Source organism: Hyaena hyaena, unplaced genomic scaffold (assembly GCF_003009895.1).
Source record: "Hyaena hyaena isolate Hyena2069 unplaced genomic scaffold, ASM300989v1 scaffold_138, whole genome shotgun sequence".
Lineage (NCBI taxonomy): Eukaryota > Metazoa > Chordata > Mammalia > Carnivora > Hyaenidae > Hyaena > Hyaena hyaena.
The window spans coordinates 753,015-895,288 of NW_024080770.1; the positions used below are offsets into that span (position 1 = coordinate 753,015).

The window sequence follows — 142,274 nt, forward strand, 5'->3', positions numbered from 1 at the left end:
AATAGCATGATATTTAAAAGAAAAGCATGAAATAGCACATACAAACTTCTTACAACCAAAAATGTATACATGACCAGGAGGGAAAGAGAGAAGAATATCATGAATGGGTGTTTTTAATTTATGGGACTTTTATTATTTTAGTAAAGTTGCTCCAAATGTAGTACTTTTAAAGACATATCTGCCAGAACATTATGGCAGAGTATACAAAGCTAAAACTGTAGAACTATATAAAGTCCTACAATTTAGTATAAAATCATAAAGTTCTCACATTTTATAAAGTGGGAAGGGACAAGTCATTGTGTTAATAGGGGGCTTGTTTAGGAAAACCTGCCATTTATTGGTGGGGAGATGGTAATAAGGATTTGATGTAAGCATCAGCAAATTTTTCATATTTGATTTCTCTTTTTGATTAGGCATGAGAATAGGGAAAGGAAAGGCCAAAAGGAATCATTTGAGAAGCAAGCCATTGACAGTTCCCTCTTAAATCCGTAGGCAGGTAATCAACAGAAGATGAAATAACAGTTTCTCTAGAGAAATTTGAAATAAATAATGAAGGCACTAAGGTAGGCCCAAAAAGAGCCCAAATTCCTTTAAAGGAATAAAGCTTGCAACTAAAGAAATAGGTAAAAAGCCAAGGGGAGAATTAAGTAGGATAAAGCACTCCTGATAGGTTATTTTTAAAAATCCCACCTTTATAGGGGCACAGCATTTAAATTTTGTGAAGTGCTAGAAGTTCCATTTGAGAAATGAAAGCCTAGGTATATATTAGAAGAAATCATTCTCTTACGAAGAAGGTATCTGGCTGGCTTCCCTGGCAGCCATGGCCACCATCACCCTGGCCCTGGAGAAGAATTATTCTTTTTTTTTTCAAAAAAATTGTTTACGTTTACTCGTTTTTGAGAGACAGAGAGAGACAGAGCACAAGTAGGGATGGGGAGAGAGAGGGAGACACGGAATCTGAAGCAGGCTCCAGGCTCTGAGCTGTCAGCACAGAGCCTGACGCGGGGCTTGAACTCACGAACCATGAGATTATGACCTGAGCAGAAGTCCAATGCTTAACCGACTGAGCCGCGCAGGCGCCCCAGAGAAGAATTATTCTTAAAGACTTGAGGAGGACCTGGAAGAGGATGACCGGATCTAGATGAATCACCATAGGAGAGACTACGGAGTCTGACAGAGATGTGTCTGCAGAGGGCTGGGTCCAAAGCCAGAGCCTCTTTGGATCTCTCCTTCTCTGAAGCTTCAAAAATGTGCAGGTTTCTCCAGGGCAGCCTTCCTTTATGACCGTGGCTCTTCCAGTGGTCTTTGAGAGTGAAAAGCCACAAATCTAGATCCTTCTAGGGCCCAACACAGGGCTGTTGGGGGAATCCTGGCGGCTCTACCTTCTCTTCCTGGACAGATCTATACTGCTACACTGCTATAGTAGTAACAATAGCTACGCTGTCTTGATGGGGAATTTTTGAAATTCAGTAATATTTGAACTGCTGATAATTTGGATTAGTTTTTTATCATACAATATTATATTGCTTTCAGGTGTACAGAATATAGATTCAACAATTATGTGGATTATTTGGACTACTTTTACTTTTATTTAAAATTTTGACACATTGATTCTATCTAAACCTGGTAAGGGAAACCCTCCTATTTTTTTTTTTTGAGATTTTCATTTTTTTAATGTTTATTTTTGAGAGAGAGAAAGATAGAGCATGAGAGGGGAGGGGCAGAGAGCTATGGAGATGCAGAATCTGAAGCAGACTCCAGGCTCTGAGCTGTCAACACGGAGCCTGATGCGGGGCTCAAGCGCACCTGAGCTTAAGTCAGATGCTTAACAAAGTGAACCACCCGGGTGCCCCGGAACCCTCTTATTTTATCTCACAGAGTCCCAACTGTGCCCTTCATGCTGTCTGAACATACCTCTCTGTCCCCACTGTGCTCCCAGAGGGCAGCCATGCAGACTGCCAGCCCAGCTGTGGCCATCACACCCCTTCCACTGAACTAACCAGCACAGCCCCTCACGCTCCCACAGTGGGGTACGGGCCGATGCCACTGGGAGGGATGTACCCTGACCATTAACAACTGTGGGAGTTTTATCTTAGGACGGAAATGTGGAAAGGAACATGCCCATGTTATGAAACGAGCAAACACCCCATCGTAGCATGTAGCTGTAGCAAAAAGCAGCAACAGCGAATTGCTGTGTGTTGGAGAGGAAGAGGGCCGGTGGTAGCAACATCAGTCACAAAATAGGACCATAAGGGGCAGCACCGGAGCTCATTTCCTCTGTGCATATTGGCTGTCAGACCTCTGCGTGTATGTTTTAAAAAATTAAAATAATAGAAAAAAGTCAGCACTTCCTGTCTTTAAATATTGAAGTGTGTGGCGTGCCTGGCTGGGTCAGTCTGACTCTTGATCTTAGGGCCATGAGTTTGAGCCCCCCCATTGGGTGTAGAGATTACATACATACATACCTATTAAATATTACATATTAAAGTGTGATAACCGGAGGGATAAAAAGGAGGGTATCTGTGTGTTTACAGTATGTAAAGACATACTCTGCATTGCATCCATGAACTTCTCTTTTAGCAGAAAAAGCATAGGGTGAATCAAATGCTCTCTTAACGGTCAAACCCAGGAAAGTTTCCTTATTCCTCACTTTCGCATCGTCATCATCATCATCATCATGCATCTCAACATGTCGAAAGGAATATGCCTGTGATCCATGCACCACCACAAATTCACAGATTCAACCTTTTGCCATACATGCTTCAGAAATTTTGTTCCTTTGTTTGTTTCAGCTGAAGCTCCCAATCTCTTCTGTCCCTTTCCCTTTTGTCCCCGGAGATAACCGGTATCTTGAGGTTGCTGTTTTATCGTTCCTATTCATGCATCATACTTTCATTATGTATGTTCACACCTAGAGTCAATATGACATTATTTTGTGCATACAAGTGTGTGTACTTAATGATATCCTACTGTTTCTAACCTTTTACAACACTTTTTATATTTAACAATGTTTTGAGGTTGTTTCTCATTAATACATATAGATTTAGTTCATTCATTTTAATTTCTGCATTTTTTTTCAATGTGTATCTATTTTGAGAGAGATAGAGAGCAAGCAGTGGAGGGGCAGAGAGAGGGAGACAGAGTCGGCACAGAACCCTATGTGGGACTCAAACTCATGAACTGTGAGATCATGACTTGAGCTAAAATCGAGTCAGATGCTCAACTGACTGAGCCACTCAGGTGCCCCAGTTTCTGCATGGTTATAAAGTATGGCTGGTGGGACGGCTGGGTGGCTCAGTCGGTTAAGCATCCGACTTCAGCTCAGGTCATGATCACACGGTTCGTGGGTTCGAGCCCCGTGTCGGGCTCTGTGCTGACTGCCAGCTCAGAGCCTGGAGCCTGCTTCAGATTCTGTGTCTCCCTCTCTCTCTCTGCCCCTCCCCTGCTCATGCTCTGTCTCTCTCTGTCTCAAAAATAAATGAAAACTATTTAAAAAATTTTTAAAAAAAAACAATAGCCAAATTGTGGAAAGAGCCTAAATGTTCATCAACTGATGAATGGATAAAGATGTGGTTTATATATGCAATGAGATGCTACTTGGCAATGAGAAAGGATGAAATCATGCCATTTGCAGGAATGTGGATGGAACTGGAAGGTATTATGCTGAGTGAAATAAGTCAGTCAGAGAAAGACAGATATCATATGTTTTCACTCACATGTGGATCTTGAGAAACTTAAGACCACAGGGGAAGGGACGGGGGGAAAATAGTTACAAACAGAGAAGGAGGGAGGCAAACCGTAAGAGACTCTTAAATACAGAGAACAAACTGAGGGTAGGAGGATAGGGAAGAGGGGGAAATGGGTGATGGGCATTGAAGAGGGCACTTGTGGGGATGAACACTGGGTGTTGTTTGTAAGCGATGAACCATGGGAATCTACCCCCAAAACCAAGAGCACACTTTACACACTCTATGTTAGCCAATTTGACGATGAATTCTATTAAAATAAATTAAAAAATAAAAACAAATATAAAGATGGTTATGAGTGCTGTGTCTTTGCTACTTTGACAAGAGTATCATTCCAGAGTCATTTGACTAACTTGAGAGCGGAGTTTAGAAAGATGACCCGTGGATTTTAATGAACTCCTGAGTTCATCTTCCAGTTGCGCCTGCATGAATCTGACCTTAAATAGCATACCATAGACAGAACTACTGTAAGGGACAGACCATCACCAGAGTGCAAACTGGCCACTGGGGGGCATATATGTAGCAGATTTGGATAGCACTGCAACAGTTTGTGAAAAGGGAACTGATGTGAAAAATACAATCCGTGGTAGGTTGGGCAGATCTCATGACATGAACCAAACCGGGTCAATTGCCTGCTGACACAAAATTATCAACCTTTTCCATAGAATTTAAACAAGATCCATAGTCTCATAGCATAACATCACATGTCCAGATACAATCCAAAATTACTTGGCATGTAAAAAAAAAATAGGAAATCTCAACTCAGGTGGGAAAAAAAAAATCAACAGACACCAATGCTGAAATGACACAGATGCTGGAATTATCCAAAAAAGACATTAAAGCAAGTCTCATAAAAGTGTTATAAGTATGAACATTCTTGAATGAGAAGATGAAAAGTCTCAGCCAAGAAATAGAAAATATAAAGAACCAAATGGTAATACAGTAGTCATCATTTTTTAAATTATCGCATAGACTCTGTATTCGTTTCCTATTGCTTCTGTAACAAATTACTACGAACATAATGATTTAAAACAAAATGAATGTCGTATCTTACAGTTACTAGGATCAGGAGTCTGAAGTGAATCTTACAGCATCAACATCAAAACATCAGTAGGGCAGCATTTTTTCTGGAGGCTCCAGAGGAGAATTCATTTCCTTCCTTCTTCCACCTTCTAGAGGCTGCCTGCGTTCTTTGGCTCATGGTCCCTTCCTCCAGCTTCAAAGTGCATCACCCTAACCTCTGTTCCTGTTGTAGATCTTCTTTTTTGTCCCTCATATTCCTGTCTTCCTTTTATAAGGAAGCTTGTGATTGCATCGGGCCCACCCAGATACTCCAGGATAATCTTCCTATCTCAAAATCCTTAACTTAAACACACCTGTTCTTCACAATGGAGAGGAAAAACTTTGAAAACCTGAACACAGAGGTCTGTGAAAAAATACAGAAAATAAAAGTCTAATATTTGTCATTAGAGTCCAAGAAAGAGAGGAGAAAGGATGTGGTACAGAAAAACTACTTGAGGGACACCTGGGTGGCTCAGTCATTTAAGCACCCGACTTCGGCTCAGGTCATGATCTCACAGTTTGTGGGTTTGAGCCCCGCGTTGGGCTTTGTGCTGACAGACAGCTCAGAACCTGGAGCCTGCTTCTGATTCTGTGTCTCCCTGTCTTTCTGATCCTCCCCTACTCACACTGTCTCTCTCTCTCTCTCTCTCTCTCTCTCTCAGAAATTAATAAAACATTTAAAAAATTACAATAAAGAAAAACTGTTTGAAGAAATAATGGCTGAAATGCTCAAATTTGATGGGACACAAAAAGCTACATATGCAAAAGGCTCAGTGAATCCAAAACAGGACAAGCCTTATAAAAAGACACAGCCTCCACAACCTCATAATAGCTAAAAACTGAAGACAAAGAAAAAAAACCTTGAAAGCAGCCATAGAAATGACACATTACTTACAAGGGAACAATACCTATGGATTTTGCATCAGAAACCATGAAGGCCAGAAGGAAGTGGAACAACATTTTAAAAGTACAGTTGACCTTTGAACAACTCAAGGGTTTGAGGTGCTAACCCCTAGCACAGTCCAAAATCCACGTATACCATTTGACTCCCCCAAAACTTAACCACAAATAGCCTACTGTTGATGGGAGGCCTTACTGATAATATAAATAGTCAATTAACACATATTTTGTGTGCTATGTATATTATATACTGCCTTTTTATAATAAAGTATTTTAAAGAAAGAAAAATGTTAAGAAAATCATAAGAAAAGGAATGGAGAGGGGTGGGCAAAAGGGATGAAGGGGAGTAGATGGTATAAACTTCCAGGTATGGAATGAATAGGTCATAGGAATAAAAGGTAGAGCATAGGGAAGAGTCCATGGTATTTTAATAGCGTTGTATGGTTCCAGATGGTAGCTGCACTTGTGGTGAGCATAGCATAAGGTACAGAGTTGTTGAATCACTCTGTTGTACACCTGAAACTAACATAATATCCTGTTATGAAAGAAAGAAAGAAAGAAAGAAAGAAAGAAAGAAAGAAAGAAAGAAAGAAAGAAAAATAGGCATAAAGAGAAATGCATTTATAGCACTGTACTGTATTTATTGAAAAAAAATGCATATAAAAATTTTTTAATGTTTATTTTTGAGAAAGAGAGACAGACAGAGACCGGGCACAAGTTGGGGAGAGGCAGAGAGGGAGGAGACACAGAATCTGAAGCAGGCTCCAGGCTCTGAGCTGTCAGCACAGAGCCCAGTGTGGGGCTTGAACTCACGGACCCGCAAGATAATGACCTGAGCTGAAGTTGTACACTTAACTGACTGAGCCACCCAGGTGCCCCCCAAAAAAATTGCATACAAGTGGACTGGTGTAGTTCAAACCCATCTAGTTCAAGGGTCAACTGTGCTCCAAAGATCATATAATTCAACTCCTTCATTGCACTGATATGAAAAGTGAGATCTCTAGAAAGATGAAGTGATTGTCTTGAATTACAAGGTCCTTTAATCCTATAACTTAATATAATAACCACTTTTCCACTATTACAGCTTCCTTGGCTTTTCTGAGCACGCGTCCATACACATTCCTTTAGCTGCAAAGAGCAGAAACCTGCTCTAACTAGCTCAAGCGAGAAGGGAAATCATCAAAAGAAGTTGGGGTCCCTGATGGAACTCAAGATCAGGAATGCAAATGAGCATCAAGAATAAACGAAAGTTGGGCATGCCTGGGTGGCTCAGTCAGTTAAGCATCTGACTTTGGCTGGGATCGCGATCTCGAGGTTGGTGAGTTCCAGCCCCACGTCGTGCACTGACAGCACAGAGCCTGCTTGGGATCCTCTGTCTCCCTCTCTTTTCTGCCCCTCCCCTGCTCATGTTCTCTCTGTCAAAAATAAGTAAACGTTAAAAAAAAAAAAAAGACTAAAGTTGAAACAATGGACTCTCTCCATTTCCTTCCCTCTTCCACACACATTCCACTTTTCGCTTCTTCTGTTTCTGTCCACACGTTAGTCTCATGCTTCTTTTGAGCATGGACCATCTCCCCCCTCCACACAGCCGAAAACCAGTAGCTGCTGAGTTTCATATGCTGCAGATCCGACCTCAGGCTCTCACTAGGTCCCAGCTCCCAGAATGTCTCAGAAGAGGGAAATGTTCCCAACGTGGTATTAGATGTGTCCTCACTGACTCCATTATAGTCAGGGGGCAGCATGGTTGTAGAAAATGACTACTTTCCCAGTAAACCTGGGACTATGGATAGAAGGTAATTCTAGGAAGGGACTCGGAAAGTAAGTAGAATATAAGCAGTGACAATAGGTTTCTAGTACAAGTACTTACTATTTTTTGCCCTTGGCATCCCTTCCTCTATGGCTTGTAATAAGGTATTGAAACGGATTTTCTAGGTTTACTGACTTCATAAAATCTACTCACTTGTATATTTTATCCTTAGTCAAAAGAAGTTTTCCAGTTTTCTCTTTCACTAGAATATTGAAACAAACCCCGTTATCATCTTAGATGGAGTTGGCAAGGAAGCTTATTCTTTTCTTCTCCCCTTTTCCACTGAGGTGGGGGGAGCTTCTCCCCAGAAGGATATAGCATTTGTTCCCTCCCCCTCTTCCCCAAGCAAGAAGTGATTTAACTGCTTGGTAAGACATGCAGAATAAGCTCTGGGTGCTCGCTCTTTGGGAGTGGCCGGTCCTCCAGACTCGTAATCAGCAAGCCTGTCCCCACAAGGGAGACCCCGAGATGCCTGGCTGTGTCAGGGACCGAGTACGGAAATTCAGTTCAAGGAGGCTGTACTGGGAGTGCATGTGGCTGAGATCCAAACCATCTTCTCCCCCTCAGCTCTTCCCGTAATGAAGCTGATCTTGATCCCTCGCTGTCTGACTTCTGTGTTTGCTCCTCCATTAGTTGCCCCTGGGTTTGCAAACCTTAATACATAGTCGTTTACTCAGAGGAGAAAAAAAAAGAACAAAAACTTCTTTCATGGAGTTATATTACCATCTTGAAGCCTTTTGTGATTTGTACAAGGTATTTCACATTTTTCCTTGTAGATCACAGCTTTGTTCCCAATGGTCACATTTGCCAAATTAAGAACCTCTAGATATATAAGGTATTCATGAGCTGACTTTCAAAGGACTGCCTGATTCTTACGCACATACTCTCCTACCCTCATCTGGTTTTAAATAATATTTATTTTCCTCTCCTCCTTAGGAAAAGAAGCCTTTTTGAAGAACTGCTTTCTTTGTGGGGTCAATGCTATCTCATATTATCTTTAATTCATTCTTGTAGCCAGAAGTTCCAGTAATTCTGTATTTAAATTAATCTATCTTAATTCCCTCTATCTAAAGTCCCTTGATTCTAAGTCAGAAGACCTGGCTTTAAGCTTTGGTTCTGCCATCCACTAGCTGTGTGTGATCTTTGCCAAGTCAGTTTCTCCTCTTCGTTCCTTTTCCTTCTTTATAAAGTGAGAAGGCTGAAGTAGATAATATTGAGAAGGGAAACTCAGGAGACTCCATTTTATGTATGTATATATGCATGTATTTATGTATTTACTTTCTTACTTAAATTCAAGTTAGTTGACAGACAGTGTAATCTTGGCTCCAGAAGTAGAACCCAGTGATTCGTCTCTTACATAAGACACCCAGCGCTCATCCCAACAAGTGCCCTCCTTAATGCCCATCCCCCATTTAACCCCATCACCCAACCCACCTCCCCTCCAGCAACCCTCGGTTTGTTCTCTATATTTAAGAGGAAGAGATTCCTTTTTAAAAAGGCTCCATTTCTGCTGTTTCCCTGCTCGCCCCTATTGACTCATGTTCCATATTTCTATTTGCATCTGAGTAAAAACCGGAGAAACTACTCTGGTTGCCACCCCAAGGCGAGGAAGCAAGAGAGTTCATCATTTTCAGAGTTTCGTCCTTGGCCCCCAAACACTTGACAAGATCTAAGAGCCAGATCCCAAACATGTTCCAGGACATTAGCTTCAAACAAACTTCAGCAGAGGCTGGCATCCATAATCCCTACCTTCAACAATTTATGAAATAACACATGTATTTTGCGGGGCTCAGTTGGTTGAGCGTCCAACTCTCAGTTTCAGCTCAGGTCATGATCTCACAGTTTCGTGAGTTCGAACTCCACAGTGGGCTCCATGCTGACAATGCAGAGCCTGCCTGGGATTCTTTGTCTCCCTCTCTCTCTCTGCCCCTCCCCTGCTTGTGCCATCTCTGTCTCTCTCAAAATTAATAAATTAATTAAAAGAAGGAAAGGAAGGAAGGAAGGAAGGAAGGAAGGAAGGAAGGAAGGAAGGAAGGAAGGAAGGAAGGAGGAAAGGAAAGAAAGGACACTTATTATTCACCAGTCATTCACCTTTGACAGGACCTTACCCTGGATTCCTGAAGGAACATGTATGCAGGACCCCTTTCCAGTATAAACCCCTAACCCTAAGCTACAACAAGACCAACTCTCCTTTCCTTTCTGAGTCTCCCAGACATTCTGTCTGCTATTCTCTGTCACTCATGCTATTCAGTAAACTGTTTCCACATCTTCCTAGCTTGGATTTGACTTCTTTCCTGTAGCCTCTTGCCTGGTCCTGCGAGGGGGCTCTCTCCCCCACCCCCCGCCAATGGCTCCTTGGACCCAGCCTGCCTGCATCAATATCTCAGCTAGTTCCTTTCCCAATCTAACAATCTATCATTTAATATTTCCAATAATGTAATGCCATGTCAGGTGGGAAGAGAATAAGAAGTTAGGATTCATAAGGGATAAAGGTCTAAGCTACATTTATTCTTTAGTAACCTATTAGTAGTTTACATAGTAAAGGAGGTTTTAAGATAACCTGCTTGGATACAGATAAGAGAAGCCCAGATTGCAAGCCTTTGTTATCAAAGACGCTGCTGACTGTCCTGGAGGGCTCAAATCACAAAGGAATGGAAAGGAAATTTCTTTTGACCAGGTGCAACTGAGAAGCTGCTGGCAGGGGTGGAAACTTACTGGTTTCAAAATATCATTAGATGCATAGAAGGATAGAGGCCAATCGCCATATGGTTGACCTTGGACTTGGGAGCACATTGGTGGCAGCAATAAGTACCTGTTTGTCTGAACCCCACCCTAGGCCTGAGACCTGAGTCAACCTGCCGGTGCTTCCTGGCAACCGGGGACACCTGGGCAAAGCTGAAGGACTCTGAACCTGGCTGGTCCATAAGAAAGAAGTTGAGACCAAGATTTGATCTTTTTATTGTCTTTTTTTCTATTACGAAGTACCAGATTGAAAAATACAGAAAGTGGGGCGCCTGGGCAGCTTAGTCGTTTAAGCGTCCAACTTTCACTTAGGTCATGATCTCACGGTTCGTGGGTTCGAGCCCCGCGTCAGGCTCTGTGCTGACTGCCAGCTCAGAGCCTGGAGCCTGTTTCAGAGTCTGTGACTCCCTCTCTCTCTGACCCTCCCCTGCTCATGCTGTCTCTCTCTCTCTCCTAGAAATAAANAAAAAAAAAAAAAGAAAAATACAGAAACATAGAAAAACATGCCAAATCCTACCATTTCGTTAGAACCACCATTAACATCTTAGTGTGTTTCATCTTTTGAATGGTTCACTTGGAACAAATATTACTTAAGGCCTCTGGTTCACAGTACTAGACCCTGGAGATTCTTGAGGTCAAGGCAACGGACGCTTTGTAGAGCCTGTAGCATTTCCTCCCAATCTTTCCTAGGCATTTCTTTTTGTACAGGCACAAATGTTTCGAGCTTCTCTCTCTCTGCTGTAGTCCCTGCTCCTTGAAGAATCCCTGTTGAGCATTGTCTGGGGCTCATTCTTTGTTGCACTTCGGTGACCGTGGCAGATGCTGTGAGTGTCCTGTGTCCCCAGGCGCATCTCAGACCACCTGCAGCTGCACTACATGGTTCTCAACATGCTGATAGCATCCCACGTCCAGCATTGCATCTTCTCTCTCTGGTTCTCAAGCCCGATTCTTCACCATTTTCAAGCTTTCTGAAACTAATTGCTTAGGAAGTCTTCGTTTCCCATGCATGTATTTGTTCTGTGTGTCCGCTATGCCTTCAACAGCTGTCCTCACAAGGGGAGATTTGAGGAGGTGGTGGAAGTAGAAATGCACCGGGGCTGGATTTTTACCCGAGGAATTGGATGTGTGTGTGTGTGTGTGTGTGTGTGTGTCCACAGGCGCACATGTGTATGTGTGTGTTTATGCATGTGTGTATGTGTGTGTGTGTTTAAATCAACCCTGTCTCTTTTTTGTTGTGAAAATACATGCCTCTGTTTAGAAAAAAATATACACCAAACAGACACACCCAGATCCTTAATCCCCTTTCCCAGACACTCGCCAACTTTCTAATGTGTTTTTCCAGAAATATTCTAGGTATAGAAAGCACAGGTATTTAATATAGATTCCCTTTTTTTACATAATATGGAGCATAATATACACTTTACACTTCACCATGTATATTGAGATTCCCTCCAAAATAGAGCTACTTGACTTTTTTCCACAACAATGTTATGTTGTTTGGAAATGTCCCTTTTGAATGGGCATTTTGGCTGTTTAACTCACTTGCTGTCACAAATAACTCTGCCTTGAACATCCTTATACACACATTTTTGAACACATGTATCACTACACTTTTGTCAACACGGAATATGATCAATAAATATCTTCTTTTGATAATCAGTAGGTGACAGTATTTTCTTGTTTCAATGTGAATTTTTAAAAAAAATTTTTTTAATGTTTTATTTCTTTCTGAGATAGAGAGGGAGAGAGAGAGAGAGACAGCGTGAGCAGGGGAGAGTCAGAGAGAGAGGGAGACACAGAATCCGAAACAGGCTACCGGCTCTGAGCTGGCTCTCAGCACAGAGCCCGATGAGGGGCTCGAGCCCAGGAACTGCGAGATCATTACCTGAGCCGAAGTTGGATGCTTAACCGACTGAGCCACCCAGACGCCCCTCAATGTGGATTTTTATGTATATCAAACTATTGATATTTCTTTTTCAGCAAACTGATTGTTTTCTTTTGACTTTTTACCCTAATGCCCTTTTCATCCCCAGGTTAAAGCTTTGGAGGCAGTCTATTTCTTTTGTTTCTGGCTTTCTGGGTTTTGTGTCTTGTTTAGAAAAGCCATCCTCACTTCAAAACCATTTTGTGAAATTACTTGATAATCTCTCCCAGCATTTCCCCAGGTTCTTTGTTAAATTTAAGACTCTGGAAATCATTTTAAGCTAGCAATCAGCCCTAATGTTTGTCTTTTCTAACCTGGGCTCTGGGGTCAATGATGCAGCTTCCTATAAGTTTCAGGACAATCCAGATTTCCCAGAGTCCTAGAGACATGACTGAACCTGGCTTATTGACACATTGCTGCTGGTGACCCAGGACCCCCAACCCTCTCCTCTACACCGAGTCCTTGGTTCAGACCCCAGATCCTGAGCAGACCATTCTCACTGGGGCATGTGGGTTCTGGTGGCCCCACAGGGACCTGGATGCCTGTGTGACTCAGCCAGAGGCTGTTGCACTTCCTCTAAATTTGGCGGCTCCCATCGTCCCCTCTTCCCTCCCATCCCGGGTGTGCTGGGCCTTGCCGGCTCCTGTCTGAGGAAATTTGCATCATGCAGCAGCCTGAGGACTTGGGAGGACTGATTCACTGAGCCATGATCTATTCAGCTGCCACCCGGCTTCTCCTGGCCATGACTCTGCCTCTGGTGGGGCCACCAGTTGCTCAAGCATCCCAACCTGTGAGTAAGACTTGGGGCAGGACCCAGGTGAGACCCAGCAAGCTGGGGGTGAAGGGACAGATGGAGGGGTGAGGGCCGGAGAGAGAAGTAAAGTAAAAAGAGAGGCCAGTTTGTTATTGATAAAATCTCTGAGAGGTCAGTCTTCTTTTCCAGAGTGTGGGATAGCTTTTGTTTCTTTGAGTCACTGTGAACTCCAGTGATGCCAGAAGGCTCTCCCAGTCAAGCTTGCCCTTTACAAGTGAAAAAAAAAAAAAAAAAAAAAAGGGTGGCCTGGGTGGCTCAGTCGGTTAAGTGGTTAAGCATCAGACTTTGGCTCAGGTCATGATCTCGCGGTCCCTGGGTTCAAGCCCCGTGTCAGGCTCTGTGCTGACAGTTAGCTCAGAGACTGGAGCCTGTTTCAGATTCTGTGTCTCCCTCTCTCTCTGACCCTCCCCTGCTCACGCTGTTTCTCTCTCTGTCTCAGAAATAAATAAAACATTTTTTTTATTTAAAAAAAATTAAAAATGAAAAGAAAAGGGACATCTGGGTGACTCAGTAGGTTAGGCATCCGACTTCGGCTCAGTCATGATCTCGCAGTCCATAGGTTTGAGCCCCACACTGGGCTCTGTGCTGACAGCTCTGAACCCGGGCCTTGCTTTGAGTTCTGTATCTCCCTCTCTCTGCCCTTCCCTTACTCATACTGTCTCTCTCTCAAAATACATAAACATTTTTAAAAAATAAAAAAATAAGATATAAAAAATGAAAAGAAAAGAAAAATTTTCCAGATTTGGGAACCACCAGCATAGAGGACAGGAGGGAATCTGAAGAAGGACAGTGGAGTCAAGATTAGCACTTTTTGATCTCTGTTTTCTCCCAGGTGGACATCTATATCTATATCTGTATCTCTCTGTACCTGGATTCGTATCCGTATCTGTATCCATATCCGTATCTATATCTGTATCTGTATCTGTTTCTGGATAGATACCCACATTCACATGCAACTTTGGGAGAGGGAGGAGTTGGTGAGGAAATCATTTACAGGAACAAGAGACCAAGGGAAGATGCTGCCTTCTGCTCACCTTCGTGGCAGTTCCTGTGGAGGCAATAGAAGTCCCCAAGCCTCTGAGCACCAGCCAGCTCTGAGCCCCAGCCAGCTCTGCCCAGCCCTCCCCACCCGTGTTCCAGACACAGAATTTCAATTAGCCTAGAGGCCCAGGGACAGGGCAATTCAGGAAGGAATTAGGCAAAGCATGTTGACACTCCGGGGTGTGCCTGGTTCCTGGGTTCAGGTGGCATTTGCAGGGTCTGGCGGGCTCCTTAGGGCTGCATTCCTGGCACCTTCTATCGAAAGCTGCGTTCCCTTCCTGATGTGCCTGCTTGATACCAAGCAAAAAGAAGAGCTTCAAGGGGCTCCTGGGTGGTTCAGTCAGTTGAGCATCCGACTTCGGCTCAGGTCATGATCTCACAATTCAGTTTGTGAGTTCGAGCCCCGCATCAGGGCTCACTGCTGTCAGCACAGAGCCCAATTTAGATCCTCGGTCCCCTTCTCTCTCTCTGCCCCTCCCCTGTTCATTCTGTCTCTCCCTCTCTCTCTATCTCTCTCTCTCTCTCTCTCAAAAATAAACATTAAAAAGAGAGAGAGAAGAGCTTCAAAGAGGTAGAGTCATGCCAAATTACTCAGGCAAGCCCCCAAGTCGCTTGGGGAAGAAAGTGTCCCTGGAAGAAATGTGGGGTCAGTCTCTTCTCAGAGGTCTCTCCTCTGTGCTCTGTTCCAGGGACAGACTCAGACTGGAGGGGAATCGGGGCAGCAGTTGGATCAAAAGGATGAAGCAGATGGTGAGTGGATGGACAGGAGGAGGAAGGGGTGCGGGGAGCAGGGCATGGGGGGAGCAGAGGGAGCAGGGAACGCGGCTGCAGAGGACACATGGAGAAACTGATCCGCGGCGGGTCACGGCGGCCACATAGGTCCAGATTCCAGTTCTCTAGCCGAGAGGCCTTGAGAAAATCATTCCTCTTGGGGAGCCTTGTCTATGAAATGAGGGCTTGGGGGAAGGGTGACATGGAGCTGTGGGTGAATGCGCCGCAGGTAGTGAGGGCTCTGGCCTTCTCGTCAGCTCTTAGCTGGCCCGTGGCAAGTGGGACCTGCCCTTCCCGGCAGTGAGCCCCCAGGTGTGGGAGGCAGAAGGGGACCATGACCTTGCTGTCTCTCCCCTGTAGAGTCAGTATTGGCCTCAGTCTATGTACAGCTGGACTTTCCACACCAGACCTGGCCATTGGCACTCTCCGGGACCCTGACTCTCCCCTTTGCTTCGGCTTCCTCTTCCCCAAGAGCTCTCATTGGCCTCAACCTCACCACAGGTAGGAGGGATTCTACTGAGCCCCACCTCTCAGTGGGAGTAGGAGCCTCAGACAGAAAGGGACATGGGTTTCCCAGGTGGGCGAACGCCGCCAGCCCCTCCCACTTCCGGGACGGTCTGCATGGCGCCTTCCCCGTCTCCCACCAGACAGACCCTTTCCCTCCCGTTCCCTGTCCCTCTCTTCTAAACGTTGGCAGAGGTCCAAGAGGCAGACGGTGGTGGGCTGGCACTTCTCCGCCCCCACCCCTGATGACTTTGGCCAGCAGGACCTCTGCAGCTTTGAACCCTGGCTGAGGAGGCAGTCCCTGATGGCCGAGGCTCTCGGGACTTCGGGATTGTTCCAGACACCCAGCCCTGGAGCCTCTCACGCAGGCTCTCTCATACAGGCTGCCCACTTCTTGTCCCCTCCCTCCGCCACAGAATGTAACGTCCACCACGATGGGCGCACCTACTGCGCCTGCCTCTCTGGGTACCAGTGGAACGCCAGCGTCTGCTCGCATCACCGTCTCTGCCAGAGCCCCCACAGCCGCGGGCCCTGTGGCTGTCTGGTCCTCAGCCCTGCTGAAGCCGGATACTGCCAGCTGCTGCCGCCTGGTGAGGAGGTTGGGAACTTGGAAAGGTCCCAAGCCCAGTGGCTCCCAAGCCCATTTCTCCCAGCGGTGGGAGAAATGCCAGTTACCCTGGCAGATCAGAGCCCTGAGCTTGGGGCCCAAATAGTGAGGTGAATGAACCACAGGGCTCCTGAGACCTATGGACACGGAGAGAAAGTGCTAGAGTGACTGCTGTTGACCCTGGAAGGCCAGGAAGGGATCTCCGGCAGCCGTGGGTTACCTCGGGGAGTGGAAGTCACCAAGGCCAAAAGGTTTCCCTGTTGGGTTCCCAGTGACAGAGAGGATCTTCCAGGCCGGACAGAGTGCCAGGGAACAGACGACCAGTACTGGAGGGGTGGGGAGGAAGTGAGGACGAATGAGCTTCTGAAGATGGGGGAGGAGTGGGAGCTCAGCCCCGTGGAGGGCCACAACTCATCCTTTCCGGGTCCCCCGCCTCCTGCCTCCTGACAGTCCCCGGAACACTGAGCCTGGGCTCCCAGGTACAGATGCCTGGCAACACGCTGAATCTGACCCTCGTCACGAGCCACGAGACCACCAACCTAAACTGGTTCCTGCGGCCCGCGGGGAGCCCCAGACCCATCCTCCTGCAGCCGGGGACACATGTGTCCTTGACCTCCAGCCCGGGCCTGGCTGTCCTCAGCATCCTCAACATCTCCCATAAATGGGCAGGTAGCCAGCCTGCCCTTCCTCTCATCTCATCTCTTCTCAGCCTTCCTCTTCTCTCTGTCCTTCTCCCCTCCCTGCCCCCCCCCCGCCCACATACACACCTTGCCTTCCCCTTCCTCCCTCCCCTCTCCTTCCTGCTTTTCTTCTCTCCCCTTCTTTTCCCCTTCATCTTCCCATTTACTCATTCTGGGGAAACAAAGGCCCAGGGGCCCACGGGAGAATGGGTTTCCATTTCAGCAGAGAACAGACACCTGTTTTTCATCACGATGTTGCAGTGGAAGTGAGCAGTGCAAAAAGGGCATCTCCTGGTGGAAAATAGGTTCACCTTAGGATTCGAGGCTCCACGCTGTTAAAGAAAAGGAGTTAGGATCCTCTTCTCCAGACCTCTTCCTCCTAGACACCCCTTCCAGGGCAGGCATCTTTTTTGTTTTTTAATGTTTATTTATTTTTGAGACCAAGAGAGCACACATGCGTACAAGTGAGGGGGGCAGACACAAAATCTAAAGCAGCCTCTAGGCTCTGGGCGGCAGCACAGAGCTCGTTGTCATCATCTTGGGGCTCCAACCCACGAGCTGTGAGATCATGACCTGAGCTGAAGTCAGATGTTCAACAGACTGAGCCACCCAGATGCGGAGGGCAGGGGGTCTTTCTTGCCAGACTTAAAGCAGAGGCCAGACCTTGTGTGCCCCTTGGGAAGCAGCCGAGCTCCCGTGGCACAGGGGTGGGGGCAGAGGAGCCCAGAGGGAGGTGCAGCAGGTGTGTATCTGCAGGTGAATACATGTGCTGCTTTGAAGCTCAGGGATTCAGGTGGGAGCTGTACCAGGTGGCGAAGGTGCCCCTGCAGGAGACAGACGTGGCCCGGCTTCCAGACCAGCTCTCCGTCTCCTGCACCACCAGCCCTGGCTTCCGGCTGAGCTGCTGCCTCCCCAGCACACACCTGGTCTACACGGCTTCCTGGAGCCCCGCAGAGGGCAGCAAAGGTACGAGGGCTATGTCTGGCCCAGGGGAGAAGGGGCAGCTGGTGTCCTCCAAGCAGCTGACTCTCCAACTCACAGGAAGTAGATGCTGCAGTTCAACGTGGAGGTTCCAAGTCCAAGTTCATTCAATACCGTTGTTACCCCATGAGCAATCCTAATTCTATCAATATAGCAATACCCGCGTGAGTGTCGATAACTGTTGGCAAAACGTTTTCACACGATCTTAATGAACTCTTGCAACACACTCTGTGACGTTCCTTTGATGGCAGTCCCCATTTTACCAGTGAGGAACCTGGCTTCAAGTCTTGAGACTGGTTAGAAACCCCCAGGCGTCCTTCAACAAAACCCAAGCTCTGCCTCTGTGGTTTGATGCTCGCACACCACTCAGCTCTCCCCCACAGCATCATTTCTGAATGTTGCTAGAGAGACTGAAAGGGCATCTCTGGGCCTGCTGCGTTCTAGGTCTGTTCCAGGCCCAGTAACTGCTCCCCTCTCTCGTGTCACTTGCAGCCTCCTTAGTCAACACGCCGGACTCCCAGTGCTTCGTGCTGGCCGTTCGGCGTTGCCCTGTGGCTGACACCATGTATACCTGTGAGCTGCGGAGCCCAGGACTGAGCCCTCTCAGGGTCCCCGTCTCTGTCACCATCATCCGGGGTACGTGGGGTCCAGCTGGCTGCGTCTGGCCTTCACCTGCTTGTCCTGGGAGCTGATGTTCCCCCACGCTGGGCCACGCGGCCAGTCTCTGGAGCCTGAACACGGGATATCATTCTTCAGACGGAGACACCACATGCCCTAAGGACTCTTCAGCTGTTGCCTGGAACGTCACCAAGGCTGGCCACGTGGCACAGGCCCCGTGTCCCATGAACAGGACCGGTGTGGTGAAGCGGACCTGTGGCTTCGATGGCAGTTGGGAGCCCATTCGCAGCGGCTGCACAGACACAGAGCTGCTGGCCTTGTCTCATAGAGCCTGGGTAATGCTTCAGGCCCTGCTGCCTCAGGCCTCTCCCTCCATGACCTACCCCTTTGTCACTCAGGACCTAGCTTTTGAAGCCTTTCCCCCCTGAGGCCTGGCCTGAAGGCCATTCACCTTCCCTGAACCAGAGCCTAGCAGAGCCAGGGCGTAAGGGTGGGGGCCACAGAGGGCCTGGGACTCTCATGGCGCCCGGGTGCTATTCTCCAACCTTAATCCCCCTAAGTGTCCATCCTGCTACCATGGGTGTGAGTTCCTTCAGTGTGGCTTCCTTCTCTCCTGGGACTGGAGCAGGGAGGTGGGGGAAAGAGCTTGGTGAGGGAGGAGTGGCCCCTCTCTAGTGAGGACTCGCCCACCCTACCCCTCACTTCCTGCATCTCTTCCGTGTCAGCTGCTGTGGGCAGGCCAGGGCCGGCCGGCTGTAGAGGTGCCCCAGATCCTGGCAGAGCTGTCACAGCAGGCGTTGGCGGTGAGCTCACCCTCAGACTTATTGGCACTGCTGGGCACCATTTCATTCCTGGCCAAGGTGGTGGTGGATGCTAGAATACAGCTTAACCGCAGCTCCCTGGAGGTGAGATCTCTGAGCCATGGCAGGGGCCACCTGGGTAGTGGGGACCCGAAGCTCTTTATCTCTGGGCACTTCTGTCCCTCTGGCACCACCAGGGGCTGTCAGAAAGCAGACCTTTCTAGAGAGTCTGGGTGCCTGCTGCCTGGTCCATCTCTCCTCTTAGACACCAGCTTCCAAGGCCATCGAATATGGAGAAGGGCTGGGGCTGGGAACACATGGGAGGTCGGGGAAGGCAGGAAAGGGGGTGAAGACATGAGTTCAAAGGCATGCAGATGTGCGGATATAGTGCAAACCTGCGTGCGCGTGCACACACACACACACACACACACACACATACACACACACACATGAGATACCTACATGGGAGTATCAATCACCCTCAGCTTTGCTGGACTCACTTGAACCCACTCCCAAAATGGGCAACAATTGATGACCAGTAAGCTGCATCCAAAAGAACAACCAGAGGCGATGACATTGCACACTCTTCCTATCTGGGAAAGTATGTCATATGTGTCTGGACAGACATGCATGTGGCCTTCCACTTCAGAACATGTGCCGTCTAACCACTGGGCACCATTCCTAGCTTTGCAGACCTGTTGGGGGTCGAGGAATTGGAGAGGGGGCTCCCTTAGGGCCTGGGCAGCCTGACGGACGGAGGTGAGAGGAAGCTTATTAGATGGAGGCGCTAAAGGTGCATCAGGAGACCATACTTGAAGCCGCCCCAGGGATTAGCTCCACGGTGCCCCATTCTTTCCATCTAGAAACTCCCCCTTCACAGGCCTGTCTTCCTCTTCCCTTTTCTCTCCACTCTGGCATCTCCCGCGCTCCACTCTCGCATCTTCCGCGGCACTAGGAAAGCTAGGTTTGGCGCCTGTAGCTGCCAGTGCCCCTGCCCCGGCACTGTGGGTTCTAGCGGCCAGAGCTCATCTCTTTGTTACAATCTCTCTGTCGGGTTCTGCAGGCTTTCCTGAAAACCACAGACAAGGTCCTAGACATGGACACCAGCTCTCTGTGGACCCCGGCCCAGGCCCAGAAGCCCTCGACGGGCTCAGATCTCCTGCTGGCTGTGGAGACCCTGGCACGCAGCCTATGTCCTGAGGATCACCCCTTCTCCTTCAGCTTGCAAAATGTGCAGCTGCAGACCCAACTCCTTGGGCCCACAGTCCCCGCTGACTACAGAGTCTCCTTCTCCACGCAGCCCCCACTGCAGGCACACATTCCCAGGTGCTCACTGGCCCCACTGGGCCATAATGGAACCAATGTCAGTATTACGAGCCTGGTGCTGCGGAAACTGGACCGTCTGTTGCCCGCAAACTATGGCCAGAGGCTGGGGGACTCCCTCTATGCCACCCCCGGTCTGGTCCTCGCCATCTCCATCATGGCAGGTGGCCAGGCCTTCGACCGGGGAGAAGTCATCATGGACTTTGGGGACACAGGTAGCACTCCGCACTGTGTCTTCTGGGACCACGGTCTCTTCCAGGGCGAGGGGGGCTGGTCAGGTGAAGGGTGCCAGGTGCAGACGGCTCGCGCCGGCCCCACCACACGGTGCTTCTGCCGGCACCTCACTGCTTTCTCCATCCTGATGTCCCAGAACACGGTTCCGGAAAACCCCACCTTGGAGCTGCTGAGTCAGGTGGGCTTGGGGGCCTCCATCCTGGCCCTGCTGGTGTGCCTAGGTGTGTACAGGCTGGTGTGGAGAGTTGTGGTACAGAACAAAGTCGCCTACTTACGCCACATGGCCCTGCTCAACGTGGTGCTCTGCCTTTTGGCCGCAGACACCTGCTTCCTGGGAGCGCCCCTGCTTCCTCCGGGGCCCCGAAGCCCCCTCTGCCTGGCCGCTGCCTTCCTCTGTCATTTCCTCTACCTGGCCACCTTTTTCTGGATGCTGGCTCAGGCCCTGATGTTGGCTCACCAGCTGCTGTTCGTCTTCCATCAGCTGTCCAAGTGCAGAGTACTCTCCCTGATGGTGGGCCTCGGCTACGTGTGCCCAATGGGGTTTGCAGGCGCCGCCCTGGGCCTCTACCTACCCCGAGGGCAATATCTGGGGGAGGGGGCATGCTGGTTAAGTGGGAAGGGAGGGGCGCTCTACACCTTCGTGGGGCCGGTGCTGGCCATCGTGGGCGTGAATGGGCTGGTGCTCACCGTGGCCATCCTCAAGCTCCTGAGACCTTCGCTGTCAGAGGGGCCCCAGGCGGAGAAGCGCCAAGCCCTCCTGGAGGTGATCAAAGCTCTGCTCGTCCTCACACCCGTCTTTGGCCTCACCTGGGGGCTGGGCCTGGCCACCCTGCTGGAGGAGGTCTCCATCGTTCCTCACTAAGTCTTCACGATTCTCAACAGCACCCAGGTGGGTGATAAAGTGCTGGCTGTGCCTTCGCCCCTGCCAGTCCCTTCTCGAGGGGGTATTGAGGTGGAGCCGAAGAAACAGCCTCAGGAATTTTAGGAGACTTAGGTTTGGATCGCAGTTCCTCCGCCGACTTGCTGGAGGACTTTGGACGAACCTCTGGGAGCTTTGGTTTTCTCATCTGCAAAAACAGTACCTGGTTTTGGCAGAGATCAGGGAATTGTCAGTATCCCAAACCTTGATACTCCCTTTGCAGCCAAAGCACTAAGAGAGGCACCTGAAATGGATCCTATGCACTAAACGGTGCTAATGCCCAGAAAACACCTCCCTGTGAAGCCTCAGGACACGAATTAGACAGGACGACAGAGGCTGAAGGAAAAGGAGGGGGAAAGAGTTGATTTCTTTTTTTTTTAAATGTTTTATTTATTTCTAGGAGAGAGAGAGAGAGAGACAGCGTGAGCAGGGGAGGGTCAGAGAGAGAGGGAGTCACAGACTGAAACAGGCTCCAGGCTCCGAGCTGGCAGTCAACACAGAGCCCGACGCGGGGCTCGAAACCACGAACCGCGAGATCATGACCTAAGCGAAAGTCGGACGCTTAACCGACTAAGACACCCAGGCGCCCCGGAAAGAGTTGATTTCGGGTGATTTCCTTCCTCCTTGATGAACTTATCCCCGTATCCCCCTTTTCAGGGTGTCTTCATCTTACTCTTTGGTTGCCTCATGGACAAGAAGGTGAGTCTGCCCACCTAACCCCCAACTGCCGTGCAGTGCCCGGGCCAGGGCTCAGGCTGGCGTAACCAGAGCATTCCCTGTCCTGCAGGTGCGAGAGGCTTTACTCAAACGCGCCTGCCGCTCCCAATCCCCCAACTCCACCATCTCCCTGGTGAGTTATTAGCTTCAAATTCTCAGTTCTGCCACTAAGAGCAGGTCAGAAGCAGCTGTCCCACAGCCTCCTGAGAGGAGACAGGCACAGCTAGAAGCTGAGAGAAGATTGGGATTGTCTTTTAGAATGAGCATGGTCCAGGTTCGAACTCCCCAACAGTGGAGACAGGAGCTCTGTGAGAGCGGTCAGGGTCAGGTTCCTGGCCTCCTGAGTAAACCTGGGCTGCTGGGGACTCTCTTTGTCCCTGGTTTCTCCTGTTGAAAATCTGCCTGCAGTTACTATGTAAAGGGAAAAGCTAGGACCAGGTAAGCATGGGAGTGTGCAGAGCTGAGAGCCAAGTTCCTTAGGGTTCCCGCGGCCCCGGCTGAGGGCAGGTGACAATGTGAAAATGGGCACAACCTCATCGAAAAAGAGTTGATAATAATAAGAGTCGCACTGCAATTGGGCCTTCCGGGTCCTTCCTAGGCGACATACGAAACCTCCATCCCAGAACACAGCAAAGGAGGAAGGGAAGACCGCAGGTGAGAAGCAAGCCTTCCTGGGAGCAGTGTGGAGGGAAGTGGAGTGTAACAACGGACTTCCTGGCAAAGAAGGCTCCTCTCCACATAACCAATGGTCCCAGCCCAAAGGCTGGAAAACAGACTTCTCCAGCACAGACATTTCTAGATGGCCTGGGGAAGATGGAGGACTCAGAGCAGGCGTAGCATCTTCCACTGCTTTTACAGAAAGCTGGAGGGAGTTTTACCACCACCAACCCTTGGCTCGGTCCACTCTGAAAACTCTTTTGTGCACTGTCAAATTTTTTGATTATCCTGAAAAACCCTTGCTTTGAAGGAGTTGCCGTTGGTGGACTTGGTGTCCAGCGGGGTGGGCAGCCTGCAGAGGTGGTGGAAGGTCTCCTTCACCAGCCCTGAGCTTCAGGGTGAGCCCTTTCACGGAGAAGGCAGAGGCTTTGAGTAAACCACACACAGAGCCCATGTCCCTCCTCCTCCAAGGGAGTTGGGGGAATGTGCCAGAATCCACCAGGATGAGCCCTGACCCAGGGCTCCGAGCCCTTCTGCCATCCCAGAGCTCCGCACCCCCGCCCCCGCCCCACAGATGGGCTAATATTTCCACTCGTCACGTTCCCTTCTCTCACAGGTCACCTGTCCACACCCCTAAACTATCCAAGCAAAAATAGCATGAAAAACTAGCTAAAGCTACCTATCGAATATGCCTGCCTTTGCTGTAAACCTAATTGACAGATATTAAAGTTCAAAATAATTGCAAGTAAGGCCGTCTCAACCAGTTTTTGACTAATCAACAGCTCACGTTACAGACAGATCTGATAAAAACTGTTTTAACTACTCAGTGATTTCTTTTCTGGTTATTTCCCCTCCATAGCCATGATAAAAGGATGAGAATGGCAGAAACTCTGTTCTTCCCAACATTAAAGGTGAAAGGACAGAGTTTGGTTCGTTTCTTTTCAAAGTTTCGGAAAAGTTAATAGGTAGGTCTCTCTTTAACTCTTCCAACAGTATCAGTATAAACGTAAGTTTCATAGATGTATGAATGTATATAATCACCGATTTGAGCACCTTTGTAAGAGCGCATTAACGATTTTAAACTAGAGAGGAAGTTGCCACAGACCACTAAGAATTAAGGCAACAAGATGACAAAAATGGACATTTAAAAGTGACACCCAGGGTGCCTGGGTGGCTCAGTCAGTTAGGCATCTGACTTGATTTTCGCTCAGGTCATGATCTCATGGTTTGTGAGTTCGAGCCCCATATCAGACTCGCTGACAGTGCGAAGCCTGCTTGGGATTCTGTCTCTCCCTCCCTCTCTGTCCCTCCCCTATTCTCTCTGTCTCTCAAGAAGTAAACAAACAGGGGCGCCTGGGTGGCTTAGTCGGTTAAGCGTCCGACTTTCGCTCAGGTCATGATCTCACGGTTTGTGGGTTCGAGCCCCACGTCGGGCTCTGTGCTGACTGCCAGCTCAGAGCCTGGAGCCTGTTCCAGAGTCTGTATCTCCCTCTCTCTCTGACCCTTCCCTGCTCGCACTGTCTCTCTCTCTCTCCTAGAAATAAATAAAAATTTAAAAAAGTAAACAAAAAACAAACAAACAAATGTGACAGGCTCAAGCTAAGACCAGATATGGAGAAGAAATGTTTTTTAATAGCCTTGGGAGGTCACCAAGACATCTAGCTGAATTACCTCATGGAATCCACAAGATGATGGGAGGTTCTGAAAATGTTTTCAACTACAGAAATGGAAAAAAATTCTCATGAATGAGTCTTTGTTAATTACAAAAGTCATGGCTATTTTTATACAATGGGATGGGAATGCTTTCTGTTGAAATGGATATGCTCTTGAAAACATTTTTCTTATAAACATGGATCTGTGTGAGTATTTTCATTGTACAGAAATCAGCCCAAATAGTTCTCTAAATGGATTCAATTGTTTTGTTCAACTAGAAGATACCAGCTCAGCAGGGCAATTGCAACGGTCCTATGCCTCGGACCTGTTCCAGCCCCCATGGGAGGTGGGCGGCCACTGAAATGGCGAGGGCTTTGCCTGCTGGTTTCCCTGGCAACAAAGTCTTGTCTCAATTGCCGGTACTTCATTAATATTTACAGTCTTGATTTTTTTTCTTTTTCTTTTTCTTTTTTTAAAAAATTTTAAATGTTTTTATTTATTTCTGAGAGAGAGAAAGAGACAGAGTGAGCAGGGGAGGGTCAGAGAGAGGGAGACACAGAATCTCAAACAGGCTCCAGGCTCTGAGCTGGCAGTCCGCACAGAGCCCGGAGCGGGGCTCGAACCCATGAACCATGAGATGATGACCTGAGCTGAAGTCGGACACTTAACCGACTGAGCCACCCAGGCGCCCCTCTTTTTTCTTTTAAAAATTTTTTTCTTTAAATATTTATTTATTTTTGAGAGAGAGACAGAGTGCAAGTGGGAGAAGAGCAGAGAGAGGGAGACACAGAATCAAAGCAGGCTCCGGGCTCTGAGCTGCCAGCCCAGAGCCCGACACGGGGCTTGAACTCATGAACCAAACTGTAAGATCATGACCTGAGCTGAAATTGGATGCTTAACTGACTGAGCCACCCAAGTGCCCCAAGTCTTCATTTTTCTAATTATAAAATTACTTTTTAAACTTTCTTTAATGTTTATTCACTTTTGAGAGAGAGACAGAGTACAAGTAAGGGAGGGCAGACAGAGGGAGACACAGAATCTGAAGCATGCCCCAGGCTCTGAGCTATCACCACAGAGCCTGATGTGAGGCTAGAACTCACGAACCATGTGATCATAACCTGAGCTGAAGTCAGACGCTTAACCAGCTGAGTCACCCAGGCGCCCCAATTATAAAATTATTTTTGAATGGTTCAAATAATATACATTCACTTTAAAAGCAGCAGAGACCTCTGAGTGTGCTTCTGTAGAAATATGTGTTCTCATATTTCCTTCTCAAATGATGACACATAACTCAATGCATGCTAAAAATGCATGTAAGAATTGACAAACGAAATGACATTAAGCCTTTGTTCCCTTGGTTGTCACATAAAAAAGGACTGAACAGAAGGTTCTGGAGGTAAATATAAGAAAGTGAGGATTTCGTTTCTAAATTGCATTTCTATTCCATTTCTAAAAAGATGGTTTAAAGAAATAAGCAGACAGGTGAGCAGATGAATGCACAAAGGATGTGCATTCTAGTGTGTTTATATTCTTAATAAAGAGCACTCGTTAAAACAAATGAGGATATATCTACCAAAGGTATGCTATATGGTCATTAAACATGATGACGCATAGCCACACCTACCCATATGGAAAAGCGTTTAGGCTCTACAGCTAAGTAAGACAAAAGGGTTCCAGGACAGCATTATAGTAGCCAATTTTGGTCCATACCAAAATTGGTCCCTTTGTGTCCAAATATGTGCACTAAAGAGGAGAGACATCAAAATATTAGCAGTGAGTCTCTCTACTTGATTTTTTATTTTTTTCTTACTCTATAAATATTATTTGCATTATTTCTTACAATGAGCATGTAATTCTATGGTAGAAAAAAGTAATTTTGAAAAAGCTCTTCTGAACATTTTGCATATTTAAAAATAGAGACTTGGGGTGCCTTGGGTGGCTCAGGAAGTTAGGTATCCGACTTCGGCTCAGGTCATGATCTCGCAGTTCGTGGGTTCAAGCCCCACATTGGACTCTGGGCTGACAGCTTGGAGCCTGGAGCCTGCTTCAGATTTTATGTCTCTCTCTCTCTCTCTCTGCCCCTCCCCTGCTCATACTCTGTCTCTCTGTCTCTCAAAAATAAATAAATATTTAAAATTTCTTTAAATAAATAAAAAATAAAAATAGAGACTTGACAAGCAAAAAACAAAACAAAAATTCCATCTGATCAATGATAGTTCCCTAAGTATGGAGGGGGAAAGGGGCTCCTGGCTGCTTAGCGCAGCCACAAACATTGCCAACATGTCTAAATGCTTTGTCCCTTTCACAATAATGCATTTCTTTTCAGAATAGTATTTTTCCTCAGGATTTTTATCCTTCAGCCCCACATTCTCCCATTTCCTCTCAATCAATGATCCCTCTTCACTGAAAGAGAGTAATATACCAGTAATATACCAGAGTCCCAGATAAACCACAGCGGGTACAGACAGAGGACCTCCGAGCCATCCATTAAATCCCAGAAAAAGGCTGGGCGACTCTGCTCCTGCTCTTCACTCCTTGAGAGAGACTGGAATTTGAGAGGCCTGCATAAAAAATAAAGATAAATGAGAAAGGACAGGGGGAGAAGATAGGCTGAGAATTAGGATTCCTCTCTCTGGAAAGATGGATACAAAGGTGGCAAGAATTTATCTGTTTTGCTGGTTGCTGTAGCTTCAGCGTCTAAAATATGCTTGACATGTAACAGGCACTCAGTAAGTATTTATTGAGTGAACGGACTGTACAGACCACGGGAAGAACTTGGACTTTTGCTAGGAATCAGAGACCACAAAAGAAGCAGACAGCGAGGAGGGGGGTGGGGAGCGCAGTGGGGAAGTGCATTTCTGAAGTTTGAATGAAAGATGAGGGCAAATAAAGGCTCTTCTCTCAAATGGTTATTTGGTGGAGCAGAGGGTCTAATTAAAGTTTTATATGAAAACAGAGACACAAGTTGGGATCTTTAAGAACAGCATAATGGGGGTGGGGGGGCATGTGGGCTGTTCAGTGGGCAGGGCCACCGACTTTGGCTCAGGTCCTTATCTAACGGCTTGTGAGGTCCAGCCCCGCCCGCATCCGGCTGTCTGGTGTCAGCACAGAGCCCACCTTGGATCCTTTGTCCCCCTCTCGATGCCTCCCCCCTACTTGTACTCTCTCTCTCTTAATAATGAATAAACATGAAAAAAAAATAGCATAACCAATTTGAGATACTGGAGAACAGCAACGTGTATTTTAGATGGAGGCATCTATAACCACGACAGCCAAGGGTCGTCTTTTATCACGGTCATACTACCGAAAATAGCTCAGCTTTCTCTCACACATATAGAATGTTTAGAAATAGCCTATAACTTATGTAAAGCTGGGTGAACCTGACCTAACCGCAGACCCTAGAACTTTAGAAATGCCGCCAAAGTCCTCTCTGGGCCGCTCCCACTGCCTCTCGCCCAGAGGTAACTTCTGCTCTGAATGTTTTTGACTTAACACTAAACTTTTTGGGGTGGAACACGGAAAATTTACCATTTTAACCATTTTTTAAGTTACAGTTCCATAGGGGTAGGTGTATTCACATTGCTGTACGACCAATCTCCAGAACTCATCATTCAAAACTGAAACTCTATACCTATTAAAAAACTCCCCATCCCCCCTACTCCAGTTCCTGGTAACTATGATTCTACTTCCTATCTCTACAAAGGTGACTATTTTGGTGTTATGTGGAAACTAATTTGACAATAAACTATTTGTAAAAAAAAAAAAAAAGTGACTATTTTGTATACCTTATATAAGTAGAACCACACAGTATTTGTCCTTGTGTGACTGGTTTAATTCACTTAAGGTTCATCTATGTGGCAGCACGTGATAGGACCTTGCTTCCTTTTTAAGGCTGCATAGTACTCTACTGTGTGTGTACACACATGCAGCCATCAATGCGCATTCGGGTTGCTTTCTCCTATTGGCTATTGTGAATAATGCTGCTATTAATGTGGGTGTACAAATCCTTGCTTTCAATTCTTTCGGGTATATACCTAACCATGGAGTTGCTGGATCATATAGTAATTCTATTTTTAATCTTTTGAGGAACGATCATACTGTTTTCCAAAGCAGCTGGACCATTTTATAGTCCCACCAACAGTGTACAAGGGCTCTAGTTTCTCTATAACCTCACCACCATGTGCTACTTTCTGGTTTTAGGGGTTTTTCTTTTAATGCTTTTATTTATTTTTGAGAGGGGGGAGGGGTAGAGAAAGAAGGAGACACAGAATCAGAAGGAGGCTCTAGGCTCTGAGCTGGCAGCACAGAGCCCAATGCAGGGCTCTGACTCATGAACTACAAGATCATAACCTGAGCCCAAGCCGGATGCTCAACCGACTGAGCCACAGGTATCCCTGTTTTCTGGCTTTCTGATACAGATTCCCTAATGGATGTAAGGTGGCACATCAGTGTAGTTTGCTTAATGATGTTGAACTAGTTGACTAGTGATGTTGAACATCTTTTCATGTGCTTATTGGTCATCTGTATATCTTTTTCAGAGAAAGGTCTATTTAAATCCTTTGCCCATTTTTAAACTGGGTTGTTTCTTGGTTGTTGAGTTATAAGAGTTCTTTATATGCTCTGGATATTATCAGATAGATGACTTGCAAATATTTCCTCCCATAGGTTGCCCTTTGACTCTATCCTCTGATGCTCAAAAATTTTTAATTTTGATGAATTCCAACCTATTTTATTGTTGTTGTTGCCAGTGCTTTTGGTGTCTTAGCCAAGAAAGCATTGCCAAATCCAACGTCCTGTAGCTTTTCCTGTTTTCTTCTAAGAAGTTTATCAATTTAGCTCTTATGTTTAGGTCTTTGATCCACTTTAATTTTTGTACATGGTATAAGGTAAGGTTCAACTTCATTCTTTTGCACGTGGCCCATTTTCCCAACACGATTTGTGGACAAGACTCCTTTCTCCACTAAATATTCTGAGCACTCTTGCCAAAAATCATTGGACCACATCAGATTTATTTTTGGGCTTAAAAATAAAACAACAACCCATTATTTCCAGAAGGTTTTCCTCAGGCCAGTGGCTGAGCCCTGCTGACCCCTCCAGCCGCCCCTCCATTGACTGCCTCTGCTGGCTCCTCACTGAAGAAGCTGAGCAGGTGAGAGGAATCTCTTCCCTTGGGTGTGCAGGTCCCTGTTAGCAGAGGCTTTGAGTCCTCCACCACGGCTGATGGCTGCAAGGGATTGAGGCCAGAATATTCCTTTAGAAATGAGTTGCACAATTGAGAAGACACCTCCTGATGCTGATGCTTTTATTGAAAGACTGAGAGATCATGATGACGCAGCAGAATCTCTGACTGAACAAACCACTGCTCTCAACAAGTGAGGAGAAGCGATGAGCAGTATCAGGAAGAAATTCAAGAACTTAATAAAGTTGCAAGATATCGGCCACAGCCCACGTAAGTTGTGGGGATCCAGCAAGAAAACAGACACATCAGAGAAGTACAACAAGAGAGCAAAGAACTGCATACATCCCTGGAAGAACCTCAGTCTGCCTTGGAACTTCTAATGAGCAAGTATCAACAGCGAATGTTTAGACTGCTGATGGCTAGCAAAGATGACCCAGATGTGAAAGTGAGGTTAAAAGAGCAGCACTCTGAGACCGACATGGGATTGTTGTAACAGCTCTAAAGGAGCCTTCCTTAATGAATCTTGACACATCTTTGAAACATCTCAACATGAACCAGAGAGGAGACCCTTAGAAGCAAATTAGAAATTACAATCACATGTTGATCAGATAACGGAAATGGCAGCAGTAAGGAGGAAGGCCATTGAAATTGATGAGTGACAGGGTTGCAAGGTACTAGAGCAAATAATTCAACTCCCAAGAAAACAAAGGCTTGAGAGAGAGCCATCACTGAACTCAAGAACCTTTTTTTTTTTAAAGTTTATCTATTTTGAGAGAGGGTAAGCACATGAGTGCATGTGTGCACGAGTGGGGAAGGGGCAGAGAGAAAGGGAGAGAGAATCCAGACTCAAGGCTTGAACCCACGAACCGTGAGATCATGACCTGAGCCTAAATCAAGAGTCAGATGCTTAACTGACTGAGCTACCCAGGCATGCCCTCATTTTTGAACCTTAGGAAAGATGTGTCTGAAAGTTCATCTTTGACAGTATTAGCGACCAGTAGCGACCAGAGTCTGAGGAAGAGCTGAAGAGCCTATGTCGGTGAGCTTCATACAAGGCTCCAGAAGGTCACCGGGACTGGCCCACTAAAGTGAATGAGGTAACGGAAAAATCAATCTCGAGCTAAGCTTTTTATTTCCTATAGTATGCGCAGTGCATTGGCAATGACATTTTCTTTTTTACTATTTGAGAGAGAGAGAGAAAATGCGAGCCAGCGGAGAAGAGTGGCAGAGGGAGGGAGAGGGAGAGAGAGGGAAAAAGAGAGAGAGAGGGAAGGAATCTTAAGTAGGCTCCACACTCAGTGTGGAGCCCAATGCTCAATCCCATGACCCCAGGATCATGACCTGAACCAAAATCAAGAGTTGACACTCAACCGAATAAGCAACCCAGGCTCTCCTATAAGTACTCATTTTATTTTTTACAAAATATGTATCTAGTATGTAAATTTTTAAAAGCCACTAGAAATAGAAATGGACTTTAACATCAACTGAAATCTAAATTTTTATTTTGGATTTAAAAAACCCCCCACTATTTCCAGATCTTACCAACTTTCCACTAATGTCCCTTTTCTGTTTCAAATCCAATCCACGATACCATATTACATTGAGTTGCCATGTCTCCTTAGTTCCTCCAGTCTAAGTTTCTCCATATTCTCTTATTTTTCATGACCTTGAACACGGTCTATATAGATGTCCTTTAGTTTGTGTTTGTCTGATGTTTTTTCATGATCCAACTGGGTTAATGGGTATGTGGAAAGAATACCCCTGAAGGGAAGCGTCCCCTTGATTACATCATGCCGGGAGGCATGTGGTACCTACATGCCAGCACTCATGATGTTGACCCTGGTCACTTGGTGAAATCAGTGTTTGCCACGTTTCTCCCCTGTAAGGTTGCTTTGTTTGCCCTTTTCATACTCTATTTGCTGGAGTTGAGACATGAAGTCCAGCCCACGCTCAACCGAGGACTGGCATGTTCCACTTCCTGGAGCACAGAGTCTACATATATTATTTGGAATTCTTCTGTACAAAAGATTTCTCTTTAAAAAAAAAAAAGATTTCTCTTTTCCCGTAACTGTTTTAGAAAATATTTTTTATCTCATATGTAGGCATCCTAGAAAAAGACTTAGTTGTGCCTGTCTTTGAACCTGGTCAATGAACATTTGTTATTTACTATGCACTCTCTTGCACATGTCTCCCGCACTCATGTGCTGGGTCACAGACTGTGTGTCCTATTCCAATGTGCAAGATGATGCCACAGTTTTCCAAAGTGGTTCATATCAGTGTGTGTTCTCACCAGCAAGTGTGTAATAGTTCCTACTGTGCCACGGCCTCATCAACACCTACTATTGAGTCTTCCTCATGTTTCCTGATGGGTGTAAAAGAATATCTCATTATGAACTAATTTGATGTTTTGTTACTAATGAGCATCTTTTCAAGTTTAGTCTCCATTTCTACATTATGTTCTAAAAAATGGCTGTTAATAACTTTTGCCCATTATTTTGTAAGTTATCTTTCTTCCTTCTGATGTACGGGAATTCCCTATATTACCTGGGTCCTTTGAAAGATACATCTATATCAGAGTAACATAGATCATGAGAAAGATAGATCTCCTTTGTAGGATGTATCTGTATCTTTGTCCCTTTTGTGGGCTTGTCTTTCCATTCTGTCACATAAAGAACAAAAGTTCTTACTGCAACATAGGCAAATTTTTTGTAATGTTTATTTATTTTTGAGAGAGACAGAGCACTAGTAGGGGGAGAGGGCAGAGAGAGAGGGGCCCAGAATCCAAAGCAGGCTCAAGGCTCTGCACTATCAGCACAGAGCATGATGTGGGGCTCAAACCTACGAGCCACAAGATAATGATGATGTGATCCAAAGGCAGATAGTTAACTGACTGAGCCACCATTTTCTTTAGGATTAGAATTTTAAATGTCTTGGGGCTCCTGGGTGGCTCAGTCAGTTAAGTGTCTAACTTCAGCTCAGGTCTTGATCCCGAGGATTATGGGTTCAAGCCCCGTGTTGGGGCTCTGGGCTGGCAGCTTAGATCCTGGAGCCTGCTTCAGATTCTATGTCTCTCTCTCTCTCTCTCTCTCTGCCCCTCCCCCGCTTGCACTCTTTCTCTCTCAAAATGAAACATTTAGGAACTTGAGGGTGTTATGCTCAACGAAATAAGTCAGGCAGAGAAGGACAGATACCATATGTTTGCACATATAGGTGGATTAGGAGGAACTTAACGGAGGACCATGGGGGAGGAGAAGGGGAAAAATAGTGGGGGAGAGGGAGGGAGGCAAACCATGAGAGACTCTTGAATGCTGAGAACAAAAATGAGGGCCGAGAGGGGTGGGGGAGAGAGGAAGGGGGGTGATGGGCATGGAGGAGGGCACTTGTGGGGATGAGCGCTGGGTGTTATATGGAAACCAACTTGACAATAAACCATTTTTTAAAAATTTTGTATCTCCAACACCTTAAAGGAAAATAAAAGGTATATGAAACATTAAAAAAACCCCAAACTTTAAAAGGTCTTAAAAGAAGCCTTCCTCTGCCCAACCTAAGGCCATAGTGGTATTTTCTTAAAATACTTTTTCTAAAAATTTAATTTTTTTAAAACTTTAAGAAAGTTTTTTACCTTTTATATTTATTTAGACTTGATTTTTGTGACATATGTGCAAATGTATTGGTTTTCAGTATTAAAAACTCCCATTATGTTGGACTTCCCAGTGAGATGATGGGAAAATGATGCTGGCAGTCTCAAATCTCTTTATAAGCAGTTAGCACTCACCCCTCTGCCCGATCTTGTCCTGAACCAGAGGAGGACTCTGAGTGCCAGTAACCTACAGAGATCTGAGCAACATTCACAGAAACGGTCACGACTGAGACTTGAGTTCTTCAAAGCACTAGCGTACGCAGTACTTAGTGCAGGTGATTGTCAAGAGTTGTGGTTTTTTGGTTTTTGGGAGGAGTAGAGACAGATTCTTAAGCAGCCTCCACACCCGACTCTTTAGATCTTACTTCACCAGTGAGATCATGACCTGAGCCGAAACCAAGGGCGGGACGCTTAACCAACAGAGTCACCCAGGAGCCCTAAAAACCGAAGAGTTTTCATTACGTTGACCAAAATTAAAAACAATTTTTAATGTTTTTATTTATTTTTGAGAGAGAGACGGAGCATGAGCAGGTGAGGGGCAGGGCAAGAGGGAGACATAGGATCCAAAGCAGGCTCCAGGCTGGGAGCAGTCAGCAGAGCCCAACGTGGGGCTCGGACCCACGAACTGCAAGACCATGACCTGAGCCAAAGTTGGACACTTAACTGACTGAGCCACCCAGGTGCCCCTTTTTAAAAAGTTTTTTAATGTTTTTATGCATAAAACTTCTTTACACTTGATTTAAATCCTGGCGAACAGAAACATCTCCAAACAGCAAAATAAATTTGCCCCCATGGAGAAATGGGGAAACCGGTGTTATTCTAAAGCAGGACCCTCTTTATACTCCGAGCAGCCACACGGTAGTGGACTAAAATAGTGAAAAGTTACAAATGAGTAATTAAAGGCAAAATCTGCCCCCAAACCATGGCAACCACTCTACCTCTAGTAAAAAAACAAGGCAAACAGTTCTTTAATACTTCCTCACTTTATTTTTTAAATTTTAATGTTTTTTATTTATTTCTGAGAGAGACAGCGTGAGCAGGGGAGGTCAGAGAGAGGGAGACACAGAATCCGAAATAGGTTCCAGGCTCTGAGCTGTCAGCACAGAGCCCGATGTGGGGCACGAACCCACGAACCGTGAGATCATGACCTGAGCCAAAGTCGGACACTTAACCGACTGAGCCACCCAGGTGCCCCTAATACTTCCTCACTTTATTAACAGGGTACTTATATATCTAAACATTTACTGTAAGTTTTCAGAGATATTTAAACTCTGAATTAACTTTCCATAATTAAGTTTCTTTAGGCACATCGGTTTGTATTTTATAGAAAACACGTATCTTTAGGTCACGGATAGGAAAGAGTACACCTTACAAATGTTACAAAGATGAATCCAAATCTCAGTGAACCTGAACCTCTCTCCCAAACCACAACCACTCGTTGAAATATTTAATGAGAAGAGAGACCCAAAACAATGGTTTAAACATAACACTGAGAGATTTTGGTGATTAAGAAATCCCTGAAAGAGTAGTAAGCCATGATTACTGGAAAGCTCAGAACACTAGCAAGGCAAAGTATTTAAGAGAAGGCCACAAACTGTCTTTTCCTACGAGGAGCTAGGAACTAAGGACGTCAGTTAGTAATGCATTGGAATGGCATTGCCTAGTGCGAGTGCTGCGCAGAAACTCCAGGTCACCTCTTCTTTATTATTTTGGATAAGCTTCCACTATCATCGCATGGCCCTGTAAGGGAGGGAGGGAAAAAAAAAGTTCCATTAAAGCAATGCAAGGCAAGGAATCCAGCCAGTCCTGGTCCTGCTTCTCAAATACCGTGTGTTGCTCTCAAACACGGGCAAGGGGAGCGTGGCCACTGGCATCAACTGGGTGGAGATCATGCTAAACATCCTACAACACAGAACACAACCCCCCATAACAAATGATTATCTGGCCCCAAATGTTAATAGAAACAACGCTGGGACCCTATACTCTAAATCCAGAATGCCAGATTCTTCCTCTAATTGCCCAGTCACATTTGCATCACTTATTTGGCGCTTGATGAAACAATGCCAAGTTTTATCTATTTTCTAAGTACATCATTTCCTCTCTCCTTCACCGTACTGTAAACTTCTAGAAGAAAGGTACTGGGTGGTGTTCTTCGTTCATTCACAAAAGCATCCAATACTGGGTTTTACTCCATGTGCTAGGTGAACGGTCAGGGAGCACACTCTAGAAACCACAAGCCACTAACCCGCGTGGACTGCCCACTCCGCACAAGACTGCGCACTGGCTATCTCTCTCAGGTAAGCCCGGCACAGACAGACAGGAGGGCGGCTCCAGTCCTGACCATGGCTTTCCCTAGACGAAGTTACACAGACTGAAAAGCACTTTTCATCATGAAGTCTGAAATACTCCAACTTACAAATAACTGACCCGTTGTTTCTTCAAAGCTTCTAAGACAAGCCGTAAAGGCTTTTAAATGCAAGATGTTTAAACTTTTATATAGCTTATTTATCTTGATCAGCAACAGACGGTTTCTGTAATCTGGAGGAAAACCAAATCTGCTTCCATCAGGATTGGGGAAAAAAAAGATGATTATCAGCCCTCCTTCTGGATTTTATTCCCAGAGTGAAATGCTGTAGCAGGTAAGAAGTTGTGTTTACAATGCAAGTAAGGCCAATGAAAGAAATCTGCAGAATAGCAAATTACCCCCAAATAAATAGCAATAAGTTATCCAGAGGTAAATCAGTTCTCCAATTAAGGTATAATTCCGTTTTTAGAAAGGATAATTTACTTCTTGGAGAGATTTTATAGATATGGCCTCATGGTGACTAGATGAGTAAAATTTTATTTAAAAAGAATATCTCAAAATGTTAATAATGATAGTGTCTTCTGAGGGAATTACAGGTGACTAATTAAAAAAAATTTTTTAAGTTTATTTATTTTGAGACAGAGACAAGTGGGGGAGGGGCAGAGAGACAGAGTCCCAAGCAGGCTCTGCATTCAGCACAGAGCCTGATGTGGGGCTTGAACCCATGAAACCATACCATGACCCGAGCTGAGACTAAGAGTTGGATGCTTAACTGACTGAGCCACCCAGGCGCCCTGCCTCTAATTTTTTCCTATACACTTTCTGTATATAAAAACATAATGAGCCTGTATTCCTTTTAAAAATAAAAAAATATATAAACATTATTATAGGAACAGAAACAGCTCGAGTTGAAAAACCATCTTCCTTCCAAAGTACGATCAAGAATTAGAGTTGCACCCTCTCCCCCCAAAGAGGTTGCTTTTTTCCTAGTTGTCTGTCATCAGAAACACTGCTCTGAGGCTGTTGTGAAGTTAACTAAAGGAACCGTGCTTCGAAGGAGCTGGTTTGGTTTCCAAGAAAACGGCTTTCCTGAAGCGCCTCTGCAGCTGCTGTGACATACCTGTCCACCAGCGGCACAGGCGGCCACCAAGCCATACTGGCCTCCCTCCTTCCGTAACCTGTTGGCAGCTGCCATGACCAGCCGGCAGCCCGTAGCTCCAAATGGGTGTCCCAGGGACAGCGATCCGCCCCAGTTGTTAAACTTCTCCAAAGAAGGTGACCCAACCTGGCTCCCACAAAAACAGACACAAACATAACGATGAGTTTACTTAAGTATTAAGCCGGACTCCTAGCAAGAAGAAGGTAACAGAGATAGAGAAAATTACTAACTTGAGACACATCGCATATTATTTTATTGTAAAGAAAGAAATTCTAGGTCAACTCTGAAAGACACGGTCTGTTTATTTTCATCTAACACCAGAACCGGAAGAACAAAAGACAACATAGAGTTTTAGTTTCATTTTTTCTAAAGATTCCCAGGAACTATTTTCCAACTAAGAAATAAATGCATTTTATTAAAACAGAAATATCTTCATAAAAAGGAACAGCTTTCCCCTTCATATTTTTGTCATCAGCCCAAATATTACTGTGCTTTGGAAATTCAAGGATACTTTTAATCACTTACCTTAGTTTTTCTACCCATGTAGTTTTGTGCAAACCAATCAGAATCCATGGCTTTGAAATTAGCCAAAATCTGACCCTACAAGGGAAAGGACCTTGTTATTAATGTCCCTTGACATTAAAGTTGAGCAAATCTTTAAATCAGTTTTCAGTGACATTTTCCTAAGGAAACATTTGCTTCTTTTGAAGGGCATCTAAGAGACCACTGCAAAAGGTGTCTTCAAAACTGCGCCACTGGATTCCTCACACTTATGTCCCTTCCAATAGTGTAGGTCAGTACTTCAAATATAAAGCTCTACTCATGTTTTAGTGCTATCATAAAACACACTTGGATCTCCCAAACACGGACTACATTTTTTATGATTACAGTCCTTTGATATGTATCTAAGTGACTTACTGAGAATGCTTCATGAAATTCAAAAGCGTCAATATCAGTCATTGTTAATCCTGCCTTTTCCAGAACTTTTGGAGTAGCATATGTTGGTCTAAAAAGAAGAAATAATGTGTTACAACTTTAATTTTTAAATCTAAGAACTCCTTATTCTCTAAGGTGAGTTTTAAATAAGGTATTATAATGCCCTCCACTCATTCACTGGTTCTTCTGTACAAATATTAAGTGCTGGGGACACAACAGTGAACTAAACAGACGTAGCCTCTGTCCTTATGAAGTTTATATTCTAGAGTCAGGGATATAGCTAATAAACTATGAAAGAAGAGGACAGACAAATAATGTGAAGAACTAGAAAAATACAGGGCACACAAGGGCAGAACATAAGGAAGAGCATGGCTAGTCTGAAGGACAGAGCTGTGAGGGATGGGAAGACAGTCCAAACACTAGGAGGCTTTTATAAAAGCCTATTACAGAGACTGTAGCAATATGAAGAAATGCTTATGACACCTTAATGAAAAAAATACATTATATATATGTGTATGTATATATATACATATAAATGTAGAAATTTATTAAAAAAAAGGAAAAAAATTTAAAACTATAAAATGATATACCAACATAAAGGATCATTTTTAAGAATCCAATACACAAAACAATTATGAACTCAGAACTTAATGTACTTTGAAATCTTTAAATAAATGTGGGTAATCAAATACTTCTAACTATAGTCCAAGGACATTTCTACACTGCTACCTACCCAAGTAAAAGTTGATCTTTTGGATCCTGAGACACATACACAAAATCCCTAGGTAAAAAACAGAGGGGTTAGTTCCAATAAAAAATTAAAGAAACCGAGGTGGCAATTTATTTGAACATTTACTTTACCTCAAATAGGCCTTTGGCTTATAGCCCATGGCCAGAGCTTTCTCCTCTGCCATGATCAGCATTGCAGATGCACCATCAGTCTGCAATGTGAAGCAGAAAAATAATGTTAAATTCTTCAGCCTTTCTGGAAGTCTCTGTACAACCAATTTCTATGTAGTGTTCCTGAATCTATCAACTAATTACACTGTCCAGAGAGATTTTATAAAACAAAACTATTTTCATTTTATCCACAATTAATAGGCAATGCATATATACGCGCTAACCCCATTTTTTTTAAGGAAGAGGGTAGAAGAACCTGCTCAAAAGTACCATAATTTTAAGCAGTACCATAATTATCAAAATGGACAAAGAGAATAGCTAACTTCAGAAGTATGTATTCATAATAAACCTAAGCCAAAAGATTTTTGCTTTTGGCACAGAAGATGAGAAATCTTAAGAATTAAACGATCTCTCATTTACTTACTTATTTTTACATTTTATGGACTGTTTCTGAGCTGTTTCCTGCCTGTGGAAGGAAACACAGGCTTCGAGGGGATCCGGAAGAAACAGGAAGGCAGCTGAGCATATCAGAACCATGGTCTTTCCTCTCTGGACACACCCCATATACTTTTTTCCAACTGACAAATCAAGAAGTTGAGAGACAAAGAGCTACCACTGAAAATAAGCTCTATACCATGACTTTATTAAAAGAAAGCTCAAAAAAAAGGAAAAATAACCCCAAACCCACTACTTTAGAGTTTGCAACACGAGAACAATTTCTACCACATTCTATGATTTTTAACTCAGTAACCCTGAAGGCACTACAGAGCTAAGGTCTGGAAACAGAGGTGAGACTAAAGATCATAAATGGTTTATGGACACTACATTAATATGTTCAATGGGCCATTGTGCAAAGTTGCAACGAAGGTGGTGTGTCCTCACGCTTCCCAAAGCCCACATGTCTGTGACATGCTGCCTCTGATGATGTGCATGTGTGACCTTCAGTGATGACACCTGCCCCTTTAGCACATCCCAGAGTAACCAAGGGAGTTCAGGGCCGGCAAGAGTACAGCCCACCCTGTACGGCCCCATCATTCATTGTGGTTGTGGGAATGATTCTCTAACCAGTTCTTCACCGCTCACACCTAACATCCTGCTGGGACCATTCCAGGCACCCCTCCCCGAGCCCAAGAGTGGGCATTCAGCAGTCACTTACCAAGGTCAAATACATCAACACACACCCATGTCTCCACACAGTGTATGCAAGTAAGGAAGCTATATTGTAAAAGAAACGCTGACCAGCTAAGACTCTACCCAGAAGACTATACCCCAAGGTGGCAGGAGAAAGAAACCACATCTTCTGAACAGAAACAGAATCAAAAGGGATGTTTACTTAAGAAGAAGCCAAGAAAACAAGGAAGGATATGAAGCTAGATGCTGATAAATAAAACCACCACCACAAGAAATGAGAGTAGATATATTGATTCTATATGTTTACAGGAAAATGCTTATAGAAATTGTTTATAGTAACATACCATTATAGAGCATCATTTTCTTTTTTTTTTTTATATTTTTATTTATTTCTAGGAGAGAGAGAAACAGCGTGAGCAGCGGAGGGTCAGAGAGAGAGGGAGTCACAGACTGAAGCAGGCTCCAGGCTCTGAGCTGGCAGTCAGCACAGAGCCCGACGCGGGGCTCGAACCCACGAACCGTGAGATCATGACCTAAGCGAAAGTCGGACGCTTAACCGACTAAGCCACCCAGGCGCCCCTAGAGCATCATTTTCTAACTGGCTGAGCTAAAAGATATCTTGTCACCCTCTCTGCCAACTTTCCACGTCATACAACTCCTCAAATTCACATCCTATGCTCCAACCAAGCTTCCCCCCGAAGAAACCCCTGTTCTCATACCTCTTTGCTGTTCCCCTTGCTTAGAAAGCATTTATTACACTTCTTGAACTGGCCTGTACCTTTCCTTCAAGATTTGCTGCTCAAATGCTACCTCCTCTACGGAGCCTCTCTGACTCTTTCCCTCTATGTGTCTTCTTGTTTAGGCTTGCTCACAACCACCCGCACACCTTCTCCTGGCTTTACAATCACTGGCCTTTCTACCCCCAGGGCCTAGCACAGCTAATCAAAGTTTCCTGCCTGGTTAAATGCCTGAAGAGAACAGCTTTTTTTTTTTTTCTCCTTAGTTTATTGTCAAGCTGGTTTCCATGTAACACCCAGTGCTCATCCCCACAAGTGCCCTCCTCCATGCCCATCTCCCCCTTCTCCTCTCCCCCACCCCCATCAGCCCTCAGTTTGTTCTCAGCATTCAAGAGTCTCTCATGGTTTGCCTCCCTCCCTCTCCCCAACTATTTTTCCCCTTCTTCTCCTGCATCGTCTTCCATTAACTTCCTCCTAGTCCACCTATATGTGCAAACACTTCTCTGCCTGACTTATTTCACTCAGCATAACACCCTCTAGTTCCATCCATGTTGCTACACGTGGCCAGATTTCATTGTTTCTCATTGCCATGGAGTATTCCATGGTATAGATAAACCACATCTTGACCCATTCGTCAGCTGATGGACACTTAGGCTCTTTCCATGTTTTGGCTCTTGTTGAGAGTGCTGCTGTGAACATTGGGGTACATGTGCCCCTATGCATCAGCACTCCTGTATCCCTTGGGTAAATTCCCAGCAGCGCTATTGCTGGGTCCTAGGAGAGTTCTATTGTTAACTTTTTGAGGAACCTCCACACTGTTTTCCAGAGGGGTTGCACCAGTTTACATTCTCACCAACAGTGTAGGAAAGTGCCCGTTTCTCCACATCCTCACCAGCAACTAGAGAACAGCTTTTTGTACCAGAATGGTGGCTAGATTAGGGGACTCCAAAGGCCTTAAAACTAGGATTCTATTTTTTAAAAATAATTCCATTTTAGTATTATTTTTATAACCGATAACTAAAGTTTTGCCCCTTATTGATAATACATACAAATAGATCTACTGAGTGGCCACAAGACAAAAGTCACTCATAAACCCAGAGCACACAGTTACCAGGAAAGAAGAATTTGCAGCCGTCACTGTCCCATAGGGCTTGATGAACGCAGGTTTTAGCTTGGCCATCTGCTCCAGAGACGAAGGACGAATGCCATTATCTTTGGTAACCGTATCTTTCCCTTAAAAAACATGAACTTTTTAACTCTAAGGAAGCACAAGCTTTATAGATCTTCTCTAGAGAAATAGGTTTTAAAAACTGTAAGAACAAATGAAATGTAAATCATAGCTATTTACTAAAAAAGAAAGTCTTTTACAGTTATCAAGATGTCATCGAATTTTAAACTACGCTTTTTTTTTTTAAGTAATCTGTACACCCAACATGTGTCTCGAACCTACAACCCCGAGATCAAGAGTCACATGCTCTCTCAACTGAGCCAGGCAGGCCCCCTGAACTATGCTTTGAAGACATATGGGAAATGAACAACATGATCTAACAAAAGGATACCCTACTTTCTTAAGATATTTATTCACATTTGGCTTCTCTTCTATTCAGAAATATGAAGAATTTTTAAAATGGGCATCTATATAGAAACTAAAATACAGCAGGAAGATTCTCATAAAAACTTTTTTTTTTTTCATTTTTATGTCTTTGAGAGAGAGAGAGACAGAGAGCAAGCGGGGGAGGGGCAAAGGGCGAAGGAGACACAGAATCAGAAGCAGGCTCCGGGCTCTCAGCTGTCAGCACAGAGACCGACGCGGGACTCGAACCCACGGAACGTGAGATCATGACCTGAGCCGAAGTTGGCCGCTCAACCGACTGAGCCACCCAGGTGCCCCAAAACTTCTCTTCTTTAAAATGTTGTGGGGCACCTGGGTGGCTCAGTTCATTACGTGTCTGACTCTTGGTTTCGGCTCTGGTCATGCTCACTGTTGTGAGATCAAGCCCCGCCCCTTGGGCTCTTCTGCGCTGGTGGTGTAGAGTCAGTCTGGGATTCTCTCTTTCTCTCTTCCCTCTCTGGGCCCCTCCCCAACTTGGGCACACACTCTCTCTCTCAAAATAAACAAACAAGCATTTAAAAAAATAAAATGTTGATCTGTTACAACATAAACTGAACCTTGAGTCCATGTTTAAAAGTGAGTATTCTGGACACAGAACCAACATACTTATTGAAAAGTCATTTGGGGCTTTGGGAGTTTCCGAAGCGATTCAAGACTCGCTAACAAGCGGCACGAAGCATACTCCTTTACAAAGCTGAGGAAGCCATTTTACCTGGTACTTTGAAGGGCACCACGTCAGACAGGAGTCCTTCATCCTGCGCCTTTTTGGCCAGGCTGTGAGAGCGCAGCGCGTACTCATCCTGGTCCAGCCGAGAAACAGCGAAGGCGGCGGCCAGTCGGTCCGCAGAGTGGCCCATGGTCTCACTGGTGGAGAACTCGGCCACTGCAGGGAGCTGGGGAAGGGGACACACAGGATCAGGTATACTGTCACAGGTGCTATACCATCCCCAGGGTTATCTGGGAAAGTCAAGACCAAGACAGAAGCTTTTTGTGAGCAGGGCATCTCTAAGGAGGGCTTACAAATTCTCATTTTCTAAGCACGATTTTTTCCCCCATCTTGAATGAATAATTAACCTTCCCCTGTAATTAGCAGAATCTACAAATGAGCATACGTGACCCCATGCTATTTTGCCCAATGCTGTGTCTTTGCGGGGGGATGCTTTGGAAACACAGGTCTTTACGTGAGAGTTCACAAGTCTTACCTCAGGTGACAGGAAATTCAATCTGAATTTAGAGAGTAAAGACAGTCGCTGGCCCAGAGTCTTGGCCTTATTGAGATCAAGCATCATCTTCCTCATTTTCCTTGAATGACGAATAGGGACATCAGACATTAACTCTACGCCACCTGCCACGACCACATCACACTGCCCAGAAGCGATCAAGCCAACACCTACAGGGCACAGGTTACAGGTACGTGAACACCTTTTGCAGAAATGCTCAGACCACTGACAACTGAAGCTTCTAAATTCTTGTTGTATGACCATTACCAGCATTGTATAACATGCGTAATTAAGCTTTTCATTTTCTCAGAGGGATAAAGATCATTTTTTTGAATGACTAACAAATCATTCAGTGCACTAGAGAAAAACAAGTTTCATTCAGTCCATATGGACAAGAGCTTCTGGAAATATCCACTGAACCAACTCTCAAACAAATGATATTCTAAACCAGAACATTCTGCATATTTTATAAACTCCCAGCTTTAGTTTTCACAAAGATTTTTTCCCCCTACAACGGGAATTTCTACCACAAGCTAGAGGACGTCTAGCTCTTGAAGATGGAAGGCAGCCCCCGCTCCTCTTTATGGCCACTGGCAAGCGCTTTGTGACTCTGGACGTTGTCACATGCTTCATAGAGTGGGGAATGCTCCCACTCACGGCCTCTGGAATTGTTCTCTGCCACTCACAGGGTAGGCTGCAACCTGGCCTTGATGCTACTAAGAGAGTACAGAATGATGTCATCCTTCAGGTTTCCTGTCTTTTCACAACAAGGACTAGCACTGCAAAATGTCCCACAATTTTGCTAGAGTTCGTTAGGAAACTTTGTAACTAATTATAAAAATGCCACAGGTGTGGGGAGAAAGCAGCAGAAAGAGTCTGTACCTCTACATAGTGATTTATCACTTAGACCACAACCTTCATGGGGGTGTATTAGACTTACTTAAAAATCAGACTAACTTAAAGATTATTTTTCTAATTTTTTAAAATGTTTATTTTTAGGGCGCCTGGGTGGCTCAGTCGGTTAAGTGTCTGACTTCAGCTCAGGTCATGATCTCACAGTTCATGGGTTCAAGCCCCGCGTCAGGCTCTGTGCTGATAGCTAGCTCAGAGCCAGGAGTCTGCTTCCAATTCTGTGTCTCTCTCTCTTTCTCTGACCTTCCCCTGCTCATGCTGTCTCTCTCAGAAATAAATAAAAACATTAAAAAAATTTTTTTTAAAGTTTATTTATTTTTGAGGTGGGGTGAGGGGCAGAGAGAGAGAGGAAGACAAAGAATTCAAAGCAGGCTCCAGGCTCTGAGCTGTCAGCACAGAGCCCAATGAGGGCCCTGAACCCATGGACTGTGAGATCATGACCTGAGCCAAAGTCGGATGCTTAACTGACTGAGCCACCTAGGTGCCCCGGGACTCACCTAACTTTATTTAAAAAAAATTTTTTTAAATGTTTTATTTATTTCTGACAGAGAGAGAGAGAGAGAGAGAGAGAGAATGAGCAAGGGAGGGTCAGAGAGAGAGGGAAACACAGAATCTGAAGCAGGTTCCAGGCTCTGAGCTATCAGCACAGAGCCTGATGCGGGGCTCAAACCCACGAACTGTGAGATCATGACCTGAGCTGAAGTCAGACGCTTAACTGACTGAGCCATCCAGGCACCCCTCACCTAACTTTTAAACCTAGCAGGTTATAAATTATCCATGACTCAAATTCAGAAGTACCCTCCTAGAGACAGACTTCTTTAGCTGATAATCCCTGCTGTGGCCAGCCACATTAGTGACGGAGAAACTACCTGAATGGTTGGGTCCCTCAGGTATAGACAGCAAGAAAAAAGTTGAGAACTACTGTCAAAAATCAAAAATGTTAAATATGACCTTATTTTTTAAAAAAGAAACAAATTCGGAGTCTGTGCTAATCATACGGTTCTGTTAAAAGTACTTTTTAATGATCATATAAACGACCAAGGAAAATTAGCATGTACCCTCTGCTTTCACGTAAACATACCTGTGGTCATGGCTTGGTTGGCAGAGATACAAGCCATGGTGACCGTGTGAGCAGGAGTCTTGTCAGAGAAGCCAGCTCCGAGGGCAGCCTTCAGGAAACACAGGAGTGAAACAGTCACTTCCAAAGGAAGTGTTACGTGGAAATGATGCTTTGAGCACCACTTCTCCATGTGGTGAATCAGGAAAGGATTTGAAGTTAATATTCTACCGAGTAATATTTAGAATAAAATTAAGCCCGTCACAGAAATGGCTCACTCATTTTTCATCCAGCCTTTAACTGACAAGCACTCTTCCAAATTCCGAGTAGCCGGTTTCTAGTGTGGGATCCAGGCTACAACACTCCGCTGTGTCACCTGATTTCTTGGCAGTATTTTGCTCTGAGCCTTTGGGAATATCAATATGTAATTTGATTTTAACTTAAATTCCCAAATAAGCTGAAAGTAAACCTTTTAAATACACCCGATGGAACAATGAAATCGATCATGGAGCAGGATCCTCACCATCTGTGTTCTTGCAACTGAAAGGCTTAGTGGCAAAGCAAAAGTCGTCAACCAGAAAGTGACTTCTAAAGAACCGACCACTCACACATGTAACAGCCTTTCCACTCAGTTCCATGCCTGCCCTCCACTCATTCCCCCTACTGCTAGTCGGTCTCTCTCCGTGACTGTCGCACCCTTCAGATGGCACCCTTAGATCCGCTGCAAAGACAACTTGGAAACTTGCCAATATGAAGGACTTCAAATAGTTGAAAGAAACTTTGCAAAACTGCCTAATCCCCAAGTAAGCATCTTACAAATAAGGGTCAGACCAGCTAACCAAATGGAAAAAGAAAAAACTGTCCAGGATGACGATATAATAGTTGCTTCAAAAGAGAACCATTTGAGGGGTTGACAAGAACTGAAGCCCTCCATTAATCTTGCAAGATGGCCTCTACCTCTATCACGATGGCAAAGTAAAAGCTAAACAGAACATGAAGACATCTATTATTTTGCTGTAATACTTACTGGGGAAATTAAACATAAATGTGTGATTCCATTTTTTGCCTAAGTAAAGAATGCATAGCTACAATAAAATATTTCAAAATATTAAAGTTACACTTTAAAAATACTGTTCTCACTGTCCCCCCACCAGCCACCACCACTGCTATTTATTTATGAGACTCTGGTTCCCATTAGGGGAATTCTTTTTTAGTGGCTCTTTTCTGAAACTATTTTAACTATGCTCAGAATAAAGATCTCCTGTAATTTGGTAAAATAAACATGTTTCCAAAGCCTAGATTAAGTAGGCTCAGTGTTTCTTAAATAATTTTTACTTTTTTAAAGTTTATTTATTTATATTTAGAGAGAGGGTGCACACCACAGGAGCACCTGAGCACGCATGAGAGTGGGGGAGGGGCAGAGAAAGAATCTCAAGCAGGCTCCACGCTGTCAGTGTGGAGCCCGACACAGGGCTCAAACTCACAACAACTGAGACCATGACCTGAGCTGAAACCAAGAGCTGGCCGCTTAACTGACAAGCCACCCAGGCACCCTACTTACACCACCTATGTATCATCATCTATAGAGATCTAAGTGCGTCATAGTAGTGTACATGCAGTATAACCTTATTCTGGCCTTTCCAGGCAGGCTTGATACTAAGTGCCCAACCTGCTTTGCTGAAAACGACACCCTGGCATTGGCACGTCAGCCTCTCAATGCAGACCAACTCAAAAGGAAGAAAGGAGCAAATGTCCAGGGGCCAGGGGAGGAGAGCACGCCAGTGGGGCAAATGTAAAGGGCACTCAGGTCGTATGGCCCAATCCTCCCAAGGTCCTTTCTAGCATGTATTACACCCTTGGCCCCAGCTGACTCTTAGCACTGAAAAAGCTTTAAATAGAAATGGTTTCTGGTGAACCCTGTTCACATGCTTCTATTTAAAGGCTGAACAGCTCTCAAGGCAAGCTTAGGCTCTAGATAGCACACTAAGGAAAAAGGAGGAAGGTTCCTCTTAGTTAAGTAGGAGAGCAGGGAAAGATGCAGAGGCCTGTCAGTAAAGTCAGGTTCATGGAACTCGGCATCAGAAGCCTTTAGGATTTCTTATAAACATAATACAGACGACAGGTCCTTACAAAGTTTTCTAGCTGAAGTTACACTGGCTTTTAGGTTACAACACAACTATAGACAGACATCCTCACGACATACTGCCTCAGTGCAACCTTCCCCTGGAGTGGAATGCAACTGGCATTAGCACAAGGCAGGGACAGGAAACCCCCACATGTCAGTCCAGAGCTGAGATTTGCTGACACATGTAAAACTCTCAGACAAACATAGGGAAAAACATTATGGCTTTAAGTATTAGAACAGAAATATTGAGAAAATTGAAACACTTGGTATTTAGTTTTCAAGTGCTTGTATAAGAGCCACTTTGTTTTTTTCGGAATACAAAAGTTGAAGGTGTATAATAACTAGGTTGATGCAGTCATAAAATTGTCATATTCAACACAGTCAGAAATGTGAAAGCCTGGGAAAAACCAAAAACATCAGGATGGGGAAAAAAAAGCATTGTCTGTTCATAATTTTTGCCTGCCTCCCTAACATTCTACAGTCGATTCTGTGGGCATAAGTAACGCCAGACCTTCAGCAATGTTAGCATTTACTGGCAGGTAAAAATGTGGGGCAGAACCAGTACTTCCGGTCCTGCTCATTTTCCCTCCTGGTTGGCAGTGATGGAAATTACTGTCCCCACAGCTGTATGAACACAGAGACAGGGCAGGCACAAAACTAGAAATAAAGAAAATGCTTAACACACTGAAATGCGCTTTATCCAAATAATCACTTTCAAATTGAAACAAAGCCCAGAAGATGTGCTCGGACTATTAATGCCTGTGTGATGTGTCACAGGAGTTTAAAGGTCTGTTGCTATCTCGGTAGCCACCAGTGAACACTGCCTGGAGCTATGCCAACTAGGATAAAAGTAAACTCCTGTGAAACAGTTTAAAAAAAAAAACCACACACCCTAGGTCTCATCTAGTTAATGGGAATAAATGAATCAGCAAGGATACCTCCGGCAAAAACCATGTTATGAAATAAGTTCTTTGCATAGTGTTGAAATTTTTAGTTAATCAGTAGCTATGATAGCATTATAAAAGCCACATTATCCATACTTTCCCACAATCTCTATTACCCTGAGATAGAAAAATGACCATATCCCAATGCAACTCAAATAATTGATTTGATTTATAACACAGAATAAACATATACTAGTCCAGTGCAAGTCATTTGATTTATACTATAATTCTCTTAAATATTAAATAACATTCATTATTCAAATTGTAAACTCTCATTTTAAGTCAAATATAACCTTACTTAATAAATTTTAATAACTTTTGAATAATTCTGTTCATTGAAATTCAAATGGATTCTCCTATCAATCTCTTTGAATAGTAAGAAGTTTGTTTTACTCACCTCTCTAGCCACATTGCTCGTCTTCACTTCCTGTATAACTGTGCCAAAGATGATATAATCAACAACATCCTTTGGGACATTGGTCCGATGCAGCAAACCCCTGAGAGCAGAAGTCCAAAGCAATAAATAGACAGTGGCACAGGTCATCACATAAAACACTGTAATTCCTTTAAAATGACAAGCTAAACAGGAAGAATAAAAAATAATTTTGAGGGGTGCCTGAGTGGCTCATTTGTTTAAGTGTCTGACGTTGGCTCAGATCATGATCTTGTGATTCATGAGTTCAAGCCCTTTATTGGGCTCCCTGCTGTCAGTGTGGACCCCATTCAGACCCTCTGTCCCCTTCTCTCTCTGCCCCTTCCCGTATGTGCGCTTTCTCTCTAAAATAAAACATTAAAAAAAATAATTTAGGAAAGGATAAAACAGATACATAAATATAGTAACGTTAGTAGGAACCAAAGTTTCAGCCAAAAGAGAGGAGAGAGACAAATATAAAATCAAAGAGGTGAAGTAAAATCCCAGTATATTAAATTTAAATTTGGATGATGGGTGATGGGCATGGAGGAGGGCACTTGTTGGGATGAGCACTAGGTGTTACATGGAAACCAACTTGACAATAAACTATAAAGAATAAAAATAAAATAAAATAAAAATAAATTTAAATTTGGAGTACCAATATAAACATATGATTTAAGCTATATATTTATCTTGTTCTGCCCACTGATAGAGACTAGAAGCAGTAACACTCCAGTAGGAAAGGAATGAGCCAATCTTGAACTCAGACTTGGTTTCTAAATGCCATTCCCTATTGAAGGAATTAGCTTTTTACTTTTTTCTTAAGATTTTATTTTCTTTTTGAAGTTCACTTATTTGAGAGTGGGGGATGACCAGAAAGAGAGGGGGTGAGAGAGGATCCCAAGGAGTTTCCCTGCTGTCAGTCTGGACCCCGACACAGGGCTTGATCTCATGAACCATGAGATCATGACCTGAGCTGAAACCAAGAACCAGACACTTAACTGACTGAGCCACCCAGGTGCCCCTACAGACTTTTAAAAAATTTTTATTTATTTTTTAAATTTACATCCAAGTTAGTTAGCGTATAGTGCAACGATGATTTCAGGAGTAAAGATTTTACTTTTAATTAACCTCTCCACCCAACACTGGTCTCGAACTTACAACCCTGAGATCAAGAGTCACATGCTCTACCAACTGAGCCAGCCAGGTACTCCAGGAATAAGCTTTTTAAAAAAACGACTGAGGCCAGGTCTAAGGCAAGACAAGTACAAAGTGAACCTCACTGATCTTTTTTGTGTCAAAAATAAGTACATAAAGACTAACGGGATATCAAAAACAGGAACATGGGTATACACATTTGTCAAAATTCATCAAACTATACACTTAAATCTGTGCTTTTATTATATTCAAATTACACCTCAGAAAATAATATTACACTAAAAAACAAAGGGACATAAGAGCTTGGGGGTGTCTGATTCACTCAATTAGTAGAGTATGCAACTCTTGATCTCAGAGTGTGAGTTTAAGCCCCACATTAGGTGTAGAGCCTAAGGAAGGAAGGACGGAAGGAAGAAGGGAGGGAGGAGGGGAGAGAAGGAAGGAAGGAAATAAGGAAGGAAGGAAGGAAGGAAGGAGGGAAGGAGGGAAGGAGGGAAGGAAGGAAGGAAGGAAGGAAGGAGGGAAGGAGGGAAGGAAGGAAGGAAGGAAGGAGGGAAGGAAGGAAGGAAGGAAGGAAGGAAGGAAGGAAGGAAGGAAGGAAGGAAGGAAGGAACAAAGAATTTGAAGGAGCTCCCAAAGATAAAATGTGTGAGCTTCAAAAAGAATATTGACTAAGCCCAGCTATAACACAATAAATAAAATGGGGCACCTAGGCTGGCTCAGTCAGTGGACTCTTGATTTTGGCTTGTAAGTCAAGCTCCATGTTGGGTATAGAGCTTACTTAAAAATAAAAAAATCTTTTTAAATGGTTATATATTTTATTTTTTGAGAGAGGGAGGGAGGAACAGAGAGAGAGGCAGACAGAGAATCCTAAGCAGTCTCCACACTGTCAGCACAGAGCTCACTGAGGGGCTTAAACTCCTGAACTGTGAGATCATGACCTGAGCCAAAATCAAGTCAGATGCCCAACTGACTGAGTCACCCAGGCAGTCCAAAAATAAAATCTTTAAGAAAACACAATAAATAAAAATCTGTAAGTCCTAAAACAAAAAGAAAGAAAAGAAAGAAAAGCTGCTCTTTACAGAAAGATACCAGCCAATAAATGTAGGAGGAATAACAGAATTAGGAAAATCATAAATTTGTAACCTCTAATATAATAAAACTGATCCAGGCAAAACTGTCAATGAATGCTAAAAACCATCTGGTGAAAGACTGCTGGGGAAGGGGCTAGTCACATGATGCTACGATATCACTTTACAGATTAATTTACTAATTGCAAAGGAAAAAATGAACCTTTATACTCAAAAGATCTGGCAGTCTGACCATCATGGCTGAGTGGTTAGATTAAGCATCACCCATGTCCTGACATGACGGAATACCACATGCCTAAACCCATAAAGCATTCTTCCCAAATTGTTTAACCTGAAATGAATCCAGCCTCTAGAACAGTGTACAGGAAATTCATAAGGGAAGTTAAATATCACCATGAAGAAATCCAGAATATGGGACATTTTTTCAAACAGGTGGCTAGAGTTTTCAAAAGTCACTGTCATGGGGTGAAGGGGAGGGGGAAGAAAATGTTCTTAATTGAAGAGACTGAAGAGACCTATCCATTTGTAATATGAATCTCGACTGGGTCCTGGCTTGGGGGGAAAAAAACCAATGAAAGAAAAGACATTCTTGGAACAATTATGGGGGGCACTGATGATGAACTGAACAGTTAGAAGTTATGGAATCACTTACAGTTTTAGCTACAGTAACAACATCCTGGACAGCAGAGGAGGTCCTTATGCTCAGGGGATAATCACTTGACCTATTTAGGGCTGAAGTTTCAAGACATCTGCAACTTACTGTCAAATGCTTTATTAAACTATATACATATGGCAAAATGGTTAACAATAATTAAATCTAGGTGGGAGGCATTTAGGTGTTCACTACATTATTCTTTCAATTTTATTGTACATTTGACAGTTTTTAAAACAAGTTGCAGAAAAACTTGCAAAGCACCAGTGTGGGATCATAATCAGAAATTGGCACCGTCATCAGAAATAGGAAAACAAGGGACACCCAGGTGGCTCAGGTGGTTAACCATCCATTCAGCTCAGGTCATGTGCTCCTGGTTCATGCTTAAGCCCGCGTTGGGCTCTATGCTGATAGCCGGTAGGAGCCTGGACCCTGCTTCAAATTCTGTGTCTCCCTCTCTCTCTCTGCCCACTCTCCCTCCACCCTCACTCACACTCTGTCTCTGTCAAAAATAAAATAAACATTAAAAAAAGAAGAAGAAATGGGAAAACAAGCTAGTTTTAGGGAAAAGATAATTTTTATTTTTTAATTTTTATTTATATTTTTGAGTAGGCTCCATGAGCAACATGGGGCTCAAACTCACAACCCTGAGACCAAGAGTCACGTTCTTGGGGCGCCTGGGTGGCTCAGTCAGTTAAGTGTCCGCCTTCGGCTCAGGTCATGACCTCACAGTTCATGGGTTCGAGCCCCGCATCAGGCTCTGTGCTGACAGCTAGCTCAGAGCCTGGAGGCTGTCTTCAGATTCTGTATCTCCCTCTCTTTCTGATCGTCCCCTGATCACGCATTCTCTCTCTCTCTCTCTGTAAAAAAAAAAAAAAAAAAATAAAAAAAAAAAAAAAAAAAAAAAAGAGTCACATTCTCTACCAACTAAGCCCAGGCACCCCGGTTAAGTTTTCTTTTTGATATGCTGCACTTAGAAGGGTCTAAGAGGTCAAATTAGGAGATTTGGGAGCTCTCCACATAAAAAAAATAAAGATTAAGTAGATGAGATTTTTTTAAGAAAAAGCATGAATATATAGAAATTCAATGCTATAAGAACTAAAACTTGCCGAACACTTGTAAGAAAGATGAAAAGATCTGTTTTTTTAAAGTAGAGAACAATTGGGGTGCCTGGATGGCTCAGTCAGTTGAGCATCCAACTTCGGCTCAGGTCATGATGTCGCAGTTTACCGGTTCAAGCCCCACCATCCGGCTCTGTGCTGACAGCTCAGAGCCTGGAGCCTGCTTCGGATTCTGTGTCTCCCTCTCTCTCTGCCCCTCCCCCACTCACTCTGTCTCTCAAAATAAAACAAAAACATAAAAAATATTTAAAAAAAATAAAGTACAGAAGAATCATTCAGAAGATGGAAGGAAAACCTTAAAGGCATAATATTAATAAGTCAAAGGAAGATGGGGTCAAGTATAGCTGACAGGTCGATGCTAGAGAATACAAAGAGACCAAGGCCTGGTGAAAGGCTTGTGCATTTAGTGGCCACAAAGCCATTAAAGAGAGAAGCTTCTGAAAGTATGGTTACTGAAGAACAGTAGGAAAGGAAATAATTATTATGAGATAAAGGGAAATGGATGGCTAAGAAAAGAGAAGTAATTGGTGCTTTCATTCATTAAGTCTGGCATGAAGAGAAGAAAAAGAACCAGAGGGGCAGAAATGTCAACTGAAGGGCTTTTTCAAACTAGAAGAGCACAGAGGCAAGGCATCGATGAAAAATGAATGAAGTGATTGCTTCACACGCCACTCCCACAGCAGAAACAGCCACGCAGTGTAGGACTCTCATCAAATTACTCACCTATCTCAGTCTCCTGGAACCATATCTAATTTTACATTCTTACCTGGTTTACACATGAATCTTCAAGTCTTATTCCAGATTTCTTTCTAGATAAATATTAGCTCCCATCTCAAATAATCCACAAATATACATTCTACATTTACACTGCTCCAGTTATAACTGGTTAGCTGGCTACAGCACTCATGAAAGAATAGGGTCATACTACGAGGCTGTTTGTCAAGCCTGCAAAATAAACACTCTTGACACCTACCAGCTGCTTGAATCAGTTTTGCACACATGCCCAAAATGAAGCATAAGTAAATCTTGAAAAAGCTAGAAGTGTGTGTTTCTCACCACATAAAAGTTCATATATCCCAGATATGGAAATCCTATTAAACATGTTTCACATGTAAAAATTAGAGTAACAACTAAAATAAAACTGCGTTTACTTACAAAAGTGCCGCTCTAGCCAAATCATGAGGCATCAGCTCCTTATAGCTGAGGAAAGAAAAGAAACAATTTAAAATAAAAGCCTAGAACATTAACAATGTTCTCATTCTATTCGAAATACCTAGAGATACCATCTAATATGCTTCTGCAAATGCACTTCACTTTTTTATCTAATGCAGTCCATCATCCCAATGAGGCAAGAGTATGACTACCATTTGTCATCCTTAGCAATCTGGCAAGCCCTAACTCCTACCGGGCTGGCTAAGAATGTAACAAAGACACGGCCCAGCATCTGACTGTTCACCACGACATATGTAACATGCTCTTTAAAACCAAACTCCACCTCTACAGTTCTCTTTCTTTTTTACTTCATTTCTTAAAATATATTATTTACTTTGTAATGTCCAAAGGGACCTGAGGCATGTTTAGGATGTTTTCAGAAACTTGTTGAAAGAATTTAAGATTTACAACAGAACTGGAAAGACAGGAAGAGATCCTGAATACCTTTTGCCTGGCTTCCTCTAATGCTAATATCTTATCTAACCATGATGCACTCCAAGAAGTTAGTACTGCTACAATATTCACTAAGCTGCTAACCGGGTCTCAGCAGTTTTTCTACTAATGCCTGCTTACTAGTCTGTTCTAAGACCGCATCCATGTACCTAGCTGTCCTGCCTCCTTTGTTTTCTCCAATCTGTGACAGTTTCTCAGCCGTTCCTTGTCTTTTGTGACCTTGACACTTGAAGACGAGGGTCATGGGTTTGGGGAAGGAGTACCAGGAAGTAAAGTGCCCTTCTCACTGCTTCAGATCAGGATGTACATGACCGCAACGTGACACCACTACTGATGCTAAATTCATCACTTGGGTTAAGCAGTGTCTGCCAGTTTTTGTTGCTATTTTTCCCTTTCTGCACTCAATTTGAGTACAGAAGTGAGTTACCAGTCTGGACCTCACTCAGAAGGAAGAGAATTCAGTTCCACTTTCTACTGGCAGGAGTAACAAAGGATCTGTGGACATGTTAAAAGCATCACAGTAATTAATAAGTATTTGGGGGGAGAGAGTTTGAGGCAATGCAAGTATCTTGTTTCTCAACATTTCTCACCTACTAATTTCAGCATTCATTCATACATCTTCCTTGTAGCAATTACTACTGTGGTGTTCCACTGGGGATTTACTTATTTTCCTCATTCCTTCTATATTTATTGGCTGAAATTCTTCAGTAAACATGATGTGCCCCTTCTCTCTCATTTATGTATTTATTCAATTACTTATTTATGTAACATTAGACTCACATATTTATTCTTTGGGTTATGATGTAATACTCTGTAATTTATTTTATTGATCAAATTGTTCTAGCTTTCATGATTAGAAGTTATTTCAGGTTGGTCCCATGTCCTTTTCCCAGGCCTTTTTTTTTTTTTTAAAGCACTTCTTGACCTGTAAGCACTACAAAATGCTCCAGCCTCATCATGTATTTTCTTTGGCTCAGCCCTGGTCATTCTTCTAGGTGGCCCTGGTTCCTTATATTGAAGAACAGAATTTAGAAACCAAGATCTGGGTGTAAACTCTATTTAAATGTCAAAATTAAATTCCCTTTAAGTCAAAGATTCAACCATTGGATTGAATAAGAAAGTTCATTCCTTAAGTTTCTGAAAATCAAAACCTAAAACTCCAAAAATGTTTTTATTTTCACTCCAAATCACAGAAGAATTATCCATAGTTTTCCAAATCTTTCACGGGTAAAATCGGTTCCCTCAAATTTAGAACAGAGTAATCTGGGGAAACATTGTGTGTCAATTTTAAAATGTCCCAAAAATTATTTATCATTTTACAATGTTAACTCTCACGTTCCTACACCCTTCCCCACGAGGACAATTAATAGACTCCCAATCCCACTGCTGGCGTCCATTTCTACAAGTGTTTCCCAAATGCCCTCCCCTTAAAAGAACCTGGTTTTTCAAACAGCACTCAAGTTAAAAAGCAAACTTCCCTCATATTGAAGAGAAAAAGATTTTTTTCCACCCAGAAAATGATCTATTATAGAAGACCTATTTGTTACCTCAGTCATAACATCAATCCCATGACTCATTTGTCTTCTTTATAAATTCTTCTATTTTTTGTCACCTTTGTCCTTTACATAAATATTACCTTGAAATTTTTTCTTTCTTTCCTATCAAGTTTAATTTCTTATGTTGCTCCAAGTTTATTGCTTCTCTGTACCACTTAGTTGCCTATGAAATCTGTCATCTTAGTTAAGATCCTGAATTAGACTAAAACACAATAATAAACAACAAAAGGAACCCCACACCAATGTGGTGAATATCTCAAATCAAATTTTATGCAAATGCTAATTACAAAAGAAAGTGTTTATATATTGTAAATAAATGATATAGTTGAACACGTTCCAATTTCTTTTTTTTTAACTTTTTTTTTTTGTTTATTTATTTATGAGAGACAGAGACAGAATGAATGGGGGAGGGGCAGAGAGAGAAAGGGAGGCACAGAATCCAAAGCAGGCTCCAGGCACAGAGCCCAATGTGGGGCTCGTCTCCACCAACTGTGAGATCATGACCTGAGCCGAAGTCGGACGCTTAACCGACTGAGCCACCCAGGCGCCCCTACCAATATCTTAATAATTAGTAAAACAGCTGGAAATAAATATCTACATAGTGTACAAGCAACCCTTACAAAAAAAGGATGGTCTTCCTGGCCTAGAACTTTCTGCTCTTGATAGAACTTTCTTTTTCTACCCTGCTGCTGCGAAGTACAAGGAACATCTCCTGTCCTCACTTTCCTGCCGCTACAGCTTCAGATTCTTTCGGCTACTGCTCGTGTCGGTCCAGGAAAAAGATTATAGAGAAAAATGGGTTACTCTACTGAGACAAGAGAGCGAGTGAAGACACATCACCACCACTTACTTACAGCATTACTTCTATAAGAAATACTCTCTAGGTTCTCAGCTATATGTTTAAAAAAGAACATTTTCTGTGTACGTGTGTGTGTGTGTGTGTGTGTACTCACACACACACAGAGGTATGTATCTTTGACAAACAATGGCATTATACACACTGCTCTGCATCTTGCTCTTTACACTTAACATATCCTTCAAAGTTTCTAGATTAGTACATATTGATAGGCCTCACTATTCTTAGCAGGTGCCTAACATTCTCCAGTGCATTTTTAAGTTAGTGACTGCTTGTTCAAAATATGAATATCAGAACAACCTAAACAAAATAGAACTAGTTTCATTTAGTTTGAACCTCATTACCAAAGTCCATTATCAGCTTTTGGACAGACTGGGCCCCACCTGGGGATAGAAAAGGAGCAGACAAGTCTAATGAGAACAGCAGTTTGGTTCTGGGAGATTTTTGTACTCTTCTAGGATCATTCTGGTTCTATTTACTTGGGGTTGTGTTACGCTGGGATTGGGCCAGGCTGTCAACTGCAATTCAGATCATTTCCAGGAAGCCAAAGCAGTGAATTAAAGGTCCTTCTGAATGCCCATGGGCCCACAGCCTCAGTATTCAAACTTCTGAAGGACAGAAACAATGTACTGATCTCCAGACAAGAAAAGCATCTCCATTGGAACTAAGGTATCTCGACCCACACAGACATTTTGGTTTTCAAAATAGGCCTGGTTCAATCTAAAACTATACTAAGCTTGTTCATGAGAAAGGATGAAAAAGAAATTATGCCATTTTATTTTACCACTAGCTTGACTTATTCTGTATTAATTTCATTAAAATGCTATCCATACATCAGTCCACTAACAACAGTACTACCTACTGGGTTACATTTACAAAGACTGCTTTTGAAAGAGTCTTAAAAGAAGAAATAAATCAAGTAGGTGGGGTGATGGATGTGTTAATTAACTGGATTTTAGTAATTATTTCACACTGTATACATATATGAAATCATCACATTGTATACCATAAAAAAAATCACGTTATACAACCTAAATATATACAATTTTCATTTGCCAGTGATACCCTGAATAAAGCTGGAAAAGAAAAAGGAAAAAAAACAAGAATGAACACAATCATTTCATACTTACGAAGTGCCTGACTGCAAAAACGGAATGCGAACACCATCCACTACCACAATATTCCTTATGTTGGGTTTGGCTAAGGTTTTCTTTGACTTGGTCTGGGCAGCTTTAAAGAAAAGTTCAAAGAACTATTAATTCAAATATATGAAGTCAGATGACTTTTTACATTTTTAAAGACAGACACTCTTTATGAAGAGTTACAACATCCAATGCCAAGCTGCATTTGCCATTTACCAAACCAGCTGAATTAAAAATAAAAATTTAAAAAGGCTAAGAAATTGACTAGCATTTATAAGTTTCCAGACAATATTTAAGGTAAATACAGAGATTATACCTAATAATGGTAAATTAATTAATGAGGCTATTCCCACCATTAACAAAATTGTTTCTTTTTATCAAGTGTTCGACAATGTATCACATTGAAGACAACCGATGTGACAATTGTCTGCTTCCTCTCAGAAGTCCCAGGGTGCCTGGCTGGCTCAGTCATGCGACTGAGAGCATGCAGCTCTTGATCTCAGGGTTGTTAAGTTCGAGCCCCACGTTGGGTATAGAGATTACTTTAAAAAATAAATCCATGCTTATATGGTCAATTAATCTATGACAACGGAGGCAAGAATATACAATGGGGAAAAGACAGTCCCTTCAACAAATGGTGCTGGGAAAACCGAACAGCTGAACGTACAAAACTGAACCTGGACTACTTTCTTATACCATGCACAAAAATAAACTGAGGAGTTAAAGACCTAAATGTGAGTCCTGTAAACATCAAGGTCCTAGAAGAGAGCACGAGAAGTCATTTCTTTGACATTGGCTGGAGCAATACCTTTCTAGATATGTCTCCTGAGGCAAGGAGAACAAAAGCAAAAATAAACTATTGGAACTACATCAAAATAAAAAGCTTTTGCACAGTAAAGGAAATCATTGACAAAATGACAAGGCAACTTACTGAATGAAAGAAGATATTTGCAAATGATATAGCCAATAAGAGGTTAATATCCAAAATGCATAATTTATACAACTCAACACACACACACACAAAAATAATCTGATTAAAAAAGGCAGAGGGTCTGAACATTTTTCCAAAGAAGACATACAAATGGCCAACAGACACATGAGAAGATGCTCAACACCACTAATGATCAGGCAAATGCAAATCAAAACTACAATGAGATCACCTTACACCTGTCAGAATGGATAAAATCAAAAGACAAGAAACAACAAGTGTTAACAAGGATGTGGAGAAAAAGGAACCCATGTGTACTACTGGTAAAAATGCAAATTGGTGCAGCCACTGTGGAAAACAGTATGGAAGTTCCTCACAAAATTAAAAATGGAACTGCCCTATGATCTAGGGGCGCCTGGGTGGCTTAGTCAGTTATGCGTCCAACTTCAGCTCAGGTTATGATCTCATGATGCGTGAGTTTGAGCCCTGTGTCAGGCTCCATGCTGACAGCTCGGAGCCTGGAGCCTGCTTTGAATTGTGTCTCCCTCTCTCTCTGCTTCTCCCCACTCACACTTTCTCTCAAAACAAAGAATACAAAAAAGCTAACTCAAAAAGGATATACACACCACTATGTATACTGCAGCATTACTCAGAATAGCCAAAATATGGAAGCAACCCACAGATGAATGAATAAAGATGTGACATGTACACACACATACATGCACACACACGATCAATCGAATATTACTCAGCCATAAAAAAAGAATGGTATCATGGCATCTGCGACAACACGAATGAACCTAGAGGGCATTACACTAAGTGAAGCAAGTCAGAGAAAGACAAATACCATATTATCTCACTCGTACCTGGAATTTAAGAAACAAAACAAATGAACAAAGAAAAAAGAGACAAACAAAAAACCAGAGTCTTAAATACAGAGAACAAACTGGTGGGTTGCCAGAGGGGAAGTAGGCAGGGAAAATGGGCAAAGTAGGTGAAAGGGATTAAGTACTCACTTATCTTGAGGAGCATGGAGTCCAGAACTGCTGAATTTTTACATTGCACACTTGACACTAATACAACACTGAATTAATTATACTTCAATAAAAAAAGAGTAACCTTTCTCTAATATTTTAATTAAAAAAAAAAAGAGTATATGCTGTGCTACACAGCAAACAAACAAAACCCCCCCAAAAAACCACAACTCTAAAATACAGAGATTAAAACTAAAGTTCCCTCGTGATGCCCTCCCCTGCCCTCTTATTTCCTTTGAAGGAGATACTGTTAATTTGGTGTATAACTTTCAAACTTTTTTCTCTTTAAATGCACATACATGCGTACGCTGACATGTCATGTATAGTTTTCTGACCTTACCATACCTACTCGTACCACAGACAACTGTTTATGATAAACAGCCACAATCAGCTTGAAGGAGACGGTAGTCGAAGCTAATAATCATGATAAAATGGGGCACATGGATTCCCGTAAGCTGTAATGGAGATGCACTCGTGAAGGACACAGAGGCCCAGGGAGCTCAGCAAGGAGACCACGGCAAACCCAAGCATGTGGTGCTAAAAGCCAGGATAAAGGCAGTATCAATGTGTGGCTGGAAAGGAAGGGAGCAATACAAGAGATTTTATAAAGGAAGACGAATCATCCCGGTGATCAATCAGATACGGAAAGAAAGGACAACAGGATTATAAAGGAAGCTTAGAGACTAAGAAAACATAACTATTCTACACAGAGAAAGAACTGGTTTGGGAAGAAAGATGACTTCCCTCTTAACTATGTTAACTGTGAAGTGACAGAGACACACCCAGGTGGATATGTCCACGTGACAAGGTAAAGCACTGAAGAGAAGTGAGGCATAGTTTGGAGAGCGTGAGGTACTCGCAGTTCAGAACCCAGAAGAAAAACAGAGAAGATATTACAGCACTTGCTCACCCATTACCCACTCTACATGGAGCTGCCCTGCTTAGAGTCCCTGCCAAAGGGGCAGCCATAGACGCCTCGTCCCTAAGCCCACAGCCATAGCTGATTAGATTTCAGGTGGGTGCTGGACCACCAGAATCAATCCATAGAGTGGCCAGCCAGTAACCCATGTTATCCACCCGTAAGTGATAAGCTGTGCCAGTCAGATTCTTTCTCTTAGGAATCTATGCAAATAAGTATGAAGAGAAATACTAATTAGCGGGAGCTGAAACGATGCTACGAGGAAAAGCCAGGGCACTGGTAAACTGAAGTCGCTTGTAAGCCAGTTATGGGGCGGCAAAAGCCTTGAGTGAGCAAAGAAGCCAACAGGAAGAGTGAAGAAGGATATAAAGAAAGAAGAGAAAAGCCAGGAAAGAACGCACCACGTGGCGACGCCGGCCGCTAGGGCTGCCCGGATCCCACCGCCTTCCCAGCTGTAGCACACTCAAGCCCTCCTCTTTCGCTTGAGCAGGTCCATCATTCAATTAAAGACCTGGCATGCTGACCTCCCTACATTCAGAGGGAAGATGTGGGACAGCAGGTGAACTTGAGAGACAGCAGGAGAGTCCGTAGAGATCAGTGCATGACAGCAAAAGCAAGAGAGAATCAAGGAGCACAAGATGGTCAAATGTTTCAATACTCAAGGACAACGAGGACTGGAAAGAGGCCACTAAATTGGAAGATTTGCAGATTACTCATGACTGACCTTGGAGAGAATAAAGAAATAGAGGGAAGTCAGATGACATGTCATCAAGTCATTCCACTGACCACATGTCACTTTTATACACTTACAGATACAATTCAAATTCCTAACTCTTCTAATGAATTCCCTGCTTCGCTAGGCTCCACCTTAACTACTGCAAAGCATTTCCCCTATTCATCATGTAATAAGCCGAGGGAGCCCCCAGACCTTCACACTGCTCCCCTTTCACTTCAACCTCCCCGCCTTTATGCACACACCCTCCCATCTGAGTGGCCTCTTTTGTCCCTCTAATTCTTACTTATCTCTCAAGGCCGGTTCCCCTTCCACTTCCTAGGAAACCTGTCCCTGATAACTAAGGTCACCTATAGTTGCTGCCTCTGAACTTCTGGAGCAAGCTCTGGGGGAAAAATTGGCTATTCAAAACAATTTGACATATTATAAAGCAATGAAACTAATGTGATGACAAGCCACATTTAAAAATATTTGCCACTCACTATATATTGAAGTCACCCAAAGATCTCTCATTCTGTTTCTTGTGCACACTGGCTCCCAACCACATCAGAATTTTCTCCAAGGTTCCTTTTTACGTATTCCACAATGTATCCTAAGAATCTGAGCTGAGGGATTAAAATATCTGGGTTCTAGGGGCGCCTGGGTGGCTTAGTCAGTTAAGCGTCCGACTTTCGCTTAGGTCATGATCTCGCGGTTCGTGGGTTCAAGCCCCGTGTCGGGCTCTGTGCTGACTGCCAGCTCAGAGCCTGGAGACTGTTTCAGAGTCTGTGACTCCCTCTCTCTCTGACCCTCCCCTGCTCATGCTGTCTCTCTCTCTCCTAGAAATAAATAAAAATTAAAAAAAAAAATTAAAAAAAAAATATCTGGGTTCTAGTCCCTGCCCTGCCAAAACTTTATTATTTGCTGAACTAGATGGCCTCAAAAGGCTCTTCCCCACTCCAAAACCTAGGATTTTATGGCTGATATACATTCTACATTTTATGTATACAATAAAAGTCAAGGCAAATAAAATGTGTTATGTATTACCCCAGTGGTATATACACATGTATATAGATATAGATACATAACATATAGAAATAGAACCACTGAATCAGCCAATAATCTCCGGTCTATCTGATGACTGAAAACACCAACAAATTCTGGATCCCTCTGTTCTAAATCCTTCATCCTAAGAGTTCTGTCAAGCAGGGACATTCACATGAGCTTCAAGAGGAATAAGTTATAAAATTACTGCAACCTAAAACCTGCTTAGCATATGCCTACCCACCCCCACCCCCATCAGCTGGTCATATTCCTTTGTCTTATCATGTGCCTTCTTGCACAAGATCATCATCAATGCTAAAACACTGTTAAGACACCAGGGACGTAAAAAGGTTCAGGTCTCACAAGGGCCTGCAATATAGTTGAGGAGACAGAAACAAGTATAAAGAAAAATAGTTTAAATGGTGGATAAATGCTTTCCCTCTGTTGGTATTCAGTTTGACCTTCTCCTAGTTGGCAAGATCAGGTCTACTTATGTGACTGTCAAGCAAAGGCATTGGGGCCAACGTGAATTAGGGAAAAGGTAAATGAGACAGAAAGGAATTATTCCTCATGAGGCTAATACAAATCTATACTCTAGCTGGTATTTAGAGGCTAAAAGAAATATATTTGTTATATGACAACATGAAACTTCGCTAGATGGGATTAGGCAATACACCTCTGAGAATATACTATATATAAAATATAAAACTATCAGGTAAAATATAAAACTGTCAGGGTGCCTGGTGGGCTCACGTCAGTGGAGCATATGACTCTTGATCTCAGGTTTATGAGTTCAGGCCCCGTGTTGGGCATGGAGCCTACTTAAAAACAATTTTAGTTGTAAAAATATAGGGATGCCTGGGTAGCTCAGTCATTTAAGCATCTGACTCTTGGTTTGGGCTTGAGTCATAATCTCGCGGTTTCATGGGTTCAAGCCCCACATGGGGCTCTGCACTGGCAGTGTGGAGCCTGCTTGGGATTTTCTTTCTCCCTCTCTCTGTCCCACCCGCACCTGCACTGTCTCTCTCAAAGTAAACTTTAAAAACTTTTAAAAAATGTTTTATTTGTTAAAAAAATATTTTTTTCACTTATATTGGGTTTAGTTTTCAAAGTGCTTTAAAATATCTTCATAACTATTTGAGACTAAGAAGACTACAATTATTGTTCTTATTTAGACAAAGAAATTAAAGCACAGGGAAGTAAAGGGACCAGTTCAAGATCACAGTGGCCAAAAAGAGACAGAACTGGATGGAAAAGAGTAAAGGTCTTCCGAATCCTGGTAAGATGCTTTTCTATTAAGCTATTATCCAAGTAGAAATATAATAAAACCAAAATCATTAAGTCATAGGTCAATATAAGATCCGGGCAAAGAGGATAATGGTATGAACATGTCAGAGTGTTTTCAGCTCTGGTCAGTAAAGATACGTGTCTACACTGGGTATACACAAACAGGACATGTATCAAACTGGGCTTACCAAGGGGCTAGATAACTATATAAATTCAACACACTTCCCTACTTTCCCATTTCACATTGACTAAACATTCTTTTATTAACTGTCTCCCCAATCACCCCCATTTCAGGAATGGGTTCTCTCACACACATTGTTAATAGAGAAGCCCATCATGAACTGCAAATGTAGAAAGTTAACTTTGTCTTAAGATTGTCTGTATGCTAATCATCTCCAGGACTGACAGCTGAATACACTGACGAGCAAGGTACATGGAATTGCTGTTACTCCCTCAGTGGCATCCTGTCAACCCTACACCATGTCACATTATTACTGGCTAGCCCTATATTGTTTTAATCTGAAGGCAATCGTGACATTCCTGTTGCTCGTAAGAAAGAGAGAATTGGCAAATTAGTCTTGGTTTTTATTCATAATTCACAAATCTAGAACCCAACATTTGGGGCACCTGGGTGGCTTAGTCAGTTAAGCATCTGACTTCGGCTCAGGTCATGATCTCACAGTTCATGGGTTCGAGCCCCGTGTTGGATTCTGTGCTGACAGCTAGCTCAGAGCCTGGAGCCTGTTTCAGATTCTGTACCTCCCTCTCTCTCTGACCCTCCCCTGCGCTCACTCGCGCGCTCTCTCTCTCTCTCAGAAATAAATAAAAAAATTAAAAAAAATTTAGAACCCAACATTTAAACCAGAAGCATTTATTTTATAAATTACTGTACCTGGGGCAGCTCGTAGCTGGGAAGAACAGCTCAGGGGTCTTAGAGCTGGAAGATAAAACCAGAGTGTTTACAAAAAGCAGTACAATTCAATGTCTCTGTAAGTTACTTACAAATCCAACTCTAATCTTAAAAAGAAAGAAGAAAAACTTACAAAATCTGAGGGCCCATTTTGATGTATTGGGAAGGTTTTTGAACGTGTAGGTCAAGATGGAATTCATTCTGAAATCTAAAAAGCGGAGAACAAAAATATATCCTGGGTTATTTGAACAATTTTGTGGCTGATGGTCTATGATCTCATCTTACCCATGGTGACTATAACATACTATAAAATTTAATGTATTACCAATTATCCTTCCTCTGATATTATAGGTACATGGACATGGCTTTCAGAGTGTGCAAACCACTACTTTAAGCATTACTATTACACTCTTTGTAGGAGAAGAGAAAACTGAAGCATACAGAGATCAAGCAACTTGTCCAAATTCCCACAGCTAGGAAGAGGCAGAGCTCCGATCCGAAGCCAGGCAGTCCAGCTCCAGAATTTATGTTCTTCTCTAGGGTCAAAGGAGTAGAGATTGCTGGACACGACCTTGAAGCCACAAAACTTGCTGACTTTGAAGGCTATGTTGTGAGTAGGCAGAATAAATGTCTTGTGCAATGTTTGTATGTGAAGAAATGTACACTGAAGTATTTAGGAATGATGTTGTGTCATGTCAGCAACTTCCTACCAACTGCTGTAAGAAGAAAAAGGTCATATGTTGCACTTGCTACCTTTTTTTTTTAAGTTTATTTATTTATTTTGAGAGAGAGAAAGCATGCTGGGGAAGGGCAGAGTGATGACAGAATCCCAACTAGGCTCCTCGCTGTCAGCACAAAGCCCAACGCAGGGATTGAACTCACGAACCATGAGATCAAGACCCGAGCAGAAAACAAGAGTTGGAAGTTTAACAGAGCCACCCAGGTGCCCCTGCACTTCCTGGTTTTTAACAAGCTTGCTATTGTTTCAAAATAATAAAAAAAATTAGAAGACACTACATATTAAAAATATTAAAAATATATTAACTGCTCCCCTAAATTCTTAAAAAATGAATTCTTACAAATCAGTAAGAAAAAAAATGGGCAAAAGATATGAACACACCATTCATAGAAACGGAAATATAAATGGCTCTTAGATATATGAAGAGAAGTTCAACCTCATTCCTAAGGGAAATGCAAATTGAAACCATACAGAGAGAGAATATTTGACCTGTGAAACTGGCAAAGGCTGGAAGGGTTGATATTCACCCTGTGCTAAGAGTACGCACAAGCAGGTGTTCTCCAGCCTGCTTCTGAGAGGGCAAACTGGGGTAATCCCTAAGGAGGACAATTTGGCAATTCACTGTCACAACTACAATTGCCTAGAATTTTTTACCGAGTAGTTCCACTTCCCTGAATTCACTTCAAGGATGCTTACCTACACACGAGACAGGATGCATTTCATTACTGTATGTAACACTGAGAGATTAGAAGAACTAACAAATAGGGAATTGGGTAAGTAAACCAAACTACAACGACCTAATTGAAATATTACACAGCTAAAAAAGATAAGGAAATGGTTATGTACCATATAGAATGGTGTTAACCTGTATTAAACAGAAAAAGTATAAAAGAGGGGACAGCTGCTATTGCTCACATTAAAAAGAGAAAAATTAGTGTATGTTATTTCCTTGTATCTGTATAAAATATCCCTGAAAGTAGAAAAACACATTAAAGAGGAAGGAAACTAAGGGGCGTCTAGGTGGCTCAGTCAGTTAAGTGTCCTTGATTTTGGCTCAGGTCATGACCTCACAGTTCAGGAGTTTGAGCCCCACGTGGGGCCCTGGGCTGACAGGGTGGAGCCTGCTTGGGATTCTCTCTCCCTCTTTCTCCACTCCTCCCTGTCTAACTCTCACAAAATAAATAAATAAACTTAAAAAAAGAAAAAACAAAAAAGGGAAGGAACTGAGTAACTAGGGGGGCAAGGTGTAAGGAAGGCTTATCATTTGTCTGTCTTTTATAATTCCTCAATTTTGAAACATGTTTTAACTTAAAAAAAGAGAAAGACAGAATAAGCCGGTGAGAGCTGCCTATGAAGACTGTAGTGTCCAGCTCCCAACAACTGCCACCTTTTGGTAGTTACACCCTCATGCAGGCCCCTCCCACGTTATACCGCAGGGATGCATGTAAAAGGAATACATGGGCTGGGGGGGCGCCTGGGTGGCTCAGACGGTCAAGTGTCTGACTTTGGCTCACATCATGATCTCACGGTTCGTGGGTTCGAGCCCCGCATCGGGCTCTGTGCTGACAGCTCAGAGCCTGGAGGCTGCTTCAGATTCTGTGTCTCCCTCTCTCTCTGCCCTCCCCTGCTCACACTCTGTCTCTCTCAAAATAAAATAAAGACATTAAAAAAAATTTTTTTTTTTAAATATATCTGAAGGGATGGTGTGCCCTTCCTGAGATTGGGCTGTAAGAAATACTGCAACTACGCCCTTGGTCATTCTCTCTGATCCCTCACTCTAGGGCACGCCAGCTGGCACATCCCCCACAGCCCTACAAAAAGATTCATGTGGTGAGGAGCTGCCACCTGCTGCCAGTCACGTGAGGCTGGATGTGGCTCCTCGAGCACAGGCAAGCTCTCAGATGATGACAGCTCTGGGCAGCATTCTGACTGCACCCTCATGGGAAATTATGTCAGAACCACCAAGCTAAGTCACTCCCAACACTCTATGAAATACTACATTTCTGTTTTAACCCGCTAAATTGTGGGGTAATTTGTTACAAAAATAGATCATATAAAAGCTTTGTTTAACTTCTCTTGGGTCTTCACAGACTAAAAAGAGGTGCCCTATGGCTTCAATAAAGAAAAAAAAATCACATTTTTCCAAATAATGTGGATTGAAAAGAGATGAAGGAATCCAAAATCCCAGCTCCCCAGCCTAAGGATACTCAAAAGACTCTGGCCAGGGAGAGACAAACTGGGCCATGAGATGAGCACCACTGTTTCCAGAAGCTACACCTGATGCCACAGGAGTCTTGGATACAAATTCCCTTACGTTCATTTTAAGCATCATGAAAATAATCAAGAAAACGTGGATAAAGAAAAATGGGTGCGTGTGGGGGACCTTACTCCAATAGACATCAAAACTTTCTATAGAAACACCAGGAACTGGGGCAGCTGGGTGGCAGAGTTAGTTAAGAGTCCAACTTCAGCTAAGGTCATGATCCTGCTGTTCGTATGTCTGAGCCCCATGTCAGGCTCTGAGCAAACAGCTAAGAGGCTGGAGCCTGCTTCAGTTTCTGTGTCTCTCCGTCTCTCTGCCCCTCGCCCACTCACACTCTATCTCTGTCTCAAAAGTAAAATAAACATTAAAAACAATAATAAAAAAACAACTGAGTGGTGCAATGCTGGCAATGGAACCAATGAAACAAGTCACAGGATGTAGCAAGTTCAGAAGCACAGTTAAGTGCAAGAGAATCAAGCATGTGATAAAGATAACATTTTAAACAAACAGGAGAAAGATGAATTATTCAATGAATTTGTTGGGGAAATGGCTAATCATTTGGAAAAACTTTAGGTCCATACCCATACATGTACAAATCAAGTACAGACAGATTAATCTAATTATTCATAAGTTAACTATAAAAGTACTAGAAAAAAGTATCGGAGAATATTTTCATAATCTTATATTGGGAAAGGCTTCCAACATATGGCATTAAATCCAGAAGGCATAAAGGAAAAGATAAACTAATGGATCTGATTAAATTAATGTGTAAAAAGCTACATAGCAAAACATACTAAAATAAAAAAGCAAACGAGATTCAGAAAAAATATTTGTAACACATAAAACAAAGGGTTAAGTAAAACAGACAAAAGGGTTAATATCCATAATCCATAAAGAACTATTACAAGTGACAGAAAAAAGAGAAATAATCTGTAATGGAATCTGTGGTTTTCACCCAAATACCCATTTCATCCCATTATGCAGTTGCCATATGTAGTTTACATGGGACTGAATCTAGCCCAACTCCAGAATTTAAACCAACTGGAATAATTTCATTTTCTTTGTTAAGATCATTGGTTCAGGAAACCAAGGCCTAAAACAGTTGTGCAAGGTACTGACCTGACCACTGGTATTAATTTAGGGATAATCCAGTCAGTCTGACATGCAAATTTTCCGCCTGGAATTCTGGAATATAAATCTGTCTGAGGCGTGGCCCAGCTACCACAGTTGGCAAGCATGAAAAGTCAGTCTAAGCATTAGCATAAGCATAGAGAGCTGATCCCCAAGAGAGGACGGAGCTGAGAATTTCAGAAAAGGAAACTAGAGCCCTAACTACATCATATCCGAAACCCATCCTCCCTTTGTGCTTTTCACCTATTAGTAAGTCCCCTTCCATAAGCCAATCTGAGTTTAACTTTGTTCTTTGGAACTGAAAGCCTCCTTACTGATACCTGACTAAAAAGAAAAAAAAATGAGCAATTCACAGAAGTAAAAATGTCAAATAAACAAAATATTAAATATTCAACCTCACTAACAATAAAAACATTTTTAAAATTAAAACAAGGTATCATTGTGGGGTTGTAAGATTCGCAAAAATTAAAAATATGGTTAACACATAATTCTAGCAAGAATGGATTTAAGCAGTCCTATATACAGTTGACAGCAGTGTAGACTGCTAAGACCTTTTTGGAATGTGATTTTTAGTTATCTAACAAAATCTGAATTGTGACTTTCTGAGCCCAATAATTCCTCTAATTGGTCTTTAACCTATAGAAATACTCAGATGTATATGCGGCATACACAGATCTCTGGCCTACAGAAATATTCAAGATGTTCACTGTAGCACTGTTTACATTTGTGGAACACTGGAACTAATCTAAATGCACATCAGCAGAAAATGGTTAAATATCATACAAAAATACCAACACTGTGCAGCAGTATGGAAAGAAAAATGAGACACAATACACATGTAAATACTGACAGCAGAAAGGTGTCCACAATATACATTAAATGAAAAAGCAAGGTGCAGAACAACATATATAGTAAGACACCATTTTATGGCAAAAAGAAAAACAAGTCCATAAAGCTAAGAGTCTATATACGGAAGGAATAAAGAGGAGCTTTCATTTTATATTCTGTCTTCTCAAAAAAATTTTTGTTACAATGAGCATTTTACTTCTTGTACAGTGAAATATTACTTTACGTACAGTGTAACTCTAGTTTTAAAATCTACATATGATAGTATTTATATATATAAATACACAAATGCATAAAAAATGTCCAGAAAAAGACATAGCAAAAGGTGAACAGCCATTATCTCTGGGTGGTAGAATTATAGGTACATTTATTTTCTTCTCTGTAGTTTCTGAAAAACACTTAATATTATTAAATCAATAACTAATTAAAAACACATTCAAAAGAAAAAGACTAAGCAAACTACGCTATGGAAGGCTGACCTTTATTGTCATTTACTCTCTTTAGGAAATAGACATTTGCCTCAAGAATTTGGGAAGCGTGACGGGTGCCTGGGTGACTCAGTCGGTTAAGCATCCGACTTTGGCTCGGGTCATGATCTCGCGGTGCGTGGGTTCGAGCTCCGCGTCGGGCTTTGTGCTGACAGCCAGCTCAGAGCCTGGAGCCTGTTTCAGATTCTGTGTCTCCCTCTCTCTCTGACCCTCCCCCATTGATGATGTCTCTCTCTCTCTCTCTCAGAAATAAAAAACATTTTTTAAAAATTAAAGAAAAAGAACTTGGGAAGCGTGGAAACTGAGCAGAGTAGTCTTGAGTAGGGTGTAGAACTACAGAAGGATACGTGAAGTTACATGCACCTGGAAGAAAGAAAAAGGAAGAACACCCTAGGCAAGTAATGAAAGCCAATGGAGTGGCTTTAACAGCTCAGTCACAGTGTCAGTAAAACACAATATAATAGAAGCCACAGACTCTAAAATCAGATGGCTTAAAGCCAAATCCTGGCTCTATAGTTTTCTGACCTTAAGGAAGTTACTTAACCTTACTCACAGTAAGGTGTAGATAATCCCAGTACATACCTCATGGGGTTGCGGTGAGGAATAACTAAACATACACAAAGCACTTGGAACGATGCCTGACACACAGTAAGGGTTATAGATGTTTGCTATTAATATTGGGTGTAGAAGTACACCTAGTTCCTCTCTATGTAAGCCACAATAAGCATAAGCATAACATTTCTGCCCTGATGGAGCTTATGATTTTAAGAGTACAGGGAACAAAAAAGTCAAGAGCCAAAAGGGGATGGCAAATTACAACCCAGGGGTCCTTTAGCTAACAAGAGTTTTTATACTTTTAAAGGATTGCAGACTGAAGAAAACGGAACACAGAATACATGGGAGAGATCAACAGGGTCTGCAAAACTTAAACTATTATCTGGCCCTTAATATAAGAATTTGCCATTCCTGGGGCGCCTGGGTGGCTTAGTCGGTTAAGCGTCCGACTTTCGCTTAGGTCATGATCTCACGGTTTGTGGGTTCGAGCCCCGCGTCGGGCTCTGTGCTGACTGCCAGCCCAGAGCCTGGTGCCTGTTTCAGTCTGTGACTCCCTCTCTCTCTGACCCTCCCCTGCTCACGCTGTCTCTCCCTCTCCTAGGAAAAAAAAAAAAAAGAGTAAATTACAATATGAGATCCATTAATTAAAAAAAAATTAAAAAAAAAAAGAATTTGCCATTCCTTACCTAAATGATAAGCGCTAAACGGAATTATATGCCTAAGAGAGCATTATGACGACAGGAAACAAGCTTTTAACTGAAAAAAACAAATCTTATGAGCTAGAGGGCTTCTGATGACCATCAAGAACCTTTTTTGCAAATTAACCTTATACAGTTTGGAATCGATCGCATTATTTAAGGACCCGAACCCATCTTTTCAACAGAAAAATAACTATTATGCAATGTAGAGCTCGTGACTGGAAGTTAGTAGAGTGGCTCTAGTCCTATTTCCACCACCTGAGGCCACAGATGAGACCACTGACGCTGGTTCATGGGCTTCACCGATAAAGTGAAGTGGATAAATGACCGGATGACGGCCAAGCCCCTTTTAGGTTGGAAAATTCTCTGGAGCCCTGGCTCTCCCAGCAATATGGAAGAATCACTCAACTCCTCCCGCTGGAGGTCCGAAAGGTCACGTGACCACACCCTCCCTCCAGGTAGCGGGGGTAAGGTAACCCCAATTCTATAGCCACTGGCCTGGCTACAGGAAAAACGGATGAAACGAAAACACACGATGCAACACGGCCCAGCGCTTTCTGCGACACACACACGAGCAAACAATTCGTTAACTTGAGGTGATCAATTTAAAGACACAGGTGACACCGCTACTCAGAGCTCCCGACTTGAAGCTAGTGCTTACTGCACTGGTCCTGGGGACTCTGTCCGAGGGGCCTCCTTCCGCTCCCTGGAACTCCACACCCTGCGGGAAGGCAAGCGGCCGCGGATACTGATGCAGTAGACGGGAAAGGAAGGACAGCTGTCACCGCGGGAAGAGACCGGGCGGAAAGCCAAGCGCAGCGCGGACTCACCTTAGCTCTGTCTCTCGAGCTCCCGCTGCGGGCCAGTAAGGTTCGAACCCAAATGCCGGGGGACAGACGCGATCAAGGGGCGGGTCCTGCCCAAAAGGACCCCTCCTGCCCTTTTGCGGGCTGCCCGCCGGCCGCCTGTATAGAAAAGCGGGCACTGCGTCCCCTCCTCTATAGGCTGCCTTCCTTCCAGCAGCAGAAAGTCCATAAAGCTACGAGCTTTCTCCTTCCAGCAGAGAAAGAGTCCTCCCCAGCTGTTAGCTGGAAGCGAAGGGCACGGCAAGGAGCCGGGGGCAATTCGGCGTCGGAGTTTTAGTCAGGCATTTTGTCGGACGCCCGGCTGGGGCAAGGCTGAGGGACACAAATCCTCCGCCCGCGGCCTCCACAGGAATGCTTTCCACTTTCGTCCTCTTCAGCTCAAGATGGTGGCCTCCCGGGCGATAGGCAGCCTCAGCCGCTTCACTGCCTCCAGGACGCTCCGCTGCCCAGGTGAGACCGGGCTGGGAGCACCCCGTAGCCCAGGCTGAACTCTTGCGGAGGCTTGTCTCCCTGTCGCCTTCCGGTCCCAGCCTGGGAAACTCAGCCCTAGATGTGGAGAAAGGATGCCCCTCTTGGACCCCCCTTCCTATGTCTTTGTGCAGACTGACACCTCTTCCTTCCTATGTCCTTGTGCACTGACACCTCTTCTCACGGCTCCCGAGCCCTGCAGCGATGTCAGGTTCCGTAACCCTTAATGTTTCTGAATCCTGTTCCCCAGATCTGGCACCTTCCTCAATTCTCCCCGTGGCACTTCTGGATTACTGCCCATCTTATTTTCTTTTATGGTGGCTTCGGACCCCGTTCTTTCTGGATCAGGAGGACTGGGACAATCCAAATCTGTCACGTTTGTGGTCCCACAGCACCTTACTCGTAACAAGGGCTGTCTTAAAAGCTTCTTAGGTGGTGTTAACCAGATTTGCAAATTACGACCACTCCCAGCTGCTTTCCCTCAAAACCGTTTTTGTACCTATTACCACGTCAATAGGGAGCTCGACCCTTGCAGTTCAAATAAACCCGATGTGAACGTATGGTATGTTAAGTTTCAAGGAAAGGTTCTGCAATTTACCAGAAGAAACATTTTTTAAAATACTCTCGTACCGCTATCCTGTCTGTGGACCCACTGGGGCAGAGTGACGAAAAAATAAAATATGCAGATACCTGAACCTTAAGGAATAAAATGTTAGTTAATTTTAAGAACTGTTCCAATTTTGTTTCTCTCCGTACCCAGTTAGGCTTGCGTTAGCTATATTATCTTTTTCTTTTCCGACTGGCGGTGAAAGAGTTAAAGTGGGTACTTAGGGAAAATCAGGCATTTTCCTCCCATCCCAAATCTGAAAGGTGACATGTGACTTTTTATTGCATGTGACACCTAATACCGGCTAGTTTGAATATTAACTTGTAATATGCCTTCCTCCTGGACCACCAGAGTAGTATGCTTTTTGTAGACTCGTGGCTGGGTCTGCTCTACGGGATTAATTTTGGATGATTCCGTCTTTTTCTGCTTTCAACCAGTGTCTTTAGTCCCCACAGGACTGCTGTGTGTGTGAATACCAGTCATAATATTACAAAAAACTGAAATATAAAGATTGGGGAAATGTTGAGAACATTGTCACCCACTGTCTTAAAACTCACATACAGTAACTGTTAGCATTTGGTCATGTGACCTTATAGTCTTGTCTTGTTTTCTATTTTCCTCATTTATGGTTTAAGGCTTTTCGAAAATCAAATGTGTATGTTTGAACTAGCTTCCGCATTGGTTTTAAGGTACTTATGGATTACCAGCTGGTGTAACACTGAGCTGGTAGTCAGGTCGTGTGGTTTCTGGTCACTAACTAGCTGTTTAACTTTGAACAGATACCTTAGTCCAACCGAGCTTTATTATCCTTGCCTTTGAAATGAATGAGACTTTGGATTTTCTTAGACATCAGAAATAACATGAAAGAGCAATTCAAAGCATTTAAATTTGGAGTCTGACTTTTAGGCTTGAACCTGGCTCTGCCTTTTATTCTTTAGCGACCTTGGACAGTTAATTTCTATGTAAGTAATACTTTTGTGAACTTCAAAGGAGTTACTTTAAGTTTCTTTTTTAATACCTTTTTAAATTTTTTTTAATGTTTTATTTATTTCTGAGAGAGAGAGGCAGTGTGCGCAGGGGAGGGTCAGAGAGAGAGAGAGGGAGATATGGAATCCAAAACAGGCTCCAGGCTCTGAGCTAGCTGTCAGCACAGAGGCTGATGCCAGGCTCGAACCCACGAACTGTGAGATCATGACCTGAGCCGAAGTCGGAGCTCAACCACTGAGCCACCCAGGCGCCCCAGGAGTTACTTTAAGTTTAAAGCAATTTTTATTAAGTCTCAGTACATGCTGCTATTAACTCTTTCCTGCCCTTAAGAACTATGATTTTGTATATCTGAGAAAAATGACAAGCTTAGTTTTTCTATATTTTTATATAGAAATGTATATGCCCATATAAATGTTTATACATTTTGCATTGTTTTCACCAATAAGAAAATGTGGCTTATTACAGTTATTACCCCTTTGAATAGAATTTAGGAATTTTGAAAACATGTCTAGAAAGTGAATTCAAAATTACCTGCACACCTGGATTGCCATTTAGACTCAACATACTGAATCTATATGAAAGTCTGTGCCATGGTCATTAGCAAATGTTTAATGAGATTATAACATTTACTGGTGGATGAGTAAATTTTCTTGAAACTTGATTTGTAGTTGTCAAAGTTCTAACCCCCACTAATGCTGTAATCCTGAATATGACTGTCAAATGAAAGCCACAACTTGACCGAGATATCTTATTTAATTCCCACTCCTCAGTCTAAATTTCTAATTATGTAAGTGGTAAAATAATTCACAGAAAATGAATTAGACGCAAATACCATGGCAGATGACGTATATTTATTTTATTATTATTTTTTTGCTGGTTTCCTCAGAAATTTTTTATTTTTTTAAATTTTTTTTGGAATTTTTAGTTTTTTAAATGCTTGTTTATTTTTGAGGGACAGAGGGACAGACCGTGAACAGGGGAGGGGCAAAGATAGAGAGGGAGACACAGAATCTGAAGCAGGCTCCAGCCTCTGAGCTGCCAGTACAGAGCCGGACGGCGGGGCTCAAACCAGCAAACTGTGAGATCATGACCTGAGCTGAAGTTGGATGCTTAACTGACTGAGCCATCCAGGCGCCCTGATGATGTGTATTTAAATTTGTTTCACTTCTAGGGCGTCTGAGTAGCTCAGTCTTTTAAGTGTCCGATTTCGGCTCAGGTCATGATCTTGTGGTTCAAGAGTTTGAGCCCCACGTTGGGCTCTTTGCTGACAGCTCAGAGCCTGGAGCCTGCTTCAGATTCTGTGTCTCCGTCTCTCTGCTCCTCCCCTGCTCATGCTCTTTCTCTCTCTCTCTAAAGTAAATATTTAATAAATAAATAAATTTGATTCACTATCTTAATCCTGTATGAGTGTAATCCAACTCTCTCCACTGCTGTAGCTTTAGGTCTTATAGGTCTTTTGAGTTGCGATATTGGGATGATTAAAAAGTAGGACAAAGGTTTCTCTCTTTTGCTGGCACCTTTGATATAGGCTAAAGTTCACCTAGCTGCTCTGGAGTAAGCTGTCCAGATTTGGTCATGGTTAAGGCTAGATTCCAAAAACAAAGCTACCTTGTAGCTACTAACTTGATTTAGTTGACTGTGGTTTGAATTCCTTCCAAGATACGTTTGTAGTTTACTTTCTCTTAGTTTTTTTTTTTTTTTGTCTGTACTGTGGTTTGAAATATTTTCAAGATATATTTGTGCACTTCTTTTCCTCTTCGTTATTTGTCTTTATTGACTCAGAGGAGGTTTTGTGTATATGTGTATGGGTGTGTGTGCAGCAAAGGTAGACTAGTGGTAAGAGTTTAAAATGATTTGATCCATGGAGTGCCTGGGTGGCTCAGTTGGTTAAGCGTCCAACTTCAGCTTCAGTCATGATCTCATGGCTCATGAGTTCAAGCCCTGCATCGGGCTCTGTGCTGACAGCTCAGAGGCTAGAGCTTGTTTCAGATTCTGTGTCTCCCTCTCTCTCTCTCTGTCCCTCCTCCACTTACACTCTGTCTCTCTCTCCCTCAAAAATAAATAAATATTAAAAAAATTTTTAAGTAAAATAAAATGATTTGATCCATAAGCTAGTGAGCACGAACCTGTTGTCTCAAATAGTTGGTCTTTAAAAGTGCAACCCATGGGGCACCTGGGTGGCTTAGTCGGTTAAGCGTCCGACTTTCACTTAGATCATGATCTCGCGGTTCGTGGGTTCAAGCCCCGCGTCGGGCTCTGTGCTGACTGCCAGCTCAGAGCCTGGAGCATATTTCAGAGTCTGTATCTCCCTCTCTCTCTGACCCTCCCCTGCTCACGCTGTCTCTCTCTCTCTCTCTCTCTCTCCTAGAAATAAATAAAAAAATATATGTATATAAAAAATAAAAATAAAAGTGCAACCCATGCCCAAGCCCTCGCACCTGCTCTAATTTCTTTTTTGCTTAGCTCTTGCCTCCTAACCTCTTTTACATATATATATATTTCTTGTTTTTCCTCTGTCTTTCCACCCCATCCCTCCCACCCTGCATTCCCAGTCAGTCCATCCCTACTCTCATCCCTGTTCTATTCCCTCTTCCCCTCCCACTGGAATTGCCACTCAACAGGCAAAGTCCTTTTTATGCCCGGCCTATTTTCACTTCTTCCTTTATCGCTACTGAGGAGGTGCCGATTCTTCCTACGATAGTCTAAGGATCAAAATTGGCAGGGAAGAGAAAGATCATTACAGATACAATCTCTTGATAAGACCTACGGAAAAGGTTGGGGCCATGATACAAACATAAAGAAGACTGATAAATACAGATGATACAGATTGTAAAGGGTGGAAAAGCAGAGCAGGGAAGTGTATCATTAGTGAGGTAGAGGCATGGGGGTTAAGGAGATGGCTGGCTGGCTTCTCCTATCTTAATTTACTTGGTTGTAGCACTGTGACTTACAGATACTTTTATGATTATTACATCACTTTTATTTCTGTCTTTATAAGAACACCAAAATGCTCTAAGAGACTTGTTCATGGTTATACAGCTAGTAAATGATAAACTTGATGTTGAACCCAAGTCTTTTAACTCTCAAGTGCTTTGTCTTTGCTGATTTGGATTACTTAAAGGAAAAATGCAAGACAGAACCAAAGATTACCTCTCTCTGGTGCTTGTGTCATCCATACAGTTTTTTTTTTTTTTAACATGTTGCTTGCCTTTCAACCGGTATAAAGTTGCTGTTTTCTGTGCCTTCTCTTTCTCTCCCTTAAAGAACTGCAGGATAGAGGGAAAGAAGGAGGAAACAAGAGCCTTGGCTACTGCTGATGGTCCCACTCCTAACCCATTGCACCATCAATGGGTTCTCCAAGTCGGTAGCTCCCACATGCCCACTTGTTTGCTGTTTCAGTTTCCTTTCTAAAAAAAAATGCAGATTCTGAGGCCCAGCCCCCTTAAATTCTGATCCTGTGGTTCTAGGCTATATGTCGCCCAGACATTTGTGAGTGTATTTGAGCCTCCCCAGCTGATTCTAATGCCTGGAATCACTTCTCGATACTGCTATGGGAATCCCAGTCCAGCTAGATATGGTGCATTGTCTCTTGGGTCCTGCTTTGGCCATGTGTATTAGTTCCCTAATCCAGAAGGGTCCCTGCCTCCTGGTCAAATGTAGACCACTCTCATTTTAGAAATGGGTATGATTCTATGGTTTATTTCTAAATCATGTAGAAAGAATTTTTTGGTAGAGTTGATGTGTAAAATTGTATTCAGAATAGTACCACGATGGGCACCTGGATGGCTCAGTCAGTTGAGCCTCCAGCTTGTGTTCAGGTCATGATCTCTTGGTTCGAGAGTTCGAACCCCACATCGGGCTCACTGCTGTCAGCCTGTCAGGGCAGAGCCTGCTTCAGATCCTCTGTCCTCTCTCTGTTCCTCCTCGACTTGCATTCTCCCAAAAAATAAAAAAAGAATACTACCATGACATAAAATGACCAACATGGTTTAATTTCATTGTCCATTACCTTTGATTATCACTGCATGCTAAGGCAGTCTTAGACTCTTATTTGAGACCCCTCAAATTCTAAGCCAGATGAAGGTAGGGAATTTGGAGAATGAGAGAGTAGTCACACAGAGAGACAGGTGGTCACAGGCTGGTGGAAAGTTTAGCTGCTGAGAAGTTGGTAGGGATTTTAACCTTTTTTTTTTTTTAAGTTTATTTATTTTGACAGAAAGAGAACATGATTGGGGGAGAGTCAAAGAAAGAAAATTCCAAGTAGGTTCTGCGCTGTCAGCACACAGCCCAACGTGGGGCTTGATAACATGGGGGCCCAATATCATGGGATCATGACCTGAGCCAAAATCAGTAGCTGGATGTTTAACTGACTGAGGTACCCAGGTGCCCCAATCTTCTTTTTTTTTAAATAGCACTCTTAAGTTAGGCAGGCACTCCACACTCTCCTAAATTATGCTTGTGGATTCTGAGACCGTATATAGCCCCTAATATGGTCCAAATGCAGTATATTTTGTTGAAAATCAGATATAAAAGAGTTTTAATACTAGTAACTAAGACTGAAATAATGATGGACTATTATTCAACTATAAAGAATAAAATCTTACCACTTGCAATAACATGGATAGCGCTAGATAGTGTAATGCTAAGCAAAGTAAGTCAGAGAAAGACAGATACCCTATGAACTCACTCATACAGAATTTAGGAAACAGAACAAACTGGAGTGCCTGGGTGGCTCAGTCAGTTATGTGTCTGACTTCAGCTCAGGTCATGCATGACTCATGCAGTTTGTAGGTTTGAGCCCTGTGTCAGGCTCTGTGCTAAAAGCCAGAGCCTGGACCCTGCTTCAGATTCTGTGTTTCCCTGTCTCTCTGCCCCTCCCCTGCTCGTGCCCTCTCAAAAATAAATAATGTTAAAATATTTTTTTAATTAAAAAAAAAACAAGTGAAGGAAAAAAGCGACAAACCAAGAAACAGACTCATAACTATAGAGAACAAACTGAAAGTTACCAGAAGGGAGGTGGGTGAAAGAGATGGTTGAAATGGGTGTTAGGGATTAAAGAGTATACTTATCATGAAAAAATATATAAAAGGAAAACAATCAAATTTACTAATATTTAGTATATGAATTAATAGATATAAATGTACATAAGTTATTTTAAAAAGAGTGAAATAACAAATACTGAGGGAAAGCTAGCACGATTAGAGGAGATACGTGAAGAAACCACTGGACATTATTAAAGCACTAATTCTTGGGGCACCTGGGTGGCTCAGTCGGTTAAGTGTCCTACTTGAGCTCAAGTCAAGATCTCACAGCTCCCCATGTCGGGCTCTGTGCTGACAGCTGGGAGCCTGGAGTCTGCTTCGGATTCTATGTCTCTTTCTCTCTCTGTCCTCCCCCCCCCCGCCCATTCATGTGGGCTCTCTCTCTCTTTCTCTGAAAAGTAAACATTTAAAAAATAATAAAGCACTAATTCTTTACTATATTTGATATTACTTTAAAACTTCTGCCTTTTCCTGGACATATGTGTTTCATGTGTACTGCTATTATGGTTAATAATTATTAAGGGATGATTTGTTTTAGAACTAAAGAAAGAAAACTTTTTTCTAAGATACTGGACAAAGTTTGGAAGATGTGGGTAGGGAAGAGTAAGGAGTTAAAGGGGTGCAGTTTGAAGTGGTTTAATATGTTTTTTTTCCATTGGATATTCTTTCCTGTTTGGTCAAAGATGAGTCGGCCATATGTTCGTGGGTCCATTTCTGGGTTCTCTATTCTGTTTCGTTGATCTGTCTGTTTTTGTGCCAAGAAGTGGTTTAATAAGGTTTGAAGTGACATGTGGTTTGAAGTGAAGCATGAATATGAAAGAGAAAGGAAGAAAGAGCAAGGTGTCTTTCAAGAATATTGGAAGTTGTAACTGACGGATGTGGACCCTGTGCTGGGCTCCAGTATAGCTTGGTTACTACCTAGAGCAAGATGTTTGGATGAGAACAGGACAGAGGTGACCCTTTAATGCTAGAAAGGAGGTAGAGTAATGCCCAGACCAAACTGAATTTTTCCCAAAGTTCTTTACCTTCTATCCATAGTCCAGTTTGAAAGACCCTTTTTGTGATTGCTTGTGCTCAGTATATCATCTCATCATTATTATGCAGGAGAGCGTGAAGTACTGAAGTGATTAGGAAAAAGGGAAAAGAATAGCTGGTCTTTGTCATCCCCAGGGTAGGAGAGTATTCTTGGTGGAGTGCAATATAGACCTGTTCATTTAAAAGTTCTTTTTAAAAATTTTTTTAATGTTTTATTTAATTTTGAGAGCAAGATAGAGCATTAGCAGGGAGGGGCACAGAGAGAGAGGAGATACAGCAGCCAAAGCAGGCTCCAGGATCCAAGCTGTCAGTCAGCACAGAGCCTGATGTGAGGCTCAAACTCACAAACCACAAGATCATGACGTGAGCCAAAGTCAGATGCTTAGCCTACTGAGCCACCCAGACACCCCTAAAAATTCTTAAAATAGAGTGTGACTGGACTATTCCATAAATGGTCACTAGTGTCCATTGATTTCATTTTTTTTTTAGTTTGTATTTGATATTGATTTGATTTTTCTATTTTTATTTAGCTAACATACAGTGTAATACTAGTTTCAGGTATACAGTGATTAGTGATTCAGCACTTCCATATAACACCCGGTGCTCATCACAAGTACATGCCTTAATCCGCATCACCTATTTAACCCATTCTCCCACTTACCTCCCTTTTGGTAACCATCAGTTCTCTGTAGTTAAGAATCTATTTCTTGGTTACTCTCTCTCTTTTTTCCCCTCTGCTTGTTTGTTTTGTTTCTTAAATCCCACATATGAATGAAATCATACAGTATTTGTCTTTCTGTGACTTATTTTGCTTAGTGTAGTACTCTCTAGCTCCAGCCATGTGGTTGCAAATGACAATATTTCATTCTTTTTTATGGCTAATATTCCCTTGTATATGATTTTACTTTTGATCATTTCTCCATAAAAATATAAGAGGATGTGGGGTGCCTGGGTAGCTTAGTCAATTGAGTGTCCAACTCTTGATTACAGCTCGGATCATGATCTCACAGTCATGGGATCAAGCCCTGTGTCAGGCTCTGTGCTGAGCATGGAGCCTACTTGGAATTCTTTCTGTCTCTCTCCCTCTCCCTCTTTCAACCTCCCTCTGTCCCCTCTCCCCTACTTGAGCATGCCCCCTCTGTAAAAAAATACAAGAGAGCGCATGGTTCAGATATATTTGGGACTGACATTATGGATCACTTTGTAGATTACTTATTTCCTAGTGTATTCATTCCCTATTGCTTCTATAACACATTTCCACAAATTTAATGTCTGAAGCAATACAAATTTATTATGGATGTCAGAAACAAGTCTCATTGGGCTAAAATCAGAGGTGTTGGTAGGACTGTGTTCCTTCTGGATGCTGTATGTTCATTCTGGAGAAGTTATTTCCTTGCCTTTTCTAGCTTCCAAGGCTGCCTGTATTCCTTGACTTCTTCAAAGCCAGCCAAGTAGAGCTAAGTTCCCATGTTGCCATCTATCTGGCCCTCTTTGACTCTCTCTTTTTAGTGATTACATTGGGCCCACCTGGATAATCCAGGCTACTCTCCTTATGTCTGGGTCAGCTAATTAGCAATCTTAATTCCATTTGTACCCATAATTTCCTTTGCCATATAACGTAACATATTCACAGTTTCTGGGGATGGGGACATCTTTTTTTTTTCTATGTTTATTTTTGAGAGAGAGGGAGAGAGGGAATGTGTGCACAAACAAGGAAGGGGCAGAGAGATAGGGAGAGAGAAGTATTGGAGGCAGGCTCTGCACTGACAGCAGAGAGTCCAGTGTGAGGCTCGAACTCATGAACTGTGAGATCATGCCCTGAGCAGAAGTTGGATGTTTAACTGACTGAGCCACCCAGATGCCCCAGGGACCTGGACATGTTAGAGGGGGCATTCTTCTACCTACCACATTTAGTATCTAAATAATTTTATAAGTTGTTAATTAAAATGAAAAAGATACAGTAATAGTCACAGTCATCGCTCAGAATACGTTAGTCTCATTTTGGGGTTTTTGTGGTTATAAATTCCAGCTTTGTTATATTTAGCAGGTACTACAGGGACTCTGTTTTAATTTTGTAATTGAATTTGAATCAAAATAGTAATTAATTTTGAATACCTTTTTCTTGCAGGTTATATCTGCCGCAACTTTTCAGTGTCCTCTGCTTTGCTAAGTAAGTTTAATTTCTTGTTGACACGCTTATACATTGCTTTTTAGATTTGCTTAGCAATAAACATGTTTACAAATAAATTATCCTTCTCTTTTTAGCCAGAACCCATGTTAACTATGGAGTCAAAGGGGATGTGGCTGTTGTTCGAATTAACTCACCCAATTCAAAGGTACCTAAATTAACTTGTTGCAGTCCATTTTTACTAATTACATTAATGAATCCAGTGCTAAATAGGAAAGAAAGAAATCCACTAGTCTGACAGTAATTCATTATATGAATTTGTAGTTGTGATAGTTTGACAAATTGCTCAAAGAATGCAGTTTTCTGGATCAGTGGTCCTTGACTAAGAATTCCTTCTAGTTGATCTGAGGTGTCAGATTAACATCAAGAATTAGTGAAATTAGCCTTCTGTGTAGAATATGGAGGTGATGTACTAGGTAAGAACCAAAGTGCATGCTTTTTTATAAGAGTCAGAACTGACCTACCCACTTAACTACTAGGTTGTTAAATATGGTTTCTTCATTACCTGCCTGCTGTAGTTATTATTCATAGAAAATTGGCTGGGTTAAATGTGGGTGTTAAGCTTCCTGAGGAACTTGAATGACAGTGTGGTTCACATGTTGGAAGTTAAATTCTATTCGAAGTGGCATTTGTTTTTGGCACCTTCAACAAAGTATGCAGCATTAATCCAGTCTTTGCCAAGAAGACCTCTCTTGTAGGAGCTTATGCTTTTCCCCCATCTAAAATTGGTGTCAAGTTTTGTTACTAGAGGGCTAGATGGAATAGCAGGACCTAGAAGGAACCAACTTTTTTAATGTTTTATTTATTTCTGAGAGAGAGAGAGAGAGACAGTGACAGTATGAGCAGGGGAGGGTCAGAGAGAGAGGGAGACACAGAATCTGAAGCAGGCTCCAGCCTCTGAGCTGTCAGCACAGAGCCCAATGTGGGGCTCGAATCCGCAAACCATGAGATCATGACCTGAGCCGAAGTCGGACACTTAACCGACTGAGCCACCCAGGCGCCCCTAGAAGGAATCAATTAACAACTATCACACATTAAAGAAAATGAGAGCCAATCTCCCTCACTAGAGTAAATTTTGGTACCCACTGACCAATGATTCACACTTAAGTTATTTTTTCAGAATTTTCTAAGTTGAGCATTTTTTCTGAACACAAAACCAACACATGCCTACAGTGGGAAGTTTTAAAGCTATAAAGACGAAAATAACAAATCATTCCTACTACAAATCTGAAGGTAGCCACTTCTGACATTTAATCTAGTGTCACCAAATAATATTTACAAAGTAAGATCATACTATAGGTCTAATTTTGAATCCTTTTTTTTCTTCATGTTATACAAACTTTTCCATACCAACAAATGTATGTAGACTTATTTGGAGCCTGCATATATTTCAAACTCTTAGGAGTATGACCCTGAGTTCCTCCTTTGAGTAGATCTATTTTTAAAGGAAGGGTACTTATAGTCAGCCAAAGCTGAATAGAAAACTACTGGGTTTAGAATTTTTCCCCCTGCCTCTCTTTCTTGCTCCTCACAGTATATTTCTGCTGGATAAACACATTTCCTAGGATCAAAATAGCATTTTACGGTTATTTGTACATCTGGTACTTCAGATTTCAACCCTTAGATTTATATGTACTTCTCTTTGGCAGGTGAATACACTGAACAAAGAACTACAATCAGAGCTTGTGGAAGTAATGAATGAGATCTGGGCTAGCGATCAAATCAGAAGTGCCGTCCTTATCTCATCAAAGCCAGGCTGCTTTATTGCAGGTGCTGACATCAAGTAAGTTTTCAGAAGCTTGAAGTCACCTTCTATCTTGGCTAATGATATGTTTCACTCCTCCATTTAAAAGAAGGTAGAAGTAAATTCTCTGAAGGTTTTCTTTTTTAAAATTATTTACACAAGTATGTTGGAGGGATTAAAAAAAAAGAGGGGTTTATTGTTTAAACCATGTAAGACTAACCTTTCCTTAAAGAATTGAAAGCAGTTCTAAGAGAGTATTTGAGTAAAACAGAAAATGCTATAAAATTAAGCTAACAGTGAGATGACCCCTTTTTTTTTTTAAACCCAACAGACCAGTAAATATTTAAGTTTCAAAATGCCTTGTTAGCAAGGACTTGAGAAATGAGACAGTTAATATATTAATAATAGGAATGCCAGTTGGCACAGCAACTTTGGAAAACATTTTGGCAGCATTTAATAAAATTGAACATGCATGTATCATATAATTCAGTGATACTCTTCTGGCTATACATGCTAGAGAAATCCCACCCTTTGTTTTTAAGGACCCATATATGATGATGTTCAGCCCTGTATAGTTTAAAATAATGAAAAATTTAAAGCATTTAAGTGTCAGTAGGGAAGTGGATAACTAAACTGTGGAAGTTTCACATAATAAAATACTACAAAACAGTTCAAAGGAATTAACTAGATTCACAACATAATGTTAGAGCTTAAAGACCTAGTGTTAAGGTTAAAAAAAAAAAAAAAAAGCAAGTTGCAGAATGTTCTATACAGTATGTACTTCATATGTAAACATTTTAATGTATTTTTTTAAGTTTGTTTATTTTGAGAGAGAATCCCAAGCACTGACAGTGCAGAGCCTGACGCACGGTTTGAACTGACGAACCATGAGATCATGACCTGAACTGAAATCAAGAGTCAGAAGCTTAGGGGTGCCTGGGTGGCTTAGTCGGTTAAGCGTCCGACTTTCGCTTAGGTCATGATCTCGCGGTTCGTGGGTTCGAGCCCCACGTCGGGCTCTGTGCTGACTGCCAGCTAAGAGCCTGGAGCCTGTTTCAGTCTGTGACTCCCTCTCTCTCTGACCCTCCCCTGCTCACACTGTCTCTTTCTCTCTCTCCTAGAAATAAATAAAAACATTAAAAAAAATAAATAAAAAGAGTCAGAAGCTTAGCCGACTGAGCCACCCAGGTGCCCTAGTATATGTAAACATTTTAAAATCACACATAAAATGTCTTATTTATGGATACAAATGCGTAGTTGGTCTGGAAGGATACACTACAAACATTTGAAAATGGTTGTTTCAGGGTAAATGAAGTGGCTGTTAAAAACTTGAGGTTGTCAAAGTGAACCTTAGTGATGCAGCTAATATTTTTTTTTATGGTGAGGTTGTGCGTATATACCTTGCTTACAGTTCCTTAAAGCATTTATAAGGAGGTGAGGTGATATCTTAGTGTTAGTTTAATGGTTTAAAATGTTAACAGTTGTTAATTCTGTCAAAATATGAGTATTTGTTATATTCTTCTTTGTACCTTATGCAATGATAGCCAGCATTATAGGCTGAGCAATATGTACCTAAGGTGTTTGTATAGTTTTAAACCTTGCTCCACATTGTGTACTCTTGTATAGTGATTAGGAATTTATAACTATTTAATGTGTATTTTTTAGAAAAAGCAAAATTATCCGTATCAAGCTTTTTCTTCTAGCTCAGCTATTTGAGCCTCGTGAGACACTGGCATCTCACTAAGCTACCTGGCGGTGGCTTTCCAGACCCATAGGAAAATACTTGTAGCCTCTGAGAGGCCCGCTGAGCAGCGCCGGGTTTATACAGTGACAAAAACTAGTCAGCTTTGATCAGGTGTACACAATCCATGGTTTAAATGTTTCTAAGAACAAAGTAGCAAGTGAAACAAACTGAAATGAAAGGAAATTGAATACAGCATTAGTGTAGTGGATCTTTTTTAATCGTTAGGAGATCTATAAACAACTTGAAAGCTTTTTTTTTCCCACTGTCATTTTGATTACTGTTCAATCTAAGAGTTACTTACAGTGAACATGTTTAATGTGATAGTGAAAATATGTACCAGAAGATGATTTTTCTCATGTACAGTGCTTTGTGATCTAATGATTTTTTTTTATAGAAAATAAAATTTTGCCACATGTTTTGTTTCGTGTTCTCTGGATCCAGAAATCCAACATTCTTTATGGAGAGATGATACAGCTGATTGATATTAGTGATATCTGAAGCAAAACCATTCTTAAACTTCTGAGTATTTGAAGATTCACTCTCAAATATTGACATGTGATAGGGTAAGGATACAGTGGATGAGGTGTTGAACAAAGTAGGGTATAATTTCGTCTTTGTTTCTTTTCTCTTCTCTGCTTTCATGTTTACTGCAGCATGTTAGCCTCTTGTAAGAGTGCTGAAGAGGTAACACAACTATCACAGGAAGGCCAGAGAATGTTTGAGAAACTTGAGAAGTCCACAAAGCCTATTGTGGCTGCCATCAGTGGATCCTGCTTAGGAGGCGGACTTGAGGTACAAGTTTATTCCAAAATCGTTGAGACACTGTAGAGCATGTTGGTGGGAATTACAAGCTGCTAACCCATAGACTACTGTTTTGCCTGCAGAAAGTTCCTGGAGGAGAATCAACTTTCCTTTCAGTTGTCAAACTTCTGGATAGGTTTTAGTCCTTATTCTCCTAGCACAGAGCAAGTAAACCAAAGTGTGATGTTTTCATTTTTGTAAGTTGAGAAGTTTTGAACTAGATCTCTAAGGTCTCTTTCAACTCTAGAAACCTGGTTCAGGTTTGCAGGGCAAAGATTCAGAAGTGTGATTCATGCTCTTAAGCTACCTAAGTCTAGATGAGACAGACAGAACATAGTATGTGTTTAAGTGCTCTGTGCATAGTAAAGATGGTGAATAATGTCAGATCTAGGAGAAGAGATGCTTACTAGGCTGGAGTATGTAGTAAAGGAGAGGGAAAAATAAAATAACATTTATTGAGCACTTTATCACATGCTGAGCTCTGTGATAAACACTTTGGTACATACTAATCAAGGAAACATATGCCTGGTCCTAAAAGATGGGCAAGAATGATTAACTGGAAAATAGTGGGAAAAAGTCATTCCACCTATGGGCACGGTATGAGCAAAGACAAAGGTAAGCAGAACCTATTAGGACAGCATAAATAGGCCTGTGTGATTGAAAAGGAGTGTCTCCAGATGGTACAGGCCTTCCCACTTGGCGTGCAATATACGATGATGTGTGCACTTTTCTTTTGAGACCTTCCAGAGCTTTCATCAGCTTTTTAAGGAGATCCACAACCCAAGAAAATGTAATAAATTGGGAAAGTATAAAATAAGGCTAGAAAGATAAATTATAGAAAGCACCAAATGCCAGTTTTATGAATTTCAATTTATTCTGTGAGCACATTCCTGCATTATAAGTAATCTTTAGACCCTCACATAACCTAAGGTCTCATAAATTTACATTTTTAACATTCTGATTTTCTTTCATTTGTTTGAAGCTTGCCATTTCCTGCCAATATAGAATAGCCACAAAAGATAGAAAAACTGTATTAGGTGCCCCTGAAGTCTTGCTGGGGATCTTACCAGGAGCTGGAGGCACACAAAGGCTGCCCAGAATGGTGAGTGTAAGCCCCTTGTGGCCTTTAGAACTTCATTACCTATAGGCCCCTTTAGATCTGTTTCCTCTGGTACTAAAGGCCCAGTATGGGTATTTATTGTAGAATTTAGAACCAAAATAAAATATGAGTATATAGGATCAATAACAAATTTTAGGGGCACCTGCATGGCTCAGTCAGTTAAGCATCCCACTTTGGCTCAGGTCATGATCTCCTGGTTTGTGAGTTCAAAGCCCTGTATTGGGCTTTGCACTAACAATGCAGAACCTGCTTGGGATTCTCTCTCCCTCTCCCTGCCCAAACCCCTTCTTTCCCCCTCCCCTACTTGTGTGCATGTGTGCGTGCACACTTGCTCTCTCAAAATAAACTTTAAAAAATCACAAATTTTATTCCTGGTGTTTCTTTTTTCTTTTTTTTTTAAATTAACAGAGACCAACTTTATGTGCAGTTCACTTTTAGTATCACATATTGTCAGTAATAGCCTCACAATCCCATTTTTTAATGTTTTGTTTATTTTTGAGTGAGAGAGAGAGAGAGACAGCTTGAGCAGGGGAGGGTCAGAGAGAGAGGGTGACACAGGATCCGAAACAGGCTCCAGGCTCCGAGCTAGCTGTCAGCACAGAGTCCAACTCGGGGCTGGAACCCACGAACCGTGAGATCATGACATGAGCCAAAGTTGGATGCTTAACCAACTGAGCCACTCAGGCAACCCTCACAATCCCATTTTTTTCTTTTCTTTTTTTTTTTTTTACAAATAGTTTATTGTCAAATTAGTTCCCACCTGGTGTTTATTTTTTCAATTCCACTCTTTATTTTTTTAATTCCTTGATCAAAATGATTGGTCACGGGGGCACATGGTTGACTCAGTTAAGCATCAGACTCTTGATTTGGGCTCAGGTCATAATTTCACAGTTAATGGGATCAAGCCTGCATCAGGCTTGCTTGAGATTTTCTCTCTCCCTCTCCCTCTGCCCCTCCCCTGCTCATGTGCATGCTCTCTCTCAATATAAATAATAAAAACATTTTTAAAAATTAAAAAAAACGAAATCTTTAAACAGATTATTTGAGCAAGGTTCTTTGTTAGTCCCTAAGGAAGTGAAAAGATAAATAAAATATGTTTGTCTTTGGCACTTTTAGTTCTTTAAAGATTTTGTTTATTTTTTTAAATATTTTATTTTTACCATTTTAAAGATTTTTATTGTTTGTTTATTTTGAGAGAGACAGAGCATAGGCAGGGAGGGGCAGAGAGGGGGACAGAAGATCTGAAGTGGGCTCTTCCTGACAGCAGAGAGCCCAATGCAGTACTCAACAAACTCACAAACTGTGAGATTATGACCTGAGCCGAAGTCAGATGCTTAACCGACAGAGACACCCAGGTGCCTAATGTTTTATTTTTAAGCAATCTCTACACCCACTAAGAGACTTGAATTTACAATCCCAAGATCAAGAGTTGCATACTCTACTGACTAAGCCAGCCAGGTGCCCTTTGAACTTAACAGTTTAATTTGTTCCTTCTGTGCACAGTACCATTTTATCAATTTTTCAAATCCATAGGTCATATTTCACGATAAATGTAAGAGGCAGACCTTTCTCCTGGTTTGGATGATCTCTTTGCTATACCCTATAGAACCAGAGGCCAATCCAGCTTTTGAATCCTTTTTGTTTTTTAATGTTTATTTATTTCTGAGAGACAGAAAGACAGATCATGAATTAGGGAGGGGCAGAGAGAGAGGAGACACGGAATCAGAAGCAGGCTCCAGGCTCTGAGCTGTCAGCACAGAGCCCGATGTGGGGCTTGAACTCGCAAACGGCGAGATCATGACCTGAGCCAAAGTCGGACACACAACCGACTGAGCCACCCAGGCCTCCCCAGCTTTTGAATTCTTAAGGAGAGGGGAAGAATAGTCAGACCTGGAGGCTGCAGAGAAATCTTAATATCAGACTCAAGGGCCCACTGAGCCTGACAACTTTGGGCACCATTGATTGCTCAGTGAAAACAAGGCTCAGTAGAAATACTCTTTGTAGGGAAGCTGATATCAGCTGGTCGCAGAAAAATAGGTAGATTTATGGTATTAATTTTCTGATAATAAGTAGTGTGCGTTCCTTCATTGAAATGGTCAAGAGGATTTATTGAAAGAATTGATAAGCCTATATGGGTATAGAAAATACTGCTTAGTTTCTTTTGTTGTTTAGTTGGTATTTGAATGTTGCTAGAAACCATTCTTCTAGTACCTGCATAAGAAGCCCTAGCTGAGTTCTATTTTTAAGCCTAAAATTCTTTTTACATTTTTTTAAAATGTTCATTTATTTTGAGAGAAAGAGAGAGAGAAAGTGCACACAAGTAGAGGAAGGGGCAAAGAGAGAGGAAGAGAATCTCAAGCAGCTGCACGCTGTCGGCACAGAGCCCAATGCAGGGCTTGGTCCCATGAACCATGAGATGTGACCTGAGCCGAAATCAAGAATTGGACATTCAACCAACTGAGCCACCCAGGCACCCCTTTAAGCCTAAAATTCTTTATCAAAGACATTATCAAAACTATCCTGTTTCTCAGCCTCCACTAGTTCCAGGAAAGGAATTTTAAGTATTATATGAATGACATAATATCTAAGTGCAGAATTTTAGGAAACATGTAATTAATTCTCCACCTTATCAATTCTATAAGACAGAAATCCTAACATTTGAATTAAAAGAAGAAACATAGACATTTTAGCTTCCACTGGAGGTGTCTAATCCCAGAAGTTGCCTGAATGTGTATTGGTATGTAAAAATTAACTGATTGGTAGATAGCATAGAAATCTGGATTGATTTTTCTCATTTTAATCTCTGCTCAGTTGAATGATTTGTAAACTGTAATTGTCACTCTGATTTTTTTTCCCCTGTACTCTAATCCTTGCTTGCCTGTTAGGTGGGTGTGCCTGCTGCTTTTGACATGATGTTGACTGGTAGAAACATTCGTGCAGACAGAGCAAAGAAAATGGGACTGGTTGACCAATTGGTGGATCCCCTGGGTAAGTGGTAGCAGGCCTCAGAGTCAGGCTTTGTGAATTTATTTGTTAAAGAGTTAATGTCTTGAATATTGGTTAGAGTAAAATTCAAGCTTAAGAAATGAGTCATTCTGAAGAGTGAAGTTTTCTAAATATAGCTAATACTAAATCATTTCCAGCATCACCCCAACTTCTTGTTTTATTTTATAAATTGGACATCAAGAGTACAGAATTGAATTAAGGCATTATTTTTGGTTCTTAAAATTACCTGCATCATTATTCATAATAACCTTCCTTCCGTTTTAAATGTCTGTTTTAATAATAAAAGAAACATGTATGAAACAACCTGAAGATATTAACAGTAGTTGATATCTACAATGTGCTACTTCCCTCCATACAACTTTTTTTCCTCATCTCACCCAAGGAAACCACTATTACAAATTATGTGTTTGTCACTGTCGTGCATTTCTTAAAAATCAGCATTAAGAACCATCAGACTCTTGATTTCAGTTCTAGTCATAATCTTGTGGTTGTGGCTGTGAGAGCAAGCCTTGTGTCGGGCTCCACGCTGGGCATGGAGCCTGCTTAAGATACTTTGTCTCTCTGTCCTTCTCCTTCCCGCACACGTGCACTCTCTCTCTCAAAAAAGAAAAAAAAAAACTATTGATATTGTGTACATAACAGTAAATTTACCAATTTTTACTATAGACTTTGAGTTTTGACAAGTGTATATAGCTGTGTAAACACTTCAATAGAATGTTTTTAGTATATAGCTTTTTGTGTCTTCTTTCATTTAGCCTAATGGTTTTGAGATTCATCTATGTTGTTGCATATATCAACAATTCCTTCCCATTGCTCATTATTCCATTATATAGATGTACCATAATTTGTTTATCCATTTACCGAATAATGGAAATTTTAAGTTGTTTCCAATATGGGTCCATTCAAAATAAGGCTGTTATGAATATTCATCCACAGTCTTTATGTAGACATATATTTCATTTCTCTTGGACAAATACCAAAATGTACATTGGCTGGATCCTATGATGTGTGTGTTTAGCTTTTAAGGAACTGTCAAACTGTTTTCTCAAAGTGGTTATACCGTTTTGCATTCCTACCAGCAGTGTATGAGAGTTCTAGTTACCACCCACTTTGCAAGGTCAGACCCTTTTTTTTTTTTTTTTTTTTTGAGAGAGCGAGCATAAGCAGGGGAGGGGCAGAGTGAGAGAGACTGAATCTTAAGTAGGCTCCACACTAAATGTGGAGCCCAATCCAGGGCTCAGTCTCACAACCACTAGATCATGACCTAAGCTGAAATCAAGAGTTGGATGCCAGGTGCCTCTAATTTTAGACCTTCCAATAGAAGTGTAGTAATATTTTATTGTGGGTTTTAATTTATATTACTGTAATGACCAGAGGTACTAAGTTTCTTTTATGTGTTTATTTGCCTTCTATATATCTTCTGGTAAAGTGTCTGTTGAGCTGTTTTGCCCATTGATTGAGTTTTTCTTATTGAGGTGTTTTTTTTAAGGTTTTTTAAATTTATTTTTGAGGGACAGAGAGACAGTGTGAGCGGGACACCGAATCTGAAGCAGGCTCCAGGCCCTGAGATGTCAGCAGAGCCGGATGCGGCCCTCAAGCTCATAAACTGTGAAATCATGGCCTGGGCTAAAGTCAGTTGCTTATCAATTTGGGGAGAATTCTGTGACTTTGCTAAATTTATTCTATTAGCTTTTTCTATAGACTTCTAAGGAGTTCCTATATAGATAGTAAAGTTTTCTATAAGTAAAGACATTTTATATCATTTTGGCTTTTTCCTTCCCCATCTGGTTGGCATTTATTATTTTTTTCTTACTGTAGTGACTAAAATCTATAGTACAATATTGGGTAGAGGTGGTGAACACAGATACTGTTAACTTGTTCCCATCTTAGGGGAAGAACATTCACTCTGATGCTGTGGGGTGTATAATGTTAGCTACAGCTTTTTTATATATGCCCTTTACCAGATTATAGATATTTCCTTTTACCTATAGTTTGCTGAAAATAGATGTTGAATTTTGTCAAATGCCCTTCCTACAGCTGATGAGATGGTTGTGTGGATTTTGTCTTTTTTAGTCTATTAGTAATATCAGTTACACTGAGTTTTGGTTATTCCACCAGAATTGCATTCCTGAAATAAACTTCACTTGGTCATAAGGTATTATCCTTTGTATAAAATTTTGTAAAGGACTTTTATGTCTGGTCATGAGAGCTAATGATCTCAAGGGTAATTTTCTTGTGATATTTTTGCTTGGTGTTGGTATCAGAATAATGTTGGCTTCATAAAATGAATTGGAATTTTTTTTTCTATTTTCTGGAGGAATGTTTGTAGAATTAGTATTATTTTTTCTTTACTTGATTGAATTCACGAAGTAATGTGTGGATTTGGAGTTTTCTTTGTTGGAAAGGGTTTTTTTTATATATACAAATTCAGTTCCCTTCATAGATATAGGGTTATTGAGGTTCTCCAGTTTTTTGTTTTTGTTTTTGATTGAGCTGTAGTAGTTTGTTTCTCAAAGATTTTCTCCATTTTAGGGGTGCCTGGGTGGCTCAGTTGGCTAAGTGTCTGATGTTGGCTTAGGTCATGATGTCATGGCTTGTGGGTTTGAGTCCCGCATTGGGCTCTGTGCTAACAGCTTAGAGCCTAAGAGCCTGCTTTGGATTCTGTGTCTGTCTGTCTGTCTGTCTGTCTCTCTCTCTCTCTCTCTCTCTCTCCACCCTTCCCCCACCCACACTCTGTCTCTGTCTCATTCTTAAAAATAAAAAAATAATTAAAAACTTTTTTAAAAAGAAAAAAATTTTGTGCATTTTATTTAACTTGCCAAATTTGTTGCAGTGCAGTTGTTCATAATACTTCATTATTATTCCTTCAATATCTTTATACTTTGTAATGATATATATGTCATTTATACTCTTTCATTCCTAATATTGATAATTCGTGTCTTCTCTATTATTTCCTTGAGGAGTCTGGCTAGAAATTTATCAAGAACCAGCTTTTAGTTTCATTGGTTTTTCTCTGGTTTTTTGTTTGTTTGCTTGCTATTTTACTGATTTTGCTTATCTCATTTCTGCTTGCTTTTGGGTTTAATTTGTTCTTTTTCTAGTTTCTTAAGGTAGAAGTTTGGATCATTGATTTTAGGCCTTTTTTCCCTAACATAAGCATTTAAAGCTGTCAACTTCCGTCTTAGCATTGCTGTATCTATCTGCATATTTTAGTACTATGTTTTCACTTCCATGAAGATCAGAATACTTTCAGATTTCTCATGATTTCTTTGACCCATGTGTTATTTGGGAGTGTATTACCTAATTTCCAAATAATTGCACATGTTTCAGGTATCTTTCTGTTACTGATTTTTGGTTTAATTCTGTTGTGATCAGAATATGGTTGAACCTTAGTATTTTGCAAGTTCCTTATCTGTGAACTTCCTTTCTCACTAAAATCTGTTGTGACCCCAGAATGATACTCATGGTGCTTATGCATTCATTACGAGACACATATAGAGTGGTGAAAATGTCACATCTCCTGGGGCACATGTTCAGCTGAAGTCAAACAAGGCAACATTTTACGTTCTTATTTCAGCTCTCCTAGCCAATAAGTGTTCTTCTCTTTTGTGTGTGTGTGTATGTGTGTGCGCACGCACGCGGGCGCTTTTCAGTTGTGATTTCACTGTTTAAAATGGTAAGAACTAGGAGTGGAAAAGTACTGACTCAGAGTAGAAATATCTTTAAGGTTTCTCTTTCTTCCCCCAATAAGGAGGCCTCATCAGAGGCACCTGAGGCCCTTGATTGGAGGTCCCAAATAGACAGAAATGAGGCACTTGGGCTAAGAATGCAAATATGTGAAAGAGCATAGCGAGCAAGAGATACCTGAGTTATTGACTGCAACTCCCATTAAAGTCTGTGATACATTGGCTGTGTACCAAGTCTATTGTGTTAAGGACAGCTTTCCCAGTGAGGCCTCCTGGGTAGTAAAAGCCTTTCTAATTGCCTGTGGTTGGGCCTGAAAAACCACACTTAGGTTTTTGGCCAGGGGCTGGACTCCTCAATTTCTACAAGTAGTCATGTGGCTGTAGCAGGTGTTTATAACCACCTATTTCTGCTTCCCATTCCATATTCCTTTTGTCCTCAGGAAGTACCACAGTTGGTCATGGTTCTTTGCCTAGTAGGGTGACCTTCATTCCTAGAATGTCTGGGCCACTAGCAGTCCTGCATGAATTGAGTTGTTGTAGTTTTCCATTCACTAATTACAGGTCCTTGTAGCACTAAGAGACCCCTTAAGAGATCTGTCCTATTCAAGGCATACTCTTCCTTACTCCCATTGTGCAGTGGCAGCCCACACCCCTTGATAATCAGGATTAATAGTCCTGGAAAGGGGTGGTAGTGCTGCAGCACTGCACTCTCGGATGGGGTCTGCATATCACACAGAGCTGTCTACAAACCAGGCCTGAGTTTTCTCTCCCCCAGTCGTCTGTCTGGTCATAAGGAACTCCCTGTGAGGCCATAGGGGCAGACTGGGACAGAGAATGAGGAGCAAGGGTATTTTGGCCACTTTCTCATACAACTTGTGCCTTTAGGGTCTGCTCAAGCCCATTTTCACATATACCATTTCCATTTGATAATGGAGTACTTGCACACATCGAACTTGATGGGTTTTTTTTTTTCTTACATTTATTTATTTATTTTTGAGAGACAGAGACAGAGTGTGACTGGGGGAGGGGCAGAGAGAGAAGGAGATACAGAATCCAAAGCAGGCTCCAGGCTCTGAGCAAGCGTTCACACAGAGCCTGATGGGGGACTTGAACCCACGAACTGTGAGATCGTGACTTGAGCCGAAGTCAGACACTTAACCGACTGAACCACCCAGGTGCCCCCAAACTTTATGGTTTAACAGGCCAGACAACATCCATTTCATGATGGGCAGCTCAGGTCACATGGTAATTTGCTGGCCCATGGTTCAGCTTTGAGTCTCCACTTGGGCCCACTAGCAAGCCAAAAGCTATTTCTCATTAGGACAGTAGTTATTCACAGAGAATGGTAGGGCTTTTCTCCAAGTTCCCAAGTGTCTATACTGTGATTTGCCTGTAGGGGCCTCCCAAGGACTCCAAACAACATCTCTATCTAGCACTGACACTTTATGTGCCTTCAGATCTTAATCATATGGTCCAAATAGTTTTTCTTAAGCCCCACTTAAAACTAGCAGCCTTAGAGTTATTCAGTAAAGGAGCTAGAATAGCTAGCACACCCAAATACAATATTGCCTCTAAAATCCAGGCCCAGTAGGCGTTATACCTCGTTTTATGTGGTAGGACGGTCCAGGTGCAACAACTTATCCTTCACCTTAGAAGGGATATCAACTTGCCCCAAACCACTGGACCCCTAGAAATTTCACTTAGTTGGGTATGTCTAGAGTAGTTGGTACTTCCTGTTTACCAGGTTCATTTAGGATAATATCAACGTAGTGAACTAGCATGGTATCTTGTGGAAAGGAAAGGCAATAAGCGTTAAAAAAAAAAAAAACCTTTAAATAGTTATCTTTAATTAGATTAAAAGTGAGAAAGGAGTCTTTTATATTTACCCACATATTTACCATTTTTGGTGCTCCCTCTTCTTTGTGTACCTCCAAGTTCCCATCTGCTTTGATTTTATTCCAACATGAAGAACTTCACTTGACATATTCTGTAGAGTAGTTCTGCTGACAATGAATGCTCTCACCTTTTGATTTGTTTCACTAAGTCTTTATTTCAACATCATTTTTCAAAAATATTCTTTTTTATTTCTTAAATGTTTATTTTTGAGAGAACAAAAGTGACAGTGCAAGTGGGGTAGGAGCAGAGAGAAAGAGGGAGACATAGAATCTGAAGCAGACTCCAAGCTCTGAGCTGTCATCACAGAGCCTGACTCAGGGCTCAGACTCCTGAACCAGGAGATCATGACCTGAGCTGAAGTCAGATGCTTAACTGACTGAGTCACCCAGGTGCCCCTCAAAGATATTCTTGATGGTGATAAAATTCCATGTTTCTAGCATTTTTCTTTTAGTACTTTATAATTCTACATTATCATGTCACTTGTATAACTTCTAATAGAAAGTCTGTTGTTTTTATCTTTGTTCTTCTGTATATAATATGTCTCTCTTCCTCCACACACCCCCAGCTGCTCTCAGATTTTCCCTTCATTATTGGTTTTAGTCATTTATTTGTGATGTGCCTTGGTTTATTATTGTTGCCGTTGTTACTGTTGTTTTTTAATGTTTCTTAGGCATGGGATTCATTCAGTTTCTTGGATAGTGGGCTTATGGTTTTCATTAAATTGGAAAATTTAGGCTTTTTCTTCCAATATTTTCCCATCTCCCGCCACCCTTTTTATGGGGCTCCAATTTTATGTATGTTAGAGTACTTGATATTGTCCCCAAATGAAGAAGTTTTTCTTTTTCAGTGTATATATTTTCTATCGCCATGTATTCAAGTTTCCTGGTCTTTTCTTCCCACTGTATAATCTATTAGTCCTATCCTGTGTGTTTTTCATTTCAGATATTGGGTTTTTCATATCTAGAAGTAACATTTGACTCACTTTTATGTATCCAATTTTTCTTCCTATGTCTGTTTTCTTCTACCTTCTGGAACATATGGCATGAATTTACAGTAGCCTTTCTAACATTGTTTATAGCAGCACTTTCAACAATAGCCAGATCATGGAAAGAGCCTAAATGTCCATGAACTGATGAATGGATCAAGAAGATGTGGTTTATCTATACAATGGAATACTACATGGCAATGAGAAGGAATGAAATCTGGCCATTTATAGCAACGTGAATGGAACTCAGGGGTGTTATGCTAAGTGAAATAAGGCAGAGAAGGACAGATTCCATATGTTTTCACTCATGTGTGGAACAGGGGAAACTTAACAGAGTACCATGGGGGAGGGGAAGGGGAAAAAATAGTTGGAGAGAGGAAGGGGGGCAAACCATCAGAGACTCTTGAATACTGAGAACAAACTGAGGGCAGATGGGGTGGGGGGAGAGGGGAAAGGGGATGATGGGCATGGAGAAGGACACTTGTTGGGATGAGCACTGGGTGAAATATGGAAACCAACTTGACAATAAACTATAAAAAAAAAAAGAAAGAAACAGTCTTTGAATTTTTTGAGCCTAACTCTTTAATCTCTTGCTTCAAGCAAGTTCAATGTTGGGCAGATGCCTAAAGTACAAAATGGGTTGCATATTTGTAGCATACCCCTTTCTGTATAGAAGTACTTTAGGTACTAAATTTTATGATACTGTGAGCTTTCCCTCTAGCTTTTTGGCCCAGCCCTTCCAACCTCCTCTACCACCTTAGAATTCCATGAATGTTCCCTGAGGAAGACTAGCTTTGTATTTGATTTCTTCTAGTTTCTGATCTTTTGTATATGACCACCAAAAACTGATGGTTTCACTTGCCCCCAAGAGCATCCTTTTGCTCGAGCCAACTCTGATCTTCAGCCCACACCCAAAAGCATAACATACCCTCAGAAAAGAAAATGTCCAGCAGTCATCAGTTCACCTCAGACAGTCTCTTTCCCTCTCTGGACTTTGAGTTCATGTGGTCCTCATTGCTTCCACCATTCTCTAGTACCTTTACAAATACGATTTTACGGGGCGCCTGGGTGGCTTAGTCGGTTAAGCGTCCGACTTTCGCTTAGGTCATGATCTCGCGGTTCGTGGGTTCAGGCCCCGTGTCAGGCTCTGTGCTGACTGCCAGCTCAGAGCCTGGAGCCTGTTTCAGTCTGTGACTCCCTCTCTCTCTGACCCTCCCCTGCTCACACTGTCTCTCTCTCTCCTAGAAATAAATAAAACATTAAAAAAAATTAAAAAAAAAAAAAACAAATACGGTTTTACAATTTATTCATTTTTATCCAGTTTTGCAGCAAGAATACAGGCCTAATGAGACCTTCCACACCCAACTCAGAATTGGAAGCCAGACTGATAGGGCTTAAGACCTTGTTTTCTATCTAGAGGACATTGTTACACCTTTGCTCAGTATTTTATTTGTTTGTTTGTTTGAGTCCATAGTTCATGACTCTAGTCTGACTTGGAAGGCTGTGCTGAAACTGATTTACATTCTAATCTGTTGTGTTCATTTCGACAGGACCAGGATTAAAACCTTCAGAGGAACGGACAATTGAATATCTAGAAGAAGTTGCAGTTACTTTTGCCAAAGACCTATCTGATAAGAAAATCTTTCTAAAGAGAGAGAAAGGATTAGTAGAAAGTGAGTGTTGTTATTAAAGAACAGAGGCAAAGTTTCTTTCCAGGTAGTTTCATTTTTGTTTGCTATAAATTTGAAATGAGAAAGCGGTAAATGCATTATTTACTCCAAGCATAGAGCCATCCTTAAGGAGTGCAACAACTCTCCTCTAGAGTCCTAAACCTTACCCTGGTTGGTTAGAGCCATTTTTTTTTTTTTAACTTTTTATTTTGGAAAATACTAAGCATTAATACGAAAGTGGATAGCATAATAGTGTAATAAACACCCGTGCACCCAACGCCCAGCTTTAGCATATAGCAACTACTTAAACCATGTGTACAGAAATGCTTAGGTTGCAATTTGGATTTTACATATCAGAGTAAAGAGAAGTTCTTTCAGATAGCTACAATTATTGCATTTTTATGGAGTTTATAGAACTGTCAAGGCTAGGCTTTTTCCAGTAAGTATCTAAAAGCATTTTTTTTACAGAATTGATATCGTATGCCATGAGCATTCCATTTGTCAGGCAACAGATTTACAAAAAGGTGGAAGAAAAAGTACGAAAACAGACCAAAGGCCTTTATCCTGCACCTCTGAAAATAATCGATGTGAGTTTTCACCCCATATTCCCACATTTCTCATATTTTCTCCCTTTGAATAGAGCAGTATCCTTCATTGCCATTCTGAACCATGTATGCTAGTACTACAGTTCTTAATTCTGCTAGTGCAGTACTCGCTAAAAATAAAGAAGGAGCACAGCGAGCTATGAGGACTCATAAACTGACATATTTGGGAAAAATTAGTGCCAGGGATAATGAATTTAAAACTAATTACCAGTTATAAACCAGGAAAGGAACCTATGTTATATCAGCATAACAAGGCCAGTAAAAGATTGGGCATTAATTAAGAGGTAGTCGAAACAAAATTGATGGCCTGCCTCAGTCTAAACCATTGTCAGTACCTAAAATATCTCATTGGCTTCTCCTTTGCCATAATTATAAAAAAGAGGTAATATAGAAACGTTCTGAAAAAGATCAAGGAGGGTTCCTGGATGGCTGAGTCATTTAAGCCTCTGATTTTTTATTTCGGCTCAGGTCATGATCTCGTGATTCATGGTTTTGAGCCCTGCATCGGGCTCTGGGCTGGTGGTGCAGAGCCTGCTTGGGATTCTCTCTCTGTCCCTCTCTGTGCCGTTTCTCCGCTCTCTCTCGCTCTCTCCCCACCCCTCTCAAAATAAACTTTGAAAAGAAAAGTTCAAGGAGGATAATTGAAATGATTCACAGGGTTAAGAACTTCTGTCTAAAACTCTTTAGTCCTCAATCCAGAAAGTCTAAGATTAAGAGAACATGTAATCAAAGACTTCAAATATGGAGAATAAATCAGTCAACAGATAGATTTTAAGGAAAAGACACCAAAATGTGTGAAATATGACACATAATTCCCTTTCCCCATTCATCTCCGTGCCTGGGCTGGGGAGATTAGACATGTGTATGTGGTAAGGCAGGTAACTGTAGTATAAGGGACATCAGATACCATCATGGGATCACTGCCAGATAATTGGGAAAGAGGAAGGTTGTTAAATGTACAGAGGAGGGAACAATCACTATGAACCAGAGAGATTAGGAAGAGCCTCATAGAATTTGACCTGAGCCCTAGAAAATGTGTAGAGAGTAGGTGAAGAGAAAGTAGAACCTGGTAGGATGGGCATTTTGAGCAAAGTTCCAGAAGCCAGAAAGCATGAGGCCCTACAGGGAATATTTCATGAGATCGTTTTTGTAGGAGGATAGTGAAATGTCTGCAAAAAGGCAGAATTAGCCTAGATTTTGGAAGATTGACAGGTAATGAATCTAGAAATTTGACTTTTGTTCTGGATAGATCATAGAGATCATGGTACAAGCAAGTATAAACAGTTAGAAGGAGAGACAAAGTAGATACTTGAAGTCGGATGCAATCTTGGTAACTCAGACTTGACGTTAAAGTAAGACTGCGAGGTTGAAAAGTAAAAATATGAAGGCAGTAACAACTGCCGAAGAGAAGAGATCATGAGTTAAATTTTAGAAGTGTTGAGTTTAGATGTTTGAGGAAATTCAAGCAACAGAAGTCTAGACAAACAAGTCAATTAAGAATGTAGATTGATTTATTTGGTTTTGGGTTCTTTTTTTTTTTTTCAAGCAATTGGTCATTCCCATAAATTATAGTGAGTTGAGTACAGGGTCACTTCTTCATCTTTTATACTTGCCATTGTACTTGGGATAGAACGTTAAGCTGAATCTATAGAGTTCATGAGTAATGTGATAAACTAGATGCTGTGCCTAGAAAAGAATGCACAGAGGAAAAAAGGGCCGAGGGGGAAACTCTGGGGACGTGCCTGTGTTAGGAGAGCAGAAAACAGGCTAGAAGAGCAATTTAAGCAGGAGGGAAGGTAATTAAAAGGAAAAGGGAAAGCTTTTCTTGGACTTGGGCAGCTCTGATGGCACCTCTCTCTCTGACAAGATAACAGGGTCTAGAAGTGGATAAGGAGGTAGAGTTTGAGCTCTGGAAACTGTCTTCCTTTCCTACTCCAACTTTTCTTCTGTTTCATTTCCTTGCATTTTATGCTAGTTTTAGGAGGGGCCTCAGAGATGGAGAAAAAAGTCAGTCTTAAGCAGCCACTCAGTCCTCCTGGCTTTTGTACTCCAATTCCAGACTTTTGACTTACTCTTTGAATACTAACAAACTAGCAATTTTATTCAGCATTACTGGACATCTTGCCAACCCATTGCAACAATGAACAGGCGCTTTCTGTATTTTTTAGGTGGTAAAGACAGGAATTGAGCAAGGGAATGATGCTGGCTATCTCTCTGAATCTCAGGTAAAGTTACTTCCTTTCAATTTTTTATTACTAGATACAGGAAAGCCAAGAACTAAAACTCTATATAAAGCTGAAAAAAGAAAAGGTACCCAAAGCGCACCCCAAATTTTTTTCTTCCAGTGGTTATCATTGCTTAGGATTGATTAATCGCAATGAGTGAGTAGATGTTAAAGAACACGTTGATGGGCCCTGCTATTCGAACTTCCTCTGAGTAATGAGGGTTTAACTAGGAAGAGCAGGGCCAGAGTTCAGATCCTTTCAAAATGATTCACTTAGATGTTTTTGTTCTGAGTTGGGCTTGTTTTGTTGTGATAAAATGAATACATTGATAGAAAAATGTGTTTCTTCCTTGTTAGGGCCTTGAGGTAAGACTTTGAAGGCCAGTCTCTCTTGGTGAATTAGAAAGTGGAAGGAAATGTCGCATACTCACTAAAAGAAGACAGAGGGGCATATAAACCAGCCTCACCTCTTCCCACTTTTCCAACAAGTTGGTGATACTGCAGATTTAAGTGGTGTGGGTTGTTTTTTAAGTTTTAAGCAGTCATTGAAGAATGGATTGCTCTTTGATAATAAGACAAAAGGTATCTGAAGAGCTTGGGACAAGTTCAAGAGAAAACATTTATTGTCCTGGGTCGCTTATTGCAGTACACTCTAATTTAGACTTTTATCTCCAATCCACGTACATGTATACATATGTACAGAAAAATTGAAGCATAGGTTTCCCAGGTCAATTGGTGCCCTCACCATGTACATTGTACATAGTATTTCCTATCTGTTTTACTTCCACAACCCACCAAATTCATGACAACTGATGGATCTCTACCCACATTTTGAAAATCACTGGTGTGTTGAATAGACTCCACTGTGTCAAGATTAGTAGAACATTGTTTCATGTTCTATTGGGACATGAAAACAGCTTTATTAGGGAGATTCCTCCTTTGAAAGCCTATTTGTAACCCTACCAGTTAATTCTAGTAATATTGATGATGATGCTAGCTGACATTAACACCCTAGTCACTTTACTGGCGTTCTCATTTAATTCCAGCAATACTGTAAAATAACTGTTGTTTTCCCCATTTTAAGGATAAAGAAAGTTTCACAATTGGGAAATGGCAGAGTCAGGATTCAAACCTGGTTCTGTCAAACCCAGACTCTAAGTCTCATGCTGAGACTTGATCTCCATATGCATTAGGGAACTTTTCAAAGTGGCAGGTGTCATGTGGGGCAGACCAGAGTTGGGAGTCCTACCTCCTGGATGGGAGTTCCATTTTTCTCACTTTAGGTGGCGTGGTCGCTTAATTTCTCTGGGCCTCCTCTTTCCAGCCCTTAAAATGAGAGGGTTGTCTGAGATGACTCTGAAGGTCCGTTTTGGCCCTGACACTCCAGTTCCATGGAAAAGGTTGCTTGCCACCGCCTCTGGTGTATGTAACCTGAGAGCTCAGGTGTACCCCGCACCCTTTTCACAACAGTAGCCGGAAAGTGCCGCATGTGAGAAGGCACCAGCGCACCCCCGACCACCCAAGGCTTCGCGTGTGTTACCTCTGCTCTGCAGAGAAACCTGACTGAAAGAACCCCCGTCACTGAGACTGTGAAGTTCCACCTTTTCTTGTCCTCTGTTACTTTTCAGAAATTTGGAGAGCTTGCAATGACCAAAGAATCAAAGGCCTTGATGGGACTTTATCATGGTCAGGTCCTGTGTAAGAAGAATAAATTTGGAACTCCGCAGAAGGACGTGAAGTAAGTTAAACGCCACCTAGGGAACTACAGAGCTTGATTTAGACCTTTGGTCTTCCCTATGCCCCTCTATCCTGAGCACATTAGATCCCTTTTCCTAATAAGAACTTTTTGACTTTCAAAGTGCTGCCTGAGCTGAGTTTTCTCCAGACCCCTCTAAGGGCTCCTACAGAGGCTTGCTTTTCTCACTATTACTGTCGCCTGGAAGTCTGGTTTATGTCCCCTGTTCCCAAACCAAACACACTATGCATTGTTTAATGATCTTGTCTTTCCCTGTGACTTGAGATACCATCTCTGGAAACTCATACTTTCCTCATTAAAAAAAAAAAGCCTCATTCAGATTGTTAAAGGCTTGTCATTTGGGGCACCTCGGTGGCTCAGTTGGTTGGGCATCTGACTTCGGCTCAGGTCATGATCTCGCGGTTCGTGGGTTCAAGCCCCGCATCAGGCTCTGTGCTGACAGCTGGCTCAGAGCCTACAGCCTGTTTCAGATTCTGTGTCTCCCTCTCTCTCTCTGACCCTCCCCTGCTCACGCTGTCTCTCTCTCATGCAGAAATAAATAAAAACATTAAAAAATTAAAAAAAAAAAAAAAAAGACTTGTCCTTCATCTACCTTACGGCCTAAACATTTAAGATTCTACTTGCTTGATTCATGTCTATTATTTTCAGCAAGACTTTCAGTGCTGTGCTGCCCAGTAGCTCTTCGGCATTTTAAATTTAAATGCTCCAGGGCACCTGGGTGGCTCAGTCAATTAAGCATCCAACTTTGGCTCAGGTCATGATCTCATGGTTTGTTGGGTTTGAGCCCTGTGTCGGGCTCTGTGCTGACAGCTCAAAGCCTGGAGCCTGCTTCAGATTCTGTGTCTCCTCTCTCTCCCCTGCTCACGCTCTGTATGTATCACTCTGTCTTTCAAAAATAAACATTTAAAAAAATTTAATAATGCTCCTAAACTCACTTTCTAGGTCAGTGGTTCCCATCCTGGGTGATTTTGCCCCCCAGGATCATTTGATGATGTCTGGAAACATTATTGGTTGTCACAGCTGCTGTTGGCATCTAATGATGCCAGAGGTCAGGGATGCTACTAAACACCCTACAGTGCATGAAACAGGCCTCTAATCTAGGGCACCTGGGTAACTCAGTCTGTAAGTGTCTGACTTTGGCTCAGGTCATGATCTCATGGTTTGTTAAGTTCGAGCCCCACATAGGGCTCTATGCTGACAGCTCAGAGCCTAGAGCCTGCTTCAGATTCTGTGTCTTCCTCTCTCTCTGCCCCTCCCCTGCTCATGCTCTGTGTCTCACAAAAATAAACATTAAAAGAAAAGAAAAACAGGAAACCTAATGAGGTAGTCCAAAATATATGAGTATGACTCATATATATTCAGACACCCATCTGCATATACTTTTTGCTGTCATATGCAGGTAGCATATTACCATCTGGAAAGGTGTTATACCAAATACACAAAGAAGACAGCATCCACATGAATCTCATATAGGAAAAAATAAGAAAATGAGAATCCAAATACTTAAGCTTATAAAAATTCTCCCCCCCAAAACCACCATAATACAGAAGAAAACTATAACAGAATACCTCAAAACTGGACTTAAATATCCTTAAATAAGGATTTGCAGATAAGAAAAAATCACCTTGAATCAGAAATTCAAAAACTTAGGAGCCCCTGGGTGGCTCAGTCGGTTGAGCATCCAACTTTGGCTGAGGTCATGATCTCGCAGTTTGTGAGTTCGAGCCCCACGTCAAAATCCTGCTGACAGCTCAGAGCCTGGAACCCACTTCAGATTCTGTCTCCCTCTCTCTCTGCCTCTCCCCTGCTCATGGTCACTCACTCTCTCAAAAATAAACAAACATTAAAAAAAGTTTTTAAAGACATTCAAAAACTTAGAACTAAATGGACAGAAACAGAGTGGTATAAAAGTTGACCTAACTTGGGAAACAAATTGAGGGAAACAAATTGAGGGAAAAAGGTGACATCATCTTAGAAATGAGGAATTAATTAGGAAATCATTACAGGGTACCCAAGGCAGACTAGGTTGAACAGAATTTGATGAAGAACCGTGAAGAACTGAAGACAGGAGACCCTTTTTCCTGCTTTCCCAGTTATAACACCTCTGCTTCCTCTACTTCCTCTGGCCCCCTCTCCCTCACCTTGGATAATAATTTGAGTTCCTTATCTACTTTCTCTTTTTATAAATTAATTCTTTATGTAGTGAGTGCATTCTTATTCTGTTTAAGAAAACTATCATAAATAAGGTTAAGTATTAGCTAATTCTATTTTGTGTTTATGTTTGAATGTTGTAATATAAAAGGGATCCTTCGGTATAAAGCCTGTAACCTGCTCTTTTTATTCAGTGGTATGACTTGGGGACTATGTGTATTGGTACATATCAATTAACTCCTCCCTCTTAATTTCTACTGCTGGATTGATGGCTGTTTCTGATTTTTCATTATTACGAACATTGTATGGCTGTTCATCCCAGCCTTGTGTGCATATGTGCATTTCATTAGAGCACAGAATGAGACATAGAATCACCCAGAGTATGTGGTTTTTAGTTGTAAGAGATTTGCCCTCCAAAGTAGGGCAAAGCATACTTCCATCAGCCATGCAATGAAAAAAACAGTTTTTGTGCATCTTCACTGATGCTTTTAAATTTTTTCCCAATCTGATAGGGAAAGAATATCTCATTTTAATTGGCATTTCCCAGGTTATTAGGGAAATTGAGCATCTTTATTGGTAATTTGAGTTTTTTTCTTTAGTGAATTCTTTATATAAGCCCTTGCCCATATTACTAGGTTGGTTGTTTTTGTTTTTAAGTGTATTTTTTTATTTTGAGAGGGGATTGGAGAGAGAGAATCCCAAGCAGTCTCCTTGCTGTCAGTGCAGAACCTGATGCAGGGCTCAAAACCCACAAACTGTGAATCATGACCTGAGTCAAAATCAAGAGTCAGATGCTTAACTGAGACACTCAGGCATCCTGTCCTTTTTGTTGTTGTTTTTAAGTAATCTCCATGGACAACGTGGGGCTCAAACCCATGACCATGAGAACAAATGTCACACACCCCACTGACTGAGCCAGCCAGGCACCCCTGGGTTGTCTGTTTTAATTGATAATATGCATGTTCTTCATTTCCCAAGTTGTAATTCTTTGCTGCTGTAAGTTGCAGATTTCCTCCTATCCTATGGTTATCTTAATTTTGTGGGGTCATTTGTCTAACAGAAATTTGTGGTTTTCACATAATAAATGTATCAATCTTTTCAGTTCCTGTTCTTTTTTTTTTTTTTTTTTTGAGAGAGAGAGCATGAGTGGGAAGGGGCAGAGAGAGATGGAGAATCCCAAGCAGGCTGTGCGCTGTCAGCACAGAGTACCATGCAGGGCTTTAATTCACGAAATGTGAGATCATGGCCTGAGCTGAAATCAAGAGTCAGATGGTTAACCAACTGAGCCCCCCAGGCTCCCCTCAGTCCCTGTTCTTTACATGCCTCTATCCTATTTTCTCATTGTTCTCCAGTTACTTCACATTAACCATGTAAATATGTATGTTACTTCAAAGCTGCATTTGAAAGTTGCTTCCAGGACTTGAAATTAGGTTTCCTTTTTGGGTCATAAATATGATTTCTGAACATAATCAAAATTGTTACAAATGAAACTTTATCCTGTATTATGACTCTAATTTAGGTCTACGTAGTGCTATAAATTTGGGCTTTTTTTATGAAGGAAATTGTTCTGGAAATTTTTTTTTATTTGCTATGTGAGTATGACATATTGTTCCAGAACTATGGAAAACTAAAAAAAGTAATCAAGTATGAGTTCTGGCCCATGAAATGCTTAAAATGTAATTGAGAAGACAAAAATAATGTATCCGGAATCATTCTGGAACACTGTAGGGTAAGTCAGATGGGCCTGACAAGTTCAAGGGAAGTTCGTGGTGGAAAAGGCAGGAACAGGGATGTGTGGAGGTATTGGGGGCTGGGGGGGTTAGGTCTGGAAGCAAAGAAGCCATCCAGGAGAAGTTTGATCTAATCCATGTAAGGAGTAAAATGGCACAAATTTCAGGAGAAATGAAAACTTACTAGGAAATGATAAAATCATTGACAAGTAGTTGGAAGAAATGCTATGTCTTTGGGCACATTGCTGCAAATTGGCTTTTGTTGGAAAACAGAAATACATGGACTTCAGAATAAACCAGGTTGTTTGTTTTCAGTGATCTTAAGGCATGATTGAAGATCAATATAATTCTGTCTTTTTGTGTAGGCCAGTTCTTTTAGACCTAATGGATTTTTGCATTTAACTTTGAAAATCAGTCAATTTGAAAATCAATCACTGGGGCGCCTGGGTGGCTCAGTGGGTTAAGCATCCAGCTTCGGCTCAGGTCATGATCTCACGGTCCACGAGTTCGAGCCCCGCCTTGGGCTCTGTGCTAATAGCCAGTTCAGAGCTTGGAGCCTGTTTTGGATTCTGTATCTCCCTCTCTCTCTGACGCTCCCCTGCTCACGCTTGCTCTCTCTCTCTCTCTCTCTCAGAAATAAATAAAACAAAAAATTAAAAACAAACAAACAAAAAAAAGAAACTCAATCACTTATCAAAGTGTATTTTTATAGATTAAAATTACTTAAAATAACCTTATGGTTGTGGCCATTTTAGTTGGTTTATTGGATTATAACGTAGACAGTCTCCCATGTTTACTGAAACGATTAGTTGACCAAAAGTCATTGATGCTTTCCTTCTAGGCACCTAGCCATTCTTGGTGCCGGGCTGATGGGGGCCGGCATTGCCCAGGTCTCTGTGGACAAGGGCCTGAAGACCATCCTTAAAGATGCTACACTAGCCGGCCTGGGCCGAGGACAGCAACAAGTGTTCAAAGGGTAAGCTGGTGCCCCGCCTCTGTCAGCACAGGGCTGTTTATCTTGCCATTACAGGTTCCCTTTGCCTGAACGTGGGGAGTGCTGGATGCTCTGCAGTTAAGCTGTTTCCTTTGATTTTTAGAAACAGTCATTCCTTTCCCTTCTCATCGTTGTACATATTATAAACCACGAACGTCGTCAGAATCTGTAATGTCTGAGTGCAGAAGAGAAAACCATCGGATATTTTTCAAGGCCATTTACTTTCTGCTTTGATATCAAGGCTAGAAACCCTCGTGTGCATGAATTTTGATAGTTCCCACTTCTGTGCTGTGCTGTCATGGAACGCTGAAACAGCACGGCTGTGGAAGCGGAGGGTGTGAGGACAGGTGCCGTCACTGCAAACTGAAGGTGGGGCTGGGATCAGAACTCTTGTGCCCTCTGTTTCTCGGCTGCGTTACTGTAGAGAAGCAGGTCACAGATTTGGTTCCACAGTGTCTGAGACTTTACGGAATGTGACTCCATCTTACCTTTGAGTTAATGAAAGGTGACTGTTATTCCCCCTGCTGCCCACATACCCCCTCTCCCCCCTGCTCCCCATTCCGTTTTGCAGAGGCGGAGAAGCAGCAGCGGCTTGGCCAAACTAGGAATTGGTTTCAGCTCTGTTCTCTGCCCCAGTGTAACGAACAAGATTGTTGGACTTAGACGGCCCTACGCGTGACTTTTAGTTGAATGAGCTTTTTTCGTAAATGTGTTATATAACTTAAGCGTGTTTGACCTCTTTTCTGCAGAGACTCTTACGCTGCTACTACTATGCTATCCAAGACGTGGCAGGCTTAATCATTTTGGCAGACTATTGTAAGATAGCAAGGAGAGTAAACAATTCTGACCAAAAAAAAAAAATTTGCATGTGCTAGCTAGATAACTGAAACTAGCATGTAAGCATCCCCAAACACCATCCCCTGCAGTCACCGAGATGCGAAATTGCTGCTCTAGAACAGAGATCGCTGTGTCTCTCTTGGAGGTAGGTGCCCCAGGTTTCCCTTCATGCTTCAGAAACCTCAGGCTCTGGCGGGTGCCCTCGCTATACGGCTGACGTGGCACATACATGTTTCCTAGTCTCTCTTGAAGACAGTTTCATTAGGCGTTAGAATTAGAGCAACTGAGTGAAATAAGTCAGGCAGAGGACAGATACCATATGTTTGCACATATAGGAGGATTAGGAGGAACTTAATGGAAGACCATGGGGGAGAAGAAGGGGAAAAATAGTAGGGGAGAGGGAGGGAGGCAAACCATGAGAGACTCTTGAATGCTGAGAACAAACTGAGGGCTGATGGGGCAGGGGGAGGGGAAGGGGGTGATGGGCATGGAGGAGGGCACTTGTGGGGATGAGCACTGGGTGTTATATGGAAACCAACTTGGCAGTAAACTATTTTTTTTTAAAAAAGCAACTAATAATGTTTTGAACTCTGATGAGCATTTTGTGTGCTGATTGCTGACGTGGTTGTCAGAAACCAAGAAATTTGAACTCATGCTTTTTAAGACTTTGATTGAATACTTCTTTGAACTTACCTTGTGGCTTTAATATTTCTTCTGGTTAAGGAAATTAGTGAACGTGATTTAGCTCCATTCTTCATTCACAGGAAAACTCTAGGTCAGTTATTCTGAAAGTGTGGTCGGATTAAAACCTCAGAGAGCCTGTTTTTCTTGGCAGTGAAAAGTAATCAGTTAAATGTCTGAATTGCAGGAATCCTTTTTAGCTCCCCATGGGAAAGAAGAAACCTTGAGTTAATATTTTATGTAATCAATACAATGTGCTGCCACATGCTAGCTGGGAAGTGGATTTAAGAATAAAAGAAACAGGAGCACCTGGGTGGCTCAGTCAGTGAAGCATCTGAGTCTCGACTTTGGCTTAGATCATGATCTTACTGTGAATTCGAGCCCCGCCTCAGGCTGCATGCTGACAGCACACAGCCTGCTTTGGATTCTCTCTCCCTCTCTCTCTCTGCCTCTCTCCCTACTTATGTGCTAGCTCTAGCGCACGCGCTCTCTCTCTCTCTCTCTCTCTCACACACACACACACACACACACACTAAATAAACTTAAAAATAAATGAATAAATAAATAACATAAGAAGTCATGCTTGGTCTCTGTTTTCCAGAAGGTTGTAATTACAGAATAACAAAATGATGTTTAATCAGGTACAAGCCCGTGTGGTTTAGGACACGCGTTGGGTGTTTCCTGTGTTAGAAAGTTACCAGAGCAGCTCCTTTGTTTGCCACACTAGTGTTTGCATTTACTCCTCTGGACAAATTTAACTGTTTCAGGAGTCATAGAGTTTATGTAAGTTCTACATTTAGAGGCATCATCTGCGGGAAAGAATGTGGATTCGGGGGCCCGCCTGTCTTTGGCACCCTAGTACCTAGCCATTTGACCATGAGCTAGGTCTTCGAACCTGTTTGAGGAACTCTTCTTCCTCAAAATGGGAGAACTGCCTCACAGACTTGGTCGAAAATACATAGTGTAGCGTCTGGCCCGTGGACGCTCAGTATGTAGTGAGTTTCCTATTCTTCCCTCTGACTAGGACTGTCTTTGTTCTAGATTGAATGATAAAGTGAAGAAGAAAGCTCTAACATCATTTGAAAGAGACTCCATTTTCAGCAACTTGATTGGGCAGCTCGATTACCAGGGTTTTGAAAAGGCCGACATGGTGATTGAAGCTGTTTTTGAGGATCTTAATCTTAAGCACAGAGTGTTAAAGGAAGTAGAAGCGGTAAGTAAAAGGCTTGTTGTACTTGAATCCTAGCATAGTGAGTGGAGGACACGGGGTGGGGGGGGGATGTTTTTTTAAACAGAAACTCATGGTTCTTTTTATAGGGCTGTTCATTTCCGAACATCAGTTTTTATTGCCAACTCGTGCACACTGCGCATGTTACAAAAGTCAAATCTAAGTCCTGAGGGAAGAAAATCAAGTCAATAAGCACAGGGTTCGTTAGCATTCTGTGCAAGTTCCATCACTCAGAACTACAGATAACCTCATGGAGTGTAGCCAACTCTCTTGACATGTTTGGTTAGCTACGAGCCATACCTAAACTTCTTTAGGTTAGGTCTAGTCCGCAAAGGAAGTAGGGGGAGAAATCATTTCTCCTGGCAGGTTTCAGGCACTTACTTTGTGGAAATGCTGCTTTGGTTCTGATCCCAAATGCTCTACCTCCCATAAACAAAACAAGTATTGTAGCGGATGGTGTAAAGAAAGAGCCCAGAGAAGAAAAGACAATAATCCAGGCACAAAATAGAACCGGGGCCTTGACCAGCCTATAGATAAATAAATGTGGGTTAATGTGCAAATGAAGTGGCACAGACTTGGCAATACTCTGGGTGTCTTGAGTAGTGGCTGTACCCTCACGATGCCCTTCTGTGTGAGGACGGTCCCTGCTGAGCCTGAGGAGGGTTTAGAAACTAAAGACAAGCAGCTCTTTGGGGGACAGCTTCCACTTTGAAATCCATACACTGCAAAAGCTTTCCTTTTGGCAAAGTGTAATGTGGATTCAGCTGAGGGGAAAAGCTCAGAGAGCTGGGTAGATTGGGTGGCATTTCAGCTCACGTGTGTAGGTGGTGTTCCCAGGGCTTTGGGGGTGCCTGCTGAGCCAGTGCTGGGTAGACCCTGAGGACCAGCAAAAGCAGACACGGGCCACGTGGAGAGGGGCACCTGCCGACCAGCTGGGGGGATGGTGTTTGCTCCAGGTTTGGGTTTGGGTTTGGGTTTGGGAGTACTGGCATGGGGAAGGGTTCGTTAGTTTTAGCGGTTGGGAAACTAGCGACCAAGGAGAGAAAGAAGAGGGATCAGATCGGGAGAAGTGCAGACTGAACGAGCCTGTACAGCGGTGCCGCTGGCCACCAAGAGAGCAGAAGCAGAAGCTGTGGGGCTTCTCGGGGCCTGGCCTGGAGCTCAGAGCGCCACTGCTGCCTGCCATGGGGAAAAGCGAGTCAGAAGACTCGAGAGAGGAACCAGACGCTGCTTCTGGATGGGAGGAGAGACGCCTGAACCAGGAGGGGAGGAGCTGTTGCCAGCTGTCTTTGGAGACATTGGTTTGCTCTTTGTAGAGAATGTCACCACCAGCATGAGACACCGCGCCCCCAGGACGTGCCACACCGGGGGCTCCGTTAGGGCTCTGTTAGCGTCCTTGCAGTTAATGCCCTACTGCTGACTAAGGTCATGGGGCCTCGTCACAAGCTGCCTGCTAAGCCAGGTTTTGCCCCACAGGGGCCTCTCTAGAGTTTTATCTTTTGTCTTTTTAAAAAAATCTTAATGCAGTATTTTACCTGTATCTGTGTTATAATAGATCTTATCTTACACTCACCTTTTCAGTTTGATGAATGTGTCTCAAACCTTGATTCCCATCTCTGGTGTTAGAATTTTGCTTGTCCCAGTTTGCACAAATTAGACAGGTGTGCTTTCCATGTTTTTTATATAAGCAGCTGAATAAAAACGTGAATAACTTGGGATCATGGACAGAATGCTGACAGTCTATGTTAAAGACTATTCTCCAGATTGATAAAGCCAAGAGTTAATAGTATTCATGTGGTGTAGATTAATTACAGTGGTGCACCGCTTTCTAATAACACTGTAAAATGAGCTAGGCACGCATGTGATGGCTTGTTCTTATCAAAGTGACGGGTGGGGGTATCGTGAGCTTTCAGACTTGAGGGCAGATCCAGACAAGAAGAGGGATTGGCACCTGTGTTGCATCTTGAAATGAATGAGATTTTTTTCAAGGCCATCTTTTCAGTGTTTATCTAAGCTGTCTTATTTACCTAAGTGCTGAGATTAGTCTCCAGGCCGGGATGTGGGGCCAGAGCTAGAAGGCGGCTGGATGGGAACTTGAACAAGGCCAACACACTCCCCATCGCAGAAGCCCTGGGCAAATAGTACCTACTGTCTGAATGATTCTGGGGGAGAGCGGGGCTGGACCGGGTGTCACGCTTTAGCTTTGCTTCGGACCCAGTCATCTCTTGGGCCTACGTGACACATTCCTCAATGCTTTTCCCCTGCAGGTGATTCCCGATCACTGTGTCTTTGCCAGTAACACGTCTGCGCTCCCGATCAACCAGATTGCTGCTGTCAGCAAAAGACCTGAGAAGGTAAATTCTGAGCAGAGGGAAAACCCTGAAATGTTTTCCCACCGCAGGCTCCCCAGGAAGGCTCAGAGCGTGAGAGGGGACTGGTGTGGACCGTGCAGTCGAGGGGTGGTGGTGTCTCCAAAAACCGGGCCCAGGGAAGCTTGGACTGTGGACTCACCGCTGTGAGATGCTGCCATATGTGAAGTACAATGAAGGTGTGCTTCCTCGGGGATTTGCATCCCGAATGACTCTTACTTTTTAGGTTCAGACTATAAAACCTACCGTTTTGGGGGCACCTGGGTAGTTTAATTAAGGGTCTAACTCTTGATCTCGGCTCAGGTCACGATTTCATGGTTTGTGGGTTTGAGCCCCACATTGGGCTCTGCACTGACAGCATAGAGCCTGCTTGGGATTCTCTGTCTCCCTCTCTCTCTCTCTGCCCCTCCCCTGCTTACTCTCTCTCAAAAAGAAACATAAAAATAATGAAACCTACCTTTATTATAATAGGTGGGGGGGTTGTTGTTATTGTGGGGTTTTTTTGTTTTTTGGTTTTTTTTGGTCTTGCCTATTTATTGTTGAGAGAGGGAGACAGAATCCCAAGTGAGCTCTGGGTGGTCAATGCAGAGCCTGATGAGGGGCTTAAACCCGCAACTGTGAGATCATGACCTGAGCCAAAGTCAAATGTTTACCAACTAAGCCACCCAGGTGCCCTATAATTAGGTATTTAAAGATAGGCCCAAGGGGCCACCTGGCTGGCTCAGTCTGTAGAGCGTGTCATGTGACTCGTGATCTCCGGGTTGTGAATCTGAGCCCCATATTGGGTGTAGAGATTACTTAAACAAATAAAATCTTTAAAAATAAAAAATTTAAATAAAGATAAACCCCAAAATACGAGGGAAGACTCCAAAATCTCACTTAAGCCACAGAGCAGACACTGGTGACTTAGTATGTGTTTGATTCCAACTCCATCCCCAGGAATGGAAAAGCAGGGGTATGGTGAGACGTGTCCCCCTGTGGGTTCACTTAGCCCTCCCCCCAGGACATGAAAGGGCAGAAGCACCTTCAGTGAATATTTGGAACAATGCCTAGAAATTCATCTTTGGGCATCTGCTATCAGCGTAACTTGGGCCTGACCGAGACAGGTCCAGGGATGGCAGGAAAAGGTCCTAGGGAGAAGTGGCAGCTGATGGTGTGATGTTGAAGGAAGACACAAAAACAGTGTAAGGCAGATGGACAGTCTGGCCATGTCACATCACTCAGAGCACCTCTGCATTTAAAGTCTGTAAAGAAGGGACACTCCAGGGGCTCAGTCGGTTGAGCCAACTCAATTCGGCTCAGGTCATGATCTCATGGTTCATGAGTTCAAGCCCCACACGGGGCTCTGTGCTGACAGCTCAGAGCCTCCTTGGGATTCTCTCTTCCTCTCTCTCTCCCCCTCCCCTGCTTGTGCTCTCTGTCCCTCTCTCTCTCAAAAATATATAAACATTAAAATAAAGTCTGTAATGGAGAACCTTCGATGCTAACTTCTCATCTTCCCAGTGGAGTGGAGCAAACATGCTTTGCAGTCCTGGCCTCCAGGTATCTTGGATAGCTTCTGCCATCTGCCTCCCCTGTGTTATGTAAGATTAAGGTCAAAGGGGCACAGGTAGGGTGACCAGCATCTGATGGCTTTCTTGGGACGTAGGACCTTTAATGTTCCAACCAAGAAAGTCCCAGCAATCCAGGACAAGTTGGTCACCTTTGGCACAACTTTGATGTAAATAGATTTTGCTTGGGGTAGTGATTACATGAGTGTATATGCAATTGTGAAAACTCATCAAAATGAACACTTTAAAGTCTGTACATTTTATTGTGTATAAATTATGTCATAAAGGCTACTTCCTTTTGCTCCAAAGTACTGAATCTGAATAAGTTCCTGCCATTTTAAATACCTTAGACATCAGTTAAAGAACAGTTGAGGGGTTAAAAGCAACTTTTGGTTGGTAAGTTTATGGAACATGTAAGTGACCTGTGTATTACATAATGGAGGGTACGCAGGCTTTGGAAACAGGCCAACTGTGATAGAATCCCACTGCCATTCACTCACTGACCCTGAGCTACCTGGTGTCTTTTTTCCTCATCTAGATAAGACTGGCAAGTTCACAGAGTGATGGAAATGTAAGGAATAATGGCAGATGTATTAAAGTACAGTGGATAGCCAGCAATCAACAAATGCTAGATATTATATCTTACAGCTAAAATGAGGGGAAGGGGAGCAAAACTAAGTGTTATGGTTACATTGTTCTCTCCTGCAGCAGTTCAGCTGAGAGGACTAATTGTTAGCTTAACAAGGAGGTTCTCAACTTCAGCATCTATCAGAATCACTTGGAAGGCTTCTTAAACACAGATTTGGGGTGGGCCTGAGAATTTGCAGTTCGAACATTTCCCAGGTGATGTTAATGCTGCTGGTCCAGGTACTTCACTTTGAGAATCATTGGTTTAATGAGTCTTCAGGTGCATTGGAATGGTGATAAATGTTATTTAAACCCAGTATCCTGGGGACGAGGCCCATCTGTGTAAGATCAAGATACAGCTCTGACAGTCTAGCATACTGCCTCTTCTGCCTCCCCATCAGAAAAAGTGGGCCCTGTCACCTAAACCATCAGTATCATTAATATGAGCGAAATCTTCATCCATTCTTCCCTGATAAATCTAATTTGGCCATTAGCTGTGATTTTTGTGCCAATTCTTGGTAGGATCTATTGCCCTCAGTGAAAAGTCCTAGAAGCAGCTGGAAGAGGAGGATTCCAGGGAGCCCTGCGAACATACTGAACTTTTTTTTTTTAATGTTTTTATTTATTTTTGAGAGCGAGCATGAGCAGGGGAGGGTCAGAGAGGGAGACACAGAATCCGAAGACAGGCTCCAGGCTCTGAGCTAGCCGTCAGCACAGAGCCCGACGCAGGGCTCAAATCCACGAACCGTGAGATCATGACCTGAGCCAAAGTCGGACACCCAACCGACGGAGCCACCCAGGTGCCCCCATACCGAACTTTTTTATCAAAGAACCCCAGTGCCACACCACTCAACTGTATCAAGCAGCATTCCTCTGTCACAACTGCCTTTCTCTCCCTTGCTTTCCTGGCACAACAACAGTGCTAGCAGGTTCTCTCCTCGGTGTTCTTATATCTGTTTGCTTTGCATTGCCCTTGCCAGGTGATTGGCATGCACTACTTCTCTCCAGTGGACAAGATGCAGCTACTGGAGATTATCACCACTGAGAAAACTTCCAAGGACACAACTGCTTCCGCTGTAGCGGTGGGGCTCAAGCAGGGGAAGGTCATCATCGTGGTTAAGGTAAAGAGCTGTGAAACAGAGTAGCCAGTTTGGGGAAAGTTTTATTAAGACTCCTTACACCTCCAGGCTTGTTTATAACTATTCTGGGGCAAACACATCTCCTTTGGGGAGGCCTTTCCCTTGGTTGTCTGCAGTAGGGACAGTGCTGTGGACTGGACTGCTGAGTCACGGGCTGAGGGCAGTGTCTGGGACATGGCACGCTCCCAGCCGCTCTAGACCTTTCGGGGGACTGAAACCCTGTGCTGTGCCCTTTTGGTCAAGCCATGCTGCTCTGGCTGTGGCTTCCCCTGCACTGTAATTTAAACAATTCTGTGTGGGACTATCAATTGCCTTGACTTTTGAAATGACACCTGGGGAAGGGAGCCTGCTTTCACACCGGGTAGCACCCGAAGCAGAGGAGCAGTGAGCTCATGTTCTCTCCCTCGGCAGGATGGGCCTGGCTTCTACACCACCAGGTGTCTTGCACCCATGATGTCCGAAGTCCTCCGAATCCTCCAGGTTGGTACTGCTCTTGCAATATTGGAGGCATCTCCTACCCCTTAAACCCATCCTCCACACTGGTACTGTCAACATGAGGAACAGGCTTCCTTCTGATACACAGAGTCCTGGTTCTTCTCACTCCAAGAAGGCCCTTTTTTGCCTGATCCTTCCATACAGTGGTAGGAAATCATGAGCAGGACTGCAGCTATGCTCCCTTAACCGCCTCCTTGCTCCAGTGGCCCAAGGCCTCCTGACATGCTCTTCAGTTTCTGCATGCCCGCTGAGGCAGGGACCGTCCAGAACATGCAGGCCCAGCTTCTGCTGCACACACCCCTCCAGTGGCACCTTCTCACAGGGTGCTCCTCACACACCGGCTTGGGGGCTCTGCAGCCCCGCTCCTGCAGAGGCCTCATGTCTTAGTTACGGGAAACTTGGCCCTGTCTGCCACGGAATCTCATTACCACAGAGATTCAGAATTGCAAACAAGAAGGATATGAACAGTGTGTTCATCTCCAAATGAATTTGTTCGTTCCTTAAAGTGCCGTAGGTTAGGAAAGGCTCAGATGTTCCCCCTGGTGGCTCCCAAACCTCCTTTGCCTCCCCAAGTGGGGCAGCCCCAGTCCTGGGCCTGGCCAGGGGCGCCCAGGAGAGAAGCCTGGGGAGGGTCGGCACGGGGAGCCCTTGTGGGCGGGCCCAGAATGCCTTCCCTTGAGGCCCCTGCTTACCTCCCATTCAGGAAGGAGTTGACCCTAAGAAGCTGGATTCCCTTACCACAAGCTTTGGCTTTCCCGTGGGTGCTGCCACACTGGTCGATGAAGTTGGCGTGGACGTAGCAAAACACGTAGCAGAAGATCTAGGCAAAGCCTTCGGGGAGCGGTTTGAAGGTGGAAGCCCAGAACTGCTGAAGCAGATGGTGTCCAGGGGCTTCCTAGGTGAGTAGCCTCAGAGAAATGTAACACCATTAGTTAGTTTCCCGAGACACACGGTTACAGGAGGCCTGTGTGGAAGGGTTCTTCCTAAACACACAGCCCACTGCCGGGGAGTTTTTTAAAGGATTTTGTGACCGCCCCTTAGGCTGGGCCTGTAGATTGCATCTGGCCCACGGCCTCTAGCACAGCTGTGACGCTGCAGGGCTTCCCGTGCTGTCTGGCCACCTGTGCGGAGAAAGTAACGCCTCTGAACACAGAGTATGTGATGGAGGCCCAGCAGGGGTGGCTGTCTCTTGGCAAAGCAGCAAAACCAACACCAGGACCACGGCATACTAGGGCCTGGGGTTGCGTATCTGGACTTTAAAGCTGATCCAAGTGGCCTTTCTCATCCACATACACAGATTTCCAAGCTCCAGGAAACACAAGGTCATTTTCCCTTCTCTGCTGACGAACCCCAAATTTCTAGGGCTAGCCAGCCAGACAGGTCAGGACGCTCGAGAGGTTAGAGGTTTACAGCACACTAGCCAAGAAGAGCATCCGCAGGCCGGAGCTCTGAGAGTTGGTAATTCTCCCTTTTCTGGCTTCTTTTAGGTCGCAAATCTGGGAAGGGCTTTTACATCTACCAGGAGGGTGTGAAGAGTAAGAGTTTGAACTCTGACATGGATGGTATTTTGGCAAGTCTGAAGGTGTCTCCTAAGCCCGATGTGTGAGTTAATTTGAACAGCTAATAGTGTGGAAGCGTGCTTCTCTTCGGCCTCAGCTTCTCAGCCCTCTTCCACCTTCTTTGCTGTACAACCCTTACCTGGCCAGAGTGCTTTTGCCCTTCCACATGCCTCCTCGTTTTCTACCGAGCTTCAGGGTAAGGACTGCAGCCAAGTCTTGGAAAGACCCCTGCTCCAGCCTTCCCTCTGAAGGTCTGGAAAGAACTCGAAGGACGATTGTCCTGGGTCCCTTTCACCCCCACAAAACCTTTTTATCATTTGTAACTGACGGCTAATGATGTCCAGAGATTCTGTCCACCCTGCCCTACCCTGTTCTAAGCGCCAATTTCAGGTTAATTTGGGCAAGTAGCTCAACCTTCTGCTCCAAGGGCAAGGCCGGCTTCCCGGCGGCTCCTCTCCAGCACGGACAGCTCCGTACGGCTGGCCCACCGGGCTCGGGCAGCAGCGGCCCTCCTTCCCGTTCTGCACCTGCAGCCTCTGCGTCCCTCCCGTGACGCTGCATCTACCTGAATGTCTCTCCCTGTCTCTCCCTGTCGGCAGCTGCTCTGACGAAGACATCCAGTACCGCCTGGTGACGAGATTTGTGAATGAGGCCGTCATGTGCCTGCAGGAAGGGATCCTGGCCACACCCGCAGAGGGAGACATCGGAGCTGTCTTTGGACTCGGCTTTCCCCCGTGTCTTGGAGGTTGGTCTCGCCAAGTTGGGAAAGCAGCTTGTTCTACCCCAGAGCTCGTTTCGCTGTCTCCTTCAACAAAGTCCTGTTTTTCCATTTAGGGCCCTTCCGCTACGTGGATCTGCACGGTGCTCAGAAGATCCTGGACCGGCTCAGGAAGTACGAGGCTGCCTACGGAAAACAGTTCACCCCATGCCAGCTGCTCGTTGACCATGCTAACAGCCCTCACAAGAAGTTCTACCAGTGACAGGCCCTCACACCCCGCTCCCCGGCAGTGACACGGCTGCCGGCAGCACTGGCTCCAGGCGAGTGGCATCTAGGTTTATCAGGAACCAGAGGGAAAACAAACTCTGGCATTGGGGTGAGCCCTGATCAAAGTGCCTTCAGCTCGGTCTCTCCCTCCTGGTGAAATCTGCCTATGAATTAAGTGTGCACTTCATGTGAGAAGGTGGAACCCACTGTGCTCATGAACCCAGGAGCCTTGACACTCACCGTGGCAGGGTCTCCGGGACCATCCTGCTGCCTGCTCCCCCTGGGCCAGTGGTGGGGAGGGCACCCAGCCCGATACACGGTAACAATAAAAACCAACTCTTCTCTGCCCGCCTGCATGCTCCTTTTCTTCTGTCTTTGCCCTTCTGGTTTAAATCCTTCCTTCAAGGAACCGGAATAAAGGCTTGTGCTCTTGGGGTGGGAACGTGCTGGGAGAGTTCTAGACAGCCCCTTGAGAGAGACTGATGATAAAGGGGGACTTCAAGCCCTTCTGCTCTGGCGGCATCTGCTTGCCGTGGGGAGAGGCACGAGTGACCAAGCAGGGGGCTTAGAGGCATGTGGGAGCCTTCTTGCCCCAAACTGCATTTCCTCGTGGCACAATGTCACCCAGTTTGTGTGTGTGTGTGGTTCGGGGCATTCTCGTGGGGGTGAAGCGCAGGAGTGAGGGTTTCCTGGCCAACCTGCCTGCACAAGCACGAGAGGGAGGTTGGATGAGGAGCGCAGGGAGCAGGACATGAAAGGCTGAGCCTCCCCGCCGCCCATGCGGTCGTGTTCCGGCAGCAGCAGCACCGGGTCTGCACAAGCGGCTTTGAGGCTCCCGCCCAGCCTGCCAGAAGGACCCGCACCGCTTGTGCGCAGAATCCTAACAGGTCACACCGTGTCGCACCCATCGCTCCTGCCTCCGCCCCAGCAGCAGGACTCCAGACACCCTCCTGGTCCCCAGGGGCTTCGCTCCAGCTTGACGGTCTACTCATGGTTGGTTGCCACAGAGCCAGACTCTAAAACCAAGTCATCTCTGTGCTAGGCGTTCTCAGGTGACCAGAAGGTAGAGAACGGGTCCTCACACCAGAGCCATTAACGGGCTTCTAAATGGGGCTCTGGGAGCGTCTCAGGCAGGCACTTGGCCAGCGTGGGAACTTAAACTTGGGGTCTGGCTGGTGAACTGGAGTTTTCCACTCAGGAGCACTGGAAAGTAGCAATGATGCTGAAACTTTGGTAGGAGTTGGAAGGTTCTTGCAGGGTAAGGGCTGATGACAGGCTTTGAGAAGAGATCTCACCCAGGAGTGGGGCATAGGCACACCCATTCCAGGGGCTTCTGCCTAGAGGCCTACACGTTGTACCTGTCGTTCCCCGTGGCCCAGAAGAGAGCCGCTGACACCGAGCATTCCACCTGCACCACTGTCCGGTGCTCTAGCGTTTATTTCACTAGGCCTCGAGGATTCCCTAAGTGACCGGCAAGGGGACCAGATGTTTCGGCGTCATAGCGTGTGTGCCCTGCTCCCTGGCTCCCCTTGCCCTGGAGCCGGGGTGTCAGCTCGAGGCCCGAGCCCCAGCATGGCTTCGCTACTCTTAAGAGAGAAACAGAGGCAATAAATATCTAGGATGCTAGGTAAGGCAGGAGAGAAGGCTGGTACGCCTGAGGCCTGACACCAGTGGCAGGAGGAGTTAGTGCGGTTCCGAGTGCGAGAGCCCGGGGGGCGGGTGGGTGCTTGTACACAACGGCCCACCCCCGGGCGCCGTGCAGGTCATCGTGCCCAGGACCCAGGGGACAAGGGCCTGCTGTGAGGCGTATGAGCAAGTGCAGGGCGCCTGAGCTCCAGGGGCGGGCAACAAGCAGGTCTGCCCGAACCACCGTGCCTTCTCCCCACCTGTGCCGGCCGCAGGGAGCGAGAGGACACCGTGTGTGCCACAATCAAACGACGTGTGCAGTAGACGGGAGGGAGTGGCAGTGACCGAAGGCCACTTGCCTCCCGAGTCCAGGAGCAGGTGACCTAAGTCTACCTGCTCTTCCACTGAGTGAGAATTGTCGCAGACCGGACCCAGCCTGGCAGGACGGACGGCAGAGGCCGGGGCACTCAAGACGCCAAGGGAACGTCTGGCTCCCTAATGAGCAGGTCAGCAGCAGAGCTGTTCTCGTCCAGAGTCTTCACCCGCAACGGCTGGGGTCCTCGAGGCACCTGCGCTCGAGGCCAGGGCCCTGATTCACAGACGGGGGAAGGAGGGCGGCCCAGAGACCCAGAAATGGCACCCAGGCTCCGGGGCAGCTTAGGCCAAACGCCCACAGAGCACAGAGGAGAGAGGGCACTTGGCGAGTTTGTGCTGAAGTTACGGGCCATCTTCTTCCCTGGTCTCTAACCTGAACCTACAAGTGTAAGAAGTGCAAGAGGTCTGTGAAGTTCTTCACGAGGACACGGGAAGATGTTAGGCAGCCCCTCCTCCAGGGGCATCACAGCAGCGCGTCCCTGGGCCCAGGCGTGCACCGGTGCCTCCAGCCTCCTCCCCACGGACTCTGCACACTCAAGGGCCAGATGTGCCCATGCAGGGGTCCGACCCCAGAGCACCCACTTCCAAGTGTGTCCCCCTGGATTCAGTCTGAGGGGCTGCCTCGCTGCCTCAGTCTCGGCACAGATCCCCCTTAGAGGCGGGCCCCCCACAGACCCAGGGCTCCCCCGCCCCCCCCGGCCTCCGCGCCAGCTTTCCGGTTGTGCCGCTACAAGCGGGGAACATCAGATCTTGGGCCGCCAGCCTTTGATGAACTGCATGATCTTCTTGACCTGCAGCTTGGTGAGGTGGAAGTCCTCGGCCAGGATGTCCTCGCTGAGCTGCACGAAGATGCTGCCGTCAATGCGCTCTCTGGCAAAGAAGCTCACCACGTCCTCCGAGAGCCCAATGAAACGCAGACTTCGGGAGACTTCTTCCAGGGAGAGTGCAGACAGGTCAGCAGGGGGCTGCCAAGGGGAGGCATCGCGGCCCCCCCAGCCTGCGGCCCCCTCCCGGGGACTGGCAGGAGGCCCTTCCAGGCGCCCTTGGGCAAGAACGAGCCGTGCGCCGCCTGCCTCAGGTCCCTGCAGGGCCACTGGTGACAATGGAGTGGGGACCTGCCGCAGCACCAAACCTTCTGGTTCAAAGGCCTTGGAAGGTCCAAGTGGCGAAAGGCAGGGTCCAGGCCCAGGTGCCCCCACAGCTCTGGGCTCCTGACAGCGCAGCAGCTCAGGCTCTGGGGAGCTGGCCTGGCCCAGCTCAAAGGGATCGAAGGGCTCCAGGGCTGGTTCCTGCCACTCAGAAGAGGAGGAGGAGGAGGTGGCACAGGAGGTGGGAGCAGCTGCGCAGGCCTGGCCCGGTGAGCCTGGGCCTGGGGGAAAAGCAGGGCTGGAGGTAGCCAGGGGGCTCGAGGTGGCTGTGGGCCCAGAAGAGGCGGCCACGGAAGGGCCTGAGGGGTAGGCAGGTCCTGAAAAGGGGTTGAGAGCCCCGAACGGAGCAAAGCGTTTCTGTGGGTGAGAGGCCTTGAACAGAGGTGGGCAGCCGTGGTACGCCTTGACCGGGGTGTCGGTCCCCAAGAGGGAGGCAGCCCGACTGCTCAGGGGCTCAGCAAGGGCCCGGGCGGCCTGGCTGGGCTGCGTGGTAGAGGGTAGGGGGCCCGGGGGCGGGCGGCCCGAGGACTCGGCGGCCTTGCAGTCTCCCCAGGTGCACGGGTAGCAGTAAAGAGAGTAGGCATCTGGTGACGGTGAGCCGCTGCCACTGCGGGGGGCCACCCTGCGGGCAGAGAGACACACGGAAACCGCCCTGCCAGGTCAGAGACCGCCACTCTGACCCCAGCAAGGCCGGCTCGCACCCCAGCCCCCAAGGCCTGAGACCGCCTGGGACTGCCCTCGGCTCTCTTCCAGCCTCTCCTGCCCCAGGAAAAGTGAAACTAGGCCAAATGAGATGAAAGTATTCACATGGCAAGGAGCACTCCATCCCATGGCAGATCCCAGGCTGTGTCCCCACCCAGCCGTCACCAGTTTGGAAAGGAACAAACTGAAGCGGGAAGGTGGAAAGCAAAGTGTGGCCCCAGCGCCCTCGAGCTCCGGCACAGCTCAGGAACGGAGGCCCTCCGAACCCCCGGGCCCGGACTCTTCCTCAGCACTGGCTCCCCTCCCCAGGCCCCTTCGGGAGGACCCAGCACCACAAGAAGGAAGGGGCTCACCCATCCTGGAGGCCAGAGGAGTAGTAGGAGAGGCTGGAGCTGGGGGAGTGGATGGGCTGCAGCTTGGGGAAGCGTGGGGGCACCGGGGGGCTGCCCGAGGGCCGGCCGCTGCCGCTGCCACCCCGGGGAGGCACAGGTGGGGCGTTGAGCAGGCGGCATTCCTCCTTCACCTGCAGGCAGAGGGCCGAGACTCCAGGTCCTGTCCCCAAGCAGTGGGCCGCCCCTTACCTCCCCTTTCCCCAGCAGCTGGGCAAGGAGGGTGTCTGGGATGGACACTGCCCCACTTTGCCAAGAGGCTGCCTCCGCCTCACTCACCTCTGCATTCACCCACCCCAGCCCTCTAGGTCTCTCCAGCCTGTTTCACTCCAAGAGAGCCCACGACACATGCGCCATCTCCTATGGCCTTGGAAATCCATCACGAATGTAAGAATATACATATAAGGAGATCCAGAACAGATAAGTAGACCTAGTCCCTCCTCCAGGGAAAGGAGAGGAAGAAAATAGTGTGACAGGGAGAAGAAAGGGCCATCGGCCATGTAGATCCCTTCCTTACAGGTCATATACTCCAAGTGTACTCCCTGGGATGTTAACAGCCAAAGTCCGTTTCTGTGGACCAGTGTGGTTGCAAAATTCTGCGATATGCAGATAGGGCTCCTTAGTGCAGGACTTCTCAGAGCCTTTAATGAACCAGTGTTCTGTGGTTCCAACGGTGAGGAGGGGGTGGATTAGGAGTCATCCACTACATTTTGTAAACTTATTCCACTATGGGACCTTCTTTTCACTGGACAACTTAAAGGGCTCCTGTTCTGTGGAGCCTTCTGAGCTCATCCCCAAACTCTCTCAAGCCAGAGACCCGCTAGCATCCTTGTCTGGAGAACTCCCAGTGCCACCATCCCCCATATCCCTTACTACAAATGCCCCAGCATCCTTCCCATTCTCTCCTCCCACCCCTGGGACACCTTCTGTCCCATATTCCAGGGGCTGGAGGCTGAGCAACGCGCGGCGCAGGAGAACTTGCTTCTGGCCGGCCACCTCCCTGGAGCAGAGAACCGCTCCCCGCCCCCCAGCTCCGCTCCCTGCCTCCCACCCTTCCCGCCTACACCACGGCCACTCACCGCCTCAGACTTGGGAGGGACTGGAGGCGGCGGCGCCTCCGGCTCCAGGCGGGGCGGCCCCGCGGCCCCGAAGGAGATGAGGTCCGGCCCGGGTGGCGGCCGGGTCCGGCCCTCGGCGAGGCCCTCGACAGCCTGGTGCGTCCACAGCTCCTCGTAGGGGATCTCGGCGGGCGGCGCGCCAGGCTCCGAGGTGCCCGCCCAGTCGGGGCTCACGTACTCCTGCTCGCCGTCGCCTGGCGGGGCCGGCGTGCGCGCAGGCGCGGGGGCGCGCGGGGGCGCGGGCAAGCAGAGGCGCGCGCGGCGCGGGCTGGCGCAGTCGTCGGCCAGCTCGGCGGGCGCCTCGCGCACGGCGGTGGAGTACTCGTCGGGGTCGAAGCGCTCGCGGCAGTAGGAGGCGCTGTCGCGCACCAGGCGCTCCACGCGCGGGTCCCCGGCCAGCAGGCCCTGAGGCAGCGCGAAGCGCGGCGTGTCGGTGAGCAGCAGGAAGTGCAACGGCGCCGGGCCCTCGCGGCGTAGCGCCAGCCCCAGCACCACGGTCTTGGAGATGATGCTGACCAGTTTGTAGCAGTGGCCCTCCCGCACCGGGTGCAGGTCGTAGGGGTTGCGCGGCGGCCGGCTGGGCACCAGCACGTTCACGGGGAGCCGTACGCGCTCAATGATGGCGCGCACCGTGTGCTCGCCCTCCTGCATCTGCAGCTCCAGCGGGCTGCGCGTGCTGAAGCGGCCCTGGCACTGGAAGGGCAGGCTCAGGCTCTCGTTGGTGCGGTGGTTCATGCAGATGAGGCAGGGCATCTTGCCCTTGATGGGCCTGGCGCCGCCCCCGCCGCCGCTCCCCGCGGCGCCCGCACCCCCGGGGCCGCCGCCTCCCACCCCGGCCAGCGCCCCGGCGCGGCCCAGCTTGCGCAGCAGCGTGGTGAAGCGCGAGCGCTCCTTGGTGGTCTTGGCGCACAGGATCTCCGCCTGGCCCATGAGGGTGAGCTCGTCGCCCGCGTGCAGCGTGAAGTTGTACACCTCGCTGTCCTCGCTGAACTCGCCCGACACCACCTGCGGATCCCAGAAACCGGGCGTCGAGGCTTCAGGGGTGCCCCAGGCAAAGCCGACCTTTGAGGCACACTCCCACGCCCCCACCGCCCCGGGAGCCTTTCCCAGGCTGAGACCCGATCAAGAGCTCTGGACTGCGGGGTCAGGGGACCCCCTTCCCTCCCGGAGAGGCCACGCAGCAGCCGTGCGACCTTAAATGAGCCATTTCCGGGGCCCGAGTTGCCTCACGTGCTAACTCTTACTTGGAAGAATTGCTGCATGTCGGTGTGACATACTTTTAAAATACCCAGGAAATGGCATCTGTTACGATCATTGCCTCTACGGTCTGGACAGGAATACTCCATCCACTCAAGGCAACGGTGAAGAGGAATGAATTGAAGGATAAGGGTTTGTAAACAGAAAAGAACCATTTGTACACAAGTGGGGAGGGGGGGGTTGGTACTGTGTGCCCCCAACAACCACTCTCCCTTCTGGTGGCCGCTAGGACAGGCTGCCCTGAGGATCTCCAAGTCAGGGCAGGGCCCTCCACACACACTTCACCACCTCTTCTAGAAAGTTCTGCAGGCCAGTGGGTCATACACCTAGCTCTTCTGACATGGCCCGAGGCCCTCAAGGGACTGCCAGAAACCACAGTGACACCTTCTGCCTCCCGGACCTTAAGGACGACCCTCCAACCAGTGTGGGGGCGCCAGGCCTGGTGTGGCAAGGACTGACCTTGACACTGAAGGTGATAGCTTCCATCACAAAGATGCGGTCAGGGAAGACGCTGGCCACCTCCTCCACACTGCTGAAGTACCTCACTGGCTCCCGCACATCCCGGGCCTGCTCCAGGAGCTTGAACTTCCCTACAAAGGAGGAACACAGGCTGCTAGGGGAGGCCTGCCTGCCGGTCCCCACTTCTTGCTACCCTCACCTGGGCCAGCCCCTCCGGAACTCAGCCGGGCAGGGAGGCAGCTTTGCATCAGCCTGAGGTGGAAGGGGCTGGTCAGCAGGCTCAGGGAGGGAAGGTGAGCACAGGCCCCGCAACTAGACCCCCACGGAGAGCTCGTGGGTGCCCGAGGACGTTAGCAGCCTCCTGCCCAGAGAGATCTAAATGCGAATCGGCAGCCAAACACTTGCATACGGAACTGGCCTCCAAGCAAGCATTCGTGTGGCACCGGAGATGCTGGCTCCTAGCTTTGTCCCAGCCCCACTCTGACTTGCTGTGACCCTAGACAAGTCCCTTCCCCTCTCAGGGTCCTCCTCTGAGGGCGCTGGAGCTGACAATTTGGGGTCCTGTCTGGATCTGGCATCCAAAGCACATACCTTGGGTTGCTGATCCATCCCGACGCACTTGGCGGACCCTCGGCTTGGAGGCCCCAGGACTCCAGCTCTGTTCCCAGACCCTGCGCTGTTCCAACATCCCTGAGACCTCTGACCCGAGCCCAGCAAAATCACCTCCCCCTCCCTCGGACGAGGCCTTCCTAACCTGCAGTCGAGGGCTATTTAGCTGGCCCAGCAGATGCCCCCAGCAGGCACAGACTTTAAGAGGAGAACCCACGGTTTGTGGGTTCGAGCCCCGCATCGGGCTCTGTGCTGACAGCTCAGAGCCTGGAGCCTGCTTCAGATTCTGTGTCTCCCTCTCTCTCTGACCCTCCTCTGCTCACCCTGCCCCTCTCTTTCTCTCTCTGTCTCTCACAGAAATAAATAAAACATTTAAAAAATTTTTTTAAAGAACGAAAGGAGTTTTACAGGGGCACCTGGGGGGCTCAGTCGGTTAAGCGTCTGACTCTTAATTTCGGCTCAAGTCATGATCTCACAGCGGTGAGGTCGAGCCCCACATCAGGCTCCCCACTGTGGAGTCTGCTTAGGATTCTTTCTCTCCCCCTCTCTCTTGCCCCTCTTCCGCTTGTGATCTCTTTCTCTCTCAAAATAAAAAAAATAAGTGTTAAAAAAAAAAAGTTTTACAGAACAGACAGTCTACAGGGAAGAAATGGTACCAACAAGACAGAGTCACCGGGATGCCTGGGTGGCTCACTAGGGTAAGGCTCAGGTCACGATCTCACGGTTCGTGAATTTGAGCCCTGTGTCGGGCTCCATGCTGATAGTGTGGAGCCTGCTTGGGATTCTCTCTCTCCCTCTCTCTCTGCTCCTCCTCTGCTCTCTCTCTCAAAATAAATAAATAAACTTAAAAAGATTTTTTTAAACGAGAGTCATAAGAGCAGATTGCCTGCCCGAAATGGTGAGTGCCTGTGCCCAGGACTTGAAGGTGCCAACAGCATGTGAAGTAGCAACCAGGTTATGACAGGCTCTAAATGCCAGGTTAAGACAGAAGGACTTTACTCAGTAAGAAATGAGCTTTTGGCTTTCAGCTCAGACGAAGCCAAGGTGCCACTTTCTTCCATGGTCCTGAGTCCAGACTCATCTGACACCAGCCCCCTCCACCAGGCCACCTAAGTTCGATCCCAAAAAGATCAAAGTCATGTACCGAAGGTAGACCAGTGGGGTAGTCAGCGCCATGTCTGCCCAGCCCCCAAGATTGGCCCCCTGGGTTTGTCTCCAAAAAAGGTTGGTGAGGACATCAGCAAGACAAGTGGTGATCAGAAAAGTCTGAGGAGGACACTGTTACTGACCATTCAGAACAAACAGGCCCAGGCTGAAGTGGGACCTTCATTCTGTCCATGCTCTGATCATCAAAGCCCTCAAGGAATCACCAAGACACAGAGAGAAGCAGAAAAATGTGACGCACAGTGCAAGTATCACTTTTGACGAAACGGTCAACATTGCACAACAAAAGCAGCATGGATCCTTAGCTAGAGAACTCTCTGGAATCATTAAAGAAATCTTGGGGACTGCCTAGTCTGTAGGCTGCCACCTTCATGACATCCTCTGTGATGTGGTGCAGTGGAATGCCCAGCTAGTTAAGAAACTACAAAGGAAAATATTTCATTAAAGGATCATTTGACAACCCAAAAAAGGAAATGAAAAGAAAAAAGAAATGAAAGCAATTGCAGTGTTTCAGGCAAGGAAATGCCAAGCTCCAAGTTGAGCTTCTGTAAAGAAAGCAGGGAGGCCATTCTGCAAGAATGGGAAATAGCGAAATCAAATAGACCATATAGTGTATGTTACCTAACTGAAATTTAAATAAAAACTTGACACTATAAAAACCAACCAGCCAACCAAACAAAAAGACATGGGGCAGGCAGACTGCTGGCCAAAACTGGGAACCCGCAAGTAACATGTGGGGCTGGAGCCAGTCCTTAGGAGGCCAAGTGAGGCCCTCCAGGGGGGCCTCCTTGGGGGTGGGGGGTGAGCAAGGGGTACAGGGCTTGAGGTCAGAGATACAGACTGAAGGTCACCAGCCCACAGGTGGGTCTTCAGCTAGGGTGGGTCTTAAGCCTTTGGGAACTCTCTTCCCAGAAAAATGCCCATAGTGTACTCCTGGCATCAACACGAACACTACCTCTGTATACAGTATGGGGGTCCTGGAGCCCCCAAAACCCAGCCAGAATCCCAGACTGAGGGCACCCCCTGCCCCCAACATGCTGAGAATGAAGAACGAAGGGCCCATCAGCACGGAGAGGCCAGACAGAAGTGAAGCCGAGAAAGGGATGGGAATGTGCCCAGGAGAAAGCGGAGACGGCAGCACAGAGAAACTGGGGAGGCGCCTGGCAAGGAACGGGGGTCTGGGGGTCAGGCAGAGGGGCTGCACATCGGCCACCAGCCCACCGCGGGTGCCACCCCTCCTTCCCGCGGCCTCCTCCCCCGCACTCACAAGCCCCCAGACCACAAGCAGCCAAGCGGGGAGAGGCGCCCACTGCCCGCTGTGGGGAGAGCTGGAGCCGAGTCAGGGCTGCAGCCGGGAGAGGATGTGGCCGGCGGATCGATGTAACCATGGCAGCCAGCACCACCCCCTCCGCCGCAGCGCGCGCCCAGAACCGGTCATTACCGCGGGCGGAAGGAAGGGAGACCCCCCGGGAGCGATGCGCTAGCCCCTGGAAGCCTTCGCGCCCCCCCCCCCCCCCCCCCCCCCCCCCCCCCCCCCCCCCCCCCCCCCCCCCGGCAGCTTCCTCTCCTGCCTCCCGCGTAGTGAGACTCCCGGACCCCTCCCCCGCCGCGCGCCCTAGGGACCTGCCCCACCCCAGCCTGCCCTTTCCCTCCTAGGTCACATTTGCATCCCTTCCAGCCGAAGCAGTCTCCCCTCCTCTTAGCACCCGACCCTGGCAGCAGTTCCCTAAACACTGGTGTGTAAATGTACGGACTTGGGGGTCGGACAGACCTAGTTGAATCCCATCTCTGGCACCAACCAGCCGTGTGACCTTGGGCGAATTATTTAATGTCTCCGGGCTTCAGTTTTCCCATCTGTGAAATGGAAGCACACGGCTTAGCTTCCAGAGTGCCGGCCAACGCTGACCTGAGCCACCTGGCCCCTCGTGCGGGGCAGTGGGGACCGGCTCAGAGCAGCCAGGTCCCCGGAGTCCCCGGGCAGCTGGGCTGCGCTCCCCTCCCCCGCCTGCCCGGAGGCTCTCCGGGTCTCGCCGCTGCCCCCGCCCACTCTATTATTAATTCATTAGGAGGAACTAGCGCTGGGCCTCGAACTCCCCAGCCTCCCACTCCTTGGGGGCCTGGCCTCCCCTCCCCCACTAGGGCCACCTAGCCGCCCACCGGAAAGATGCGGATAGGGATGCAACTCCCGGGCAGGCCAGCTGTCGCCCCATGACCACACCGTCCACATGCACTCGGGGACACCAGAAGATTGCATCAGGGAAAGGGCCAGAAGCCTCCAGCACTCAATCTTCCCTAGGAGGCTCTGTGCTTTTGTTTCCCAGATGTTTAATAACACAGCTGAAATGGGACAGTAAAGTCACACTTCTGTCAGTGAGGGCTTTTTCCAATCTTTTGGTATTTTGTTTTTTGGTTTTTTTTAAATCCCAAGAAGACCTGGGGCCTCTTCCTGGGCCAATACCAGACACCCAGGCCGGGAAGTTGCTAACTGCTAAGCAGGCCTTTCAAGGGCTCCAGGCTCAGGACATAACCCCAGGTCAGAAAGACATCAGAGTTTCCTCATCCTTTAAACGAGGTGTGAGAGCTGCAGGGCACCAACTTCACAGGATTGTTGTAAAGAGCAGAGGCCGTAGTCCTGGCCCCCTGGCTCAGCGGAGACCCAGGAAGGGCTGGGGACCGCAGTACCCAGGAGGGACTCGAGGTTACAGACACGGAACTGGGCGAGCTACCGAGGCCCCCAGAGTCTCAGCCTGTGAGCTAGATGGAGCTGGTAAGACTTTCTCACAGGGCAGCCGCCAGGAGGCCACGGTGAAATGCTCAGCTCCGCATCTGGAGGGCAGCGTGTGTTTAACACGCAGGCGCAGTGGGATCCTCGGCGCATGGGGGCAGCCCTGGGAGGGGCCACCAGATTCCCATCCTTCCCACCCAGGTGACAAGAACCCTGCATTGCTGGTGTGGTACAAGCAAGCGTCAGCCCAGGAGCCCGGTCCCCTGGGTTCTAGCCCTCGCTCTGCTGCTTTACTAGCTGTGTGACCCTGGGCAAGTCACTCGTCTCCTAAAGCCTCTGTTTTAGCATGTGTAAAATACAAGGGCTGGGCTTTTCAGCAGAATCCTTTCTTCAAACAAAATCGTACGTAACATATAGATAATGCTAATGAACTTTACTTTTATCTGTTATCTTACTTAAGTCTAAAGTTTTCACATTCACTGACAAAGCCAATCCGTGGAAACAATGAGTTTCACACAAAATTGGGAAAATCAGGAGAGAAAACGGACGAGTTCTAGCATCAGCCTGAGTGGCCCTGTGTTTCTGAAGAACTTTGGTTGCACACCAGCCGCTGAGAAGACCCCAGCACGAGACGTTCTCCTTGAAGGTCTGTACGGAAAAAGCCTTAACGAGGCAGCTCACAGCACACACCCAGGGCCTCTAGTTAGGGTTCAGGTTTGATTTGCAGCAATTTGAGAGCAGGAGTAATTTTTAGATCATTAGTTTAAAATAAAATGTGAGTGGGGCACCTGGGTGGCTCAGTCAGTTAAGCGGCCGACTCCAGCTCAGGTCATGATCTCACAGTCTGTGGGTTCAAGCCTCTGTGCTGACAGCTCAGAGCCTGGAACCTGCTTCAGAGTCTGTGTCTCCCTCTCTCTCTGCCCCTCCCCCACTCAAGCTCTGTCTCCTCTCTCTCTCTCTGTCTGTCTTTCTCTCTCCCTCTCAAAAATAAACATTAAAAATAAAATAAAATAGTGAATCAAAATTTTGCAACCAGAAACCCAGGACTCCCCAGAAACGGTATGAAAACCGCTGGGCCTGAACCCTAACCGCCACCCTGCCAGCCACATCCTCATGCATCCGTGTGGCTCCCGCGGGGCCTGCCCCCTGGCCTCCTGCCCACACCCCCTCAGCGGCTCTAGGTCATCTGTCCCTGGCTGGGCACACCTGGGTACTGCAGGGGGATGTCAATCTTGGGTCCGATGACGTAGTGGCCCTCCTCCAGGGTATGGGCGGTCACCGTTGTCCACTGGCGGCAGGAGTGAATGAGCAGGATGTCTCTCTCACTGACACCCTCAGCATACTCCCCTGCGAGGCAAAGGACGGAGGAGGAAGGAAAGGTAAAGTGCACATTAGGTGGGACGAGGGAGGCTAACATCTTCTCCAAGACCCTGACCAGGATGGCTCCCCATGATCCCTGCCCAGGTCAACAATGCTCGCTCGGGGGACGGGCGGGGCGGGCTGCCAGCTGCGGCCTCAGGGCTGGGAGTCATGCTCGGGCTCCCAGCAACCACCCCAGCCACAGCCCTTCTGTCCCCACTCCCCGGGTGACCTGCGGGCCCAGGCCCTGCGCTGCGAGCCAGGGGCCCTGCCCTCCCAGAGCACTTGGGCCCATGAGGAGGTGGGAAGAGATGTGAACCCACAAAACAGGCCACAGCTGAGGTGCTGAGGGGAGGGTGCCTGGGGTCCCCAGAGGGGAGCAGCAGACCAGGTGAGGTCTTCCCTGAGCAGACACTGGAGCTGGGCGTCAGGACCAGCAGCAGAATTCGCAGCCCCGAGTCAGTGCCTAAGCCACGCGAGGAGGGCCTTGCTGGGGGCACAGACAGGGCTATGGGCTGTGGGTCCCTGCTTGAGCCCCTCCCCCCTTGGACAGCCACAGGAGTCTCGGCATTCAGGGGACCTCAAAGGAGAGGGGACAAAGCCTCAGATACCCCCAGCCCCTCTCAGAGAAGCGGTTTCTTGGCTCTCCCTCTGTCAGCCCTTCACCCTCCCGGTCCCTGGAACACAGGGATGAGGTGGGGCGGGGGGGTTGGGGGGGAGCTCCAAAGGGGAGCCTAGTTCTGGAGGAAGCTGCACTAGGGCAGAGGTGTTGGGAGGGGCCCGGGCCCAGGAGGCTCCAACCCCAGCAACGGTTTCCAGGGGAGCAGGAGGGGCTGGCGCAGCGGCCAGGGGGCCCTGGTCTCCTGGCTGCAGCTGGTGGGCAGGGAGGAGGTGGGGGGCGCCTCCTTCCCGGCCCTTCCAGACACAGCGCACAAGCTGCTGCCACCCACCCAAATGGGAAGTGGCTTCTCCTGATTATCCGGATGACTGAGGGCCCCCTGAAGTGTGTGGGGAGGATGTGCTCAGGCCTTTGGGGGGGGGAGGGCTGGCCCCCACTGCGTGGGAGGGGGTCCGGCTTTCCTCAAGCCCTCATGCCCTGGGGCAGACGAAGCTCTCCTGCTCTGCAACTCCTCACGATGGCCCAGGGCACACATCACACACGACAGCTATGGGCCACGGCCTCCCACAGTTGAGCCAGCACAGCCACCTGGCCTAGTGGCAGGACCTTGTCACCCCACGGACACAACTCAGTCCCATGGTCCCAACTAAGGAGCCCCTCCCAAATGCACAGAGGTACACGGACCTTTAAGACTAAAGACACACTTTTGTTCACATATTCGCACTCACAGCAACCACAGCCATAGCCACCACTGTCACAGACAGACAGACAGACAGACAGACGGCCGGGCCATCACATCAGTTGTCCAATCACTCATCCAGTCCCTCAGTGAGTCCATAATCTTTGCTAAGCAGGGTGTCCTCCTTCAAGGAGCCCAGTGAGAAGACAATAAACTATAAAGACGGGTGTACGGATTCAGGGGTGCCAGACGGGTCCTGGGAGCCCGAAGGAGGCCTGCTCAGACTGGGGAGCTCAGAAAGGACCCCCAGGAAGGGGAGATGCCAAAGAGGATGTGTGGAAGTGGCCAGGCGGCACCTAGGGCCGGCTTCTCGCGTTCACACCAGAGGCGGACAGCGCCGATGCGGACACGGACAGCCTGAGGATCTGGAGAGCAAGACTGAGCACTCCTGCCCGACGGCCCTGGCTCTGAAACTGCCACGGAGCCCGCTGGGTCGAGGGCCACGCTGCGGCTCACTGTGCCCATTCCTCCCCGCCGCGGGTCGGAGGAGGGGCTGCGGCCCCGTGGAGAGGAGAGGAGCGGAGCCTGTGGCCGCGGGCCCCATTAGCATTCAGGGAAGCGAGTGTGCCAACGCGGGCCAAACCCCTATTCTTCTCACACACAAAACCCCCGGCCTGGCTGCCAGCCCCGGCTCCCGCCCCTCCTCCAGCCAAGCAGCCCCCCTTTCCTCCAAACGGTCCCCTCGCTGCGCGCGGCCTCCAGGCGTCCCCTCTCGGGCCCCCTTGCACGGTCCCATCGGCAGAGCAGCCTGGGCCCCTGGGAAGTGGGGCAAAACATGAGGGAGGGCCGGGGACTTGGGGGCACGCCCGGCGGGAGGGCCTGATCGTTCGGGCCTCCCCCCGAGGTGGCTGGCCCGCCGGGGGCCGCTCCCGGGATGCGAAAGGAGAGCACAAGAAGGGTCCCATGAGGGGCCGATCGGGGTGCGGGGTGGTGGCGGCGGTGGGAGGACCCAGTCCGAGGCCCAAGGGGATGCGGGACGATCGAGGGGAGAAGCGGGAGACAAAGGGACGGAGGGGGGCGCGGCCCGGGCGGGGGTCCGAGGGCTACAGGGAAAGGGATGCACCGACGGGGCGGGCGCGGGGCCTCTGCCGCGCTCCGGGCTCTGGCTGGCCGGGAAAACCCTGGCCCGGCCTGGTCTCCGCCCCTGTGTCGGATCCCCGTCCCGGTGCCCGTGAGCAGGGCCCGGAGGCAGCGGACCCCTCGGCTCGTGGGCCCTGGGGCTCCAGGGAAGGTGTGCTGGGTGCTGCGCGGGGCCGAAGCCGGGAGCGGGAGGGCAGGGGCCACATGGTCACGGCCCCCTTAGCACCTGCCCAGAGAGTCCCCGATTGCCCCGCGGACCCCCAGCCCCCTTCCCGCACCCCAGTACCTGGCCCGAGGCAGGCGAGCGTGGGCAGGCGGCAGCGGCTGACGATGAGGTCGAGCGGGAAGGCGCCCATGCTCCAGCGCAGGCCGGCCAGCCCGGCCGCCAGCTTCTCCATGGCATGGGCGCCCCCGGGGCCGCCGTCCCGGGGCCCCGACGGCTAGTCCCGCGCGGCCCGGGCTCGCGCGCCCGCCGCCACCTCCTGGGGCCGCCGCTGCGCTCCCCGCCTGGTGGCGCGGCCGGGGCTGCAGGCGTCACGTGGCCGGCCTCCCCGCGGGGCGCCGGCCCCCGCCCCCCGGCCCGCGCCCCGCCCCCCGGCCCGCGCCCGCCGCCAGGGCCCGCCTCCCCGCCCGACCCCGCGCGCCGCCCCTCCGCCGGCGGGCGTCCAGGTGACAGCCCGGCTCGGAGAACCCGGGGCGCGCTCCGGGAGGGAGGCGGGGGACGCGCGGCGGCATCTCCCAGGCGAGGGGCGGGGGGGGGGCGGGGTCAGCCTCCTGGACCCGGGCGGGGGCATCTGGACCCCCTGTCCCCGCCGGGGGCGGCGCCGCTCCTCAGTCCCTCGTGCGGTGGCCTCCCGGAGTCGCCGCCCGCCCTGCCCTGGTCCTGCCCCGCTTCCTGAAGCTCCTGCCCAGAGTCGTGGTCTCCAGGGCCATTTATGACCTCCCGCTTCACACAGCCCGGCGAAGCCGCCTCATAAACCCCATTTTACTGATGAGCAAACTGAGGCTCAGAGAGGTCAAGTCGCAGCTCGGCCTTGAATCTTGGTTTGACTTCGAAACCCACTGCCATCCCCGGTACTCCACCCCTGAACCCCAACTAAAGAGCACTTGCCAGGTTCCCAGCACCTTCTTACCGCTTTTCCCGAGTCCTGTGGGCCAGAGAGCTCCAGTACAGACACACGGTGTAGACTGCTCCCGTTCTGCGCAGGGGCAGACAGCGTCTGACGGTAACCGGCGGTGGAGTCCTCTCTCTCGGGCTCCACCCGAAAAGCACCGAAGGGCCGGAGAGCAGGTTCTTCCTTTTCTGCCGTCGTCACCTCCTCCTTCCAACCTCCTGGCTCCAGCTCCGAAGCTCCTCTTGGGAACCCCCTTCTCAGAAGCCGCGGGGACTTCAGCGGGTGACTTCAGCCGGGCCACCCAGCCTTGGCCCTCCATGCGTCTGCGCGCCTCCTGCGGGTGATCAGGGGCTGGTGTGGGGCTGCCGTGCCGCCAGGGTGGTCCTTGAAGGGCTCCATGGACGCGAGTTCTCAGCCTCTGCACCCCGGAGACCCCTCCCCCTACACGTTCACACAAACCGTCTCCGCAAGGTGACTGACCTCCCACATCGTGTGACCTGACCACCGTGAAAAGTGGCATCAGATAAGAGGAACGCAACTTCTTGCGAAGATTCACGATCAATCCCTTGTCCAATCACTTGTCCAATGTCCGTATTTTGCAGAGGCCGGAAAGGGAGCCCTGGAGGGCGGAATGCTCTGCTCCAAGACAGCAAAGCCGGACTGGACAGGCCTCCTGCGGGTGCTGACCCCATAGCCCTGCGGGCCCAGCGCCCGGCCCCAGCCAGGCGGCCTCGCCCCAGGTCCCCTGTCCCCCCGGCTCGCTCTTCCTTCGGCCCCCACGGAGCTGTGACCTGGGGTAGCCCAGGTGGTCCCCGGCGGTGGGGAGGAGCCCTTTCCTGGGGCCGTGGGATCGAGAAACATGGCGGAAGGGAAGGAGGAAATCGAGAAAGGGGGACATGCAGGCGCCTAAGGAGAAAACCAAGTGTCAGAGGCAGGCGGAGGAGGCCAAAAGAAGCAAGTGAATGCAGAGAGCCCGAGTCCCTGGTCTTTTTCCCTACCCTGCAGGCTCTCTCTTGAGTAGGATGGCCATATAATTTGTCACCCAAACGAGGACACTTTTGAGACTGAAATAGGTCCTAGCTGCGACAAGGGGCGTAAGCCAGACTCGAGGGCAGAGCGTAAACCAGGACCGGGCCACGTGGCCACCCTGTCCCTGAAGGACACCTCTGAGCCTTGGACGCAGTGGTTTCTCACCTCAGCTCTCGACAGGGGCCTTCCGCTTCACAATCCCGCTGGCATTTGCTCCTCTTTTATCTTCTGTCCTCACTGAGGAATCGCCTTTCACCTGGCCCCTCCACCTGGAAATCTCCTTCACCCTTAATTACATCCACCTTGTCCCCAAGTGCCGGCAGTTGCGCTCCCAGCGAGCGTCCCGCAGCGCCCTTCCTCCTCTCCGCGCCTCCTCGGTCCTCTCTCCCCCGCGCCACCCTTCGGGTTCCGTCCCAGAAGCCCTCGAGCTCTGGATTTGGGCTGAGTCAGGGGCCACACGGCTGTGAGCCATCCGACAGAACGGCCTAACTTGCTGGACCCATTTCGTAACTTTTGCAAAATGTCCCCGAGTCTCTCCATGGGCTTTTTAAGGGTTGGCAGACCTCCTGGGGTTTGGTGCCACATGGGTGCCCAGATACGTGTATCCCTCGGTTTGCTTGGGGCTCAGGAGCCACGTAGGAAGGAACTCAGCCTCGCTTAGCGTCACAACTTCTTAGATCTTAGGCTGAGGTTTCTGGAAGATGGCTGGCAGGAAGCACAGTGAGGTGGGAGAGGGTCAGTAGAAAAGCGGGAGAGGAAGTGAGTGGGGGGGGGGGTCTGGGTGGTGTATGAAGCCGGGCCTGGGCTTCACCCTCTGGGAGAGTCTGTGTTGGACTGAGAAGCAGAGGCAAGAGCTGGGTCCTGGGGTCCCGGCCCCTCTGCTGTAGGCCCCGCATCTGACAGGGTGGTGGTAGTGACAAGCGGGAAGGTGGCTCCCGCTGGCTGCAGGGGAGGGCACGGGAGAGGTCAGCGGCGTGGAGGAAGGGGCAGGGGGGGCATAGCCCTGGCAGAGGCCCACTGTTGGCCCAGAGGCCAGGCAGTGGCAGAGGTTAGCCGGTCAGACCTCGAGTGCGGCAGAGGGGTCAACGGAGCACAAAGATGGTGAAAGGAGCCTGCAGTGGCCGGGGTGGTGCGTGAAACAGCCCTGCCCCAACCCATCTAGGGGACAGGGAGCCTTGCCTGAGTCCCCGACGGGGGGAGGCCAGAGAGCGTTCAGGTGCGCACCTCTGAGAAATCTAGGAAATACTGTATCCAATGTTTTCTTTTAGAAAATTCGAAGTGTACACAAAGGTAGAGGTAATATGCTTATGAATCCCCATGTATTTCTATGTACCTGCGTACCCCTCCTCCTGATAATTGAGATATAGAATTCACACACTGTGACCGCTCATCCATTTAAAGTATACAATTCGTTTTTGGCGTATTCATCATCTTGTACCACTATCACCATGATTTTGCCATAAATCTGATTTGTGTCTCCTCATTTGTTTTTTTTTTTAATATTTTTATTTATTTCTAGGAGAGAGAGAGAGACAGCGTGAGCAGGGGAGGGTCAGAGAGAGAGGGAGACACAGACTCTGAAATAGGCTCCAAGCTCTGAGCTGGCAGTCAGCACAGAGCCCGATGCGGGGCTCGAACCCACGAACCGCGAGATCATGACCTAAGTGAAAGTCGGACGCTTAACCGACTAAGCCACCCAGGCGCCCCTGTGTCTCCTCATTTGTATCTGGACTGGGCGGCCGGACTGTCATTAGGCACTTCCAAGGCACGTGTACCATGAAATACCACATGCCCATTAGAAATGGTGCTTACAGAAGAATTTCAATGATTTGGGAAAATTCTCGTTGTATTGTGTTAATGCGAAAAAAGTCAGGATAAGGGGACCTGGGTGGCTCAGGGGGGTAAGCGTCCGGGTTCAGCTCAGGTCATGATCTTGAGGTTTGTGAGTTCAAGCCCTGTGTCGGGCTCTGTGCTGACAGCTCAGAGCCTGGAGCCTGCTTCGGATTCTGTGTCTCCCGCTCTCTCTGCCCCTCCCCAGCTCATGCTCTGTGTCTCTCTGTCTCACAATAATAAATAAATGTTTAAAAAAAATTTTTTTTAAAGTCAGGATAGCATTTCACGAATGGATGAAAATAAAAAGGAAACAATCAAAGGGAACATACTGTAATGTTAAAAGTATGTCCTGGTCATGGAATACGTGACATTGTTTCTCTAATTTTAAAATATTATCCAAAGTTTTATATAGTGAAGAAGTATTTATTGGATAATTAGAAGCCAGTTTAAACTTTACAAATGAGGGAGTAGGACCCCTGCTCACCTCCAAGATTCTGGTAGGTGCATATTCTCTATGCAGGCATTTTTCCTCCCACCAGAGGGCGCAGTGGGGCCTCACAGCAGTGCCTCTGGGATGAGTGAAGGCCTCCAACGGGTGTGGGGGGTGGGGGGGAAGGAAACGGGACAACATGAGGGTTCTGGGGATAACAGCCAACTTGTCTCCTCATTGGACACCCAGGGAGTGCCCTCATTCAACCTGTTTCTTTGATAAAAGAAATTCACTCTCCCCCCCCACCCCGCCCCTCCCCAACTTGCTACTTATGGAGTATATGATTTTTTTAAAATTTAAATCCAAGTTACATAACATATAGTGTAATAATGATTTCAGGAATAAAATTTAGTGATTCGTCATTTAACGAGATATATGATTTAATTATTGAGTAATTTTTTTTTTAATTTTTAAATGTTTTATTTATTTCTGAGAGAAAGACAGAGAGAGACAGCGTGTGCAGGGGAAGGTCAGAGAGAGGGAGACACAGACTCTGAAACAGGCTCCAGGCTCTGAGCTAGCTGTCAGCACAGAGCCCGACACGGGCCTCAAACCCATGAACTGTGAGATCATCACCTGAGCTGAAGTCGGACGCTTAACCGACTGAGCCACCCAGGCACCCCTTGAATAAAATTTTTTAAAAGGGGGGCACACTGGGCACCTCAGTCAGTTAAGTATCATCCCACTTCAACTCAGGTCATGATCTCACAGTTTGTGGGCTCGAGCTCCATGTCAGGCTCTGTGCTGACAGCTCAGAGCCTGGAGCCTGCCTCAGATTCTGTGTCTCCCTCTCTCTCTCTCCCTCCCTGACTCGTGCTCTCTCTCAAAAATAAATAAAACATTTGAAAATGTTAAATAATATATGGAGCACCTGGCTGGCTCAGTTGGTAGAACACGCAACTCTTGATCTTGGGATCATGAGTTCAAGCCCCATCTTGGGTGTAGAGGTAGTTAAAAATAAAAAAAATCTTTATTTTTTTAAGTGTTTATTTGAAACAAACCGTGAGATCATGACCTGAGCCAAAATCGAGAGCCAGATGCTTAACTGACTGAGCCATCCAGGCACCCCAAAATTTAAAAAAATATTTTAAAATAAATAATATAACTACTCTAGTGAGTGACTCCAGCTATGCTTTATACAGACTCAGAGCTGTAACCATGTCCTTAGATGTCTGTCAGCTGACAATTTTTCCAATTGTTCATTGCTATTGTATAGACATACAGTTGATTTGTATATATTGACTTTCAATCTTCTTAAATTTACTTACCAGTTTTCATAGCTGTTTTTGTAGTTTCCTCAGGATTTTCTATGCACGTAATTGCTTGTCTATGTAAACAAAGAGAGTTTTATTTGATTGTCTCCAATTCATTTGCCTTTTAGTCAGCTTGGACCTCTAGCTCTGGGTTGAATCAGAGAGCTGAAAGTGGACATCTTTGCCTTGTTCCTGATTTTCTAGAAGGAAAGTCTTTCATCTCCCACCATTGAGTATGATGTTAGTTGTAGGGTTTTTGCAGGTGACTTTTATCAGACGAGGCAGTTCCCTTCTATTCCTACTGTTTTGTTTTTCTGTTTGTCCCCTTTATTTTTTTGTTTTTTGTTCTTCCTTCCCTGCCTCTTTTTTTTCTATTTAAAGATTTTTTTTTTAATTTTTTCTACTGGCTTTTTACTATACTTCTTTCCCGTCTGTTTGTGTGTGTGTGTGTGTGTGTGTGTGTGTTTTCTAGGGATTACATTATTGATTCTTACATTTTCCCAGTACTATTTCATACTAAATATAGAAAACTGGTAATGTATAGACCCATCTATCCCCTCTCCAATATATTATAATGTTAGATGGATTCCTAGATACATCTTATTGACCCCACAAGTCATTGCTTTTACTTTAAAGAGCGACACATATAATAATGAAATGAAGAAGAAAATAACAGACCTTTACATTTACCCACTGATGGTCTTTTATTCCTCTCCGAGGCTCTAAGTTTCCATCTGGTATTCTATCCCTTCAGCCTGTAGGGCTTTCTTTAACAATTATTGTAGTGCAAATCTATGAATTATCTTTAATCAAAGAATGTCAATTTTTACCTCTATTCTTAAAAGA

The 142,274-nt window shown here is 45.2% G+C and overlaps 4 protein-coding genes and 1 pseudogene across 6 annotated transcripts; 3 read left to right on the plus strand and 2 right to left on the minus strand.

Annotated features, from left to right (window-relative positions):
• The first annotated feature begins 14,589 nt into the window (after window positions 1-14,589).
• Window positions 14,590-23,102, plus strand: ADGRF3 (adhesion G protein-coupled receptor F3). The gene is made up of 14 exons (XM_039238263.1): window positions 14,590-14,607; window positions 14,726-14,786; window positions 15,168-15,308; window positions 15,728-15,901; window positions 16,369-16,587; window positions 17,355-17,564; window positions 18,072-18,215; window positions 18,336-18,532; window positions 18,923-19,102; window positions 20,061-20,535; window positions 20,691-21,443; window positions 22,131-22,172; window positions 22,261-22,323; window positions 22,789-23,102. Exons 5-14 carry the CDS (start codon window positions 16,404-16,406, stop codon window positions 23,025-23,027), a joined length of 2,487 nt encoding a protein of 828 aa, XP_039094194.1. The 5' UTR covers window positions 14,590-14,607; window positions 14,726-14,786; window positions 15,168-15,308; window positions 15,728-15,901; window positions 16,369-16,403; the 3' UTR covers window positions 23,028-23,102.
• Window positions 23,103-29,759: 6,657 nt separating this feature from the next.
• On the plus strand, window positions 29,760-30,263 carry LOC120235784 (annotated as a pseudogene).
• Window positions 30,264-34,751: 4,488 nt separating this feature from the next.
• HADHB (hydroxyacyl-CoA dehydrogenase trifunctional multienzyme complex subunit beta) lies at window positions 34,752-72,496 on the minus strand. Of its 3 annotated transcripts, none has more exons than XM_039238269.1 (16): window positions 72,395-72,496; window positions 64,978-65,052; window positions 64,827-64,871; window positions 57,999-58,098; window positions 53,947-53,991; window positions 48,755-48,854; window positions 45,313-45,400; window positions 43,302-43,489; window positions 42,812-42,992; window positions 41,599-41,720; window positions 38,581-38,660; window positions 38,453-38,500; window positions 37,702-37,789; window positions 37,309-37,383; window positions 36,745-36,909; window positions 34,752-35,059 (listed from the first exon to the last, which is right to left on the minus strand). In XM_039238269.1, exons 2-16 carry the CDS (start codon window positions 65,042-65,044, stop codon window positions 35,024-35,026), a joined length of 1,428 nt encoding a protein of 475 aa, XP_039094200.1. In that variant the 5' UTR covers window positions 65,045-65,052; window positions 72,395-72,496; the 3' UTR covers window positions 34,752-35,023. The 3 variants fall into 3 exon arrangements, with proteins under 3 accessions (XP_039094200.1, XP_039094201.1, XP_039094202.1); XM_039238270.1 differs by lacking the exon at window positions 72,395-72,496 and adding an exon at window positions 72,226-72,388; XM_039238271.1 differs by lacking the exon at window positions 72,395-72,496 and adding an exon at window positions 68,966-68,989.
• Window positions 72,497-72,713: 217 nt separating this feature from the next.
• On the plus strand, window positions 72,714-120,687 carry HADHA (hydroxyacyl-CoA dehydrogenase trifunctional multienzyme complex subunit alpha). The gene is made up of 20 exons (XM_039238268.1): window positions 72,714-72,880; window positions 82,698-82,739; window positions 82,835-82,905; window positions 84,407-84,540; window positions 86,899-87,037; window positions 88,029-88,148; window positions 91,052-91,154; window positions 99,290-99,412; window positions 99,878-99,996; window positions 102,183-102,239; window positions 103,867-103,976; window positions 108,717-108,851; window positions 111,429-111,600; window positions 113,883-113,969; window positions 117,142-117,282; window positions 117,712-117,780; window positions 118,499-118,694; window positions 119,283-119,397; window positions 119,954-120,099; window positions 120,189-120,687. Exons 1-20 carry the CDS (start codon window positions 72,814-72,816, stop codon window positions 120,332-120,334), a joined length of 2,292 nt encoding a protein of 763 aa, XP_039094199.1. The 5' UTR covers window positions 72,714-72,813; the 3' UTR covers window positions 120,335-120,687.
• A 2,358-nt stretch (window positions 120,688-123,045) lies between these two features.
• On the minus strand, window positions 123,046-136,106 carry GAREM2 (GRB2 associated regulator of MAPK1 subtype 2). The gene is made up of 6 exons (XM_039238349.1): window positions 135,995-136,106; window positions 133,118-133,258; window positions 127,414-127,544; window positions 125,659-126,702; window positions 124,544-124,713; window positions 123,046-124,110 (listed from the first exon to the last, which is right to left on the minus strand). The coding sequence occupies exons 1-6, from the start codon at window positions 136,104-136,106 to the stop codon at window positions 123,084-123,086; spliced, it is 2,625 nt and encodes an 874-aa protein (XP_039094280.1). The 3' UTR covers window positions 123,046-123,083.
• Between the last annotated feature and the right edge of the window lie 6,168 nt (window positions 136,107-142,274).

Coding starts and splice junctions, on each gene's coding strand:
- ADGRF3 (XM_039238263.1), top strand. CDS start 16,404: ATGCCTGGCAACACGCTGAATCTGACCCTCGTCACGAGCCACGAGACC. Junction 16,588..17,354: donor CATCTCCCATAAATGGGCAG/GTAGCCAGCCTG, acceptor GTGTATCTGCAG/GTGAATACATGTGCTGCTTT. Junction 22,324..22,788: donor CCAACTCCACCATCTCCCTG/GTGAGTTATTAG, acceptor GGTCCTTCCTAG/GCGACATACGAAACCTCCAT.
- HADHB (XM_039238269.1), bottom strand. CDS start 65,044: ATGAATTCCATCTTGACCTACACGTTCAAAAACCTTCCCAATACATCA. Junction 48,855..53,946: donor TTGGCTAGAGCGGCACTTTT/GTAAGTAAACGC, acceptor TTCTGCTCTCAG/GGGTTTGCTGCATCGGACCA. Junction 36,910..37,308: donor ACATGGGTAGAAAAACTAAG/GTAAGTGATTAA, acceptor TGTGGGAGCCAG/GTTGGGTCACCTTCTTTGGA.
- HADHA (XM_039238268.1), top strand. CDS start 72,814: ATGGTGGCCTCCCGGGCGATAGGCAGCCTCAGCCGCTTCACTGCCTCC. Junction 72,881..82,697: donor CAGGACGCTCCGCTGCCCAG/GTGAGACCGGGC, acceptor TTTTTCTTGCAG/GTTATATCTGCCGCAACTTT. Junction 99,997..102,182: donor CACCTCTGAAAATAATCGAT/GTGAGTTTTCAC, acceptor TGTATTTTTTAG/GTGGTAAAGACAGGAATTGA.
- GAREM2 (XM_039238349.1), bottom strand. CDS start 136,106: ATGGAGAAGCTGGCGGCCGGGCTGGCCGGCCTGCGCTGGAGCATGGGC. Junction 126,703..127,413: donor CTATCACCTTCAGTGTCAAG/GTCAGTCCTTGC, acceptor TGGGATCCGCAG/GTGGTGTCGGGCGAGTTCAG. Junction 124,111..124,543: donor TCCTCTGGCCTCCAGGATGG/GTGAGCCCCTTC, acceptor CTCTGCCCGCAG/GGTGGCCCCCCGCAGTGGCA.